We start from the raw sequence: 109,335 nt of genomic DNA on the forward strand, positions 1-109,335 counted from the left end.
TTCTCCCTTAAATATATTCTAATAATGACAATCAACAGCAAACAAAGTAGACGTGGGAACAAATGACTCCGGCTAATTCGGTGTCAGGCCCACTAGCTTGACCATTAGAAAATAGTAGCCTAAAAAACCAGAACAAAGGGAAATGCAAAATGAAAATTAGGATGATGAACATCTTAAGAACTAACGCTGAACAAAACACTGTCTCCATCTAATTCACATAAATGCTTATTCCATTCCAATTTAGAACACCCAGTTTTGTAACGTTTCCTGCCAATCCCTTCATGATTCACTGTGGTTTGCCCCCATGTCTGCTCTGCTCATTAATTGTCATTATTAGGATACGATTACGGGAGCAACCTCAAAAGACAAAAAAGGTCAATTCATAAAAAACAAGGAGCGAGTTAAAAATGTAAAACTTTGGCAAAGCTAATATTTATAAAATTCTTAGGAGTACAGAATTGAGGGGCAGCGGCGGAACTGACCTGTTGTGTACCACAAGGCTCCACTTTACCTGTCAAGAGTTTGCTTGAGATGGAATAATGGAATACTGAAATTGGCTTTTCCTCCACCAGGCTCCACTTTATGTAATTTCCTTTTCAGAGCAAACAAAGTTAATAATAATTATTATTATGTTATTTATATAGCACTCAAAACACTTCACAGAAATTCAAAAAGAACAACGGGACATAAATAACATTGGATACCAAAATTATCTACATAAAATTCTAAGATAAATACAGAAAATATAAAACATTGAAAAACAATCAGAATAAAATACAGAAAATTAGGAGAAAACTCTGAATTTGTGATATAAATATACAGTTAGGTCCATAAATATTTGGACAGAGACAACTTTTTTTCTAATTTTGGTTCTGTACATCACCACAATGAATTTTAAATGAAACAACTCAGATGCAGTTGAAGTGCAGACTTTCAGCTTTAATTCAGTGGGTTGAACAAAAGATTGCATAAAAATGTGAGGCAACTAAAGCATTTTTTAACACAATCCCTTCATTTCAGGGGCTCAAAAGTAATTGGACAATTGACTCAAAGGCTATTTCATGGGCAGGTGTGTTCAAGTCCGTTGTTATGTCTTATCAATTAAGCAGATAAAAGGCCTGGAGTTGATTTGAGGTCTGGTGCTTGCATGTGGAAGATTTTGCTGTGAACAGACAACATGCGGTCAAAGGAGATCTCCATGCAGGTGAAAGAAGCCATCCTTAAGCTGCAAAACAGAAAAACCCATCCGAGAAATTGCTACAATATTACGAGTGGCAAAATCTACAGTTTGGTACATCCTGAGAAAGAAAGCAAACACTGGTGAACTCAGCAAGCAAAAGACCTGGACGTCCACGGAAGACAACAGTGGTGGATGATCGCAGAATCATTTCCATGGTGAAGAGAAACCCCTTCACAAGAGCCAACCAAGTGAACAACACTCTCCAGGGGGTCGGCGTATCGATATCCAAGTCTACCATCAAGAGAAGACTGCATGAAAGTAAATACAGAGGGTGCACTGCAAGGTGCAAGCCACTCATAAGCCTCAAGAATAGAAAGGCTAGATTGGACTTTGCTAAAGAACATCAAAAAAGCCAGCACAGTTCTGGAAAAACATTCTTTGGACAGATGAAACCAAGATCAACCTCTACCAGAATGATGGCAAGAAAAAGTATGGAGAAGGCGTGGAACAGCTCATTATCCAAAGCATACCACATCATCTGTAAAACACGGTGGAGGCAGTGTGATGGCTCGGGCGTGCATGGCTGCCAGTGGCACTGGGACATTAGTGTTTATTGATGATGTGACACAGGAGAGAAGCAGCCGAATGAATTCTGAGGTGTTCAGAGACATACTGTCTGCTCAAATCCAGCTAAATGCAGTCAAATTGATTGGGCGGCGTTTCATGATACAGATGGACAATGACCCAAAACATACAGCCAAAGCAACCAAGGAGTTTATTACAGCAAAGAAGTGGAAAATTCTTGAATGGCCAAGTCAGTCACCTGATCTTAACCCAACTGAGCAGGCATTTCACTTGTTGAAGACTAAACTTCGGACAGAAAGGCCCACAAACAAACAGCAACTGAAAGTAAAGCCGCTGCAGTAAAGGCCTGGCAGAGCATTAAAAAGGAGGAAACCCAGCATCTGGTGATGTCCATGAGTTCAAGACTTCAGGCTGTCATTGCCAGCAAAGGGTTTTCAACCAAGTATTAGAAATGAACATTTTATTTCCAGTTATTTAATTTGTCCAATTACTTTTGAGCCCTTGAAATGAAGGGACTGTGTTAAAAAAAATGCTTTAGTTGCCTCACATTTTAATGCAATTGCTTAAATTAAAGATGAAAGTCTGCACTTCAACTGCATCTGAGTTGTTTCATTTAAAATTCATTGTGGTGATGTACAGAACAAAAATTAGAAAAACATATTCTCTGTCCAAATATTTATGGACCGAACTGTAAATCATCCTGAGCATCTGGACAAAAAGGGTAAACCGAATGAAGGGTCACAATGCCAGATAAGTTCAACGCCTTCCTGAACAAATGAGTTTTTATTTGTTTATTTTATTATTTTTTTTTTAAAAAGAATGAGACAAGGGAGCCGACCACATTAACAGAGAGGTTATTCCAAAACCTGGGTGCCATACAGCTGAAGGCTTTTTCACCCAACCTAGATTAGTTTGGGGTGCAATGCGATTGCTTGAGTCAAAGGGGCTTAGTGATAGAGAAGGTCACTGATGAAGTCCGGTGCCAGGCAATTAAAAGCTTTGCTGGTTATTAGGAGAGTTTGATACTCAGTCCTGTAGGATACCGGGTGCCAGTGAAGGATGGCTTGGATGTGCTCACTGTGTCAGGATTCTTGCAACAGAGTTTTGATCCAAATGGAGCTATGATAAACCAATATGAAGAGGCACCTGCTAGTAGGGAGATCCAGTAATCGATATGGGATATATGGACAAGTTTCTCAACTTTAGAAGAGGAGAGGAAGGAGCAAACACGGGAAATGTTACAAAGGGAGAAGTAAGAAAGTTTCTTAATGGGGTGTATGTGGTTAGAATAAGAACAGGAGGAATCAAAAATGACACCAAGATTATAAGCAGAAGAAGAAGAAGAAGAAGGTCTGATGACATCCTCACCAAGGGTGACTGAAAAGGAGCTCATGTTCTTACGCTGAGATTTAGTGCCAATTAGCAGGACTTCGGTTTTTGTTGCAGTTTCATTTTAAAGAGTTCGATTTCATCCAGGTTCAAGCCTTCATATCTTAGTAGTCAATACTGTGGATTCAATGGTTGTATTTTGGCTAAGATTTTGTGTGTGCAATTTCCCACCTTCTCTGTAGGTTGCTATTAAGGAGAGGATTATTTTTAATTAAACTTGTTTCATCCTTGCTCTACCTAGGCCTATTTCTCCTTACTCTGATTTTCCTCTATACTGTCACTTTTCAAGTGATAAGCTCGGCTGCACACTTCTGATCCTGTTGAAAGTTGTTATTATATCCTGTTGGCTTTGCTTTATTACAGTTATAGCCTTGTTGACCTTCGCTATAATACAGTGTGTGATATCGTCTAATGATATGATCAGCAACATCTCTCTTCTCTGTATTTCCATGCACTTGTCCACATCAATCAGGTTCAGGGGCTCTTCTTTGATTTCTTTGTCCTCCATTAATGAAGTCTTTTCTAGTTTTTTTTTATTTTAAGGGTTTTTCTCTTCACTTACTTCTTTCCTTTGAGTGACGTTTCTGCTGCTACTCTTTCTTGTTGATTTTTCTATTTCTGTTCACTCCGCTTCCAGTGCATCTGTCTATTCTGGCCTTTGGGAAGGTTGTGTTGAATGGTTATTGTCGCTTTCACTTTAGTGTTCTTCCATCCCTATTTTCCAAATCATTATTTAAGAGTCATTTGATTTAAATGCATTTTATTTTCAGGTGACGATCATTTTCCAAGTGTGGGTGTTTATTTCTGAATTTCTTTTCAAATATGCCCGTTTCCTCTCTTTTTTAAGTTTGGCTGCTGATGCTTTCATGTTGGTATAAATGCCACACCACATGAGGTTTCTCCTGTTCTCTTCATCCCAGGTCTTTGCTAGTTCTGTTCTCATGGCTTCTAGATGGTGTCCATTTCCCTGTATCATTCCTTCTTTTGCTGTTCTTTGGAAGGATTCTAATGTCTCTCAGCTTATTTGCTTTCTTTCTTTAACTGTTCCAATCAGAGATCTTAGGTTTGCTTCAATTATCTTATTTAATATGGATGTAGGGATTACTTTTGTGGGCTTGAGTTTTGTGTGAGGTTTCCTGGCATATCCTTTAGTCATAAATTGTGGATTTATTGAATGAAATAGGCAGTACATGATCTCCTCTTTATCTTCAGTGTCCGGTTCTCTTCATTTCTTGCTCAAGTTGCACCTTCGAGGTCTGATCAGTTTCACTGTCCATGTCCTTGTAGACTGACAGCACATTGGAGGTCTTCTTTTCTTCCTGTGTAGATGTTGCACTATCGCTATCACCATCACCTACCCAAGTGCCAAGGCAGATGATGGACACGTTTTTATCCTGAGAGACATTCATCCAGTATGAACGACTTTTTTGGATCTTATTATATTACTAGCTGTGTAAGCCTGGGCTCCTAGAAACCATGGATTCTGGGACTTCAATCAATCAATCAACCAATCACATCAGTTGTGCATAAGCAGCTAAGCGAGGTTCTCTTTTTTCGTCGGTTTCGTTTTGCCGACTTTCTCACCTCCATTGTCCATCAGCAGCAAAGTGAGTTTCTCTCTTCTCTGAGGTCTCGTTTTGCCGATGTGCTCGCCTCGCTTGTGTATTAGCAGCTAAGTGACTTTCTTTTCTCGGCGCTTTCACTTTGGCAACAAAGTGGCTTTATTTGAGCTTCATGCTGTAGCCTCACACTTTCCAGGCTAGACAGACAGACACACTTCCACACATAAACGTTTATATGCAAGATAAACGTAGTTTCACTTTGATGAGGTTTGGTATGGATCTTGTACAAAAGGCCCCCATGTGAAGGTACTAATCAAGTCTTCAAGAGCTTGGAGAGTTACATTTCACTCCTTCCGCTGTTCCTTTATTTTCACTGTCCAATTAACTTCTTTTATGGCTTCTTTCTGAATTAATTTGTCCAAATTTTTCTTTGTGTGCCTACTATCAAGACAGGAGTGAACCTCCCTCTTTAGTCGGTACAATTCCGCTTCTCTCCAGTGTGAATTTTAGTGTGTCTCTGAAGGCTGCCTATTTGTGAGAATTCTTTCCCACATTCATTACAGCAATAAGGTTTCTCCCCGGTGTGAATTCTGTTGTGGCTTTGAAGATTGCTCTTGTAACTAAATTGTTTGCCACATTCATTACAGTAATATGGCTTCTCTCCAGTGTGAATTCTTTTATGGCTCTCAAATCCATCCCTTTGCGAAAATTCTTTGCCACATTCAGAACAATAATATGGCTTTTCTCCAGTATGAATTCTAGTGTGTCTCTGAAGACTACTTCTGTCAGAAAATTGTTTACCACATTTAGAGCAGCAATATGGCTTCTCTCCTGTGTGAGTTCTTTTGTGGCTCTGGAGATGGCCAGTTTGTGAGAATTGTTTGCCACATTCATTACAGCAATACAGCTTCTCTCCAGTGTGAATCCTTGTGTGTTTCTGAAGTGCACTCCTGTCAGAGAACTGTTTGTCACACTCCAAGCAACAATATGGCTTCTCTCCAGTGTGAATTCGTTTGTGGCTCTGAAGAGCACTCTTGTACCAGAATCGTTTGCCACATTCAGAACAGCAGTGAGGTTTGTTTCCTGTGTGAAGTTTAAAAAGAAAAACATACATTTTTCAATCCACTGTCCTGTTAACATTAAATTACAAAATCAAACACTGTAACTGCTGGTTAAAATTATGGGTACCCTTTTGTAAGTATAAGAAATCAATGACTGGGATGTGATGAATACTTTGAAATGTCTATTGCTTTTTTGCAACATCGGGAGGTGTAGCTTTGTTCCAGAGTGGGGAGGGTACAACCAATTGTTCTTTCTGCTGTCTTGACGACCCTGTGAAGCACTTTCCTTTCTGAGGAAGTGCAGCTGCTGTACCACACACACAGTCCATACGTAAGCACACTCTCGATGTTATGGGGCCATCAAGCTAAAACGATGCAGTTCAGCCAAAGAGGGAAACTGCCAGGGAGATGGACAGAAGCGGATGAAGAGTATTTAAAAACTGCTCATGTTTGCTGATCAGTATATCAGGGTCATGGTTTGCAGAAGCCGGAAATGATTAGAGGCAGGTGAAAAAAGTGCTATATTGATCGGAGAAGAGTACCGCTCAGGTGGGAGTCACCCATACTTGGCAAGTTTTAGAAAACATTCACTAATTATGCAAAATATGCGAGTATTTAAATTAAAAAGAAGCCTCAGAGAAACGAGAAGCTGTCTAAACTCCGCCTTGCACTCTGCAGCCGAATCAAACTTATAGTCGTCGGCATTTCCCACTGAAGAACTGGAGGATGACTGTACGGTTCCATTGGCTTCACTTCAGTTGGGATATGAATGTACAAATCATTTTACTACACTGGGAGTGAAAGCTGCATTTTAAACCAACTGAAATATATCTCCTATCTCTTTCTGTACTAGATTTCTCTCATCTGATTATTTCTGTCATGGTTACTAGAGGGATGTGTGCAAGGATCAAGTCTATTCTGCATTCAGTAAAGAACACAATCCCAGAGAGCATGAGCCTCCTGCTGGATACACACACTCATCCCACTCATGCTCCCGATAATCTTAATTGACGTGGACAGAGAGGAGCTATGTTAATCAAACTGAAGTAACTCTGGTTTACTACTTGTTTAATCTAATGTGTGTGTTCATGTATGTAAATGATGCCTGGGTTACTTATTTTGTCACAGAAAGGTAGCTAGAAATGTCCGGGACTTCAAACCTGTACTCGGTGAAGAGCAATATAAACCATTGATAATCCAGAAATTGAGTTTGAAGACCTTAATTCCTCTTTATCTTTTTCTTGATCATTATCCTCTGTGTCGCCATAAAGCAATGGACATTTTATTTAATTTTATGCTACATGTATTATGGCTAAAACTTTTGTTTACATGTTTCATGTGTGAGAAAAATATGTAAAATAAGGGAATACGTCTAGAAAATTTCACTTTATTAAAAAAAACAAAACAAAAAACACCTAATACCTAAGGTCTGCAGTTTATTTGCAAAAATACTAATGATAACATTTTAGCAGAGAACATAAGGCATCTACATATCTAATTATGCAGGCACTTCTAGTAAATAAGTAATAAAAGGATAAAGAACAAACATCTATATCTGCCAATTCTACAGTCGTGGCCAAATGTTTTGAGAATGACACAAGTATTGGTTTTCACAAAGTTTGCTACTTCAGTCGTTTTTAGGTCATTTTGTCAGATGTTTCTATGGTATACTGAAGTATACTTACAAGCATTTCATAAGTTTCAAAGGCTTTTATTAACAATTACATTAAGTTTATGCAGAGAGTCCATATTTGCAGTGTTGGTTCTTTTTCGATCCCTGACATGCTGTCTGTCAATCAACTTCTGGGCCAAATCCTGACTGATGGCAGCAGCCCATTCTTGCATAATCAATTCTTGGAGTGTCAGAATGTATGGGTTTTTGTTTGTCCACCCGCCTCTTGAGGATTGACCACAGGTTCTCAATGGGATTAAGGGTTGGGGAGTTTCCTGGCCATGGATCCAAAATTTCGATGTTTTGTTCCCTGAACCACTTAGTTATCACTTTTGCCTTATGGCCCGGTGCTCCATCATGCTGCATTGTTCATTGTTGGTCACCAAACTGTTTTTGGATGGTTGGGAGATGTTGCTTTGGGAGGATGTCTTGGTCCCATTCGTTATGCATGACTAGGAAGCGGGGAACCACCAGGGTAGAGCTTACTCAGGAATGGCAGCAGGCAGGTGTAAGTGCATCTGCACACACAGTGAGGGAGGCAAAGACTTTGGGAGGATGGCCTGATGTCAAGATGGGCAGCAAAGAAGCCAAGGAAAACACCAGGGACAGAGTGATGTTGTGCAAAAAGTACAGGGATCGGACTGCTGAGGTAAAGCCATTTTGCTTTCAGATTGTTTGGGTCATCCGGAAAAAAGAAGTAAAAGGTGAACGGCACTACCATCAGCCCTGTGTCATGCCAACAGTAAACCATTCATGTGTGGGGTTGCTTCTCAGCCAAGGGAGTGGGCTCACTCACAATTTTGCCCAAAAGCACAGCCATGAATAAAGAATGGGACCAAAACATCCACTGAGAGCAACTTCTCCCAACCATCCAAGAACAGTTTGGTTACACACAATGAACAATCCAGCATGATGGAGCACTGGGCCATATGGCAAAAGTGATAACTAAGTGGCTCAGGGAACAAAACATTGAAATTTGGGGTCCATGGCCAGGAAACTCCCCAGCCCTTAATTCCATTGAGAACTTGTGGTCAAACCTCAAGAGGTGGGTGGACAAACAAAAACCCACCAATTCTGACAAACTCCAAGCATTGATTATGCAAGAATGGGCTGCTGCCATCAGTCAGGATTTGGCCCAGAAGTTGATTGACAGACAGCATGTCAGGGATCGAAAAAGAACCAACACTGCAAATATGGACTCTCTACATAAACTTAATTTAATCTCTTATATATATTTCTCTTCTGATTCGTCCTGCTTCCACTTCAAAACCGGTCCCGCCCACACGCAGCTGACATGGCATTTCTCGATTCCTATTCGTCCACTTCCAAACCCTTCCCCACGCTGCCTGCAGCCTCCCATACACCTTGCCATTTTCGTTATACTGCGACGGTTGTTTCCTAAGCCTTTGTTATAAAATGAACGACAGTATCTTCTCTGTCGACGGGTTTTTGTACAACATCATCTCTATTCCGGGATCTGGCAACTGCCTGTTCCTATCGGTGGGTTATTTCTTGACACAAACAGCTGACGAAAGCAATGCACTCTCACTACTACATAGGGCAGTAGATTTTGTTGCATCACATTGAGACAGACTTGGAGACGTTCTTCCTGTTGTTCTTTCTAACGCAAATCAAGTTATTACAACAAGTACTGTCAGGTGTACTATCAATACATGGCAACATCTGGAGTTTATGTTACGTGAACACAATCGAGAATACAACTCTTCTCTAGCGTTTGCTTCCATGGGTGCACAGATAACTCAACCTCCTGGCCATGGACCATGCCGTTTTAAAATACACGGGCAAATTTATCACCAAATCTCTCCACTATACGCTAACACTTTTACCTCTCCAGGATATGGACAGTTGTATGGATTTGACACAGCGCAAGCTACTTTAGTATGCTTACAAAATAAAACAAACTCTGCATGCAGCAAAAATTTACTTCTCCAGCTAGATTCCATGCTGGGAACCATCAACCCCTTCGCTAAATCATACAAACACATGCATGAAAATCGGCCAGTCCAATCCAACAGCACCCTGGGCAGGATTTACGATGATACAATGCCCCGACATGTCACACCGATGTTGCAGCGATTTTTGTCGGAGAAGATGGCGAAACCCCTGCCAAAAGGGACATTGGCATCTATCCCAGAGGCAACACCTGTAAACAGATTTCCACGCTCAATATGAATTGCGATCCTATGGTTTACCCACTTTTATTCCCTTATGGAGACATTGGCTGGTACAAACATTTACAACATGTTCCCGATAAAAGAACCGCCAACCGAATCAGGCTTACTCAATGCCAATTTTATGCATACAGATTATCAATGAGGAATACATTTAGTATTTTGCACTCCAGCGGCAAACTATTCCAATAATACGCCGTAGATGCGTATGTTAAAACAGAGAGTGCGAGTCTCAACTATCTCAGATTACATCAACAACATCTGCGCGTGGAACAAAACAATGTTTGAATACAGACGCACGGCAAGCAAACGCTGAAAATAACAACATACGTGTAGGCAAAATGATCCAGGAAGTCCAAGATACATGCAACAAAACTATCAGGATGCCATGGCCATATTACGCAATTCGGAAAGCCTGATTTATTTATCACTTTCACATGTAATACTGCTTGGCCAGAAATTCTACATGCACTGTCGGATACCCAAAGACCGGAGCACAGACCCGATATTGCAGTACGAGCAAAACACCTATTCATAACTGCGTCTTTCAAGAAGTATTTCTTTCTTCTTGATTTCTGAATTCCTTTCTCACCGTTTTCTGTTCCTATTCTTACACGGCCCTATGCTACGGCGGGCGTCAGCTAGTTGTCAATAAAAGCCTTTGAAACGTATGAAATGCTTGTAATGCTACTTCAGTATACCATAGAAACATCTGACAAAATGATCTAAAAACACTGAAGCAGCAAACTTGGTGAAAACCAACACTTGTGTCATTCTCAAAACTTTTGGCCACAACTTTCGAAACATGAAATTAATGATCAGCTCTGACCCTAAATAAATAAATAATAAAAAAAAAAAACCAGATCACAGCATCCCTAGTCTCTACATACATTAAACTAAAATGCACTGCAAGTGTTGATAAACATATAAAAACATCTCTAACAAAATGAACTCCAATGGTTAACATAAACAGATCAGACAGGTAATAAATATATGGCTAGTTGGAAAAGAAGGAGAATTTAGGAAAACAAAAACTCCAATTGACAATGTTAATGGAGAAAATTAAATTCTGAGGAGTCTGTAGGCAGTATGAACAGACACGGTCAGCCCCATCCTAGCCACTAGACATTGTACAATACACAAGTTGGACAGGCTAATAAGAGACTTTCACAATTAAAATCTAGACACCCCAAATCTGTGGTGTTGCTTTACCAAACTCAAGCAAGCTCTTTTGCTGCCCAAAAGCAGGTCATAATATGCTTACTATATCGACAATTTACTGAAAAACTGTTCCCACTTTTCACCATAAAGCATTAGACTTCACTGCAAAGTTTCACATAAATCACACTGGACCCCCACCCCTCCATAATCCCGATCCTAAAACTAGCAGGCATTTTTATTTCACACTTACGTTCTGCAGATTGATGTGTAGGTGATGGATGATCTTCCAGAGTTCTAACACGTGATACTTCCTCAGTCCTCTTTGTGTCAGATTGTAATAATTCAGACCTCACCTTGAGGTCAATACACTCCATACTTTTTTGTGTGCTTGTCTCAACGCTGACAGACGTCTCCTCTGCCTCCTCTTTAATGCCCACAGTAACCAGTTCATAATCCTCATTCTTAATGCAGGGACTCTCTTTGTTAGGGCAGACAGACTCCCACTCACAGTCTTCATCTTTAATATTTACAGTCATTATCTCCGTGGCATTTATGTCAGCCTCACAAGTCTCCTCCTTTACATCCATCTTGGCATTACAGTAAATGGCATCTGCTTCTTCTTTGCTGTTGATAGAACAGGATTTAATTCCATCATAACTGCACCACCTAAATCTAAACAAAATTACCTTTCTTTTTATAGTACCTTCTCCATTACAGTTTATGTCAGGTAAGACAGCTTAAAGAAATCACATTGCAGCATATTGATAGCAGCTCATTACTCTTCATATCACATTAGGAAGTGTGGAGTGAAGGTCCAACAGGCTTGAGGAGGTCCACCCTGTATCCACAACTTGGCTTATATGTGGTGTGTTTAATAGTAAAAGTCCTGAATGGCAGGCCACTTTTTGACTACTTAGTGGAAATTGAAAGTGTGAAAATCAAGCAGACCATATTTAAGAGGACAACACTGACAGAAGATGCCACTAGGTGTGCGTGATTTACCAGTAGAAATAAGACACTGGTAGAAATTTGTCAACCAGCATAAATTTTCGTATATCATTTTTATGGCGATTAAGAACATCTGGACGCAGCATTTGTTACTCACCACACAGGTGACCCTGTTGCGACCACCAACTGGACAATGGAACAACGTTCTCAGAGGCTGATGGAAGAAAGAAGAATAGAGAGATCCCTTCCTCGATGATGTCTGCACAGGATGACTCTCTCTTCTATTCTTTGGAAGACACTATATTATATACATTTATTATATTATATACATTTATTATATTATTAGATATAAATGTATTATCTTCTTATATAATATGCTACCATGGCTGTTCATTTGTCTGTCCAGGATTTTAAATCACCTGTAGCTCACAAACTGTTTGACCTTTTGACCTGAAATATGGTACACATACTACGTGATGTCTACTATCCGCTTTCAGGGTGACGATTGACCACCAAGGTTATTCCTCTTTTTCTTTTATTTTATTGTTGAATCAGCTCTCGGCAGTGGGCAGCACGGCGGCTGTGTGGCCCATGCGTGTGGGCGCCATTCCCATTCCTACCACCCTCGCCGTCATTTCCCCTACCTCTTCATATCTTAAATCATTCTTGAAGCAGATTGAAGACTTAAGTGCCAGCTTAAGTCAAAAATTAAGAAAAACGTACTAAGTAATTGCAACATAAACACTGACAATTAGTTTTAACGCAAAAAGATGCTGAAGGAAGAAGAAAAGAAGCGAACCACTAGGGTGGTGAAAAGAAGAGCTGCTCAGGAAGCAGCAAATGCATCAACCTCTGAGCAAACGTACAGAGAAAGACAATGAAAACTAGAAATGCTCAAGTCAAGTGTATCCACTGCAGGTTATCGTGCAGTGCGCCATTACTGGTATTATTACTGGTATTGCAGCTGCTGCTCCGTGCCGGTGGAACTCTTTACCTCATTACATAAAGGAGTCGTCTGCAATTGAAATGTTCAAAACAAGATTAAAGACTCATTTCTATTCACTTGCATTCCGTGACCTTCAGTAATACTGACGGTTTCCTCTTTGTGATTATTTAACATTATTTTTTATTTATTATGTATCTTATTTTATTTTCATATATTTTATTTCTATTCATGTTTTTTATGTTAATTGTTTTTCTTTTATTCAATTATTGTAAAGCACTTTGGCCACAGCATTACTATGTTGTTTTAAATGTGCTATATAAACAAATTGACATTGACATTATTACATTTCTGTCTATTATATAAAAAAATCCTTCAACGCAATGAGAGATTTTGTAGACGAGACTTTTTGGAAGAGGTTTTTTTAAGTCACGTGAGACAAAACTTTTGCCATGAGAATTTTCAAAGTCCCGCCCTCCTCTTAACCATTTTCAAACAAGACCACGGTCATCAAACTTCTCATTCGTGTGAATGCTTTTGTCAGACACACTTCCTGCCCTCTCAGCTCTTATAAATCTACACATTTTCCTCATTTTAAGTCGTTTATGAAAAGTCCACAGTCTCATCCTTTAAAGAAGCGTTTCAGGACAGTATTTTTAAACATACAATATATTTCTTAAAAATGTTGAAGTCATTATCGGGACTATCATTTCATGTGTTCTAGATGACATATCAAAGACTAAGTGAAGAAGAAAGGGCTGCTCGTCAAAAAGAGCCCCGAAAGTGTTGGGGAGAAAAGAATTCAAACAAGATTCGGATGATTTCGCTATTTGTCTACTAGACATTGGCAACTTTAAAATTCAAAATCTCCCAATAAAAGAAGACTTATTATGTAAAGTCTTATTGAAGAAATTTAATCTTGAAGGGTTATCAACAGAAGAAATGAGTAAAATGGGCAATCCTAGCAGAGAAACGATGAAGTCAAATGAATTAATGGGAAAATCGTCGATCGGTTACAGTGCAAATTGGTTAAGTGCGTATCACTAGACTATGCTGAAGCAGTTGGTGGTGATCGTGTAGCAGATGAAAACATCAACTTACAGTATCACAAAGAATATCTACAAATATTAACACCGTCCGGTCTTCCTCCAGCTGAATTACTGTTGAAAATTGTAATGTTATTGCGTAATTTATGTCTGAGTGATGGGCTATGCAATGGGACAAGATTAGTTGTATTAAAAATTGCTTGAACAATTCTAACATTTAAAATTTTAACAGGCGACAAAAAAGGTAACGTAGTACATCGTCCGCGAATAACATTAGATACCAAAGGAGATCTTGATATGCCATACGTATTTAAAAGTTTACAGTTTCCCATTAGAATAGCTTTTGCTATGACAATTAACAAATCACAGGGATGTCCATTTGAAAAAGTCGTTTATTTATTAGAGAGAAAGAAACGATATTCACTCACGGGCATGTGACGATGTGGGTTCTGGCTCCACGCTCCCATGGCTGTTTGGGAACCCTTGAACCCAACACCGTCGATAATGAAACCGAGAGAGCTAGTCAGTGGAGGCAATAATTGAGCATCTGAGCAAGGGGATGGTTAAAAGTGAAACAGTGCTTTTATTTAAAAACAGTCAACAAAATAAACAGTGTTCATAAAGTGCAGTTCTTTCTTCATCAAATAAATAATCCATTAAAAGAACGTGGAGGTTAAAACACTAGAAAAAAAAAAAAACACAATCCTTTAAAACCAGAGGTTAAAATCTTCTCATGGAAGCAGTCTTTAAAACAACAACAAATCCGGTGCATCGTTTATTAGCGTCTCACCTGCTTATCCCGTTTGGGCCAAGCAGCAGGCAAGACGCTCTCTGCAGCTGCCCTCCTTTACACTTTCGCGAGACTGGAGACCTCCCGATCCCTGGCTTCGGTTTGGCTCTCATCCCAGTCCCGAGACTTGATGTCCACCAATGACCAGGACGCACATTGGGGACTCCACCACCAAGCCTCCCGACTTCCGCTGCCTTTCCGCGGCTTCTCTGCGGCCAGTCGCCTTCCCTTGGTCACTCCCGCTACCTGATCGCTCAGCGGGAGCGACATCCGACTCAAACGCCTGGGTGTTGGCCTAACACCCAGCTTCCTTACAGCTGCCCTACAGCGCTCGATCGAGCGCTCACCACGCACGCGCACGCGTGTCTGTCTCTCCTGCACCGCATGCTTCCTCGCTCCCTGTAACCTCCGTCCTCTTTTCCCTTCTTTCCTTTTCTCTCCGATCGTTTCCTTTCACTCCCCACAAAACTGACTCGCGCTTCTTTTAAAACGTGAGAGGCCATCACAGCTGTAGCATTAGCCACGGGAGCAATCACGAATGTGGGCAGTTCCTCACCTGTGCACTACGTGAGAAACGCCCACATCGCCGACTGCCCCGCGGCTCGCTACAACATCGCCCCCCTCATGAAGCCGCCTCGGGTGTGGTGATTATTTAAAATGAATGGCCTTTGCTCAACGAGCTGTGGACCTATAACACCACAGGGCAGATATACATTGCGTTGTCACAATGCAAGTCCAAACACGGAATCAAAATTCAATGCGATATTAACGAAAAGTTAATTCCAGATATTGTTTTTACTGAAGTTTTAAAGTAAAAGTGAAATTTTAAAAAGTATTTGCACGTTAATATCAATGACAAACAGAACGAAAATGTATAATGGAATGAATACCTATAATGCAACGTGAAACATAATTTTATTTCAATTTATTATGTTTTACACTATGGTAAATTAATACCTGAAATGTAAAATTGTTAGTTCTATAATGCATATGTAACCCATGACAATAATCTGTTTAAATTGTATATCCGGTTAACCAAACCCGTGGGTAGGCGAGCACAGGGCAGCGCTCCCTAGTATTATATAAATAAATGTTGTCTTTAATTTCTTACAGCTTTTACATATCTGGATAAATGTGACATGCATTAGATTTTGAAATACTTTTAAACTCTCCCCACACTTAAAAGTGTATCCTAGTTTCTCCCTTTGCAACTTTACTTCGTCTAATCAAAATTTGCCCTACTAAATATAAACTTAACAGTTATGTTCTCCTACTGCTTGTAGAGCATGGTGCAGTTCTACACAAAGTGGCAAAACTGACAGTATGCTAGGAGGTAACATTTAGGAAAAAACTCCACGAGTTCCCTGTCAAGCCATTGTATGCATGTCATTCATTGTGACATCAGCATTTTAATATACAGGTAGCTGTACTCAAATCGCGTGATTCTATTTTATCCTCTAAACAGTGCCTCTTTCATTTTGAAGTTCCACATTCCAGCTTCAGAATGGTACAATGGTGGATGTTTGTCAGTATCTTAATGTAGCACAAGCAAAGCAATCTGACTGTTTATTCCTGCATTTGTATACATTGTCGGTTCTGCCTTGTCTGCACAAACGTGGTGAGTGTGCCATCCTTCAAGTCCTTGTGATTTTCTCCGTCCACAATGTGCCGTTTATGTGTTTTCCTTCCCATGTCAAATTGATGATGGCTTTGTAGTTTGCATTCCAAGTGGTATTTATATTAAAAAAAACCACACACACACATTGTGATTTCTGAGTTTAGATTTGGTTTTTAAACTAACTGAAGCAACCAGAGTACTGTCAAGTTTTCCAGATTTGTCAATCATTTTCCTCATCATGTGTAGTGAAACGATGGGTGATTATAAATGGGACGCTTTTTCTGTGATTATTTTCAAGTTGTCTGTAATTGACTCTTCAATTCCACCCGGGGGAGTAAATGCGAACATTAATTTTATTTTAATTCTTTTCATTTTTATTACTATTTAATTTAATATTGTTTCTTTGTATCAGTATACTGCTGCTGGATTATGTGAATTTCCCCTTGGGATTAATAAAGTATCTATCTATCTATCTATCTATCTAGAGCGACAGCAGAGTTCAATAATGGCAATAACAGGGCAGAAGGCTATTTCTGAAGGGACAAAGGACAGTCAACTGTGGTTAATATTCCTTTTAATTTGATAAAGAAGAACAAGCCTCAAAACTACCAAGCAAAATCCCCCTTGGGATTAATAAAGTATCTATCTATCTATCTATCCAAGCTGCTGCTGCAGCCCATCTTGTATTTAACCGGCCAAGATGGGAACATGTCACTCCTCTCTTCTCAGTTCGCACATTGGCTCCACGTAGCAGCAAATCTCTGATGCTGGCCTACAGAGTAAGTCAGTAGGTCGGCATCTGAGTATATGGAGACACCGGTGAGGTGCTGTGTTCCTTCTCATGCACTCAGGTCTGCCAGTGATGCCACCTCTACGTGGTATCAAGTCTCTATCCAGACTAATTTCCTGTGTAGTTCCCAGTTGGTGGAACGGGCTGCCCACCACCATCCATACTGCTGACTCCCTCAATGTATTTATGAAGCAATTGAAGACCCCTCTGTTCTGTGAATATCTGTCAAATTGATTGGAAACAAAGCTTAGCTCTTTGCTATTTTATATTGTTGGTTAGTTTGTTGTTTGCCTAAATTGAATTGCTTTATCGATTATAATCTATGATTGTAAATTATTAGTTATTACATTTCTTCACTTGTGACAATCAAGTTGTGTTGCCTGTCCTATTACACTTTCTGTTACTAATGTTACTCGATTATGTTTAACTCTTTTGTATGCCACTCTGGTTAAAAGTGTCTGTCAAACAAATAAATGTAAATGTAAAAATGGTGTGTCTAAAATAGAATATCAGATGCAGAACTTGAACTTCCTTGAATAACCCACACTTAAACTATTAAAGTCAGCTCAAGTACATGGTTTATTAAAAATCCTTCTAGTAAATGGATCTGCATACCCAATTTTATTTTTCAAAAAGGTTGCAGGGTTTCAGTTTCTGCTACTATGACCCTGCAAAATCAATAAGCTGCCTCTAAAACTGACTGCTCTTCACAGAAATAGTTTTGATAAGTTGACTTTTACTTAACCAACTAATTTATTCTTTCAGATGAAGTATTTTCTCCAGGACAATGAAAATATTAGCCATGACACAAGAATGCTATTCTTAGGTTTAATAACATGTTCACCGGCTAATTAAGAAGAATCATCACATCATTATCTATTCTGACTTTTCTTCAACATCTGTAAATCTCTTTCCAATAAAGAGAAAGTAAAATTGAATGTGACTTTAACTCAGATGTTTTTCCTTTTTGTTTTTCTCTTGAATTAAAGGCAATCACTCCACTAGACATTTTCATTAAACAGTTGATCATCTATAAATAAAGAAGTAGTATAATAAAAATATATTGTATCATTTTAAATTATAAAACTGGACCTCTAGTAAAATTTCAATCGTTAGCTCAAAAAAGGAAACACTGCCACTCAATCTGCACCTTTTCAATTTTTTTTATAAGTAATGATAACAACAGAACTACATTTTCAATCACTGCATAGAATAATAAGATAATGTGATTTCTTTAATGCAAGCAATCCTTGAATGTTCTTCAAAGGTGCTACAGAATCTATTGGCTACTTATTTTTCCAACTGTGTATTAATCAGTTCTTTTTGACGAGAACCTTTCTTAGAATTGAAAAAAAAAATAATAATTAATAGGTAGATCACTCCTAAAGCTAGGACAAATCGTTATATTTTGATACTGCATCATTTAGTTCAGATAAGACATAAGTAATTATAACACTAGGTAATTTTTTATAATACTGTATAAGATTAGGCTTTCAACAAGAATACTGTCATTTATGCAGATTGTGTGCACTATTTTTTAATTTAACAAGTCTGTGATGCTACCAAAGCAAACAGTTAAGCATATTAATAAAGTACATCAAAATCTTTTCTAATTTAAAAATACTTTTAAAAACTACCAGTATCCCTTGTTTTTTTTTTCTGTTTTCCCCTCCCTGTTTATGCCTTTTTTCAGCGTTTATGTTATATATTCTTGGAAAGTGTAAAGCATTCGATTAAAAAAAAACGTATAACGTATATTACGTTCGCACACTTATATTCATCTTAACTGGAAGAATCCAAAATACTGTACATCTCTCATAACTAATTGGAAAACAAAAGGGGCAAACCTTAAATCGGAGAAAATAAAAATCAGACTGTCTCCACGCTGAGCTAAATTTGTTTGGCTTAACAGATATTTTATCACAATGGTTGCACTTTGAAAGAACTGTGTGTTACTTCAGCTATTTAAATCTCTTAAATAAAAAAAGAAATAGATACGCTATTTCTTATCTGAAGTCGCCTCTTGCTCGAAGTACTGAACGATCGCCAGAGAACACTTAACTGAAGGACGGCGGTGTGTCTGGACGCTTTAAAGTGGAAATGTATGCCGCATCAATCGAGCAGCGTCCTCGAGACTTCACTGGCATGAGATTCGAATCGCTTAACACTGACTGAAGCGAATGAAAAATCACATATCCATAAAATGACAGACCTGAACTGGAATTACTTACCTTCTGCCTCTAGCTCATATAATATCCCCGATCACTCAACGGCAAGAGTTCACTGCTTCCAGTTTACTGCTCAGGTTTAACAACACAAAGCGCGCGCCAGGCTCCGTTTTCGTCGCTCTTGATGACGTCATACAGGAAGTGTGCGAAGGCTATTGCTGCAGAGGTCTTGTTGCCTGCCGTTTAACCCGTCGTCGCCAGTCTCTGTCTGTTCTTCATTAAATCAATGAATGAATGATTAGGAAGTATCATTTGCAAGGTGATGTAGGTGGTATAAAAGTGCAATCCGATGTGAATATTTTTAAAGAGAATTAAAATGAACAGGTCTCTGCGGTTATTTAAACTGTCAATCATGTCAAGTATCACGACTGCTTGAACCGACGTGCCGTCTGACATCATCTAGGACGACGAAACTGTACTTTTGAGCGGATCAAAGTAAACTGGAGGCCGAGAACGAGGTTGTTGTTGATGTGAAGTGAGGCAACTTTTAAAAAGTATTACATCACTCAGAGGGAAACGGTGAGTAATCTGAGTTTGGGATCGTCACTTTATGGGTGTGGGATTTTATTTTTTTGAGATGGGGTCACAACACGCGGGGTGCCTCCCGAGAAAGCAAAGTGTTAAGGACTCTGCTCGACTGAATTTTTCGGTATTCCTCTGTACTCGTCATTGTTTGTTCCCCATCTGCGTCTCTCTCTGTTTATGTTGTCAAGCTCGGTTTATATATCTAAGGCAGCCAGACACCTGGCTATTCTTTGCCGTATACTTCTGCTGTCGGTGTTCTCGTGGGATTGCCCAGTTCTTTGAGCTCGAAAAGAAGGCGGCGATTTCATATAAAAACAGTGCTTTGATATCCGGCTTAATAATAATAATAATATGAGTGAAACATTTACCTTAACTCACAGATAAGTCAAATATACACTCGTAAAACAGTACGGGCATTGCGTTCGAAAAATCCAACAAAGTAAAAGGGGGACACACACAATCGCCTTCTGCTGCCACGTTAAATTGCAATATAGCCAAAAAAATTATGATTGTATTTCCACGATTTGAGGTGAAACAGAACATGCGGAAAAAGTAGCCAAATTCAGCCTCCTTGTGTTTCGTCCATTCAAATAACTCCTCAGTAAAAGTCTGAAGAATGCCAAAATCCACAAAACTCTTCATCAGGTCCTTGGAAAAGACAAAGTCACATTTTTCCAATTTAAGACATTTTCCCCCATTAAGTTATGAGAGGCTTATTTGGTTTCTTTCAATTAAATGAGGATCAGAGTGAGCTGTAAATAGAATTTTGGCCCTGAGAGAAATTTTATTTATTTATTTATGTATGTATCAAGCACCTTTAAACAACTTTCATTGACCAACGTGCTGTACAACTAAAAGACAAAAAGGTTAGCAGGTACTACACAGCGTATATACACTCACCTAAAGGATTATTAGGAACACCTGTTCAATTTCTCATTAATGCAATTATCTAGTCAACCAATCACATGGCAGTTGCTTCAATGCATTTAGGGGTGTGGTCCTGGTCAAGACAATCTCCTGAACTCCAAACTGAATGTCAGAATGGGAAAGAAAGGTGATTGAAGCAATTTTGAGCGTGGCATGGTTGTTGGTGCCAGACGGGCCGGTCTGAGTATTTCACAATCTGCTCAGTTACTTGGATTTTCACGCACAACCATTTCTAGGGTTTACAAAGAATGGTGTGATAAGGGAAAAACATCCAGTATGCGGCAGTCCTGTGGGCGAAAATGCCTAGTTGATGCTAGAGGTCAGAGGAGAATGGGCCGACTGATTCAAGCTGATAGAAGAGCAACTTTGACTGAAATAACCACTCGTTACAACCGAGGTATGCAGCAAAGCATTTGTGAAGCCACAACACGCACAACCTTGAGGCAGATGGGCTACAACAGCAGAAGACCACACCAGGTACCACTCATCTCCACTACAAATCGGAAAAAGAGGCTACAATTTGCACAAGCTCACCAAAATTGGACAGTTGAAGACTGGAAAAATGTTGCCTGGTCTGATGAGTCTCGATTTCTGTTGAGACATTCAAATGGTAGAGTCAGAATTTGGCGTAAACAGAATGAGAACATGGATCCATCATGCCTTGTTACCACTGTGCAGGCTGGTGGTGGTGGTGTGATGGTGTGAGTATTGTTTTCTTGGCACACTTTAGGCCCCTTAGTGCCAATTGGGCATCGTTTAAATGCCACGGGCTACCTGAGCATTGTTTCTGACCATGTCCATCCCTTCATGACCACCATGTACCCATCCTCTGATGGCTACTTCCAGCAGGATAATGCACCATGTCACAAAGCTCGAATCATTTCAAATTGGTTTCTTGAACATGACAATGAGTTCACTGTACTAAAATGGCCCCCACAGTCACCAGATCTCAACCCAATAGAGCATCTTTGGGATGTGGTGGAACAGGAGCTTCGTGCCCTGGATGTGCATCCCACAAATCTCCATCAACTGCAAGATGCTATCCTATCAATATGGGCCAACATTTCTAAAGAATGCTTTCAGCACCTTGTTGAATCAATGCCACGTAGAATTAAGGCAGTTCTGAAGGCGAAAGGGGGTCAAACACCGTATTAGTATGGTGCTCCTAATAATCCTTTAGGTGAGTGTATGCTCAATATACATTGCACACTACTATACCAAACCAATCAATAAAATCAAAACAAAATAATAAATAAGATGAAACCAACTTCATAAAATCAAGAAGAATTAAATGCACATGAAAACAGATATGTCTTAAGGAGGGTTTTAAAATGATTAAGATTCTGAGCCGCTCTCAACTGCAAAGGGAGACTGTTCCACAAACTGGGGGCTATTACCGAAAATGCTCTACCTCCTCTGATTTTAAGCTTTATTCAGGGGATATGGAGTAACTGAAGATCAGAGGATCTCAAGGTTCTGACAGAAGAATACAGAACAAGAAGCTCCGACAAGTAAACAGGTGCCAAGTCATTTAAGCTTTTACAAACAAACAGTAATATTTTAAACTGGATCCTGAAATGTACAGGAAGCCAGTGAAGGGAGGCCAGTATAGGTGTTATATGCTCACGCTTATTCTTCCCTGTCAGAAGGCGGGCCGCTGCATTTTGAATGGCTTGCAGCCTCTGAGTTTGTGCCTGACTGAGACCTATGTATAATGAGTTACAGTAGTCAAGGCATGATGTAACGAAAACATGTATTACTGTCTCAAACTGTTCATGGGGAATGTAGTGCTTGACTTTACTAAGTAGTCTAAGTTGAAAAAAGCTGGACCTTACAACTGCGCTGATCTGTTTATCCAACTTAAAAGCAGAGTCAAAAATTACCCCCAGATTTCTGGCAGACTGATGAGAAAAAGATGCCAGATGGCTTTTTCTAGAAGTTCTTTAAATAAATGTAGGTAGATACTGTACATAAGCAAGTAAATAAATATTCACATAATTCAGAATGACTATAAAGCATGAAAATTTAAAAGAACAAAAACGTCTGACTTGGCTATCACAGTCAAATTGAGGTATTATGCAGGCGTGTTTCTGTTGGTATAAAGGATCCCCCATAGCATTTTTGTACACACATCTGCTAAATAATTCATTGACTGAAAGTCCTCAGTGTTAGTGTGTCCAAGAGAGAATGTGCAGAATTGTTCATAATGGCATTCAGTTTTGTCTGTCTTTTGCTGATACCTCCAAGGGGTCCAGAGTATGGCCTATAACTGAGCCTGCTGTTTTAATCAGCTTGTTGATTCGGTGGTCCCCTCTTGAAGTGATGCTACCAGCCCAGCACACCATCCATCCGTCCATTTTCCAACCCATTGAATCCAAACACGGGTCCGTTGGAGCCAATCCCAGCCAACACAGGGCGCAAGGCAGGAACCAATCCCGGGCAGGGCGCCAACCCACCACAGGACACACACACACACACACACACCAAGCACACACTAGGGACAATTTAGAATCGCCAATCCACCTGTATTATCGTGGTATTTCCCTCTGCTTGCCCTTTTACCTGTTTCCTCAAGGGTAAGGGTTCTCGTCAAGTTCGTTATCGGGTTGGTCTACTGTTGCACTTTAAGATGAACACACACACACACACACACACATAGATAAACACATACACAGACCCTAACCACAACAGTGCCCCATGAATGACACACACACGCTGATTAACCCTTAGCACTTTAAACCACACAAGTGCTATAGGAATAACAGCCTGTCATTCAGCACTTCAAGAGACTTACTTATGTTCGGCACGAACAACAATACGATATTTTAGTGATATCTCAGACCTAAATATTACTATTGGTCTACAAGAATACATTTAAACATACAAAGACTCAGCACTCTTGACTATAGGCCATTCATCAGCCAAGAATACCTTCTTTCTCGTATTTGTTCCTTCTATTGAGTATAGCGCTCTTACTCTCAGCCTTATAAACCTTGCAGCACAGAAATAATGGCAAAAATCTGGCTGTCACCAGGTGCTCAAAAAAATCTAACTTATTACTTCAATCACTCTAGACATTAAGACAAGGCATTGAAAGTTAAAAGCAGCATGGTATTTATTACAAGAATAATAATACCACAAGAACAAAGAATACTAGAAAATAGGTACTGATAGGAAAGTCTGAATATATGTAGTCTTTAGAAAAAGCTTACGAAAAAGTTACAAATGACAAGGATGAATGTCCCAGGGAGGCGTTTGATTTAGCAATCGATGTTCATGATGCCTTTCTGACGACCAGGGCCGTCTTCGTCTGTTTCTCTTCTTCTTTTTTGCTTCTCTCTTCTTCTCCCTTTGCTTCTCTCTTCTTGCTTCTCAAACCAAGGCATATTTATTATGAAATGTCAAGCCTTGGTTTCTCAACAGATGCACCTGATTGGCTGGCTGTCCAAATGATTGATGAATTAATTCACTGTCCGTTTTCCCACACAACAAAACCTTTGATGTACTCTGAGGTATCAGTAGTTCTGCCTTTCCCAGGCTAATAAGCAATTTGTTGTTCCAGTTTTCCCTCCATAAAGTAATCAATTGCCTGAGGTATCAGCTCAGCGTCCTTTCCCAGGCTTTAAACCAAATTAGCACTAAGCTATGAACAAAAGTAAGGTGTAAGGGAAGAAAACCTCCTTTAATGTGTCTTAGTTCATCTGTTGTCTTGTCTTGAACAAAATATAATGGAAACCAAAATGTACAGATTTTATACACCATTCACCTAACCTGCATGACTGTGGGAGGAAACCGGAGTACCCGGAGGAAACCCATGCAGACACGTGGATAACATGCATAATTCCACGCAGGGAGGACCCAGGAAGCGAACCCGGGTCTCCAAACTGAGAGGCAGCAGCCACCGTGCCGCCCACCCAGCACACCACAAAATTGGAAATTCACATAGCCATGTGAATGGCCATCACAGAGTTACAGAAGATGTCAAGGGTGTCACTTTCCCACATTAAAAGAATGCATTCTCCAAAGAAAATGAGCTTGCTCTGCCCTTTCTTATGTAGGCCCTCTGTGTTATGAGACCAGTTGAACTTGTCTTTGATGTGGACCCCCAAATACTTGTAGGAGTTGACCTCCTCTACATTCATTCCTTGAATAGTGACTGGACATAGAGGCTCTTTGGTGCAGTGAAAGTCAGTTAGCATGTCCTTGTTTTTGCAGATGTTAAGATGCAGACAGCTGTCTTTGCATGGGCATCATAGTCGGGGTGTAATGATAATGATAAAGGTGGGGGGGGGCCTTTGAAGCCTGGAATGAATAGATTGTTTTTGAGAGGAAGAGGCCCACAGAGACTGCCTATGTGTTTCATATATATATATATATATATATATATATATATATATATATATATATATATATTCTAAGGTTTACAGAGTGAAGAGAAAAGGAGACAGGCCTGTTCTTTGTGGTTCTCTAGTGTTACTCACATTCATAGCAGAAACAAAGTCAAGTCCTTGAGTCTCACAAATTGTGACCTGCCCAGCAAATAGTCCATTATCCAGGACCTCATAGACTCATCCACTTTCAAATCTCTGAGTTTACCCTTTAACAGGATTGGCTGGAAGGTGTTGAAGGCCCTGGAGAAATCAAAAAACATCATCCTCACAGTGCTGCCAGCTTTGTCCAGGTGAGAATAAGCCTGGTGGAGCAGACAGATAATTGTAATCTTCCACTCCAGTCTTTGTCTGATAGGAAAACTGCAGAAGGTCCAAGTGGACTACTACAAGAGGACTCGTATAGTCTAGTGCTAGTCTCTCAACGGTCTTCATGATGTGAGACATCAGTACCTTGTTCTGTAGTCATTAGATGAAGAGGCGCCTGCCTTCTTTGGTACAGGAACAATGCAGGATGTTTTCCACAGCAGTGTCACTTTCTGAAGCCTTAGGGACAGACTGAACAGGTGACAGACAACACCATAAAGTCGGTCAGCACAGGCCTTAACAACTCAAAGACTGACTCCATCTGGTCCCACGGCTTTTCCTGTGTGTAGCTTCCTCAGAGTTCTGCTTACTTGGTTATCAGTTTTCAGTTCAGTTGGTCAGCCACGTAGTGTAGGACATTTTATTTTTTTATTAAATAGGTTGCACGGCCTGAGAACATATAACATAAAAACATTGTTTTAACCAATATCAGGTGTACGTTTCATAATTTATTTATTTTTTCATACATTGGAAAAAAAAAATTACAGATATAAGCACAGAACACCGAACAACAATATTTCAATTAAATTAGTCTTAAATTAGCTAATGTTAAATAGTCTTGAAATATTATTTACTTAGTATTGTGCTACATTGGGATCACAAACTTAGTGTAGTTGTTTAATTTCATAAAATATTGCATATAAGTAAAATATCTGTTTTATAGCTGTAAAATATAGCCTATCTTCTTATATAATATGCTACCATGGCTGTCTGTTTGCTTGTCCAGGATTTTAAATCACCTGTAGCTCGCAAACCGGTTGACCTGAAATTTGGTACACATAACCTACATGACGTCTACTATCCACTTTTGGGGTGATGATTGACCTCCAAAGTTATTCTTCTTTTTATTTTATTGTAGAATCAACTCCCGTCAGCGGCCAGCAGGACAACCATGTGGCACATGCATACGGGTGCCATTGTCATTCCCTACCACCTTCTCCATCTCTTCCCCTACCTCTTCATATCTTAAATCATTCTTGAGGCAGATTGAAGACTTAAGTGCCAGCTTAAGTGAACAATGAAGGAAAATGTACTAAGTAATTGCAACACAAACACTGACTTAATCAGTTTTAACGTGCTGTTGTTCTCATCTTCGCCAGCACTTCCTCTCTTGATCACCATTCCTGTAAAGCCGTCTTCTTATACTTGATGATTACAAGGTGCGTTGCTTGCCTGATGTCTGCTTTTTGACCACATCCCACCTTTGATAGTAACTCTCGGTGTTTCTCCTACACCTTTCCTCCATATCCTTGTGTGTGTGTGTGTCAACTTCCCTTTTCCGGTGCTTTCTGTTTCAATCACATTTGACTGAGCAACCAAAGGGGACTGACCAATCGGGCCAAAACCAAACTAACCAATATATTGTTCAGATGGACAGAACACACACACACACATTTATTAGCATTTTATGATATAAACTAGCCATGGTACAGGTAATAGAATAATTATAAAAAACTAGGGGACTTTGCCCCCTGCCGCTCACATTGTGTAGAGGGGGGCTGAATGCACCCTAAGGAGATGCAATCGCTCCTCCAACACCCCATCTTAAACAGTGATACAACGGGAAACAGTTTTGTTCTTACCTTCTCTTTGCTCGATCAGCTGCTGGCTTGCTGCTGCTGCCGTGCTGCGTGATCTGCATTTTGTGCAGCGCACTTATATCACTTATGTGCATATATTCGATCTCTTCTCCCTTTTACCCATTCATCAACATCGCATTGAATTTTGTTTCCATGTTTGGAATGACATCGTGACAACGTAGCATATAACTGCCCATGAGTGAATATCGTTTCTTTCTCTCTACAAGAAATTATTCTGACATAACCGCGCAGGACTTTTCCAAATCTCTTTAAATCAGCTCTTGTCTCATGGGGCTTCCAGTCCTGGGCATGGTTACATTGCTTGGCACGAAGACTTGTCTTGCGGGACGTGATAGTGTCTCTGAGCCAATCACGTCTCGTCTCCTTCCAAGATTTTTCTTTTTATAGTAGAGAGATATATTTGTTATCTCTTGTTCTATGTGTCTCTTCAGTGCCTTTCCTCTGTATTTGTGTGTGTAAACGTCGTTTCACCTGCAGTCCCTCCCTTGAGTGCATTCCTGTAAAGTCGGCTTCTCTGACTGTATTTATTATCGAGGCACCTTCCTTACCTCCTGTCTAGTTTTATACTTGCAGTCTTTGAAGGTGATGCCCTCTGAATGCTTCTTTAGCCTTTACTCCTCCTCGTACATCTCACACTTTTACTTTGTCTTTCGATCGTATCACCAAAGCCAAGCTGACCAATCAGATTGCTCAAAAGGGACTGAACACACAGATCTTGGTGCTTTCTCTAATACAGGGGTGCCCAATGTGTCGATCGCGATCGACCGGCAGATCGCAAAGGTAGTGTAGGTAGATCGCGTTGCATTCAATTTTTTTTTTTTTTAAAACGTTAGTCTACCATGTATCCTCCCTATGGCATTTGCCACTTGATTGACATACAGGGTGGCCAGTCTGAGATCTCTTCTCTTCTAACACACTGGTCATCCCACACTCACGATCAAACATGCGAGCTACTGCAAAACTCCGGCTGTGATCTAGTTAGCCTTCTAATTTATATCGACTAAAGAAGGGATTAAAAAAATTGTTTGGGGAGGGTATGGGCTGGATGTGGAATTGGAAGAGGATTTGTTTTCTCACAATGTCACAATCGAAGTGCATTTGGCTGATCTGTCAATCTATCATTGCTATTCCAAAGAAGGAAAATGTGGAAAGGCACTTTCGAACTGTTCATAAAAACTACAAAACTGACTTCCTTCTGAAAAGCGATCTGAGAAACAGAAAGGAGAGGGAACTAAAATCGCAGCTAATCAGACAGCCATCATTTTTCACTCGGCTGAATTCAAAAGCAAAGGCAGAGACACACTGAAGCATCGTTCTGGGTGAGTCACTTGATTATTAAGCGTAAGAAGTCCTTCCAAGAAGAGAAATTCCTGCTGAGATTTCAAGACCCCTGGCCGGAGAAAAAGGAGTTTCTCCTTCTTATCAAATATGCAGAATACAAGCAACTTAATAACGATTTGGCCAACATGTTGAATGAGCTTAATTTACAGCTGCAAGGAAAAGACAAAACCATGGTCAATATGATTAGCTCAGTTGATGGTTTCAAATGAAAAATGCAACATCTGTCCTCAAAGCTGCAGCGCCATGATTTGGGGAACATCCAAAACCTCACGTCAGAGCTGGAGACGCAGTGGAAGGCGTGTGCGCAACTTGACAGCATACACTACACAGAGCAGATTGAAAATTGTCTGTCAGACTTTGACAGACGGTTTCAAGACTCAGCTTTACTTGAGCCAGTCGTTACATTTAAGAGCAATCCATTGAGGGAAGATGTTGAGGGTGATTCACCCGCATTAAAAATTGCAACACTGTTTCACCTAAAACTCCTCTACAGTGGAGGAAGAGATTTTGACACTACAGAATGGCATTCAGCTGAAGTATGGGGCTCATGGACAGTTTTGGAACTTACTCACAGAGAAAAAGTACCCAAACATGAAAAAATGTGCTACCTCCTTGACTGTATTATTCGGCTCTACTTATTTATGTGAGTCAGCCTTTTCCCACATGAAGATTATTAAATCCAAATACTGTAGTGACCATAAATATATTGAATTGTTATTGTGCCGTAAGGGTTATTCAGTTATGTAAGGTACGACAACAGATATTTTATGTATAAAGTATACTCAGTGTGTGTGTGTGTGTATAGATATACAGTGGAACCTCGGTTTGCGAGCATAATTCGTTCTGGAAACGTGCTCGCAATCCAAAGCACTCGTATATCAAAGCAAATTTCCCCATAAGAAATAATGGAAACTCAGATGATTCGTTCCACAACCCAAAACTATTCATATGAAAATGATTAATACAAAATATAAAGTAAAAATACATAATACAAATTAACCTGCACTTTACCTTTATAAAGAATCATGGCTGGTGTGAGTTTCTAAACTCATGTGGGATTCCACCCAACGGGACAACACGCGGAAGAGCATCCCAAAGCAATCGCAGTCTCCCAGCGCTGTAGCAGTTCGGCGTATAAGCGCATCCAAAAAGATCGCAGACATGCTGTAAGCGCCTGCCGTCAATGGGTCATACAAGGAACATTATAAAGATCCCACTACAATAAATAACAGCGCTGTTGCTGTTTCAAGCTGAATAAAGCTGGTGTTAAAGTACTGAGACTCAGCTTCGTGTTTTGGGGAGCAAGGTGGGGACTCGCACTTCACAGCGCACACACACACAGTCACAATGCTCTAGTAAACAGTATACGCTCGTACGGATGTTGACTATATGAGTGAAGCACACAGACTCAGACGGAGAATAAGACACGATTGCCAGAGAAAGAGAGAGAGAGAGAGAGAGACGGGCGAGCGAGATAAGGAGAGAGAGAGAGAGTGAGAGACACGCTGGGCAAGCGAGCGAGTGAGATAAGGAGAGAGAGAGAGGAACCATCAGCTCAGTTGTGATCACATAACACTCAGCAGACAAAGTGTATCCATACTGCTCGTATTGCAAGACATCGCTCGTTTATCAAGTCAAAATTTATTAAAAGTTTTTGCTCATCTTGCAAAACACTCATAAACCAAGTTACTCGTAAACCGAGGTTCCACTGTATATACAGTGGTGTGAAAAACTATTTGCCCCCTTCCTGATTTCTTATTCTTTTGCATGTTTGTCACACAAAATGTTTCTGATCATCAAACACATTTAACCATTAGTCAAATATAACACAAGTAAACACAAAATGCAGTTTTTAAATGATGGTTTTTATTATTTAGGGAGAAAAAAATCCAAACCTACATGGCCCTGTGTGAAAAAGTAATTGCCCCCTGAACCTAATAACTGGTTGGGCCACCCTTAGCAGCAATAACGGCAATCAAGCGTTTGCGATAACTTGCAATGAGTCTTTTACAGCGCTCTGGAGGAATTTTGGCCCACTCATCTTTGCAGAATTGTTGTAATTCAGCTTTATTTGAGGGTTTTCTAGCATGAACCGCCTTTTTAAGGTCATGCCATAGCATCTCCATTGGATTCAGGTCAGGACTTTGACTAGGCCACTCCAAAGTCTTCATTTTGTTTTTCTTCAGCCATTCAGAGGTGGATTTGCTGGTGTGTTTTGGGTCATTGTCCTGTTGCAGCACCCAAGATCGCTTCAGCTTGAGTTGACGAACAGATGGCGGACATTCTCCTTCAGGATTTTTGGTAGACAGTAGAATTCATGGTTCCATCTATCACAGCAAGCCTTCCAGGTCCTGAAGCAGCAAAACAACCCCAGACCATCACACTACCACCACCATATTTTACTGTTGGTATGATGTTCTTTTTCTGAAATGCTGTGTTCCTTTTACGCCAGATGTAACGGGACATTTGCCTTCCAAAAAGTTCAACTTTTGTCTCATCAGTCCACAAGGTATTTTCCCAAAAGTCTTGGCAATCATTGAGATGTTTCTTAGCAAAATTGAGACGAGCCCTAATGTTCTTTTGCTTAACAGTGGTTTGCGTCTTGGAAATCTGTCATGCAGGCCGTTTTTGCCTAGTCTCTTTCTTATGGTGGAGTCGTGAACACTGACCTTAATTGAGGCAAGTGAGGCCTGCAGTTCTTTAGACGTTGTCCTGGGGTCTTTTGTGACCTCTCGGATGAGTCGTCTCTGCGCTCTTGGGGTAATTTTGGTCGGCCGGCCACTCCTGGGAAGGTTCACCACTGTTCCATGTTTTTGCCATTTGTGGATAATGGCTCTCACTGTGGTTCGCTGGAGTCCCAAAGCTTTAGAAATGGCTTTATAACCTTTACCAGACTGATAGATCTCAATTACTTCTGTTCTCATTTGTTCCTGAATTTCTTTGGCTCTTGGCATGATGTCTAGCTTTTGAGGTGCTTTTGGTCTACTTCTCTGTGTCAGGCAGCTCCTATTGAAGTGATTTCTTGATTGAAACAGGTGTGGCAGTAATCAGGCCTGGGGGTGGCTACGGAAATTGAACTGAGGTGTGATACACCACAGTTAGGTGATTTTTTAACAAGGGGGCAATTACTTTTTCACACAGGGCCATGTAGGTTTGGATTTTTTTTCTCCCTAAATAATAAAAACCATCATTTAAAAACTGGATTTTGTGTTTACTTGTGTTATATTTGACTAATGGTTAAATGTGTTTGATGATCAGAAACATTTTGTGTGACAAACATGCAAAAGAATAAGAAATCAGGAAGGGGGCAAATAGTTTTTCACACCACTGTATATAATATAAAATATAGCATTTTTAATGTAGGTAGATTATTTCGACCTGGTCATTTTAAAACTAGCTCGCAAGCTGAAAAAGTGTGAGCACCCCTGCTGTAATAGTAGATCGATAGAAAAGGATTGTTGAATCATGTTAAGGTTATAGTCCTGGGATGTGACGGTACAAGCGGAAAGTCGTGCCAAAAGTCCAAATCCACTTCAAGGGAAATGTCTGATGGTTTTAGTAGAGGTCTTTATAATGTAATTATGTACTATTTTAGACTGAAACCCATTTTAGAAAATATTTCAACTTTTAATTATGTACACAGGGATGCATTTTTATCTATTGGATAGCTTGTTAAGACTACGTTATTTAAATGGATTCAACAGCAGGTATTCTTGAAGCAGGCAGGCACCCTCAGCCCCAAAGAAGGCACTCGGGAGTCTCAGGGCAGACAGCAGAATCACACTTTATTGTACGGCGCACATACAGACTCATTTCCGATGACTTGAGCAATTAGCGAATACGGCGATCTTGTATTTTTATGAAAAAGTTTCAAGTTTCACCTTCAATCAATTTCACTCAACACTCCTATCTGACTCCAGTTTTCCACGGCCTTGGTTCTACCTCTCATTAATTCTATCATTGTTTCCTAGCTTAACGAACATGGTAATCCATCAAGGCTGTCCGGCAGGCTTCCTCCCTTTCCAGGCCCCGTCTAGTTCTTGCCACCATTATTTGAGGCCTTCAGGCCTTGCTCACCACCTGGAAAAGGGGGGTTTCAGGAGTTGCTTGTTAGCCTCTATGTGCATACCTGACCTTGACTCATGAAATAGTGGTAGTTTCTAGCTTGCTAAGAAAAATAAAAAATATATAGCCCCAAGCCTTTTTGTGACTTAAGATATACTGTTTATTTTCATTCATGCTTATGATTCTTTTTGAATATATGCAAATCATCAACTTTAAGGATATTCTTTTCTATAGTATTCACCTCTACAATATGAACCAATGAAAGTTCTTACTCGCTCCATACCACTGCTGCTAAGCCAACACAGAACAAGACATGACTCCCTCGCAGTTCTAAGCTGATGGCTTTACATACACATACGCTTAATTCAACAGGTTGACCAGTCGGGCTCAACTGCACAGCAGTCTGGGTAAAATGCTTAATGTGATTAGGCTCACTTATTACTCAATTCACATACAAGTCCACACACAGACCTAACCCATTAGGTACAAATTCAGCGATACAGAATCTCATTTCCTGTTTCCTTTTACCACAGATTTTCATGGTTTGTGACTCAGTGTTTTATAATTTCATGTGCTAACAAGTTTACCACCAATTTTTAGCATACAGTAAAATTTATATTGAGTTGGTGAATACAGAGTTGAAGTCTTGGACACCTTAAAAAAAAAAAAAAATCTACAGATGTTCATTGAGTGTCATATCATTTAGCCATTCTCCATCATTAAGCTCCTTTATCTGAGAGTTTTATTTGTAAGCATTTATAGAAAATTGTGGTATTTTTAAAATTGGTAATCTCTATGTATTAAAAAAGTCTTGTAAGCACATAAGAAAAGTAGACACTATATTTTACTAAGCATTAAGTTGTAAGAGTTAGGATTAAAAAGGCTTATGCCTACATATTTTTTTGATTGTTGATAGTCACAACATAAGTGTTTGTTAATTATGTTTTGTGTCACTATTTAATTTCCAGTAGGTTAACTTAGAAATTCAATTAAGTGTCTCTTAAGATAAACAAATACATGAAGCAAATCTGGTGGCCTGCTATTCAGGTAATTAATTTACTGTAAACACACTATGCGTAACCCAAGTAGTGAATACTGGTGGGCCTCAAATGTGTGAGGTGGTTCCCCTCAAGCCCGCTGGACATTCACACTTATGAGTTTGTTTTACGCCTAATAGTCTGATATGAAGAGTGAAGAGGTCAGCATGCTGTAATGCGATTTCTGTAAGTTGTCTGACATAGCTGGTAGGATGTCAGAAAAAGAAAATCAAATGTGTTTATATCCGAATTCTGCAGTTTTGATGGAATTATCTTCTGTTCTTTCAACAGCAAGGAGGAAGCAGCTGCCATTTACTGTTAATACCGAGATGGATGTGAAAGAGGAGAGTTGGGAGGCGGACATAAATACCATGGCGACAATGGCTGTAACTGTCAAAGAGGAGGAATGTGAATGGGAGTCTGTCCACCCTAAGCAAGAGAATCTCAGCATTAAGGGTGAAGATTATGAAGTGGGCTCAGTGGACATTAAAGAAGAGGTCAAAAAGAAGTGTGTCAGCCTGGAGACGCTTGACCATACAAGTATGGAGGGTGTCAACTTCAACTTGACGTCTGAGTCATTACCGTCTGACACAAAGAGAACTGAGGAAATATTATCTGTTAGAACTCGGGACGATCAGCCGACATCTTCAAATTGGGCTGAAAGAAGTAAGTGGAAAACAAAAATACATTTACTTTTAGGTTCAGTGGTTGTAGCAAGAAGGTGATTTGTGCCAAATGTAATTTGTGAAATTTATTTTAAAAATCTATGCACTTCAGCTGTGAGAGAGAGACTGCCAGGGAGATTGACAAATCACAACTGTAAGTTAGGTTAGGTTAGGGAGATGGGCAGAAAACATGTGAAGGACAAAAGCATGTCGTTTTGGGAAGTGCTGATGCCTGCTTGACCAATATGATTACAAAACCCCAGTGTTTGTGAAGGTATTAATAACCAGCCAGATCTGACATGAATTCTATGAATATGTAATTATGCAAGTGTTTATAATAACGAGGATCCAGCACAACATCAGAATCATCTCACTATGCCACCAACATTCCTAGCTGCTGCATGGGACATCTGAGTGTCAGCATTCTTCAGCTTGGCTGGGATGTGCCTATACTTCTCTCCGACATGAATATATACATGTATACAGGATTATGCATTATATGTTAGGAATGAACTTCAATATACTGTAGAGTGGTGAAAAGCACTGTAAACCTTTGCTCCATGCACAGTTTGTTGGTTTAAGTGGTGGTGGTGCTGCTGTCTTTAGTTCAATTAGTTGGGCTCAGTTTTGTTGATCTTAATCTGCAAGGCGTCATTTTCAGATGCTGTGTTTTATATATATATATATATATATATATATATATATATTTTGTGGACTTGGCCCGGACACAGACAGGCGGACATATTGTTTTTCAACCACCACACATTTATTTACACTATTTACAGTAGTATAAATGGTCACTCAGACCCAAATAGTGGTCACTCAGACCCAGTCAGTGCACACCTTCACCCCAATACACAGTCCTGGCCACAAATGCCTCTCTTCGGGCCGCCTCCACACCTCCTCTGTGCTTCGTCCTGCCTCCTCCCGACTCCAGCACTGAATGAATGGAGACGGCCCCTTTTATACAGTTCCCGGATGAGCACCAGGTGTTCCCGGCATTCCTCCCTTGGCCACGCCCCAGCATGGCGGAAGTGCCGGCTATCCTCCCGGCAGCTCTCCGGGTGTCATCCTAAATCTTCCCCCCAGCACTTCCTGGTGTGGCGGAAGTGCTGGGGCGCCTACTGGCGGTGGCCACGGGCCCCTACAGGGTAGGGCTTCCATGCCGTCAAGCCCCCAGAGCAACCAGGAAGGCGGCCCCCACGTGATCCAGGGTGGGCTTTGACCCTCTTCCGATCCCTCATGGCGTCCCGGCTGGGTCATTGCCCTTGGCATCCTTGACAATATATATGTCTTCCCTGCGTGCAGTTTGCATGTTCTCCCCGTGTCTGCGTGGGTTTCCTCCCACAATCCAAAGACATGCAGGTTAGGTGGATTGGCGATTCTAAATTGTCCATAGTGTGTGCTTGGTGTGTGGGTGTGTTTGTGTGTGTCCTGCGGTGGTTGGCACCCTGCCCAGGATTGGTTCCTGCCTTGTGCCCTATGTTGGCTGGGATTGGCTCCAGCAGACCCCTGTGACCCTGTGTTCGGATTCAGTGGGTTAGAAGATGGATGGATGGATAGATTTACCTGTGTGTGTGTGTGTGTATATATATTTTTATATATTTTTTTTTACAGTAGTATTCCCTTTACATTGTAGCAGTTAAAATATTTCTCAACTTAAACATTAATGTAATCAAGTATAAAACCAAAGCTATTTGCCACTGCCAGGGCATTAACATTTTATCTAGTTTGTTATATATAAACAAGTTACCCTCAGAGTCCAGAGCCACGATCACAACATTATAACAGGCCCCTTCTGAGCAACAGCAAGTTAACATTTCTTAAACTGTTTTCTTTTTTATCTGAACAGATACCAGCAGAAACATTTTCTTTTATCAGGGAGCAGCATAAACAGTCTATGTTCAGTAGCGACTCTTTGAGGGCTAATATTTTTTCCAAAAAACTCAATTTTCTGAAAAATGCACAAAGCAAAGGTTTCACACATAAATCAACGTAAAACGTCTGTTGCTGCCTGTTGTGCCTGCTGTCCGTGCCTGTTTGCAGTTTGTGGCAGCAGCGGCTGTGTGGGGGGAGGCTCAATGGCTTGCAGGAATGCACGGTGGGCTGGCTGTCTTTGTGAGACAGGTGTGCTGGGGTGGCAGTTGCAGTGAGACGCAATATGGTTTTGTACCTCCTGTCTTCTTAAGTGTCTGTCCTCCCAGGCGAACGTTGCCATCGGTGCATGAGCTACACGAAAGTGTTCAGTACCATGATCAGCTGGGCACCGATCAGGTGATGCCGGTACCTCTTTTTCATTTTCGATCTACATCTCCAGATCACTTGCATCAAAATCAGAGTCCAGCAAATCAGAGTCTGATTCGGCAATAATACAAAAAAGGTTTTGCTTTGAGCATTCAGTTTGGTATCTCTTCACATGCCATTTTAGAAGCTGTTTGCTCTTCGCTACTCATACATGTGCAGGGAATTGAGGTCAAATCAACAAAGCTAACTTTCCTTCTAGCAAAAGCGTATCGAAAAGCGATGTAACAAGAACATCACTGATCTCTATCGATTTCTAGCGAGACTCAGACTTTCTAAATAATAATAATACCAAAAACTGCGTAAATGCGTGATAAAATAATTGTCAGTGTTACTTAATGAATGCATTAATGCGATAAAAACACATTAACTTGCCCCAGCCTGATATTGATATAGTGCTTTGAGAACAATTTGAGATATATCAAATACTGCATTTCAAGTCAAAAGTATCACAATATCAATATAACTTTATATCACCCAGCTGTACTTGGAGTTTCCTGCTATCATCCTATGACGGAAATAATGAAACCATAAATCATTTACTTTTAGGAATACACAAATTAAGCAAGGATTACAACCGAACATATTTCAATTTGATTAATCTAAATAAACAATAATACATGACCTTTACTATTATAATTAGAGATTACATGTGAGACCAATATGTATCACAAAGCATGGCACTCAGTTCTACAAATGAGTGGTCTTTTTTATTATGATTAACTGGATATTATATATTTTTTTCTCTTTAATTGAATTAAATGTTCAACATTTAATTTTGAAAAATACTTTAAGACTGATGGTAATATGATCAGTTCTGTAATACAGCTAAAAATGTGATCAATAATCTTGTCAATCACATGCAACCTCTTTACTGTTTTCAGTTCTGTTTTAACATGAGTGGTAATCGAGTAGTTGTAATATGAAAGGGGAATGATCAAGATGAGAGTATTTTCACATACATTTTTAAGATTGCTTATGCTGTGAGAAACTTAAGTATAATTTTAACAAGTATTTATTTAGTGATGTGACTTAATGTAAATAATACGGCAGTGAATTGAAAATAAGCTTTTGTTTTCCTTTCAACTTCATACAGGAGACAAACTTCACTGCTGTTCTGAATGTGGCAAACGATTTTCATCATTTGAGAAAGCTTCGGATTCACACAAGAATTCACACTGGGGAGAAGCCGTACATCTGTTCTGAATGTGGCAAACGATTCTGCCACAAGAGTTCTCTCCATGGACACAAAAAAATCCACACTGGAGAGAAGCCGTATTGCTGTGCTGAATGTGGCAAACAGTTTGCCGAAAGCAGAAGTCTGAAGAACCACACAAGAATTCATACTGGAGAAAAACCATTTTGTTGTTTAGAATGTGGAAAACTGTTTTCAGTGAAGAGCAGTCTTAAGATACACACAAGAACTCATACTGGAGAGAAGCCATACTGCTGTTCTGAATGTGGCAAAACATTTCGTGACAGGGGTTCTCTTCGGTACCACACTAGAAATCACACCGGAGGGGAGATGTATGGCTGTTCTGAATGTGGCAAACAATTCTCACATATCACCAGTCTTCAGATTCACACCAGAATTCATACTGGAGAGAAGCCATTTTGCTGTACACAATGTGACAAACGATTCTGTACCAGGAGTTCTCTTCAGAAACACACAAGACTTCATACAGGACAGGATCTGTATTCCTGCTCTGAATGTGGCAAACAGTTCTCAAGAAAGAGCTCTCTTCGGAATCACAAATTAATTCATACCGGAGAGAAGCCGTATTCATGTTCTGAATGTGGGAAACGATTTTCTTCAAGTAGCACTCTTCAGAACCACAAAAGAATACACACTGGAGAAAAGCCATATTGCTGTTTGGAATGTGGCAAACAGTTTTCTCAAAGAAACACTCTTCAGAGCCACACAAAAATTCATACAGGAGATAAGCCGTTTTGTTGTTCAGAATGTGGCAAGTGTTTTTCTGGAAGAAACACTCTTCAGGGCCATAAAAGAATTCATACAGGGGAGAAGCCATATTGCTGTTCTGAATGTGGTAAACAGTTTGCACAAAAGAACAGTCTTAGGAGGCACAAAAGAGTTCACACAGGAGAAAAGCCGTTTTGCTGTTCAGAATGTGGTAAACAGTTTTCACTTAAGAGAGGTCTTCTGGAACACACAAAAATCCATACAGGAGAAAAGCCATTTTCCTGTTCAGAATGTGGCAAACAATTTTCACAGAAGACCAATCTTCAGAGCCACATGAGAATTCACACAAAAGAGAAGCCATATTCCTGTACTGAATGTGGTAAGAAATTTTCGGTGAAGAAGGTTCTTCTGGAACACACAAATATCCATACGGGAGAGAAGCCGTTTTGCTGTTCGGAATGTGGCCGGAGGTTTTCACAAAGGAGCAATCTCCGGGGCCATAAAAGAACTCACACAAAAGAGAAGCCTCATTGTTGTTCTGAGTGTGGTAAACAATTTTCAGTGAAGAAGGTTCTTCTGGAACATATAAGAATTCATACGGGAGAGAAGCCGTTTTGCTGTTCAGAATGTGGCAAGCGGTTTTCACAAAGGAGCAATTTTCTGACCCACAAAAGAGTTCACAGTGGCTCCACCACCACAAAGAGACAAGACCACACATGAAAATGAGAGAATTGGACAGTTACCAGTGTTCAGTTGAAAATGAAGATGACCTCATGTAGAGCTTCTGTTATACAACGAGTTCAGATTTTTTAAAATAAAGTATATTCCAGAAGGGCTTGCACAAAACTCAAATCTATAAAAGTAAACGTTATACCTAAGTTAAGTAAAATAAGCAATTCAAGCCTAAGAGCTTCAATTGAAATAGTTAATGAAAGAAAGCAAAAAAGTCAAGAGAGTGTTCAGAATATCAAAAAGCAAAAACAAGCAGAATTTATACCATCTTGGGTTGTAACGGCACCTGTATTTGTACTGAACCATCACCGCATGGGCATCACGGTTTGCTCCGTGCAGTCATACAGAGAATATGCGGCAACTGTGGAAGGATTGAGTAATGCAGTGTTGAACCAAATTTACAAGAATGAGTTCCACATGGAAGCTTTAAATGGAACACTTTTAGCAAGTTGAGCCACAAGCTGATGGAAGTCTCACGAAATGAGTCACACTCTGAGAATGGTAAATGCCACAGATGACTTGGAAGACCTGCCTGCTTCTTTTAAATTAGCTGTGTTGGGAACATTTTGGGTTCCCAGTGAATTACGATCGTAATGGAGAGCGAGTGGACATTGTGGTAACGTGGCTTGGCATTTGTAGGGTATGTGTGCAGAAACATATCAAACATGCTAATGCATTATCAACGAGTGGACACTAGGTGGCACTGTTGCCCATTTTTTTTCCCCAACAGATGGACACAGGTTAAAATACCAAGAAGTTATTTAATTTCTTCTTTAGTGCCCTGCAAGCACCACAGCCACCAATAAACAGGCAAGAAAACATCAATCACAGTACTACTAAACATAAATCTCTCATCCACACCTCCCAGCAAGCTCTGTCCTACTCTTCCCGACTCTGGCTCGCCTGCTCTTGACCCGGAAGTGCTTCTTCTATTCCTTCCATGTGACTTGCCAGCACTTCCAGGTCAGATGGAGGACTTGAATTTTCTTCAGCCCGGAAGTACTTCAGAGTTTCCAACCTCATGATTTGATTGTACTTCCGGGCTATATAGAAAACCGAGGTCCTTATATGTTTCTCCCGCACCCCCTGGCGATGCCCATGGTCCCCAGAAGGGTTGCAATACCAATCTTCTAAGTCCATAATGCCCTGCGGGAGTCCAAGCACCATTATACTGTAAGGATGCTGCCTTCTATCATCTTGGGGTGAAGCAGGGTCCCAAATTGGCTGCCTTCCACTCTTGGGATGTCCCGTCTGAGTTGAACTGGCAGCCGTCACTCACTGCATATAAAAGGTGGCGTCACCCACATGTTCCAGTCACTGGAGCTAGGCAAATAAATAAATAAATAAAGCAGGTCGCCAACTACTGATCCCTGCTGTTTTTAAGAAGCTTCTAGATGCGACTGCAGACAGGAGCCCAAAATATTACAGAAGCAGTTGGCGTCTCGGTGCCCCATGAGAGGGTCTTCCCAACGGCAGGTGACAGAGTTACCGCCAATCCGACGTGCCCTCACTACTGACAGTGTGAACAAAGTCATTATTTTGAAGAAAATCTTTAAAAACAGAATGTGACTCGTTGTTCTTAGAGGCATAGGTATTTCATTTTGTTATTCAGCTCTGTTTTGTAACATTTTCATAGCGTCAGAAACACTTTTCAGTGTATATGTTTGTTCAATGTGAGGTTGTTTGCCGTTTACACTGCGTGATACATGCAAATGTTTTTGTTGTGTATTTTTATAAAGCAGTAGCCAAAGTCGCCAACTGGCAAGACGATGCCCGACTGTACCAACTATTTCAGTCACTCTCTACTAGTAAAGGTGTTTTCACAACACAAGAGATGTTTCAGTTTGTAACATTGCCTTTTTTTTTATCATTCATACATAAATTTTGCAAGAGTGTGTGTCATGTGTTTTATTGCTTAATACGCTACAGGCTGTAGGCTATCAAGTAGACGACCTCTGGGGTTGGTGGATGGCAACCATTACTGATGACTGTTTAAAATAAATGAAAAAGAAACCTAGCCTTAAACTCCTTTATATCAAACCGTGACCTTTCTATACTGTTAATATCCCTAACCCTAACATGAAAAAATCAGCACCTAAACTGCATTCCAAAAAAGCAAAGCAGACATTGAAATACTTCAAAACAAATTTTAAAAAAATGAAGGCTCAAAAATACACTGGCACAGCCAAACATAGCGTCACAAAGGGAGTGGGACGTCCTCAAAAGCTATCAATTCTGAAATGTAGACGTTATGGAGGACTTAAACGCAGGGATGAGGATGGAACAGATTGAAGGCAACAATGAAAAGTTAAGTTCAGTAACAACCAATAAAAGAAAACTCCCAAGAGAAGGGACCCCCCATTCGCCACCCCCCAATGATCCATGATAAAGAGCAACCAGAATTCTAGAAAAATCAATGAGGAAAATATGAGGGTCACCCAGACTCTTAAGGAGAACAACTTAACGAGAATGGAAATTAAATCAATAGAGGACAAAGAAATTTAGGATATAAAAGCAGAGCTTTTTAGACTTAACATTAGAATCCCTGAAGCCTACGAAAATGTTTGTAAGACCGGACCACTTTAAATTCCTTTGCACCTCCTCATCAGCGTCTTTGTTTTGCAAACGTGTTGATCAGCACAGGCAGCCTGCTATCCCACCAACACAAAATTCTCAGAGCTGAAGTCTGTACCTGGGAGTGAGGCATCTGGAGTTGCATCGGGTAAATAATAGCTCGTATATTTGGAACACATCATGTGTGCTCTGTGTCTCCAACAATCTGTGTAAATGTAGAATGACAGGAACTGTGAGGCAATAAAATGCTAAACACATAACTAAAACACACTTTGTTCATGTTATAGTAATGCTGACGTGACATGTGTAATGTGTGAAGACTGAAGTCCACATATCAAATACACACTTTCACAAAAGGTATATGTGACGGTGCAAGTCGACTTTTTGCTCATTCACTTTGGGAGCCTCTCGAACCCGACACCGTCGATAGTCATGACAGGGATGAGCTCTACAATTGAGGACACCACATGAAGCCAGGGAAAGGTGCAAAAGTGCGCAGCTGCTTTCATTAAAAGCCAACCAACAAAACAAAAAAAAGGGGTTAAAAATAAAAAGAGTAAATACAAGGTGCTAATGGAGGTTAAAATCTCAATAAATAAATCCATTAAAAATGAGGTTAAAATACTGACACGAGTCTTCTTTAAATCATCAGTCCCCGGCGCTTCCCTTTTAAAAGCGATGCCTCTCCAGCTTATCCTTCCCGGGCCTTGCAGCACGGAGAGACGTCCACCAACAGGCGCAGACATCCGTTAAACCAAGCCCGTGTCCCCGCCACCCAGTCCGCAGGGTGCCACCAGACCCACCACTGCCAATCCAGACTCCACCTGGTGAAAGCGCGCCATCCTCCCATCGCTGCCAATCCGGGCTCCACCCAGCAAGAGGACACACCGGAGAGTAGTGATCACTCCTGCTCTTGGCTGCTCAGTAGGCGTGATCCTCGCGCCCACCTCCTAAGCGCTGGCCTCGTGCTGCCTCCTGGGGCACCATCCCTGTCCCCCTGCTTCTCTCTATAAGCTCCAGCTTACTCCCGCTCCTGCCTTGCTTTGCGTCTTTTGCCCTCCGCTCTTTCTTTTGTCTGTTTTGTTTCCTTTTCCCCGTCTTGTGTCGGCTCGTTTTTAAAGCTCTGTGGGCGCAGCGTCTCGATCGCGCACCGCAGGGAGCTGATGAAGCAGTTGAGGGAGACCGCACCCTCCCCATTTACCACACCAACTCCACCTAACCTGTGCAAATGTGCCCATGGAGAACAACCCGGCCCATGGATTATTTATTAAAAATGCCACTATACCACAGTATAACAAAACAAGTGTGCCTTTATTCACGAATAGAGCCAAAGAAATTATTCAGCTTACATGTTGCTATCAATGTGTAAAGACCAAAGCCCAAATATCAATCGACACAAAGGAGACGTGTGTGTTCGGCTGGTGCAAATGTAAGAACTGCTGCCTCGTAATCAAGAGGTTGCGGGTTTGAGCCTGCATTTACCATTTTGAATTTTGAGCTGCCATTCTTGTTACTATTCTATATAATGCAAACATACAATTGATTTGAATCCGCAACCCTCGCTGCAAAATTTTGCAACTTAGTGCTGAAGGGACACAACAAACGCAGCTCAACCATTTCTTCTTGGTGTCTCATTGAGCAAACAGACACCGCAGTGTCTATGGTGGTTGTCACTTTTCCTCGCACACCGACAGCCACATCAACATGCCGTTTGAATGATTTTTTTTTTTTGTTTTACCAAAAAATCTTCTTCTTATATAATACGCTACCGTGGCTGTCCGGGATTTTAAAGCACCAAACCTTTTGACCAATTGACCTGAAATTTGGTACGCATATATTACGTGATGTCTACTGTCCGCTTTCGGGGTGATGATTGACCTCCAAGGTTATTCCTTTTTTTATTTTTATTTTATTGTAGAATCAACACTCGGCAGGGTGGCGCAGTGGTAGCGCTGCTGCCTCGCAGTTAGGAGACCCGGGTTCGCTTCCCGGGTCCTCCCTGCGTGGAGTTTGCATGTTCTCCCCGTGTCTGCGTGGGTTTCCTCCCACAGTCCAAAGACATGCAGGTTAGGTGGATTGGCGATTCTAAATTGGCCCTAGTGTGTGCTGGGTGTGTTTTAGTGTGTCCTGTGGTGGATTGGCACCCTGCCCAGGATTGGTTCCTGCCTTGTGCCCTATGTTGGCTGGGATTGGCTCCAGCAGACCCCCGTGACCCTGTGTTCAGATTCAGCGGGTTGGAAAATGGATGGATGGATCAACTCTCGGCAGTGGCTACGTGGCGCATGTGTACGGGCGCCGTTCTCATCCCTACCACTTCAGATCTTAAGTCATTCTTGAGGCAGATTGAAGACTGAAGTGAAAAATTAAGGAAAATGTACTAATTAATTGCAACACAAATATTTTAACGTGAAAAGATGCAGGCTAAAGAGAAGAAGTGGGCTGCTCAGGAAGCACTGACCCCTGCTGGTCACCACTCTTAACATCGGCCAGTTCTGATGAGGATCCTCACACCATCACCCTCTGCTTCCTGTGTCTGAGCCAATTCTGCACCCATCTACAAACATCACCCTGAACTGCCACTTCTTTCAGTTTGATGCCCATCCTCTCATGTGGCACCTTATCAAATGCTATGCATAAAATTATGCCATGCAGATTCTGCATTTAAGTGGTGGCATTAATCAAAGGGTCTTAGCAGAAATACAACAGTTGAGATGACAGAATTGCACAATAATATCTGAGGACTCCAGCATCTCAATGGCAAACAACAAACTCAGAGTTAAGAAGATCTAAATCGACCCTAAGTGGCCTACAATATTAAGTAGAAGCACCACAGAGAAGGAAAACAAAGATTTTTGAAGTAAAATATACTGCTTACAAAAATTAAAGGAACACTTTTTTTATTGGGCCTGGCATGAAATCAATTAAACCTGTCTGATAATTTTCTGGTTGGTTAAGCAGCTGAGGTCATTGTTAATCACTTTCAGCTGTATTGGTGTTCATGGACTTAACGACAAGTGCACTAAAGTGGCAACAATTAGAAAACCCTCAAAACAGGACTGGTTTTACATGTGGAGGTCATTTCAAGTTTCTCCCTCTTGATCTTTTTTGGCTGGTTTTCCACTCGTGCTAGTTTTGGCTTGAGTAATCATCTCTACTGGCAGTATGAGGCGATTCCTTAACCCTACAGAAGTTGCACAGGTTGTCCAACTTCTCCAGGATGGCACATCCACACGTGCTGCCAGCACAATCTCCAGAACATGGAGGAGATTTCAGCAGACTGGCTGTTATTCTCGGAGAGCTGGACAGGGCCGTAGAAGGTCCTCAACCCATCAGCAGGACCGATACCTGCTCCTTTGTGCAAGGCGGAACAGGCTGAGCACTGCTCGTGCCCTACAGAATGACCTCCAGAGGGCCACTGGTGTGAATGTCTCTACCCAAACAATCAGGAACAGACTTCATGAAGATGGCCTGAGGCCCGACGTCCTGTAGTGGGCCCTGTGCTCACTGCCCAGCACCGTGGAGCTCGACTGGCATTTGCTTAAGAACACCAGAATTGGCAAGTCCGCCACTGGCGCCCTGTACTTTTTACAGACGAGAGCAGGTTCACCCTGAGCAGCTGTGATAGACGTGAAAGAGTCTGGAGAAGAAAAGGAGAACAATATGCTGCCTGCAACGTCGTTCAACATGACAGGTTTGGTGGTGGGTCAGTGATGGTCTGGGGAGGCATATCCATGGAGGGACGCACAGACATCTATTGCTTAGGAAATGGTGCTCTGACTGCCATAAGGTATCGAGATGAAATCCTTGAACCCATTGTCAGACCCTACGCTGGTGCAGTAGGTCCTGGTTTCCTCCTAATGCACGACAATGCCCGGCCTCATGTGGCAAGAGTATGCAGGCAGTACCTGGAGGATGAAGGAATTGAAACAATTGAATGGCCTTCACGATCCCCTGACTTAAACCCAATAGAACATCTGTGGGACATTATGTTTCGGTCCATTAGGCGCCGCCAGGTTGCTCCTCAGACTGTACAACAGCTCAGGGATGCCCTCATACAGAACTGGGAGGAAATGCCACAAAACACCATCCGTCGTCTCATTAGGAGCATGCCCCGACGTTGTCAAGCATGCATACAAGCTCGTGGGGGCCACACAAGATACTGAAAAGCATTTTGAGGAGCAGAAATTAAGTTTTTGAAAAAATGGACTAGCCTGCCACATCTTCATTTCACTCTGATTTTAGGGTGTCTACACAATTGAGCCCTCTGTAGGCAGAAAACTTTTATTTCCATTAAAAGACTTGGCATCCTTTTGTTCCTAAGACATTGCCCTGTCGTTATTTGTATAGATATCCAACTTCATATTGAGATCTGATGTATCTAATGTGTTTCTTTAAAGTGTTCCTTTAATTTTTGTGAGCAGTGTATATGAAGCGCCCCGGTAATTCCATGTCATATGACTTTGACTGGCTATAAATATAAATTGCACAGAAGTGGGTCTCCTATTGTTTTAAAGCTCTTTTCCAGCTCTACATTTTGCGTAACTAATACACTAAAATGAAAAATTACCATGTTATGAATGATTGTATTATAAAATCTAATAGTGAAAAAAACTATATTTTAAAATTGGTCAGTTTTTTGACTAAAGCTAGTTTATAATGTCATGAACATTTCCAGAACATTTGGTATTTCGGTTGCTGCTGAGCTATCGTGACTTACGTGAAGTGTGCATCAAAACCACGATTCCTTCCAAAGCTGTTGGAGAGTGGTGATTGACCAGTGAGTGGTACGTTAGTTTATCAGGGCTCATGAAAATGCAGACTAAAGCCAGAACTAGCCGTGAAAATATCATTTTAATTGAGGGTGCTTTCACAAATGCAGTCTTAAAGCTGCACAATGTGAATTAACAAATGATGAGATTTGTAAAATGAAAGCGCCATGGGTTTGTGACACTTGAAACTTGAATTTGTTCATCAAGTATTACTCTTTCATGAAGTGTATTAAGCAGCTTGTGTCTTCACCATATAGTGAGGCAAACATCCAGAACACACCTAAGCTGACCAAGTGACTTACTGATGTTAAAAGGAAGTGGCTACAAAAGTATTTTTAAAACATCCGTGGGTCAAACTGTCCTGAAGATTAGTGGCATTCACTAGCATGTGACCTGTGCTGTCTCCCAGTGTTGTGATATATTTATATGATACTCTTTTAAGCTGCCCTTGTTTTTATTAGAAATGTGGAGAGGACTAAGGGCTCATTTATACTTCACGCGACGCGACGCATGCTACAGCGGACGCTCCTGCTACGCAAGCGTTGAAGTGTTTATACTTGCGCGTGTTCTTTACGTAAAGCTGGAGGAGTCCACCAGGTGGCAGTGTGAGATATTATCACGGTGAGAACATGTTTGGCTTCTCTGTGTTGTGAATTGCCAAAAACACCTATTAAATTCCGATAACACCTTACCGCAATATGTCTGAAAAAGATGTTTATTGATTAAATCCATCAATCCAGGGATGTGTCCATTCCAACAAGCATTGGGCACGACTGAGAAATAATCCCTGGACGAGGTCTCCGCTCATCGCAAGGTGAATACAAGCACACACATACACGAGCGTCATTTTAGCGGCACCAAATCCCCAAATCTGCTTATCTTTGGAAGGAAACCGGAGCACAGTGTGGATTACCAGCAACATAACTCCCTGCGAGACAGCAGTGCTACCGCTCCGCCACCGTGACACCCCCGTGTGTGTAATTATTAACAGTATTCATTATTTAAATGAAATTATATGTAAAATGTAACATACACACTTCAATGCATTTCACCATGAAAGTGATATCAAGTATGAATCTAAAGGTTCTAAATGTGCAGAGAGTTGGAATATCAGACATTTAATTTGTTCTGTGTGGTGATCTTTTGCTGCTTGCCGCAGCTGTCAGGTCCAAGAAGCTCGTAGCGATTAAAAACTGGGAGGACGTTTACGACCGTCTGCTTTAATGATAAAGTAAACTACGAGGTTAAAGTGGACAATTCGAGATTAAAGCCGAAATGTCCACTTTAATCACAAAATACACGTTTTCACCATGTCCTTTATTTTTTTCTCAGTGGTTCAAATATAACGCGATACATTATGTTGCTGTTGTTAAGTTGCAAAAATAAAAAAATTTAAAAAGACGACACAAAAGATGGTATGTGAGACTTTTAAAATGTATCGTGTCATTACGATCGGGAATATGCGACGCTTGAATAAAAGCACCACGAATGCATCTGTATGTCGGCATTTTGCTTCAACACTTTGAACCATTCATCAAACAGCAAAACGCGCACATCGATTCCCGAAGGATCTCCATAGAGCGTTCATTTCACGCGTCCTCTGAGCAGGTCCTCAGAAATTAACGCGACGCGTTACGCGAGTTGCAGTACCAGCAAAAAGTCGGGGGGCGCAGTGTGCTAAAAGTCAGGACGTGACGTCAGAGTCTACATGTGACAGCCAGCCTCTATGGAGATCCTTCGGGGATCGATGTGCGCACTTTGCTGTTTGATGAATGGCTCAAATACAGCGCTATACATTATGTAGCCGATGTGAAGTTGCAAAAAAAAAAAAAAAAGAGAGAGAGACGGCACAAAAGATGGTATGTGAAACTTTTAAAATGTATCGTGTCATTTATATATGTCTTTTTTATGTTTTAATTTTTGCAACTGTAGTTGATTCTATAGATCAGGACTTGTCTGTGCTAAAACAAAAATGTCCATTGATGACTGACATTAATCAGACAAATAGAGGAGCAGCAAATGTTAGTACCAGGTTTTTAACGCAGCAAAAGTACAAAGTTCAGTAAGCACTCACGTATTGGGAAATCATAGACACCAACTCCTCCTGCTATCGCCTCCTTCAGTGGGCTACTTTTTACAAGTAGCGGACTTATTCTACACTTGTGGAACTCCCTGATATATCCAAGAATCTGCACGCTCCATATCACGACCTGAGGGAGGTATGGACCCAACTGAAATCGATTACACATACTGATCATTGATCTTTGGACTTCCAGCCTACCTAATGCACATTAAAGACCAACACATACAAAATGTATTCAACCATGCAACCAAAAAAAAAAAAATCCAAATCAACCTCCAGTTTAGGATATTATTTGGTAAGAGTAAAGGTAGGGCAGGAATTACCTCACCTTCTGTGAAGATTAACCTTTGACGTCAGCCCCGGTGTGGAAAATCTTCAGCTTTTGAACTGCAGACTGTTTCTATTAAATTTGAATTGTTTTGCCCAAACCGAATTTACAGGATTTTAATTACAGGAACAGCAAGCATTGTTGTGCTGTTCTGATCAGCTTTTATCCAACCATCTTCTGCAAACTCACAGATTTTTAGGACAGATTGCTGATCTGACTCAAAAGTAGATGAACCAGGTCACTGAGGCATTGAAACAACATTATGTCACAGTGATAAGTGATTTAACGCATAAATTAACTCAGAGTAATGGACTAGCAGTGCATAGGGCAATATCTTATAGCACATAAAAGATATCAAAATAGGTGTTATGAAGAAAGGCAGAAGGCAGACTTGCAATACGCTGTAGTCGCTGTGGTGTGTCGGTTAGAACACAGGAACTAATCCAACCATTTCAGGAACATCACTTTAATGTTGAGATGCCAAAATTTCACATGAAGTAGAACTACTGTACAGATAGGTGAGTAGGTGTATGTGTGGTTCTAACAGGCAAACAACAAAATAAGACATTTAGTACATATATAATAAACTGCTCAAAAAATTTAAAGGAACACTTTGAAAACACATCAGATCTCAATGGGAAAAAGAAATCCTCCTGGATATCTATACTGCTATAGACTGGGTAATGTGTTAGGAACGAAAGGATGCCACATCGTTTGATGGAAATGAAAATGATCAACCTACAGAGCCCTGAATTCAAAGACGCCCCAAAAATCAGAGTGAAAAAATTATGTGGCAGGCTAGTCCATTTTGCCAAAATTTAATTGCAGCAACTCAAATTGTATGCAGCACTTTGTATGGCCCCTGTGTTCTTGTATACATGCCTGACAACATCGGTGCATGCTTCTAATGAGATGACAGATGGTGTTGTGGGGGATCTCCTCCCAGATCTGGACCAGGGCATCACTGAGCTCCTGGACAGTCTGAGGTGCAACCTGGTGGCATTGGATGGACCAAAACATAATGTCCCAGAGGTGTTCTATTGGATTTAGGTCAGGAAAGTGTGGTGGCCAGTCAATGGTATCAATTCCTTCATCCTCCAGGAACTGCCTGCATACTCTCACCACATGAGGCCAGGAATTGTCGTGCACCAGGAGCCACTGTACCAGCATAGGGTCTGACAATGGGTCCAAGGATTTCATCCTGATACCTAATGGCAGCCAAGGTGCCTTTGTCAAGCCTGTAGCGGTCTGTGTGACCCTCCATGGATATGCCTCCCCAGACAATCATTAACCCACCACCAAACTGCTCATGCTGAATGATGTTACAGGCAGCATAATGTTCTCCATGGCTTCTCCAGACCCTTTCACTTCTGTCACATGCTCAAGGTGAACCTGCTCTCATCTGTAAAAAGCACAGGGCACCAGTGGTGCATCTGCCAATTCTGGTATTCTATGGCGAATGCCAATCGAGCTGCATGCTGCTGGGCAGTGAGCTCAGGGCCCATTAGAGGACATGGGGCCCTTGGGTCACCCTCATGAAGTCTTTCTGGTTGTTTGGTCAGAGACATTCACACCAGTGGCCTGCTGGAGGTCATTTTGTAGGGCTCTGGCAGTGCTCATCCTGTTCCTCCTTGCCCAAAGGAGCAGATACTGGTCCTGCTGATGGGTTATGGACCTTCTATGGCCCTCTCCAGCTCTCCTAGAGTAACTGCTTGTCTCCTAGAATCTCCTCCATGCCCTTGAGACTGTGCAGGGAGACACAGCAAACCTTCTGGCAATGACACGTATTGATGTGCCATCCTGCAGAAGTTGGACTACCTGTGCAACCTCTGTAGGGTCCAGGTATCGCCTCATGCTACCAGTAGTGACACTGACTGTAGCCAAATGCAAAACTAGTGAAGAAACAGTCAGAAAAGATGAGGAGGGAAAAATGTCAGTGGCCTCCACCTGCTAAACCATTCCTGTTTTGGGGTCATCTCATTGTTGCCCCTCTAGTGCATCTGTTGTTAATTTCATTAACACCACAGCAGCTGAAACTGATTAACAACCCCTCTGCTACTTAACTGACCAGATTAATATCCCATAAGTTTAATTGACTTTATGCTATACTCTGATTAAAAAGTGTTCCTTTAATTCTTTTGAGCAGTATATATATATAGTGTATATATATATATATATATATATATATATATATATATATATATATATATATATATATATATATATATACACATATACACACACGTTATCTCACTATGCTATACACAAATGTCCAATAGGTGGCACTATAGCTTCACACTTTCAACTTAAGGTGTTTGCAATTACAATTTCAATGTGGTAACGTAAAATATTAACCTAACTACTAATTCAAAACAGTTCTCTCTCTAACTTTTAACACTTAACATCTAAATATGTACATAAACACTTACATTTGGTCAACAACGCACAAACTTAAACTTTCTCTAGTGGCTCCAGTAGTTCCGGCTTTCACGAGGTACATCTAACAAACGCACGTGCTCACTGCACACGCCACGGTTTTCACGTGATCATGCTTCAGTGCCTTAAAGGCACAGGAGCCTTTTTTACAATAGGCTAACTCTAACTTCTCTTGATGCTTTTAGAAGGATCCAGTTTAACCTTTATACGCCGCAGTTAAGTTTCTACATTCCTGATTTGGAAGATGACAACAGTGGTCCTGTACAAACGATATCTCAAAAACAGGTTCCACAATAGTCAACAGTTATTTATTCTTCATTTCCTAATCCCAGGCAGGAACTTAATACCGAATGAGACTTAACAACATACAGGGTGTCCCACTCGGGAGTACAACTTTAAAAATGCGAATTACTCGCGAACGCGTGAACGTAAAGGCGAGCTGTAAGAACTGAACATACCTGTATTTAGTGGAAAACAAGTCCACATTACAAAAGGTGCTGAAAATGTCCTCCCCCAACGTCCGCGCACAAGGAAACGCGACGCTCCATATTTGAGAATGTCCTCTGCAACATGTCACTGTCGATGGCAGCAATTTCACGCTCGATGTTTGCTTTCAGTTGTTCGATGGTCCTGGGTTTGCTTGCATAAACCTTGCCCTTTAAATATCCCCCTAGAAAAAAATCTGGGGGAGTTAAATCGGGCGATCGAGGTGGCCACAAACCTTTCGAGATCACCCTGTCTCCAAAAAACGATCGGATCTCTTCCATACTGGCGTGAGAGATATGGCACGTTGCCCCGTCCTGTTGGAAGTAACCTTTTTGAAGTTCGTAGTCGTCCAGTTGTTTCACAAATTCGTCAAATATGGACAAGTATTGCATGCTTGCTTTCGCCACTCTGCAGGGTTGGTGTCTGGGGGTAGACGGCCGAGCCCGGCCGCTGCCACATCCGGAGCCGCTATAGTGTCCGCCTCTTTATGACACAGAATCAATTCTTCATTAAATAAGGAATATTTTGAACCTTGTTGCATGGTGATACATGCACGCGTTGCAGAGTAATTCGCATTTTGAAAGTTGTACTCCCGAGTGTGACACCCTGGTATTTGAAATAAGAAAAGCTAAAGATGAGCACCATCTAGTGGTGATGTTCAACATTGTTCCTACTTCGGGATTGCCCGTCTTTGGGCAATGACGTCCTCAAGCTGAGCCTCAGCGAGAGAACAGAAACAAACAGAGATGGCGTGTTTGTCTCGCTTGTTTGGCTTTAAATGTTCATCTCAGTTCGGCTTTTGAAGGCATTGTCGGTATATAGAAATGTTTTATAGATGTTTACTTCTTTATATTAATGCATATTTGAGAGTCTGTTAAGTATTTAAAGTTATTTGGTGGTGTACGTTTAAGGTGAAACGTTTTTACACTTAGTTTTGTTATGGGAACTTTCACTGCATTAATAGAGTACTTGTGAGCAGACCTTTATCAGACATTCGTACCAGCTTTGCCAGAGTCTGTACAGAGAATGTTTGCCATTTCTTTTTTTTTTTTATATATTTGTAAAGAATAAGTAATTCCGCCATTAAGTTTGTAATGCAAGCATTTCTCACATCTTTGTGTTTATGATTTGCTTGTACTTTTTCCCAATTCCAACTGGCTTCAGTAAACAAAGCTAACTGGAAACTCTTGTCTGTGTGGTCATTGGAAAGGAGTTGATCAGAATGTCGACTTGAGGCAGAAGGCAGGACAATTATTATTGTTTTATTGTACTAACAATTTATGCATTTGTTCCAGTGTGATTCTTTTCCAATTAATTTTTTAGACCTGGGAATGGGAAATAAGTACAGAACCTGTTTTAATTAGTTTAAATCCTGGGGAAGGATGGATGTCGTAGGAGTAGGAATTGTAGAATTAGTTTACAGCTTGAGAAAGGAAGAAGTCTGGAGGTAATTAAATGCTCAAACACTTTAAGTGGTCCCACCCATTTCAGGCACCATAATGTTTGGGACCATTGGTGTCACACGTGTTTGTGATTCCTCAGATGTGTTTCATGGCTTCATGAGATGCCTCACCGTCCTTCTGCCCTTTGGAGTCTGTAGTTGCCATTGTTCAGACAAGAGCTATGGCAATGAAAGTCATGGAAGCCATTATGAGGCTGAAAAACAAGAATAAAACCATCAGGGCCATCGGCAACACCTTAGGATGACAAAAATCACCTGTTGGGAATATCATGAGGAAGAAAGAACACACTGGTGAGCTCAGAAATCACAAAGGGACTGGCAGGCCAAGGAAGACCTCCACTGCTGATGACAGAAGAATCTCACTATTGTAAAGAAAAAGCCCCCAACGCCTGTCTGACAGATCAGACACAGTCTTCAGGAGGCAGACGTGTGTGTCAGAGATGACTATCTGCAGAAGACTTCATGCACAGAAATACAGAGGACACACTGCAAGATGCAAACCACTAGTTAGCCACAAAAACAGGATGGTCAGATTACAGTTTGTGAAAAAGGACTTCAAAGTGCCTGCAGAATTCTTGTGGACAGACCAGACAAAGATGAAGATGCATCAGAGTGATGGAAAGAGCAAAGTGTGGAGATGAAAAGGAACTGCCCGAGATCCGAAGCAGACCACCTCAACTGTTGAACATGGCGGTGATGGTGTTATGTCTTGGGCATGTACGGCTGCCACAGGTCCTGGCACACTTCTCTTTATTGATGATAAAACTGCTGACAGCGTGGCACAGTGAGGTGTGTAGAAACATCTGATCTGCTCAAGTTCAAGTAAATGCCTCCATACTCACTGGACGGCGCTTCATCTTACAACAACATAATTGAGCCAAACATATTGTTGAGGCAACACGGGAGTTTTTCAAGAGGAGAGCAGAGGATTATCTGGATACAGGTTCCAGCACTGGAAGACATTTATAGCACACACTGCCTCAGGAAAGCCACCAGCATATGCATGGATTCCACTTGGCATGTGCACAGTCTATTTGAACTTCTCCCATCCATCCATTTCAGAGCCTTTCCTGTAGGGCCCTCGCGGTTCAGACCGTTTCATCACGAGAGCTAGAAACGCACTCAATCAGTCAGTCAAGTGCTCCTGGTAGAAGTGCTTGTACTTTGAGTTACAATCACCTCACTGTAAACTTGCACTACAACTGTAATATTGCACAACCTGAGCCACTTTGTGAATCATATGCCCTATATGTACATATTCTTACATTGTTCTTTATTGTATTATTTTGTTTACCTTTTATATGAAAATAAGTTCATGGAGGTGTGGCATTTTGAATCTTATTGTACCATACAATGACAATAAAGGAATTCAATTCAGTGCAATTAGTAGAGAGCGCGTATTTACAGATGATGATGATGATGACTGCCTTCTAAGCTGATTCAGATTTCCAAGAGCTATCCTGTTTGCTGTTAGAATATTAGGACGTATACTTGATATAATTTTATGATGAAATGAATTAAAATATGCATATTACATTTTACTATTTGGTTAACTTCATTAAATAATGTATACTGTTAATAGTTAAACAGGTGAGGGCGTGGTGACGCAGTGGTAGTGATAAGCTGGCACCCCATTCAGGGATTGTTCCTGCCTCGCACTCTATGCTTGCTGGGACTGGCGCGTCCCTGGATGGATGGAATAATTAAACATTTATTATAAAGACTTTTGAATGTTCCTTAAAAGTTTTGACGAATCAGAATTCTACGCTTACCGCTAGTTTTACATTTATTACAGAGCTCATTGTGTGGCAATTGGTTAGGTGGAGAAAGAAAATGGAAGGACAGGAATTGAGGGTTGGTATGTTTGACTGACTCTGCAATAAATGATCCCTCATCACTACTGTTGTGCCACCATGCCCCTATGATTAATACATGCTTTAATGCATTTCATCATGAAAATGATACCAAGTATACATCTTAGTATTCTAAATGAGAGCTGTAATTTCATGACTGTAATGTATTCTGTGTGGCAATCACTGCCTGCGCGCTCCTCTCAACACAAGAAAAACCCTTCTAAGAAGCATGTAGCAATTAAGGACTGCATCGGGGAACACAGAATACAAAGTATTTAACATGCTACTTTAGTTATGATGGGATTCGAGAAACTCTAGTAAATTAAAAGTTTATGACATTGTTTTAATGACAAAATTAACTACTAGATTAAAGTGGAAATTTCTAAAGGACAGCATCTCAGAATACAGACTCTTTGTTGGCCGATTCAGTGGACCAGAGATGTTGCCTCCTACACTTTAGTGCATAGACTGGAATCTGGCCACAGGAGACCTAGAGGATAACAAATGCAGTTCAAAGATTATCTTGAAAGAAAACCTTGATTTTTATGTAACATCAGAAGAATTGGAGAAACTTGCAGCAGAATGTAAACTATGAAAAAACTATCTGCCAAAATGGCATAATTTGGAACACCAAGAACATGACTTTTGGAGGAGCATCGCCAATGAACTCCCCAGCAATGGCTGAATCCTCTGCTGAACCCCACTCTGTGGTAATAGTATTGACCTGTTCAGCCAGATTCCTCTTAACAGCGAGGTGGGGATAGACAAGGTTGCTGTTGCCCCATTGTCGATGGAGCACCATAAGTATCCCCACTTACCTAATTCTTTTAAAGCATTTCCCCATCTTCTGTTCGGTCTATTTTGAAGCAGCATTAGTCAACAACTTTAAAATGCTCTTCTGCCTTGTGTCTGATGGTGGTAGGGGTAGACTTTAATATCCACATAAACAATGCCCCAAAGTGCACTGATTAAATGAGTGTAAAAATTTTATTAAGACAAAAATGAAATGCAGGAAAGATATAATGGTAATAAATACTAAACATTTACAAAAAAGCTCAATACTGCAAAGGTACTCTCACACGTACAAGTGATCAGCTATAAATACAACACAATTTGAGCAGACTAATATCTGTTGTTGGTACATAATGCAGCCGCAGGGGATGCAAAAACCAATGTGTTTCTTCGTGCCAGTCCAAAGCCCGGATGAATAAGGAGGGTTACATCAGGAAGGGCATCCGGTGTAAAATTTTACCGAATCAATATGCAGACAACAATACAAATTTCCATACCGGATTGGTCGATCCCCGGATTAACAACGACTGCCACCAGTACTGTTAGCCAACAGGGTGCTGGCGGAAATTGGGCTACTGTTGGCCGAAGAAAAGGGGGGAGACGTGTCCAAAGACAGGAGGAGAGGAGGAAAGTAAAGAGAGTGGAACTAAGGGTAGGAACTTTAAATGTTGGCAGTATGACTGGTAAGGGGAGAGAGTTAGCTGATATGATGGAGAGAAGGAAGGTTGAAATATTGTGTGTGCAAGAGACTAAATAGAAGGGGAGTAAGGCCAGGTGGATCGGAGGTGGATTCAAATTGTTCTATCATGGTGTGGATGGGAGAAGAAACGGGGTAGGGGTTATGCTGAAGGAACAATATGTCAAGAGTGTTTAGGAGGTGAAAAGAGTGTCAGGCAGAGCAATGATTATGAAGCTGGAAATTGGAGGTGTGATGATAAATGCTGTTAGTGCATATGCACCGCAAGTTGAGTGTGCAATGGGTGAGAAAGAAGATTTTTGGAGTGAGCTGAATAAAGTGATGAACAGTGTACCCAACGGACAGAAAGTGGTGATTGGAGTGGATTTCAATGGGCATGTTGGTGAAGGGAACAGTGGAGATGAGGAGGTGATGGGTAGGTAGGGTGTCAAGGAGAGGAATGAAGAAGGTCAGAGGATAGTGGATTTTGCCAAAAGGATGGACATGGCTGTGGTGAATACGTATTTTAAGAAGAGGGAGGAACATAGGGTTACGTACAAGAGTGGAGGAATATGCACACAGGTAGATTACATCCTATGCAGAAGAGTCTATCTGAAGAAGATTGAAGAGTGCATAGTGGTGGCAGGGGAAAGTGTAGTTAAGCAGCATAGGATGGTGGTCTGTAGGATGACGTTGGAGATCAAGAAGAGGAAGAGAGTGAGGGCAGAGCCAAATATCAAATGGTGGAATTTGAAAAAGGAAGACTGCAAGGTTGAGTTCATGGAGGAGGTGAGACAGGCACTGGATGGCAGTGAAGAGTTACCAGACAGCTGGGAAACTACAGCAGATGTGATAAGGGTGACAGAAAGAAGAGTGCTTGGTGACATCTGGACAGAGGAAGGAGGAAAAGGAAACCTGGTGGTGGAATGAGGAAATACAGGAGAGTATACAGAGGAAGAGGATGGCAAAGAAGAAGTGGGATAGTCAGAGAGATGCAGAAAGTAGACAAGAGTACAAGGAGATAAGGCGCAAGGTGAAGAGAGAGACGACAAAGGCTAGACAAAAGACGTATGATGAGTTGTATGAGAGGTTTGACACTAAGGAGGGAGTAAAGGACCTGTGGGCTAGAGAGAGGGACTGAGCTGGGGAAGATGTGCAGCAGGTTAAGGTAATAAAGGATAAAGATGGAAACGTACTCACAAGTGAGGAGAGTGTATTGAGCAGATGGAAAGATTACTTTGAGAGGCTGATGAATGAAGACAACGAGACAGAGAAGAGGTTGGAGGATGTGGAGATAGTGAATCAGGAAGTGCAACAGATTAGCAAGGAGGTAGAAAGGACATTGATGAAGAGGATGAACAATGGAAAGGCCATTGGTTCAGATGACTTACCTATGGAAGTATGGAGGTGTTTAGGAAAGATGGCAGTGAAGTTTTTAACCAGATTGTTTAATAGAATCTTGGAAAGTGAGAGGATGCCTGAGGAGTGGAGAAGAAGTGTACTGGTGCCGATATTTAAGAATAAGGGGGATGTGCAGGACTGTAGTAACTACAGGGGAATAAAATTGATGAGCCACAGCATGAAGTTATGAGAAAGAGTAGTGGAAGCTAGGTTAAGAAGTGAGGTGATGATTAGTGAGCAGCAGTATGGTTTCATGCCAAGAAAGAGCACCACAGATGCAATGTTTGCTCTGAGGGTATTGATGGAGAAGTTTAGAGAAGGCCAGAAGGAGTTGCATTGCATCTTTTTGGACCTGGAGAAAGCGTATGACAGGGTGCCTCGAGAGGAGCTGTTGTGTTGTATGAGGAAGTCGGGAGTGGCAGAGAAGTATGTAAGAGTTGTACAAGATATGAAGAAGGGAAGTGTGACCGTGGTGAGGTCTGCGGTATGAGTGACGGATGCATTCAAGGTGGACGTAGAGTTATATCAGGGATCGGCTCTGAGCCCTTTCTTATTTGTAATGGTGATGACAGATGAGATTAGACAGGAGTCCCCGTGGACTGATGTCTGCTGATGACATTGTGATCTGTAGCGATAGTAGGGAGCAAGTTGAGGAGACCCTAGAGATGTGGAGACATGTTCTATAGGAGAGTAATGAAGGTCAGTAGGAACAAGACAGAATACGTGTGTGTGTGAATGAGAGGGAGGTCAGTGGAATGGCGAGGATGTAGGGAGTAGTAGAGTAACGAAGGTGGATGAGTTTAAATACTTGGGATCAACGGTACAGAGTAATGGGGATTGTGGAAGAGAGGTGAAAAAGAGAGTGTAGGCAGGGTGGAATGAGTGTAGAAGAGAGTCAGAGTAATTTGTGACAGACGGGTATCAGCAAGAGTGAAAGGGAAGGACGGTAGTGAGACCAGCTATGTTATATGGGTTGGAGACGGAGGTCCTGACCAGAATGCAGAAGACAAAGCTGGAGGTGGCGGAGTTAAAGATGCTAAGATATGCATTGGGTGTGATAAGGATGGATAGGATTTGAAACAAGGACAGTAGAGGGTCAGTTCAAGTTGAACGGTTGGGAGACAAAGTCAGAGAGGTGAGATTGCTTTGGTTTGGACATGTGCAGAGGAGAGATGCTGGGTATATTGGAAGAAGGAAGCTAAGGATAGAGCTGCCAGGGAAGTGGAAAAGAGGAAGGCCTAAGAGAAGGTTTATGGATGTGGTGAGAGAGGACATGCAGGTGATGGGTGTAACAGAACAAGATGCAGAGGACAGAAAGATATGGAAGAAGATGATCTGCTGTGGCAACCCCTAACGGGAGCAGCTGAAAGAAGAAGAAGAAGAATATCTGTTATTGGTACATACAGTATCTCACAAAAGTGAGTACACCCCTCACATTGTTGTAAATATTTTATTATATCTGTTCATGGGACATCACTGAAGATATGACACTTTGATAGAATGTAAAGTAGTCCGTGTACAGCTTGTATTACAGTGTAAATTTGCTGTCCCCTCAAAATAACTCAACACACAGCCATTAATGTCTAAACCACTGGCAACAACAGTGAGTACACCAATATGTGAAAATTGTCCAAATTGTGCCCAAAGTGTCAATATTTTGTGTGGCTGGCCACCATTATTTTCCAGCACTGCATTAACTCTCTTGGGCATGGAGTCCACCAGTTGCCACTGGAATCCTCTTCCACTCCTCCATGACGACATGGAGCTGGTGGATGTTAGAGACTTTGTGCTCCTCCATTTTCTGTTTGAGGATGCCCCACAGATGCTCAATAGGGTTTAGGTCTGGAGACATGCTTGGCCAGTCCAGAACCTTTACCCTCAGTTTCTTTAGCAAGGCAGTGGTCGTCTTGGAGGTGCGTTTGGGGTCGTTATCATGTTGGCATACTGCCCTGCGGCCCAGTTTCAGAAGGGAGAGGATCATACTCTGCTTCAGTATGTCACAGTGCATGTTAGCATTCATGGTGCCCTCAATGAACTGTAGCTCGCTAGTGCCGGCAGCATTCATGCAGCCCCAAACCATGACACTCCCACCACCATGCTTGACTGTAGGCAAGACACTTGTCTCTGTACTCCTCACCTGCTTGCCGTCACACACGCTTGACACCATCTGAACCAAATAAGTTTATCTTGGTCTCATCAGACCACAGGACATGGTTCCAGTAATCCATATCCGTAGTCTGCTTGTCTTCAGCAAACTGTTTTCGGGCTTTCTTGTGCATCATTTTTGGAAGAGGCTTCCTTCTGGGACGACAGCCATGCAGACCAATTTAATGCAGTATGCGGCGTATGGTCTGAGCACTGACATGCTGACCCCCCACCCCTTCAATCTCTGCAGCAATGCTGGCAGCACTCATACGTCTATTTTCAAAAGACAACCTCTGGATATGATGCTGAGCACGTGCACTCAACTTCTTTGGTTGACCATGGTGAGGTCTGTTCTGAGTGGAAGGTGTCCTGTTAAACCGCTGTATGGTCTTTCAGGGTGTTGGCAATCTTATAGTCTAGGCCATCTTTATGTAGAGCAACAATTCTTTTTTTTTTCAGATCCTCAGAGAGTTCTTTGCCATGAGCTGCCATGTTGAACTTCCAGTGACCAGCATGAGAGAGTGTGAGAGCGATAACAACAACTTTAACACACCTGAGACCTTGTAACACTAATGAGTTGCATGACACCTGGGGAGGGAAAATGGCTAATTGGGCAGAATTTGGACATTTTTCACTTAGGGGTGTACTCACTTTTGTTGCCAGCAGTTTAGACATTAATGGCTGTGTGTTGAGTTATTTTGAGGGGACAGCAAATTTACAACGTTATACAAGCTGTACACTGAGTACTGTACATTGTATCAAAGTGTCATATCTTCAATGTTATCCCATGAAAAGATATAATAAAATATTAACAAAAATGTGAGGGGTGTACTCACTTTTGTGAGATACTGTAAGTCTTATTGAAACCACACCATTAACTTATTACAAAGGATAACAAACTGCAATAAGTAACTGATATTTTAGATATCCCTCCCCTTATGTCAAGTACTACTCTCCAGTTGATACAACCCCTTTGATCGGTGCCACTTCAGCTTACGTTCTTCTTTACGGCACAAGGTTTCCATGTTTCCCTAGCACTGGTACGTTGTATTTTCCAGAAGGTTTCCAATAGAGCAGTCTGGAGACTTTGTGGTGTATAAACCCTTCACCATTTTCTATCAAGATGTTTGTGAGGTCCTACTTCTATCCAATCAATTCTACAGGTAACAATTCCACCATTTGTGCACAGCCCACTGATTAAATAATCATCGCTGAATGCTGGTGTACTGAAGAGGGAGGTCGTCCATTTGGTTTTTCATTTTTCTATCTAGTTCTTTTATTACACTTAGTTTAATTAGTTAAAGTTCTTATTCAGGCCATCACTATTGCCACGAATTTGCCCAAGCCTTACAACGGAGGTTTATTTGGGGACTATTTTTACACTGGAATACTTGATGTACGAACTTGTGAATTTAAAATGAAAGTCTGCATTTCATTGATTACTGACCTGTACTTGCAGTCTGTTTCGATCAAACACACGCCACTTTCTCACCCCAACATGTCCATCTTAAGAAGTCGACTTTTGTATTTATATGTTGCCTGTGGCTTTTCTCTCACGTGATTACTTCAAAATTTCATGGTGTGCTTACTTTTAAGACAGGAGTGAACCTTACCCTTGAGTTTCTGTTGTAATGCTGTAACTCTTATTCCCTTAAATTCACAGCACGGGTCCACTGTACCACTTGAATTCTTCCTAATAACAACATCCTCTTGCAGTTTTTGGAGTTACAGTAATTGATGGAGATGGACCTGGCTGTTCCTTTTTTGTTATTCCGGTGCTTGCGACTTCGCTCTAGCGTGAATTCTGGAATGTCTCTGAAGATTACTGCTGGTGGTGAATCGTTTGCCACATTCAGAACAGCAGTATGGCCTTTCCCCACTGTGAACTCTTCTGTGTTTCTTAAGGTGGACGATCCTTGAGAATTCTTTCCCACAGTCAGTACAACAATAGGGCTTCTCTCCAGTGTGAATTGTTTGGTGGGCCAGAAGATTGCCTATTTGCGAGAATTGCTTGCCACATTCAGTGCAGCAATATGGCTTCTCTCCAGTGTGAATTCTGGTATGCCTCCTAAGGCTGCTATTGCTAACAAATCGTTGGTCACATTCAGTACAGCAATATGGCTTCTGCCCAGAGTGAATTCTTGAGTGGTTATAAAGACTGCCCGACTGCGAGAATTGCTTCCCACATTCTGAACAGGAATATGGCTTCTCTCCACTGTGAATTCTTGTGTGATTTTTAAGCAGGCTACTGCAGAAGAATTGCTTTCCGCATTCTGTACAGTAATGTGGCTTCTTTAGTTTACGACTGCCTTGCTTATTATTGTATTTTGATTTTTGTTTAAACCTTTTCTTCCGCTCGTGGAAAACACATGAAGCAGTTGAATTTGTGCTGTGCACTTGTCGTTGAACAGATTTATCTATCCTTGTTGGTTTCACAACAGGCAGAGAGCTCCTTTCTAAAGTGGCTGGCGTCAGAACCTTGGACCCGGATATCAGAGCTGTGGAGAAAAAAAACCACAAAATATAATATTGAGATATCAGTAAAACATATACCAAGAAATAACTGCTATATATAAAATACTAGCTGTCCCTGGCGGCTTTGCCTGCGTATTAGTGAAACAGGACAGTGAGGAGGGCCCCACCCAGCTCTCTACTCCTTATGTCACAGTTCCCCCTCCCCTCGGACCGCAGCCTCGGTCTCGGATTAGTGCAAATATATCGCTCCTGCTAACAAACTATGATTCTTAGCGCGATGAGACAGGTCGCAAAATCAACCGGAATGTTCAAGCAAATTATAGGAAAAAAGTTATAGTTATCTCATTCGCTAACTAAGCAGAGGTATAGGTAAGGTACAGGCCCCGAGGCTGGAGCGTGAGTGAGGAGGAGGAGGAGGAGGAGGGAGCCCTCCTTGGCCCGCTGCATGTCTCTCAGATTCACACAAATAAATCAGAACTGCAAGCAAACTATGATACTTAGCACAATGAGAGAAGTCGCAAAATCAACCGGAATGTTCAAGCAAATTACAGAAAAAAAAACCCGATCTAAATCCGTGAAGTAGTTCTATTGTGAAAAACAGACAGATATACAGATAGACAGATGTTGGATTTTATATATAGAGGGAGATAAGGCTCAGGTAAAGATATACACCATGCACATGTTTGGATGGATATGTCTGACATATACTGCTCGCAACATGGAAAGCTTTTGTAAGAGTTGAATTTGAACCCTGCTCCAGTGTGCACCTAGCATGTGTCTGAGTCTCATCCTTCTGAGCTTATGCTTAAAAGCTGATGCTGTTGTTTTATTATTCACTATGATAAATTCATTTCTTGTTATTTTATATAACTCTTAAGAGAAAATGTTATATTTTAGGGTATAATCATTTTTCTGTATTTTGCTTAGCACTAAGTTTCCTGTTGATGTACCCAGCTGGATAATAAATTTAGACCACTGTTCTACAAACCATGAGAAACAGGATAAATGTGAACAAACTCTCAAGTCTCTTAAGAAAATAATAATAACTAGCAAAATACCTAGTGTGTTAAAGAAGTAATGAAAAAGAAAAGGAAACATTTTGAAAATAACGTAACATGATTGTCAATGTAATTGTTTTGTCATTGTTGTGAGTGAGGAGTGTTGCTGTCATATATAGCAAAATACCCGCGCTTCGCAGTGGCGAAGTACTGCATTAAAATTTTTATTAAGAAGAAAATTTAACCTTTTTAAACTGAGGGAAAATATGCCAATAATTATTTGTTAAGGATCTCTTTGTATACCATGTTGTGAGTTCGGCCCTCCGGTTGTAACATGAGCAAGCTGTGCACTGAGCTTACTCTTGAGCAAGCAACTTGCGCCATGTGAACAGTAATCTTGTCTGAAATCTCACAGCTTGGATTGCTGCTGTCATAATCGGTTTGAGTTTCATGGTTTGTTTCAATTACGACAGTATTTGCAGGATTTGTTGTGTTGAAGTGACATTCGGCATCTGTCTAGCGTTGTAAGCACACAACCGGTTTCATCGATAAAATCACATCCAGCTTTTGAGAGTTTAAAAATTCATAAACATCAAAGTGTCCACTACTGAAATCGTCTCCTGTCAATCTAAGATGTTTAAGAGGCATAGGAGGTTGTCCAAAGGTGTAAAATATTTGGCCATTTCGGTTCACTTGAAAGTGACAACTGAACAATTCAGCGGCAGCCATCAACTCACACGCAGAACCATAGGTGAAGGGCTTAAGCATTTCACTCTTCTAGTGCTCCTGTGTAGTATAATTATCTCCTGTACCGTCATCAGTCCACACCTTGAACCTGTCCCAGTCATTCAATACATAAGACACAATGTTCCTGCGGATATCAAGAGTGAGCCTGATATGGCCGTGCAATATGTAACAAAGAGAATGGAAAAGGCAGGTGCCATCTCCAGGCATGGAAACCACTCGGCAAGTGACAGTTCTTTGATCGATGGTGATCATCTCGATAGACATGGCAATGGGGGTTGGAATGATAAAGAAAATGGGTACCTGAGCAATGTAAAGTAAGTGTAAAATACCTATACAATAACTATAATCGTAAAAAATGAACAATAAAACAGCTGAGAAGCAGTGGATTAAACAAAAAGGCTGTAGTTATCAGTAGGGAGACGTGAATCCCATGGCGAAGCAAGGAAGGGAATGTAGAGACTGGAGCGACGGATGGTCTTATATAGGCAGGCAGCCAACAACGTGGGAGGTGTTGGGATGGGGGACCCAACGCCACCTCACACGGTGGCCGAGCTGCAGGCTATGGACGTATATATGTACGTAAGTAGGATTCAGTTAGCATTGGGAACCCGCGTACCAAATTTCTTGAAGATGGGCCCATAAGTAACAAAGACTGTTGAAAAGTTCAATATGGCGGCCGACAGTGGCATCATACCACCAAAATAAGTACGTACATTGGTTTCAGTTAGTGCAGGGAAGCTGCCTATCAAATTTTGAGAAGATCGGCCATAAATAAGAAAGTTCAACATGTCTGACGTTGTCGACCGCTATGACCGTTACATGTAGAATTTTGAAATGAAACCTGCTTAACTTTTGTAAGTAAGCTGTAAGGAATGAGCCTGGCAAATTTCAGCCTTCTACCTACACGGAAAGTTGGAGAATTAGTGACGTTGGAAAGTTCAATATGGCGGCCGAAAGTGGTGTCATACCAACGAAATAAGTACGTACATCGGTTTCCGTTAAAAGTTTAATATGGCGGCCGACAGTGGCATTATACCACCGAAAAAAGTACCAAATTTCAGCCTTCTACCTACACGGGAAGTTGGAGAATTAGTGACGTTGGAAAGTTCAATACGGCGGCCGACAGTGGCGTCATACCACAGAAATAACTACGTACATCGCTTTTGGTTAGCGCAAGGAAGCCGCCTACCAAATTTCGTGAAGATGGGGCCATAAATAAGAAAGTTCAACATGGTGGACGTTGTCGACCGTTATGACCGTTATGTGTAGAATTTCGAAATGAAACCTGCTTAACTTTTGTAAGTAAGGTGTAAGGAATAAGCCTGCCAAATTTCAGCTTTCTACCTACATGGGAAGTTGGAGAATTAGTGATGAGTGAGTGAGTGAGTCAGTCAGTGAGTGAGTGAGTGAGGGCTTTGCCTTTTATTAGTATAGATAATACATTTAAAAAGTCGCACACACCCTAAGCTAACAGGACTATCAACCAACCTAGTGGATGGGGTTACATTGTGGTCATTTAAGGTATCAACGTTTATCATGTCCCGTTACCAACTAGGTGTAACTAATCCTGTTAAAAGTTTTCTGATTATGTAATGAATTCCTTTTTTGAGTAGCGATCTAATCAAGGAATTGTATAAATATAGCACAGAGAACACTTTCTTTTTCTTTGCGACAATTGTTAATAAGATATGCCGTTGCCCCTTGCAAGATTTACATAAAGAATAATGATTGATGCTTTCTCCTGCCTGTGTTTTATTGCTGTTTCAAATTATTTTCTTCCACACTTTGCAAAAGAAGACTCTCGACATCACAGTAAATTTAAGAAACTGGATATGTCCGTACACTTGGTCACAAATACCCCAGTCAGCACAGAGTGGTCCTTCTCAATTCAAGCTGGACACTTATCAGACTGCTCCACTTGTCAGTCCTCTTTATTCCTATCACTCATAGATATAGCATACACACTCACTGGATTCACAGTAACAACCCTATGGAGCTTTCTTGCACATCACTGAAGAAGCTGCTAATTTTGGATTACTCCGAGTCAACACATAGGGGCAATAATTTGTGCACAATTATAATTAATACATTTGTTGCTTGTTAAACATAATTTTCAGTCTGAAAAGTACATATAAATATATCAGTATCTACTAAAACTATTAGAATACTTCATTTTACAAAAGTACTGATTTTTGACCATATTCCTCACTGCTATTCCCATAAGCAACAGAACAATTCCCAGTTATGCAAAATAATGTTTCAGCAAATAAAATATATATACAGTGATCCCTCCTCGATCGCGGGGGTTGCGTTCCAGACCCCCGCGATAGGTGAAAATCCGCGAAGTAGAAACCATATGTTTGTATGGTTATTTTTATATCTTTTAAGCCCTTAGAAACTCTCCCACACTGTTTATAAATATTCTCCACACAGGTATACAGTAAACCCTCGTTTATCGCGGTTAATCCGCTCCAGACAGATAAATGAATTTCCACGAAGTAGGATTCTTTATTTATAAATCTAATATTTTCGCAGTTAGAGCATAGAAAACCTGTTTACGACCTTCTAAATAAGTTTTTTAACATTATTAGAGCCCTCTAGACATGAAATAACACCCTTTAGTCAAAAGTTTAAACTGTGCTCCATGACAAGACAGAGATGACAGTTCTTTCTCACAATTAAAAGAATGCAAACATATCTTCCTCTTCAAAGGAGTGCGCATCAGGAGCAGAGAATGTCAGAGAAAGAGAGAGAGAGAAAAGCAAACAATCAAAAATCAATAGGGGCTGTTAGAGCTTTGAAGTGTGCGAAGCACCGCGCGGGAAGCATATCGTATATCATTGAGAAGTTTTATTTAATACATAATATGTGCTCTGATTGGGTAGCTTCTAAGCCATCCGCCAATAGCGTCCCTTGTATGAAATCAACAGGGCAAACAAACTGAGGAAGCATGTACCTTAAATGAAAAGACCCATTGTCCGTAGAAATCCGTAAACAAGCGAAAAATCCGTGATATATATTTAGATATGCTTACATTTAAAATCCGCGATGGAGTGAAGCCGCGAAAGTCGAAGCGCAATATAGTGAGGGATCACTGTATATAAAAAAAATACTACTTAGGCCGAAACCCTTACAAACCTTCGCTAAGGCCCACCAAGTCCCTATAAACTGCTGTGATGTTTTTTTCAGAGTTTTGGTGGGTTAAGATTAAAAATGCAACTGTCCATTTTTTTCTGACTTATTTTAATTATGTCTAGGTGCTATAACTGTGGAAAATGAGTTCTCTTGTGAAATCCCATAATAAGCCTACCACTGCTGTTTGATCTGATTTTCACCACAATCTGGGAATGTTCCAATGCCATTCAAATTATTATTTGTTTAAAGCTCTTCACAGAGCACAGGCTCACGGAGCTTACACATTTATAGCTATAATGTATTGCCAGTAAATTATTAAACCATAAGCAGACACATTATATTAACCATAGAGCAAAAACAAAGGTAACCTTAATGTTTAACATAAACACATCAAGACAATGTCCCACATACAATGACAGATGTATGGCTGGTTGCAATGAAGGACATGTAAAAAGAAAACTCCAGTTGACAGCTTTAATGGAATAAATAAACCTGGGGTTCTGCGGTCAGTATTAACAGAGAAGTTCGCAGCCCTTTATCGCCCCCAGCCAGGCGTTCTCCGCTGTGTTAAATACATGCGGTCTGATTAAAACTGGACTAACACAAAAGCAGAATTTCATTGTCAAGAGGAGCTACTTTAATAAATTCACACAAGCTATCATGCTGCTCAAGAATGGCTACATTTACTTGAGTAGTTTACTACAATTTAAACAACTGTCCTGACTTTTCACCATACATTTTTCAGATTTAAAATATGAGACCCCATCTTTCAGACTCACATCCCCAGACCTTAAAACATATATATATATTTTTATTTTGCACTTACTTTTCCTAGACTGATTTGAAGGTGATGGCTGATCTACCTGACTTTGAACAGATGAAATGTCCTCCATTCTCATTTTTTCACACTTTAGTGACTCGGATCTCAGCTTGACGTTGCTGTTATGTTTGGGTTCCTCAATGCTGACAGTCGTCTCCTCTGCCTCTTTTTTAATGTCCACAGTCGCCTGCTCATAATCCTCATCTGTGACGCTGAGACTTTCCTGTTCAGAGTGGTCAGACTCCCACTCACAGTCCTCTTCCTTAATCGTTACAGTCATGATCTCCATGGTGTTTGTTTCACACATGTCCTCTTTCATATCCATCCCAATGCTGCGGTATGTGGCAACCGCTTGTTCCCTGCTGTTGAAAAGAACAGGATTGAATTCCATAGAAATGTTTCCATTGCGATCTAAACACATTTGAAATTCACTTTACAGCAGACTCCCTGCTAAGGTTTATGTAAAATCAGACAGTCTAGAGGCATCACACTTTACAGAGTTGACCATAACTCATTACTGTTCATATCAAACTATCAGGTGTAAAATAAAGTTTGGAGTCAGAAGTTACAGTCCAACAGGCTTGAGAAGAACCACCTCACACAGTTGTGACCCACCACCATTAACTACCTGGCTTACATGTATTGTGTTTAACAGTAAAGGTGCCGAGAAGCAGGCTACTGGATTTATCTGATGTATTTAGTTAAGATTCGCTAATTCACTTAGCATCTGTTCAGTATATGTGCCAGCATATCAATATACTTGTAGCTACACTCAAAGCATAGGATACCCAACCCACCCCACCCCAAATGGGACTTCACTCATTGCCAAATCCTATCTGCCCTTCCATCTTCACTGCTGTACAATCTTAGATGAGTGTCGGCATCTCCCTTTATCACAAGCAAAGAAAGCGGACTGTTTAATGATGCATTTGTATACATTATCAACCCTGTCGTGTCTGTGAAAATATCGTGAGCAAGCCACCTTCCATCATGCTCATTACTCACAACGATGCAATAAACAATGGAAACCTGTTAAGACCAGTCTTTCCTGTAGATTTAGGGAAATTCTCTGGTATATGTCAACCATATATGTGATGTCACCTATGAAGGGGAAACCAAACCACTAATGGTATTGTGACTGCTGCATTTAATTTAAATGACACAAGCTATGGAGTGTGATCAATGCAGCAAACAATCAATATGGAGAGAGGTTATAACAGTGATGGCGAACCATTTAGAAACCAAGTGCCCAAACTGCAATCCAAAACCCACTTATTTATCGCAAAGTGCCAACATGGCAATTTAACCTGAATACCACCTAAAACTGAACACCAGCAAAACCAAGGAGCTGGTGGTGGATTTTAGGAGGCCCAGGCCCCTCATGGACCCCGTGATCATCAGAGGTGAGTGTGTGCAGAGGGTACAGACCTATAACTACCTAAAATGCAGCTGGATGGTAAATTGGACTGGACTGCCAATACTGATGCTCTGTCTGTCTATCTATCTACTGAGCTTTTAGTTTAGAAAAGCCACTTCTACATTAAAATCTTTTGTCTTAAAAGAAAAACATAATAGCGGAGCTTTCAATGATACAAACAACTTTTTGTTGAAAGGTAAAAGTTTGCATTCGGTATGCTTTTGAACAATTAATGTGCTTTTTGCTGTTGTGTGCATGCTGATAATTTGTCTAACCTTGGCTCATACTTTGTAAGCTTGAGAGCAACACATGCAGCACTCAGGTCATCTGTTAGTCTGTTTCTGGTGTCAGATTTGATTTAATTCAAAGCTGAAAACAGCTGCACACAAGCATAAGATGTTCCAAACAAAGTAAGGAAAGCAATCTCAAGTGCCTTCATTGACTTAAGATTATTTGGCAGAGAATTCCACACTTTAAGGATTTCATTTTCATAACTAACTGTGCTGTCCTTTGTCATCCCTTCGATCCTCTCAAGTGTTTCACGCAGGTCTTCCCTATTAAGCTCCGCCCCCAAAGCTTCCATTATATATTACGGGGTCGTGGATCAGGTGTGGCGATTTGCAACTCCCGGCAATAATTACAGATGCGGACGACTCCTCACCTGTGCGCTAAAGCGAGGACTGCCCGCATCACAAAGCTCCCGGAAACCGCTCCGCCACTCTACCATAACCCCCTTTAAGCCGCGAGTGCGGCAATTATCTGTTAAAACTGGCCTTTTCAATTTTGAGCTTTGGACCTGCTATACCACATCCCCTCCAACCCCACCACGGGAATCACAGACTCAAAAGGCCGCAGTCCGTGCCGCACCCTCAAGCAGCATGTGTGTCGCCCGCCTTACCCCAGACAGGAGAGGAAGGAAGCGCTCCCATTGGGCTGCTGGGCAGAGGGGCGGTGATGTGAAAAAGTCCTCCGAGGCGTGAAGAGGGGGAGTGGTGAGGGGAGCAGCCCGGCCCCGCATTCCTCTGGCTTTATAGTAACGAACTCTGTGCTCGGGCGACAGCGCGCGTTCCCACTGAGAGGGCTCCGAGTGCCCCCTTTGGCACGCGTGCCATAGGTTCGCCACCACTGGGTTATAAAATGATTTCAGTGGCAGCAAACTACGTCGACTGTAGAAAGGTTTGTAGGTGATCAGCAATGACAACTTTGCTTAGTTTTTAGCCTTGTTAAGTGTTGCAATGTCTCCAGTGCTACTGACCAACGGAACTGTGCTGCAGGTGACTGAAGCTAACGTGTGTAAAACTTTTGAAGCTTTTAAATGCAAGCATTGGTCCCAGACAGCATACCACCCCACATCCTGAAGGTGTGCACCACCCAGCTGTCAAAGGTATACCCTGACATTTTCAACTTGTCTCTGTCTTTGTGCTCAGTGCTACAGTATTTTAAGAAAATGACAATGGTGCCTGTGCCAAAGAAATCTTCAGTTTCCTGTCTGAATGACTACTGGCTTGTCATGTCAACCTCCATTGTGATGAAGTGTCTAGAGAAGCTGGTCATGATCCACATTAGCCAAAACATCCCCGATACCCTGGATCTGCTACAGTTTGCAGAATAGCATTATCGATCTGTGGATGATGCCATTCCCTCACCCTGCACACCGCTCTGGCACACCTGGAAAGGAGATACACCAATATCAAGATGTTGTTCATTGACTATAGCTCTGCCTTCAAGGCGTGATGCTAAAGCTGAGAGATCTTAGTCTGTGCGGATCCACTTGTCGCTGGGTGTTTGATTTCCTGAAAAACAGACCTCAGTCAGGGACAACTGGCAAAAATAACTCCTCCGTGCTATTCACCAGCATCGATAGTCTGCAAGTCTGCTTCCTTAGCCCACTGCTATACAGTTTTGTTCACTTATGACTGTGTAGGAAAGCATGTGGACAACAGTATCATCAAGCTTGCAGGCGACACTACGGGGGTTGGCCTCAGTTCAGTGACAATGAAGCCTACAGGACGGAGATAGAAGACCTGACTGCACTGTGCAATAACAATAACCTCTCTCTGGATATCGACAAAACAAAGGAGGCCATTGTTGGCTTCAGAAAGTACAAAGGCAGTCACGCTTCACTCCAAATCAATGGCTCCCGTTGTCCAGAGAGTTAGCAGGTTCAGATTCCTGGGTGACAAGATATCTGACTGGCACTTGTCAGCACCACCTGCACAGTCAAAAAGGCTCAGCAAAGTCTCTTTTTTTCTGAGGAGGTTAAAAAGCTTTGGGGTTGGAACCAAAATATTAATGAACTATTTCCGCTGCACTACTTAAACTATCCTGACCGGATGCATTACTGTGGGGTTTGGCAACTTCACTTGCTAAAACTGCGAAGTCCTCCAAAGGACTGTCCATATAGTTTATAAAAAATCTGGCGCTGATCTTCTACAGCTAGCATCTACTCAAGCTGACATCGGAGAAGATCTGCCTCCATCATATCTGATGCCAGCCACCCAGCTCATCCCTTGTCTTCACTTCTGCCTTCTGGTTGTCATGTTTCTCCCCTGGCTGGGGTTCATAGTGGTATTTCTTGTTTGTTTTGTCTAATGTTGTATCATTTATTTGTATTAATGTTTCTTTTGTTCATTATGTTGTGAGGTTTCTAAACTCTTTTGGGACTGTCGCCGACCGGAAGACATGCCGAAAAGAGTCCCGAAGTGCAATCACCGCGTTTGTGGAAGACAGCATATCCGTTGCCATAGCAACTGCAGGCTCCCAGTGAAAACAAATCCAAGTCAACCGCAGTCGCGCTATAAGTGCCCGTCATCGATGGGTGATGCAGGGAACGGGATTATTTGGCCACGACCCTGCCCGATTGCTGTGTCTGCCTATAGGAGAGTGGTAGATCCCACTACCCAGATTTTATTGAATTATGTATTGACTTTTGAAGTTTACATTGCACTTTATTTTATATTGAACAGGTTTTTTTTGGAATAAAAGCACCATGCTCTTTGCACCAACCCATGCCTGTTATGTGTCCACATTGCCCAGTCCATCCTCGGTTTCATGACTATTGATGTCCCAGGTTCAAGGACAGTGATGCCAGCTGAAGCCGGCCCAGGCATCACAATCCGGGGATAAATGTAAAAAAATTAGACCCCACGTAAAAGAACATGTAGAACATGCACAGGGAGCTCAAACCCATCTGTACCATCAAGGAACAACACTCCATGAGTTCAGTCCCAGAGATTGTGTCATGGTTCATGTCCCAACATCCCAGCACCCCCTGTGGATAGTGGGCAATACTGTCTCCTCACATTTGGCTTGCATGGGGTGGGGGGGAGCCACCGATTAGCGTCTGGTGGATAAAGTTCTTCTACCTCACAATACCTATAGCGCCTCCTACCTGATGTGATATTTTAGCCAGGGTTCCTCCCCTGGTGAGGAGCAAATGTCATTTTTATGTCTTTTTTTTGGTTCATTTTTAATTCCCTTGTTTATGTTGTGAGAGTTGAATTTGAACTTGAACTTGAGAGAATAAAAGTGAAAAAAAAACCTGCTAACTTTTACAAGTACTATAAATTTACACCGGCTGTTACATACGCAAATCAAATGTGTCTTATGGAACGAATATTGCGTCACATACCGTGATGTTTATTACGGGACAAGAGTCAACATCGAGGGGTAGAGGGCGACAATCAGCTGTTAATGGCGACAAAACCCACCGTTATGTCACAGACATTCCGTCTGTGCTTGGAGGAATGTTAGAATCATTGACTCGGCATCTAATCCGTGCGTGTGCCAGAGTAATGTAATGTAAACAAAGGCAAGATGGCATAGACATCTCACAAGGGAGCGAAGCGAGTGCAGAAAACAAAATACTCAGCAGAAGATGCTTTGTGCATTATCACAGAGTCATATATTTTGTTAAGTGTGATCAGGAAATTGCGCAAGAGAGTGAGGAACTGGCATCAGCTGATCGGACACCAGCCAATGCCGCCCCAGTTGAGTACAGCCGACGCACCTACAGCAAGGTTCGCATGGGAGGAATACCCAGACATTGATCCGTGGGAGCCAAACAGGCTACCGGACTTCACAAGACGGCATGGCTTGCTGTTGGACTCAACAGATTACCAGCCGCTGGCCTACTTCAGGCTGCTCTCCCCTGATGCTGCTTTTCAGCTTCTGACAGACGAGACAAACAGATATGCAGAGCAATATTTTGAATCGCGGGCTGCACTTGCACCGTATTCTCGTTTTTCAAAGTAGAAATCCACAACAAAAGACGAGATGAAGGACTTTGTGGCATTACAAATAGAGATGGGACAAGACTGGTGATATAACTTCAGGGAGCATTGGTCCAAATGTGCTTTGTCCCCTGGTGGCTTTGCACAGGTTATACCGCGTGACGATAGGTACGTGCTCCTGCAAAATGATTGTCAGCAGTTGAGCTTCATAAATTCTGACACTAGCGATGAGGAGTTCTTGAAGTTTCCAGAAAACTGGAAGAGTGCTTGAACCTTAAATTCTCTCATCATTTGTTAATGACAGTGATGATGGTTCTTAATACCGCTGTTTACTTTACATGGTTGAAATATTATTCTGCTATATTTTATTAAATATATTAGTACACCATTTGGCTCAAAATATTTTTTTTCTTGTTTTCCTCCTCTAAACCTAGGTGCATCTAATGGTCAGGTGCGTCTTAACACTAGAATTACCAGAGCCTACGAAAAAACTCGTAATTCCGTCCCACCTTAAACTGCTTCTTAAATCCCTTCACACCTCTCCGCCAGCGTCCTTTGTCTTCTAAATGTGCTGATAAAGAGAAGCTAGGAGCAGCCGGCTATTCCATCCCCCCACCAATTTAGAATGTGCACAAACGTCTCCCAGCTCATGCCTTGATTGAGTATCTGGGAGTAAAGCGGAGTTTTAGAGTGGAAATAATAGATCGTTATTTGGAACGCAGCATTTCATGTCTGTTCCGTTTCTACAGTAATCTGTGTCAACACATTGTTAAAACAGAAACGTTTTTTATATTCTAGTAGTAGATGACAAAATGTAGGCATAAACTATATAATGTATGAAGCCTGAAGTCCAAATATCAAAGAAACATTTTCACAAAAGGTACAAATATAACACAATTGCGCTTTTATTTAAAAATATAACTGCAGAAACAAAAAGCCGCCTTAACTTGAGATATTGACACCCTTTTATTATAACTGCCTCCGTGGTGCAATAGAATCAGTTCTCGCCTGGGAATCAAAAGGTCACGAGTTCGATCCTGCACCACTCCGTTTTGAGAAGTAAACTGCTCTTAGTCTTACTGTTTTAGAATAAAAGCATACATTTGATTTCAGTCTGTAACAGCCGGTGCAATTTATGATCCTTGTAAAGGTTAGCTTTTTTTTTAATTCACTTTTCATTCTCTCAGTCACGTTCAGAATCAATCCATACAACCCCATCTGACACGGCTGTTTTCACATAAAGACGCGCTATAGCTCTGCAGTGTACCACGATGCATACTAACGCCCCCCTAAACCGGGTTCTGACACACAAACGCTGGTGAAGCTGCCTTCTTCGTATCTCACCGTCACTTGATTTTCTTTTTATTCAGTTTTATTGAGTGTTCCTGCCAGTCCCCGCATGTTGCTGTATGCCGTTTCTTTTGTACTCCAGGACATGCAGAGGAGAGAATAGTAAAGAGCAGTAACTTCGCCGCTATATGCAATCGTCAGACACTCCCCACACTCTGGTAATTCTATTGTTAACAATGTGTTTACATAGATTATTGTAAAAACGGAACACACATGAAATGCTTGTGTTCCAAATAACGATCTATTACTTCCACTCTAAAACTCCAGCACTTCACTCCAAGATAATCAAGGCATGAGCTGGGAGACCTTTGTGCATGGTCTGCGGTGGTGGGGGGGTGGCATAGCAGGCTGCTTGCTGCTTGTCTTGATCGGTACATTTACAAGACAAAAGACGCTGATGGAGAGGTGCGAACGAGTTTAAGGTGGGCCGGATTTACACGTTTTTTTTGTAGGCTTTGGTAATTCTAGTGTATAACACTAAGTTAAGAGGGAGTCAACAGAAGACTAACCAGTTTCACTCCAACCAGCTGCTTATTTAGGTGGCGATTGTTATTGTTAATTAAACTCGTTCTTTAATTCCATTGCTTGTTGCTGCTCTTATTATGCAACAGCAGACATTTCAGAAATTGTTGATTTTCTCTTTCTAACAGCACTGCTCAAATGTTTTGTGGACCTGAGCAGAACAACATTCCTTCACCTTTCTTTATTTTCAGATTGGCAGCCGTTGTTTTGGCTCATTTTGTATTTTGTTATTGTTTGGCTGGCAATTACAGAAAAAGAAACAATGAAGGGGTCTGAGTCTTCAAGAGCAAGTCAATTAAAATTAATTTACAAGAAGTTAATTAGCAGCACAAACGGGTCACTCATTAAAAAAAAAAAAGGGTTAGAATGAAAACCTGCAGCCACTGCAGCCCTCCAGGACCCCTGATTTAAGGTATCAAAGTGCGTCATGTCCCGTTAGCAACTGGGTATAACCAATCATGTTAAAAGTTTTCTGATTATGTAATAAATTCCTTTTTTTTTTAGTAGTGATCTAATCAATAAATTGTATAAATATAGTGCAGAGAACACGTTTTTCTTTGTGCTTTATTGCTTAAATCAGGGCATTCCAGTGGGGGGGTGTCTGTATTCATAATTTTCGTCCACAATGTTAACATTGACGGTCATTTAGTTTCTATTTATCAGTGTATCGTCTTTTATGTTCCATGTGTGTTGTGAGTGATCCCCCATGTGGCAGGTCTACCTGCCTCTCGCTGCACTGGCCTGTCCTCTGCCCAATGAAGGCTGAGGATAACCCATTGTCCCTTGCAGTTCACCGAATGCATTAATGGTGCGTCGAGTTTCTCTAGTGTTTACTCTGTGCCTTTGTGAAGGGACTTGTTGGCTCTGGATTGCCTTTCTGTTTCAAGCAACTCCTTTTGTCTGTGTGCTCTTTTCATTTAACAGAGCTTCTGAAAAATAAATATTTATTTTTAAAGATTCAGAGTTTGCCCTGGTTGTGATTAGCTGAGGTCTGGTGCCCCAAAGCAGGTATGCGGACTATTGTGCTTAAGAAGTTCTAAGCTCATGACACCTGGATGATGCAGTAGTATATTCCAGCACACACGGGGGAATACGTGCTGCCTGTTTTGGCCATTCTTTACTCACTATGTGATGCAGGGCTCCAAATACCCCCAAAAAAAATTATGGATTAAAAGGATGCTAAATATTTAGGCAATGTGCTGGGTGGAGAAATGGTCAGACCAGAAAGTTCCAATGTTACTGCACTATACTTAACTGGCCCGCTCCACAAACCTAGCGGCAGGTACACACGTTCTTAGGTTTAGTAGGGTACTACTGTCAGGTTGGAGTTGAATTCTCCAAGACAGCCACATCCTTGACAAACCTGACAAGAAAAGTATGCTCCGGGTACAGAGGTATGGTCTTGCGGGACTTGAAAGTGTCTCTGAAAAAGTCTTGTCTCATCCTAGGATTTTTTTTTATTATAATAGGGTACCAGTGGTATTTCTCTATATGTTTTATGCTAGTTATTTTCTTTTAAATCCAGCATGTAAAACAATGTAAGAATTCATCCACGCTTATGTTACATACTCTTAGAATGTGCAAAGCATTTTTAATAACAAATTATATTGTAAAATGTGCCTTACAAAAGAGGCCTGGCACATTCCTGATGCCCAAAGGGAAGAATCCAAATACACATCTCTAAACTCAACTTGACATTTACATTTGAAAACAACAATAATAATCTCTGTAAGGCTCCGTTTTCTTTTTATTATATGAATTTTTAACTATATGTGTGAACTGTTTGCTACTGCAGCTGTTGTTTCTCTCTTAAATAAATAAAAAAAGTTGGGATGCTACCTAAAATGTAAATAAAAATAGAATGCAATGATTTGCAATAATCATAAATCCAGATTTATTCACAATAGAACGCAAGAAAAAAAATAGAAGCAAGTAATTTTACTATTTCATAAAAATATTAGCTCATTTTGAATTTAATTTTTGGCACATATGGAAATAAAAGGTTATGATGGGGGCAACAACATGCTGGAAATGAAAGTGATACTAAAAAGAAACGGCTGGAGGAACTTTTTGCATCTGATTAGATTAACTGGCAACAAGTCAGTAACAGGACTGGGTACAAAAAGAGCACCTAAGAATTGGAGAGTCTCTCAGGATAAAGCTCTGTCATGCAAAGAAGAAGCCATAAGTGAACAGGATCCAGAAACTCTGATGCCACCTTCTGTGAGCCAAAGCTTATTTAAAATGGACTGAAGCAAAGTGGAAAATTGTTCTGTGGTCACATGAATCGAAATTCTTTTTGGAAATCATGGAAGCCAGACTAAAGAAGAGAGGGACCATCTAGCTTATTATCAGCACTCAGTTCAAAAGCCTGCATTTTCTGATGGCATGGGGGGGCTTATGGAATTGGCAGCATGCACATCTGGAAAGATGCCGAAAGGTATATACAGGTTTTAGAGCAACATAAACTCCCATCCAGATGACATCTTTTCCCAGTAAGGCCTTGCATATTTCAGCATGACAATACTAAACTGCATACTACATCTATTACAACAGCTTGGCATGGTAGTAGAAGACTTCAGGTAGGTGCTGAACCGGCCAGCCTGCAGTCCAGACCTTTCACCGATTGAAAACATTTGGCGCATCACAAAATACAACAAAGACGACCCAGGACTGTTGAGCAGCTAGAATCCTATATCAGACAAGAACGGGATAACATTCCTCTCCCAAAAGTCAAGCAACTGACCTCCATTGGTTCCCACATGTTTACGGACTGCTAATAGGGGATGCTACACAGTGGTAACTTTGGCCCTGTCCCAAATTTTTTGAGACCATTTGCTGCCGTCAAATTCATAATGACCTTATTCTTTTCATAAAATGGTACATTTTCTCACTTTCAATATTTGATTGGTTTTATATGTTTTATTGTGAATAAAATATGGGTTTATGAGATTTGTAAATCATTGCATTCTGTTTTTTATTTACATATACACGGCGTCCCAATTTGGTTTCTACACAATGTCGCCTCCTTCTCGAGCTCAAAGTATTCAGCTGTCCTCAGAGGACACTGACTGAAGGAAAATATCACATAACTAATATGCATCTGTAGCGGCTGGTGGCGATGCGCCTCGGTAAGGACACAACTCACACGCACTGCAGCGTGGGAGGAGGCTGGGTGATGAGAGGAGAGGCAACAGTTATGTATATAGTTTAAGCGCGTAAAGGTCAGTAGTTTTCGCTTGCATGTTTTTTTTCCTCACAGGGCGCTACACTGGGTGTGACTGGGCGCTTTGAAGTAGATATGAGGACCGACAACGTGTCGTACTTTAAATACCAGCACGAGACCAGCCATGAAATTCACTCAAATTTGCCTATGATTAAAGTCGCGTAACTCTGACTAAAGCGAATACAAAATCCCACAATCCGAACTCGGATAACTTACCTTTTGCCTCTGAATGATATGATAAAGTCGATTCACTCAACGACAAAAGCTTACAGTCTAGTTTACTACTCTTAAGTAACAGACACGAAACGCACGCCAACATCTGTTTTCGTCGCGCGTGTGATGTCACATCGTACACCGCGCTTCCTGTCGCTTACGTACATGCGCGTTCTCCGCTCACTCGCTCGCTCTGGTTTAAATGGCGATGCGCGCGGCCGCCTTTAAAGAAGGAACGAATCGTTAGGAAAAGACATGTGTAAAGTGGCGTACTTTTAAACAGAAAGCTCGTTCTTGTTTGAGCGTCTGTAGTGATTCAAGTCTTTCCGTTTCAAGACTCTTTCTTTATTCTCCTCGGATTTAACAGCAGCTTTTCATAAACAGTATGATTTTACACTCACGCTGCCTGATTTCTCCGCGACATGTTTAGAAAAAATACGTTCTGAAACGAGCACCAAATAAAACAAGAAGATGAGCCCTTCAACAAAGAAACCGACTATTTTAATAAAGCAGAGCAGTGACAGTGCACACTCGACATTACAAATGCTGTTCCATTTAACTTTTAGAAAACCGTCACGTGCACCTATTAGGCGTATGTGTGACGCCATTTAGCGCGACGGATGCTGAAGCCACGCCTTTTCTTCGTATTGTCCAGTACATGAGAGCGGAGGTAATCATTCAGACAGGAGATTAAATACATTTAGAAAGAATCCCAAAACCGAGAGACCGCAGGTAAGTGCTCGGGACGTCGCTTTATGAATGTGTGAGTTTTAATTCGTTCCACTGAGTAGCGACTTGAATCAGGTACGAGCAGCACGTTTATGTTTATCAAAATGTTACTGTCCTCGTGTGTCGTCACCACAAGTTCAAGTCCCATTTCTGTTTCACATCGCCGCATCTTTCTTCTTTCGTTCTTTCCTTCGGCGAGTCCACAAACGACGCGCTTTAATTTCTTCTCCCCTTACCAATTCATTAATAAAGTAACAAGTATCAATCTATTAGTCGGCGGTGTCCACTTCAAAGATAATTGCGAAGTCGGTGTCTTGGACACTTGAAATGGCAGCGAGGAGTCAGTCGGGCTTTGCGCGTCTCTTTAGTAAAAGAAAAAACGAACTGGAGCGACTGGAGTTCGTGATCGCGGAGAAGAGTCGGAGTGGATACAAATGTTGTTATAGTGAGGGAAAAATGTAATGCTGGCATAACGTTAGTGATGAGCGGAGTGAAGCCTCACGAAGCATCAAAACGTTTGAAGCAATAGTGTCGGAAATCGTATCGAAGCTTCGAAGCATTTGACACTCACCTCTCTAGTGTCCCCTCCTGGCCATTTGTGTTAACAGCACATTTAACAATTCAAAGTCTTATCAGAGCATTGCGGATGTACGGAAGCGTATTACTGCCACGACATAATAAAAACAATATGCTCACTATCACGTTATAACGTGAAAACATCACGTTAAAACGAGAAATCGTATCATGTGATAACGTGAAAATATAAGATTATAACGTGAAAACATCACGTTAAAACGACAAATAGTATCACTATTTCACGTAATTACGTGATAAAGTTTCATGTTATAACGTGAAACTTTTTTGGTTATCCAGTGAGGAGTGCACGTCTGCAAATGAAACGGCTCATTTACACGACTTGATCAAATTCTACTTTATGCTTGGGGTCAGACATGGAGAGATTCTGCTCCTGCTGACTAAGGTGGATGGTTTTGTAATAAGTATGCGTACACTGAGAAGAATTTTAAAAGACATGGGGCTTTACAGAAGAAAGAATCAGTCCGACATTTTGGAGGTAGCATCATTTCTCATTGACCAGCTGGAAGGGCACGGAAGGCTCCATGGATACAAGCTACACCATCTCAGCTGCATTCAAGCTGGGCATGTTGTGACCCAAACCACGGTGAGGCATTTAATAAAGTTTCTAGACCCCCGTGGTGTTGAGCAAAGACGGAGGAATCGACTGATGCGACGCGTGTACATTAATCCTGGACCTAATTTTATGTGGCATGTTGACTCTTATGACAAACTAAAGCCGTTTGGAATATGTATAAATGGAGCGATTGATGGTTTTTCAAGGCTCATGATATGGCTTCATGCTTATTCAACAAACAGCGATTTTACGTTTTAACGTGATACTATTTGTCGTTTTAACGTGATGTTTTCACGTTATAATCTTATATTTTCACGTTATCACATGATACGATTTCTCGTTTTAACGTGATGTTTCCACGTTCTAATGTAATATTTTCACGTTATAACGTGATAGTGAGCATATTTTTTTTATTATGTCGTGGCAGTAATACGCTTCCGTAGAGAGCATTGCGGATGAAACCCGAATGTCTGAAGTTGTGATAGATATCTTTGAAGTCAAAATTATAACTGGCAATAAATGTCAAACATTGTAACTCGGCATACGCTTAGCAAGCAATTATGCTGCAGTAATCAGGTCAACGTTGACTATATACGTTTACTTCTAAACAACGGTAATCCGTGCAGGCGCCTAACGTATGCATAATGGCTTGAACAATTGCGCCAGTCGCACAGCGCCAGCTCTCGTGTTCGATAACAAACCTGGTCAGCATCTGTTGGGGATTGCAGATTTCCGCTGCCTGATGCGTTTGATAGGGATTGCTCCGATCATGCGACAATGCTCCTTGAAAACCTGAAGACAGGAGCCTGCCCTGGATTGTGTTAGACTCCTTATCGGAAATTTAATCCGCACAATGTACATTCAGATTTTAATTCCAATGTAAAACCAGCATATATCAGTATTTGAATTAAACTCAAACTAGACTATACCTTGTGGAAATGCGATTGGTCCATCACTATCACTCTAAATTTTGCAAGAACTAGAAGAATTGCTAGTAAAAACAGTAATACTGTAGCCACAATACATTACACTGTAAATAGTCCAATGTGAAATGCTCTTAAATTTGCACTAAAGTACTGTAACGTTTACATACAGTATAATACAATACCGTGGTGCTTAATTGAAATAACCCCATGGCAATTCATTATAGTTTCCTTTATCATCAGTTATGCACGAGTTTTATTAAAATAACTCCTGGGTTGAATTTTAGAATAGTCCCATCTTTGTACAACATAATGAAATGTGTCGCTATGGAAAACAAATCTGGACAATACAAAGTCGATGTGTTGCACATCCAACAAAAAAACTCAGCCAGTTTGATATTTCAAATTAAGTTTTTAAATAAAGACATAGTTTGCAATAACCCAAAAACATGAGTGGACAAATTTGTACAAAACCCCAACCAGTTCTGTCCAGTTGCATCAAGTATCACTAGGATGTGGATCCTCAAGAACTTTGACCTGGGAAGCTTGCAATAAAGTTGGCGAGTGCAGCGGTTTTAGTCATTTTTATTTAGAAAAATAATTTGTTCTGCTGTGCTGGGCTTCAGGCGACTCCTTTTTTTGCAGAGGACTTCCCCAGCCTTTGAAAAAATGCGTTCACTGGGAACAGACGTTGCTGGCAGACAAAGATACTTGATGGCAAGCTGATAAAGACTGGGGTAAACAGTTATTCTCTCCTTCCAATACAGGAGTGGATCTTCTTGTCTACCAAGATAAGCATCCATTAGGTATCTCTGCACCTCCACAGTGGCATCTGCAGTGGCACTGTGGACTCTTTGAGCCTCGGAAACACGCAAGTCCAAAAGTTGCCATAGATTGTCTGTGGGACATGCTGCTTCCAAGGATGGGGCCAGGGCTGATGTTGAAGGCTGTGGCTCTGTTTGAAAGAATCAAAGAGTACATGGTTTTATTCACAGTACACATTAAATGCATCAAATACCAAAAATGAACATTCCATACAAAAATCACCTTGGGGTGTCACGTGCACAGTGTCTGGAGAGGACCGCATTAGGGATGCACATTCCAAGGTGAGTTGTCTCTCAGCCTCTCTGACACGGTCTGGATTGCCAAAGCCAATAGTTTTAAATCTTGGGTCCAGCAGCGTAGCCAAGGCCAAAACCCGGGTGGATTCCAGTGTATGGAATCTGGAGCGCAAGCTTTCCTTCAGATGCACACCTAAGACAGAAAATAGCAATCATTAATGTTAAAGGGACACAACTATTCATTGTACAAAAAGGTTTTTGGATCATTACAGCTTACCTAATTGTATGGACTCCTCTCTGGTCACCTTGGTACTCTTCTCCGAGATTGTGTGTTGCAACATGCGATATAGTGGGATCATTTTTGATGCCGACACCATTTTTTCTGCAGACATCTCAGCTGTTGCATGTTTTAGTGGAAGAAGGAGGGTCAGGCATTCACTAATAATATCATACTCTCCACTTGTTAAGGGAACAACCTCTGTATTTAAATTAGAGAGGGCAGCACCAACTGCCTCACGTTGGTCATACAGACGCTGCAGCATGTCGTAAGTGCTGTTCCATCTGGTGTCCACTTCTTGAACCACCTTCTGCACTGGCCTGCCCATTAGCTGCTGCATCTCCGATAATTTTTCCTTAGCATTGCAACTTGACCTGAACAAAGACACAATTTTCCTTGCTTTTTGGCGAATTACCTGGAGCTTGGGTGTCTGGTCAATTGCCTTCTTTACTACCAGATTCAAGGTATGGGCAAAGCATGGCACATGACGAACTTTCAGCAGCTGGGCAGTGGCAACAAGATTGGCTGCATTGTCAGTCACCATGCAGTGTATCTTGCCACTGATTCCCCAGTCAGTCATTAGCCCACTCATGGACTCCGTGATGTGAGCAGCAGTGTGTGTCTGGGGAAATTGGCTGACACAAAGGAGAACTGTGGCCAGTTTGGCTTCAGCTGTGACATAATGGCATGTGACACCCAGATAACCATCCATATTAATTGAAGTCCACATATCAGAGGTCAGGCTGACATAAGTAGCCTGCTTTACCTCAGCCATTGCCTTCTCTTTGGCTGCACAGTACTTGGCCTGAACCATGGCTTTTAGTGCCTTTCTGGTTGGGAGGATGTAGCTGGGGTCCAGTTTGTTAACAAAAGCCTTGAAGCCTTTATCTTCGACAGTAGAAAAGGGCTGCAAATCTTTTATCACCATGTCAACCAAAGCCTCATCCAGTTCCTCTTGCCTGCCTAAAAAAAAAAAACACACACACACACAAAACAAGCAAACTGTGTACACCCGCAGCAGACCTCATGCTGCAGACACTTTCACTACTGCTGGGTCATAATTGCTAAAATATGTGTAATACTATAAGAATAAAAATTTGTCATACCTTGCTTAGAAGTTCCAGTGTGAGCAGATACAGCGGGATTGTCGTACTCCTCTGTAACGCCAGGATGCGTCGACCTCAAGTGACGAAGCATTGAAGACGTGTTACTGCTAAATGCAAGTTGCTTGTCGCAAATCATGCATTTTACCTTTGATGGAGATACTAAATCAAAGTAATTCCACACCAGAGATCGAGACCTCTTGCATGAACCTTCCATCGGGTATCCTAAATGTAATCGCAAAGTAGATTAGTCGTATTATTGGTATGTTTATATCTCACCTCACTCGTCTCCAAAAAATAACCTTCAAACTTGGACGCATGCATTACTACTTTTAAGTAGTTTAGGTGCGTATTAGACTGAATTGGGATCAGGTGAGTGTTTTGGACACTGTGACATTCACAGGTATAAGCTCCAGGTGTCACGAACATCACATCATGTGCATTGGAAATGAGACGCTGAGCTTTTGACGCACAAAACGTTTCAAAATGACACCTTAAAGCTTGTTTAAAAAGTGCACGTGAGATGATGAAGGGGAGGCAAAGCCAAATGTCACTGAGATCTGTCGTTTATTACTTTGATCAACACTGCCAATTACTTCACCCCATGTTAGCCTTGTTAATGACGACCCTGTAGACACTTCATCGATTGATACAGACGCCGACCTAAAGATACTTATGCACTGGAAGCAAAGAGAAGGCAGCTATCCATATTTATAGTAATTTCCAAAAAAAATCTGTCTTTGTCAGAAACATTTATTCTTGTTTACCGTAACTGCAGCCCATACTAATCAAGTATCTCGAAGCATCCGCAAATAAGACTTGATACATGTATACCACCTAACATTCAAAGTACAAGACCTGCAGTTTACCTATTGTAACATAATATTTAAACCTACTACTACTAATGAAATCCCCTACGTTAGCTAGTTCTACGGCAGGGGTGCCCAATGCATTGATCGCGATCGACCGGTAGATCGCAAAGGTGGTACAGGTAGATCGCGTTGCATTAAAAAAAAATATTTAAACGTTAGTCTATCATATATCCTCCCTATGGCATTTGCCACTTGATTGACTTACAGAGCGGCCAGTCTGAGATCGCTTCTCTTCTAACACACTGGTCATCCCACACGATCAAATGCACGAGCTACTACAAAACTCCGGCTGTCTAAGTGATCTAGATAGCCTTCCAATTTATATGGACTAAAGAAGGGATTTAAAAAAAATGTTTGGGGAGGGTATTGCTATTCCAAAGAAGGAAAATGTGGAAAGGCACTTTCAAACTGTTCATAAAAACTATGAAACTGACGTCCTTCCAAAAAACGATCTGAGAAAGAGAAAGGTGACGGAACTAAAATCGCAGTTAATCGGACAGCCGTCATTTTTCACTCGGCTGAATTCAAAAACTCCTTGACTGCATTATTCGGCTGTACTATATATAATTTTTGATGTAGGTAGAATATTTCGACCTGGTCATTTTAAAAGTAGATCGCAAGCCGAAAAAATTTTGAACACCACTGATCTACGGTTTCATCATACACATGAAACAAGACACATATTTTCATTAGATGCATCTTGATCACACTGCTGCCTCACAGTAAGGAGACCGAGGTTAATTTCCCAGCTCCTCCCTGTGTGGAGTTTGCATGCTGTCTCCGTGTCTGTGTAGGTTTCCTTCGGGTGCTCTGGTTTCTTCCCACAGTGCAAAGACATGCAGGTTAGGTGCTTTGGCAATCCTAACTTGTCCCTAGTATGTGTGTGTGTGTGTCCTGCGGTGGGCTGGCACGCTGCCCGGGATTTTTTCCTGCCTTGCACTCTGTGCTGGCTGGGATTGGTCCAGCAGACCCCGTGTTAGGATATAGCAGGTTGGACAATGACTGACTGAATGACATCTTGAATATTAATGCAGTAATTATAGCAGTAATAATGAACCTGAGGAAGAAAAGGAAGATTTATGAGAAGTGACCGAAACAGTGAGATCGTAGCAGACAGTAAATAGAACATATAGAATATCAAACAAAAAAAGTGTATAGCGTTTAACACTATATAACATAATATGACTATATACTATGTGTGTGTATATATATATATATATATATATATATATATATATATATATAGATATATAGATATATATATAGATATATATATATATATATAGATATATATATATAGATATATATATAGATATAGATAGATAGATATATAGATATAGATAGATATATAGATAGATAGATAGATATAGATTTCTATATGCAGTGAATAAACGTATAACACTCTTCACTATAGAAGTGATGCAGTGCAATACAGAGACTAGAATATTTATGAGAACAGCCAGAGTATTATGGTGAAGGAAGTGTTTTGAACTGTATTAGTACAGCTGTTCTTATGCATTCTAATATTCAGCATTTTAATATGCAAAATTTGTCGCTTTATTTTTGACACTAAGTAATGTACTGCACAATAATTTCAGTTGTGTTGATGATCCAGAAAGATTTGTTTCAACAATCACAACTCTGTTGAAATTTTGTAACCTGGTGGTGGAATATGCAGTGTAATGTAATTAATATAACTTCCTAACTCTCAGGTCGAAGCAGTAAGCTGACATAAGAGTGGAAATGTCCTGCTGCCACCATGCATTACGGTTGGAAGCACTGAGCAGACATGCGTAGTACTGAGATTGCGTCATGACGGGCTATGAACTGGGCTACTGAAGCCTCAGACATGCATACAAATGAGATTGCGTCATGACAGGCTTTGAACGGGGCACCGAAGCCTCAGACATGCGTACTACTGAGATGATGACGGCTACTGAAGCCTCAGACATGCGTAGTACCGAGATTGGATCATGATAGGGCTTCGAGCAGACATGGTCACTGGTTACTGAATCTTTGTAAAGCCTCAGCACACTGAAAGGCATTGACCTCTTAATTTTGAGAGTCTATCTGACACTTAACTCTCTAGTTATATTTTGTAATTCGTATTGACATTACACATTTCAGTTGATATGGTTAAGCTACAATTCAGGTAGTTGCTGAGAATTAATTATTGTTCTTGTGGATTGCTGTGATTTCCTTTGTCTGATACATAGTGTCAAAGATATATTGTCATATATTAACTTTATATATATATATGAAAAGATTAGGTAAATCATTCAACCTTTTTATGGAACACTTAATTTTGTTCAAAACCGTACGTCATATAGTATACATCTATACATATAATTTTTTCGTCTTCATTAGGAGAATACAACAATGATACTCTCGTATCAATTAAACCATTTTAACGTGCATATGTCAAACAACATATTTCATCCGCCGCAGTAAGAACAGTAGTAGTAGTTCAGTTGTGCAGAGCTCGTTAATTATCCGGATTAGGTGGCTCAGTGGTGTTGTCGCTCAGGTTCGCGTCGCTGATCCTCCTCTTGTGAAAGTTTTTTCTATTCCTCCATTTAACAAGCTTGGACGGATAGCGCGAATCGAGCTATCGAGGGAAGGTTGGGCCACCGTAGTCGGGCAGGTGGCACACGCCCTAATTATATTGTGTATGTAAAGAGTTTCACTGTAAAATGTAATAAGCTTCATATTTGTGTGTTTGGAGACCCAGGTGTCGTACTGAATTTGTATTGTAGAAAAATAAACTACTGTCCATTATGCCTAAATGTGTCTTTTCGTGTCTGATCGCTATATGGCACTTCCAACTTGGGACAATTCGCTATAAACAGTTTCAGCCAACCAGCCTTCTAAACATGCAGAACGACAGTGTGAACCTTAATTGTTGCGCAGCATCTTCGTTTCAGTCAGTCATTGTCCTGTTAGACTATTTACTGTTAAGTGCTGCTTGAGCTACCGTTTATAGTACAACAGGTGGCCTACGTAGTTCTTAAATCGATATTGAAATGCACACACAAGTCTCCTAAATTATTTATTGAAATGCCTACATTTACAGTGTCCGTTTTAGGAAGTCGTAGTTTTACTTGTCCCCGTTATTAGGAATTATAATTTCTCAGTGTCACATATTATTCGTTACTACTCGGGAGTCCTGTATCATTGAGATTCTGTTTTATATTCTGAAGTAGCGTTGATTAAACTGACTATAGCAGACTTGTCATCTTCTTAAAATGATTTTATCGATTTGATATTGACAATTAATCATTAGGTCAAACATCAAGGAGGATTTGAGTTAGCATGGACTGCGCTGTTTCTTTTTTCGTGACATCGTGTCAGTAGAGAGTGCGTCACGTTAACAATGCATTCTGTCCTAAGTGACAGCGCACACACTTTTTTATATTTCCTAAAGGCCAATGTGTCTCAATTTTCTCATTAATATATTTTGACAGTGTCTTTTAGTGAGAATGATTATAAACATATTACCTGTGTTCATTTCCCATGTAGATCTGTAACGTTTGGTGAGTATAAATAAAAAGTAACAACACATATAATAGTTATGTTGCATTGTTTATGATTAACAAAATTCATCGTTTATCTGAAATGTTCTACGTATACAGTCGATTTATTCCACTTCTGAAGGTGTACATTGTCGGTATTACTTTATTACATGTTATTACTTTAACATGGCCTTTTATAACTTCACTTTAACTTAATCCTGATACTCTGTATGTTCAATTCTTCATAATAACTATTCACAGTGGCTCCAAAATCCATACTGACCCCTACTCTCTTCTGTTTTTTTCCGGTGGCCTGCGCCACCACCACCTACTCAAAGCATCATGATGCACCAACATTGATGGACTGAAAGCCAGAAGTCTACGTGACCATCATCATCAGGTCCTTCCATGAAAACCCTAAATACAAAGAGGACTGTTTGACTTATGTTAGGTAGATTGCCCAGAGGGGACTGGGCGGTCTCCTGGTCTGGAACCCCTACAGATTTTATTTTTTTCTCCAGCCTTTGGAGTTTTTTTTTTTTTTCTGTCCACCCTGGCCATCGGACCTTACTTATTCTATGTTAATTAATGTTGACTTATGTTTATTTTTATTGTGTCTTCTATTTTTCTATTCATTTTGTAAAGCACTTTGAGCTACATTTTTGTATGAATATGTGCTATATAAATAAATGTTGATTGATTGATTGATATTCTCCATTGCATTTGCTCCAGAGTGTAACGTGTGCCAGTGTAACCGAGGGATGGCAGACGAGCTCACGTAATGGGTGACAAGGCACATTCTCATCCTGATGTCCAGGCTCTTGTCATAAATATTCCCATCTTGTGCTTTTCTCGTTCCTGCAAGTTTACTATTATTATTGGACATGTAGAGGAAATGTGTTTTATTTTATGTCTATGAAAGGAAGGACGGTAAAGCCTTGAATGAAACTGAGTGTTGATGCTTTGGGTAACAAGACAGGTTAAGGAGCAGAGAACATTGAATGTGACATTGACTGCGGGGGATTGTGTAACTGGAAGATGGTTTAAGAATACAGAAACGGCAAAAACTTAGTCTTTCAGTAATTCTATTTACATCAATTATTTACTCTGTTGTGCTGCACTTCGGAAGATTACTTATTTACCCCCCCAGCGCAGCCTTTGATAAGATGAATTCACAACTAAAGGAATGTTCATGACAAAGTCAGGTGCTTTTTTGAAAGTTTGGCTCCAGATGTGCTTATCCAGCTGCTCCTTCTTCTCAGTACTTGAGTGATCTTTACGTTCACCTTTGGATGAATTTGCAAAGTTTCTTTACAACTTTTTTGTCTCATTAACGCAGAAATCCCGAGGCTTTCCTAAAATTGCAGAAGACACTGTTGATGGCGCTGATTCTGTTTTAAAGACAGTTGTGATTAGTTATGCAGAACACGCTTTTACTCACATTGCTTTTGGAAATCAATAATACAAATCAGCAACAGATCTGGGAATCACTGAATAGTAAAAACGTTTAATGAGGAATGTCTTGCGCATATACTGGTGTAATGACCACGTCGGCTTTAGTGAAGCATTTCTTAGCCTCTGTGATATGATCGACATGGGGTAGAATAGATTCTGGATTGTTACAATACGTGCTACCTTACGCAAAATATGCTCATCGATTTGTTACAGATTCTTGGTGGACACAATTCCACACCGAGGAAAAAGGTGCCCCATGTAAATCGTTCATAATGTCTCCAAAATATATTTGTTAACTTTCAAACAAGTACTACTTAACTGTTTTATACAAAATCCTTATTTCAACATATGCGAGCCCCAACTAGGATTTGAACTCGGGTTAGCGTATTTTATCAATATAGCACAGACAACCGCTTTTACGCTTTGAGCCAAAGCACTTCAGCAGACTAGTTACTGACCAAATCGACTGCTTAGATATCAATGACGTCATTACGCTAGCGTGCTCAAAATCACGTGATGGGCACATTTGAAACAAGCCTCGAATCGGTGCTTCGATCTCCAGTGCTTCGATAGCTCGACACAGTGTCGAAACCTGAGTATCGAGCGGCCCATCACTACATAACGTTATTCTTTCGTAAACTTGCCTGTAGAACTATAAATTGAATGTTGAGTAGGCCGGGATTGGCTTCAGCAGACCCCCGTGACCCTGTAGTTAGGATATAGTGGGTTGGATAATGGATGGATGGATAAGTAGCTACGGTCATCATCAGGATGTGTTTATTTGTATTCACGACTGCACATTCTCAGACCTGCTTAATCCAATGTAGAGAGCATTACATACTTTGCTTTAATGAACAATTGTATATTTTTTATATCTTTTAAACAATATCAAATATGACAAAATCCAACATTTTAGCATTAAGGTACAAACCAGTAATGCCTGTTACGTGTATTAAACAAATTCATTGAGATTTGTGGTTAGTAGTACTGCCTCCCAGCTCCATCATACTGAATTTGAACCTCAGCTTGTTTACAGTTTGACTGGCTCCTCTAACTTGGCTGGCTTATGGACGTGGACTGTGATGGCCTTTAGTTGGTTTCCGTCCTGTTCAGGTGCTCTGGTTTTCTCGCCATATCCCAGTGACATCTGTTGGTGTTTGTTTTATCCAAGGCCATGGTGGTGAAGTGGAGGTTAAGTTACATGTGTTATGCAAGTTATCGGCAATATACTGATAACCCAATTGCGCTTCACTCACTCAAAATATGGAACCAATGTAGAAAGCATTTTAAGATGGAGAAGCTTTTATCTGTGGCACCTCTGCAAGAGAACCACCTCTTTCAACCCAGTTTTTAATATCTGGAAAAAAATTGGGATTAACTTGCTTAGAGATCTCTATATAGACAACATCTTTGCATCCTATGAACAATTGCATTCCAAATTTAACATTTCAGCTACACATTTCTTTCACCATCTTCAAATCAGGAACTTTGCTAAACAGAACCTGCCCGATTTTCCTCATCTTGCACCCTCGTCCACGCTGGAAAAACTATTGCTCAATTTCAAGGACTTAGACACCATCTGTGCATTATATAAAATTATTTTACAGTCCCTCCCTTTCAAAGATCCAAGAGGACACTGGGAAAAAATCTCTTAATCAATATATCAGAAAAGGAGTGGAAAGTAGCAATGCAGAGAATTCACTTCAAGCTCCATATGCGCAAAGCATACAATTATTTAACTCAGAATTATATATCGAGCACATCTGTCTCGACTAAAACTCTCCAAAATGTTTCCAGGGCATGATCCAACCTGCGAACGTTGCAACCAAGCCCCAGCCTCACTAGGTCACATGTTCTGGGCCTGCTCCAAATTAACATCATTTTGGACCAACATTTTTAAGTGCCTTTCAGACAGCCTTGGTGTCACAATCCCTCCTAACCCATTAACAGCTGTGTTTGGGGTTCTTCCAGATGGGTTTAAAGTGGAGAAGGACAAACAAATTGTGATTGCATTCTCTACACTTTTGGCACGCAGACTTATCTTGCTAAACTGGAAGAATCCTAACTCTCCTCTTTTAAGTCAGTGGGAAACTGATGTTTTATACTATCTGAAATTGGAAAAAATCAAATACTGTATCTATGAGGATCTGTACAGATTTTTTTCAAAACATGTCAGGATCTAATCAATAATATTTTAGAATAAGCTTTTAAAGCACCAAGGAAGCAATTATTTTTGTATTTCTTTTTCTTCTCCATTCATCTCTATTGGCTAATCAAACTCATCAATTTAGGTATGTTTACAAGCCTTTACCCCAATGGCCATGCTCTCTCTCTCAGGGCCACCAACATTGTAATTTCTTCCGATAAATCTTCAGTTCTCTCTCTGAAATACGTAATATCTTCGGCAGAATCCATTTCATCGGCAGTAGTAAGCATTTTTCTAATTAATTCTTGTGCTATCGATTCACCAATCGGTAACTAGAGGGCGTGTTAGAGCCCACCCTCTCAACTTTGACGAGTGAAAGTGACAGTTTTATTTCAAGCCGTATTTCACGACGGTTTGCAGGAATGTTACGGACAAAATGAAATAAATAAATAAGCAACGAAAAACATATTTCGTGACACATTTATTTATTTATGCTCTCATTTCATGACATATTTATTTATTAAGGCTCTCATTTCATGACACATTTATTTATTTATGCTCACATTTCACAGTACTTTTATTTATTTACGCATTTATTTATTTATTTCATTTTGTCCGAAATATTCCTCCATAGATGCACTGCAACATCTTCACCTGTTGCACTGACTGACTGCATTCGGGAAATCAGTCATTGGATGACAGATAATTTTTTACAACTCAATCCTAATAAAACAGAAATCTTATTAGTTGGTACCAAATCTGTTCTGTCTACTCTTTGTGGGCTAAAAATTGACGTTGATGGGATCCTGGTTGAACCCTCAGCATCAGTCTGTAATTTGGGTGTCATCTTTGATCAGCTCCTTACTTTTCAATCACACATTAGTTCAATAGTATAGACAGCCTTTTTTCATCTTCACAACATTGCTCATCTGCATTCTTTCCTCAGTGTGAAAGATACTGAAACACTCATTCATATTTTCATCACTACCCGTCTGGACTATTGCAATGCTTCGTTTTATGGCCTCCTGACTAAATGTATTAATATATTATAGTATGTTCAGAATTCTGCTGCTCATTTGACTTACACACACTACAAAAATCTGCTCACATCACTCCTGTCCTCTATGATTTGTATTGGTTACCAGTTTCTTCAAGAATCAAATATAAAATTATCCTCCCCTTTAAAGCTCTTCATGGGTTAGCACTCATTATCTGTCTGAGCTGCTGCTTCCTTACACTCCTGCCCATGCATTAAGATCTTCGGATGCTAACTTACTCACTGTATCTAAACACAGGTTAGTAACTATGGGTTAGGGCAGAGCTTTCAGTGTGATAGCCACTAAAATTTGGAATTCTCTTCCTCTCAGCCTTCCTGAGGAAAAATCTATTATTAATTTCGAACTTCTGTTAAAAACGCATCTTTTCAATGAGTATTATTCTTTTTCATGTATGTAATTTCTCCTGTATTGTTAATGTGTGTATTGAATTGTAAAGTGTCCTTGAGTGTATGAAAGGCGCTATATAAATAAAACATTATTATTATAGTTGATGATGGAACGGCAGCTCAATTCTATCAGTCTGCCTGTAAGTTAGAATATCTGTACTAAACATTAACATGATCAAAACTAATTGTATCCCTTGAGGCCGGGTGCAGGAATGACGACTCTACTAAATGGACAAATATGGGGCGCCAACTGGGTCGTTCCTTTCTTTGACGTGAATGTCCCGCACAGCAGAGCTGAAACTTAAACCAAAGTAGATTGGCAGGTTAGCCACAAGCAAGGTCACTTCTGTAGCAGAGTTCTGTCCAGCAGGTAGCTTTTTCCAGAAGCTCAAGCTTTTATGGAGGCTGAACGGAAGAGGTAGAGTCAGTGGCCCTCACTGGGTGGTTTCTCGACACTGTGGAGAGTAGAAGGAGATGACACTGTTCACGATCGCACCCCTTCCTGTCTCGGCGGGTTATTGCATTACCTCGACAGAGAACCTCTGGTGCGCATATGTGACAACCTATATGTTTTGTTAAATTCTTGTCGCTTGATTGCAAGGCACGTGTTCATTTGACCTCACCCTCGGTATCGGTCACTAGAGGAGCAAAGGACACTCGTGCTAAATTACCCCGCCATTTTGTTTTAAGTTTCAATCAGCTGAAGAGCCAGTGTAAAAATACTTCCCAAGGGTTATTGGTTTTCTTTTACCAGCATGTTATGAGTGTTCGCTTTGATTTCAGTGGAGCAGGCCTTCGGGCAGAAAGCGCTCGAAATCTGCTGCGCCCAAAGTTTTCTAGATCACTTACTGCTAAAGCGAACCGTGTCAATGAAAACAACGGCAAATAAATTTTCAAGTGCTGTAGGGAGAGTTCTGGTTGAGCACTAAAACACAAGAAAAGTGCTTAGGTGTGAATGGACACTTACATCGACGGTAATACGCCTGCATAAGGCCTCACTGCGACTGTGACTATTCTCTTTTCTTTTAGTAAAGTCAGAAGTTTTTTCTTTATTTTTGTAATTCTTCTCTGGAGGTGGGCTGTTGTTGTTTGTTATAATGTTTATTGAGCTTCTGTATAAAGGTAGATTTTCCCCTTAAGACAAATAAATATCTGTCTGTCTAAAGTCTTAAATAACTAGTGCTTTAAATGCTTTAGTTTATGCAGAAATCCTTTGTGGACAATTGTGTATGTGTTTTAATTGACTGGATTTTCTCCCTTATTTTTCCTCCCATTTAATATAACGGAATGTCGGCTTCATCTGTTCGAAAATTTGTTTCCGGATGTTTTCTGGACCCTTCCTTGATTGTGCTTGTGTGTTTCCTTCTGTCCAACGACGTGCAAGTTAGGTGGCCTGCAGCTGCTAAACTATCCCTAGTCCAGATGGTGTTCCTGCCTTCCAACCAGTGATCACTGGGATAGGCTACAGCTGCCCTGAAACATTGCCGTGGATAAGCAGGCAAAGAAAATGCATGTTTTCTGGAATAATCTTGAGATAACAACAAATAGCTGTAGTTTGTTTCCACTAAGTTGTCATAGAAATTCAATTAACATATATCTCTCTATTATATAAAAAAATCCTGGGACGAGACACGACTTTCTCAGACTAGAGATTTTGTGCCAAGAGATTTAAGCACACCTGGGGCCGGAAATAAAAGACAAAGAGCAGATGACAAAGTAGAATGTCATAAAGAATTCAAAAACATTGGCGGGAAACACATGCACAGCAGGTTAGAGATAATGGAAGTACGAAAAATCGAGTCTCTTAAAAAACGATAGTAAAGATTGCATTAGTGCAAACAAACGGAAAGTATTACTCCATGAAATAACAGAACAGCAAAAAGAGGTCGAATAAATTGCTCAGATTTAAACTTTAAGTCTTCTAGATCATCTAATTCATGTTTCCATTAAGGAAAAGTAGTGTTTCTTCCCAATGAAGAGGCAAATCTGCGAGAATTAAGATTTGTTGTTTGGTGAAAAGTGTCATGCGTCTGTTTCTTAACAGAATCACAAGGCCTTACTTACAAAAAAAACATTCCTCCAAATAACTCGTAATACGATTCTGGGACTCCAACAACACTGTTTGTTCAATCCAAGAAGTGAGTACTGCTGACCTACAACTGTGCAAGATGGTTTTCCTTTCTTCTAGTCTGTTTATTGGAAAGGAAGGTGAGAAGGCAAAGTTGTAGTTTGCTGTAGTCGCTGTCGGTTAGAACACAGGAACTGATCCAACCATTGCAGGGACATTATTTTAATGTTGAAATGCCAAAAATACGCATCAGGGAGAACAAGTATACAGGTAGGGTTAGGTAGGCGAGTGTGTGGTTATTTGGTCAACAAACGTACAAACTTAAACTTTCTCTAGCGCTTCCAGTAGTTCTAGCTTTCACGTGGTACAATCTCATAAACTCTCACGCTCACTACACACTCTGCTGCTTTCACGTGACTGTGCCTCAGCGCCTTAAAGAGACACGAGCCTTTTTTTTACACTGTCAGTTGTTCCTTCCTAAATATGTTTCACTCCTGATTCGATATTAAGAGTGACGAGTTACTCTTAATTTTCTATGAACTGTCTGAGTTGATGTAAACTTTAACTGAGAGGGTGTTGTGAAATGAAAATCAAATGTCTTTAGATCTGAAGGATGCAGTTTTAATGTAATGAAATTCTGTTCCTTCCACAGAAAGAAAGGAAAAAAAAAAAAACAACCTGCTTTTTTTACTGTAACGTTTAGATGGACGTGAAAGAGAAGATATGTGGGGGTAACACAAATTTAATGGAGAAAAGAACTCTAAATGTTAAGGAGGAGGACTGTGATTGGGAGTTTGTCCACCCTAAACAGGAGAGCCTGAGCATTAAGGAGGAGGATTGTGAACTGGGGTCAGCGAGCATTAAACAAGAGGCTGAAGAAAAGTGTGTCAGCATTGAGGTGCACAAACATGGAAGTGTGCAGAGTGTTAAGGAAGATGACCTTCATTATGAACATCAAGACGGAGCAGTGACTGAGTTTGCCCCTTCATCTTCCGAATCTTCTGTCAATGTAAAGTCTGAATCATTGCAGTCTGACACAAAGAGGCTTGAGGAAACTTCATCTCCTAGAACTCCGGAAGGTCAGCCACCACTACCAAAGAAGAAGTCTAAAAAAAGTAAGTGAAAAGTAGAAGTTGGTGCCATTTTTAGGATTGGGGGGTTATGAGCCTCAAAGGGTGGTCTTGTACTTAGAAATATAGTGATGTTGCTGTGATTTCTTGTGTTTTTGAAATGTAATTTGGTAGTTCCTCTACGGTGTTATAAGGTTTAACAATTTACTGTTGTTGCATTATAGTTATTATGCAAACTTATGTAAATGCTCAAGGCCTGTCCTCGATAAAAAAAGAAAAGTGCTATACAAAAGTACAGTTGCAACAAAAGGTTGTAAACTCTTTGGAATTCCCAGGATTTATGCATGAATTCCTCTTAACAATGTGCTGGATCTTCTGTACTAGTTCATAAATAGGCAGCCATTTTTGTAAAGCACAGGTATGTAGCGCAGACTGGAGAGACTGGCATACAGTCCGTGAGACACGGAAGTAAATTTCTTTTTTTTTTTGTTTATTTCACCTTATACAATTTCTCGGATTAGGAATTTTTTAGTTTTCGTATACCGTATATCGTATATGGAGCAATTGAAGGTTAAGGGCCTTGCTCAAGGGTCCAGCAGAGTAGGATATCTTTTGGCAGTGACGGGGATTTGAACCGGCAACCTTCGGGATACCAGCGCAGATCCTTAGCCTCTGGGCCACCACTCCACCATGGACGTTTCCAGACTGTGCGCACCACATAGTAAGTAGCTCCCCTTTCAATTTTATTTCCTCAAGAAGACTGAAGTAGTTGGCAGCTATTGTATAAAGTAATAGTGATATTTTTTTGTTTTTTTCTTTTCATTTTTGAGCTTCCTAGACACCCCAAAGGTAGAATATCTCACAAAATAATTGTGCCTGAAGAAGGGGCCTGAGTTGCCTCGAAAGCTTGCATATTGTAATCTTTTTAGGTAGCCAATTAAAGGTATCATTTTGCTGGACTTCTCACTACTCCCATAAAAACATAAAATCCAGGGCCAAAAGCGTTAAGTTCCAAAATCAGGGACTTAACAGGGACACAGTAGACTTAAACTAATAACACACAAACAGTTAGATGACTTCTCAGGCCTGAACACATCGTTTAAACATTCACCATCCAGTTTGTGATCTCCCATCTTTAGTAACTGGTTGGCCCTTCTTTAGCTTAAATCAGGGGTCGCCAAGTCCAGTCCTGGAGAGCCACCGTGGCAGCAGGATTTCATTTTAACCCTCTTTTTTTTTTTTATAATGAGTGCTCTGTTTGTGCTGCTAATTAACGTCTTGTGAATTCTTTTTAATTGAATTGCTTTTTTAAGATTTCTTGATCATTCCTCTGAATTGCTTGATTTCTTTCCTTAAGTGAAACACAAACAGAAATGAAATGTGAAGTGAGGGAGCCAACAGAAGACCAACTAAGTCAGGGCCTCAAACTCCAACCAATTGCTTAATTACGCACCGAGTCTTGTCGTTAATTAAACCCGTTCTTTAGTTTCGCGGCTTGTTGCTGCTCTCGATGTGCAATAGCAGACATTTCTGAAATTGTGGATTTTCTCTTTCTAAGAGCACACTGCTCAAGTATTTTGAGGACGTGAGCGGATCAGCATTCCTGAACCCTTCATCTTTCTTTATTTTCAGATATTGTACAATGGACACCAGTTGCTTTGGCTCATTTTATATCATTATTGTTTGGCTGCTAATTAAGGAAAAAGAAACAATTAAAGGGTCTGAGTCTTCAAAACAAGTCAATTAAAATAACTTCAAGAGAAGCTAATTAGCAGCAAAAACAAGTCACCCATTAAGAAAAGAGAGAGAATGAAAACCTGCAGCCATGGTGGTCCTCCAGGACCCCTGGCTTAAATGACATTTCCTGTAACTGCTGCACAGCCTTGAAGTTTACCCCATTCCTTCTTTCCAAACGTTTTCAGTTCCTTAATATCTCTGGGATTCTTTTAATGATCGTCTTTGTTCAGGTCAGGCCACAGCCTGACCATTTCTGTTGAGCTCTGAATTCTGATTGGCTATTCCAGAATGCCAGTTTCCTTCTGCTTAAGCCTTTGTCTTGTTGATTTCTTTCTTTGTTTTGATGACTTGTCTTGTTTTATCATCCAACTTCTTTTAACCTTATGGAAGTAACCTCTGAGGAAGACAGGAATAGTTAAATCCATCAGCTTTTTATTCAGTCACAGATGAGTACGTGGATTCATGCGTTGCAAGGCAGAAGAGCGCAGTTTCCTCTTTTTTTTTTTCTCAGGTTTATATTTTTCCTGCCTTCCCCTTACTTTTCAATAAGAATAATATGATTTATCTAAGCATTTCATGTTACATTGTGTGAATCGGCTAACCGTTTGTTTTGTGTACGTTACAGACAGGGCCCTAAAGAAGGAAAAGTCATCTTTCCTGTGTCTAACGGATGCAATCTAAATAAAGAAGTTGTCCTCGGTCAGCTTAGTGCACCCTGTGTGCCTCCTCCAGACCGCGAGGGGGCGTCCGTCCTGGTTCTGTTGGGGACCACGGGTCGAGGGCATGGAAGCCCTACCCTGTAGGGGCCCGTGGTCACCGCCAGGCGGCGCCCCGATGCCGGTTTATCTCGTGTGGTCCTCAGCCGGGGCTGGAGCCCGGCCGGGACGCCTTAGAGGACAAGAGGAGGGCGTGTGCCTCCTCCAGACCGAGTGGGGGCGTCCGTCCTGGTTATGCAGGGGGCCTCGGGTAGGGGGCTTTGAAGCCCAGCCCTGTAGGGACCCGTGGCCACTGCCAGGCGGCGCCCCAGTGCCTAATTGTCCCGGGAGCCCGGCACTTCCGCCACACCAGGAAGTGCCGGGGGAAGACGACCGGGGAGACACGGACGACTTCCGGGTGCGCAGCCGGCACTTCCGCCACACAGGGGTGTGGCCACCGTTAAGTGCCGGGAAGCAGCTGGAGCCCATCCGGCTCCCCATAAAAGGGGCCGCCTCCCTCCAGTCAGGAGTGGATGTCGAGTGGAAGTGGACAGAGCTGGAGAGAGGACAGGAGGCGGCCAGGACAAAGGCACAGAGACTGTGGGCCCTGGACTTTGGGGGTTTCAGTGCCAAGGGCGCTGGGGTTGTGAGTGCACGTGATTTGGACTTGATATTGTAAATACTTGTAAATAAACAGTGTGTTGGGTGCAAAACATGTTGTCCATCTGTCTGTGCCGGGGCCAGCGTTCACACCTTGTCTCATTTGTGCATTTTCCTTCCAGTGGATGGATAAGACACAAGTTTTAAGAGATTTCTGCAGGTCACCTCTGCACTCTTGCTGTGTTCTTTGCAGGACGTCCACTCCAGTACTAAATTTTCTTGACTTGTTAACAGTTTGTCTTCCTATGTCCTTTCAAAATGTTTTTGTCAGATTTTCCAACTTTAAGCATCTCTCCCTTTCTTCTAAGGTGCTCTCGACAACCTTTAAGGAGTATCTTGTTGAGCTATTCAGGCATTATGTAAACCAACAAACTTGATGGATTGATGAACGGTCTCCTCTCCTTTGTCAAATGTTTTGTTCTATATGTTCATGAACTGATGGTTTATTAGGAAGAAATCACTTACTTTTTCTGTGCATTTTAATTGGGTGGCGTGCCACCAAACCACACCTTCAGTCTAATGTCATTGGTTGAGCACCTGGCAAGAGTGGACTGTCAATGTTTAAATGACATGTTTAGCATTGATGGCCCAATTGTTTGTGTGTTTTACGAGTTTAAGTCGATTGTGCTATTGTAGCATTGCTGAAGGTCAGACCACATTATTAGGAAGAATTTCTGCCGAGATCCAGGGAATTCCAAAGGGTTCACAGTGTAGCGGACTTAAAAATTCAGCTAAGATTCTCACCACCTCTGATGGTGATTTATTTATTTTTTCGGTGGGGATCCCAGCAACTTGGCCTGACTCACACACACACACACACACACACAACTCCCTCACACAGACAAAAAAGCAAAGAGAAATAGAAGACAGTATTCAGCAATAATAAACAAAATATAACTAGACACACTACAATGATCCCACCCCAGTATCCAGCGATGCACAATAAACACAAATTCAACAACAGCAAATGATTAACAAAAACCACAGACGATGAAGTCCATGAAAAACGGCCACTGGTGTAATGAAATGATGTGTGATGCGATCAGGAGCGTTCCTTTCTTCACCGGTTGACAATAAATCCTCATACAGTCCTCATGCAGCAGGAAGACACCAGAGCAGGGGTGGGCAAACTCGGTCCTGGAGGGCCGCAGGGGCTGCAGGTTTTTGTTCCAACCCAATTGCTTAATAAGAAGTACTTATTGCTCAAATAACACTTCTGCTTCACTTTAGTTGTCTCGCTCATTAAGATTTTGAACCCTTTTTGCTTATTTTAGTCTTAAACAGCTGTAATCTCATTTTTTTAATGGCTCCTTATCAGCAAGAAGATGCAAACAACAGAAGAAACCAGCAGTCCTCCATTTTAGCTTGTTTCCGTTTACTGCTGTGTGTATTTATTGTGCACCATTTGCTTTCATTAAATGCTTGGTAGGAAAGTGAAGAGAAAAAAGTGAAACACTAATCAGTTTTAGACTTCAAATCATTTGAGTGATATTCTCAGAAAAGAAAAATCAGAAATCTAGGATATAAGAATGACCTGACATGGCAGATTTAAAGCACTATAACAAGCCATAAAATTTAAATTATTAGCAAGGATTGTTTTCTAATTAGACAATTGGGTTGGAACAAAAACCTGCAGCCACTGCGGCCCTCCAGGACTGACTTTGCCCACCCCTGTACTAGACAGTCCATTCACCCAAAACAGGAGACAATCCAGGACAAAACAAGAAACCGAAGGCAACTCGAGACACGAAACAACAAAAGACCTCTTTTTCTCTCCTTTTAAATCGCGTGCCGGCCTCCTTGTCCCCAGCAGCCCCTGCATCTTCAGTAGACGTCCAATCAGAGCCACTGCAGGGACTGCTGGGAGTTGAAGTTCTCACCCTTCCCAGACCCCACCGTAGCCCCGCTACAACAGACTTTTGTCATTTTAATTAAACTGAGGATTTTAAACATCACCTTCTCAAACCCACTTAATCCAGTTAAGTGTCTATTTCTTTTAAAGGAGCAGTTTTTTTCTAACAATCGTGAATCTGGCCTATTTTTAATGTATACAAGTGCATCTGCCACATTTAGCTGGAAGGCAGTGGCAAAAAATAAACTAAATGAATAAATCCTGATGCTTTAGGTTAGTAGTAGTTGAGTTCAGACTTGGGGGTCCATTGCGGATATGGGTTTTTGTGTTCGTCTTTTAATTGCACTCCTGTCTTAACTGACGATACTGTTATTTTCTAGTTGTTGTGTTTTGGTGTCAATCTGTAATTTAGAAAATGGTCTCTTTCTATTTTTGTATTGAGTTTATACCATCATTTCAAAATATCGATACATCAACAATTTGCAATGCCATCACCTTTGGGATATTTTGCAGGCTGGGTTTGGAAAGATGCTTGTTGATTTCGAATAAAGTTACTGAACTGTACCATGGAACGTGTCTGCATCCTCGGGAGGGTGCTGGTTTAGGCAGTTCCCTTTATATCTGTTAAAGTCACTGGCAGTACACGTTGGCATTCCATCATTAAAATGAGCGGCTTCAGGGGACCCTTTAAAAGGGGCATACCTGCCAAGTTGCAAAAGAATTCGAACTTCTCCTGCAATAGCTTGCAATCATTTTAATGTAAAGATTTGGAAACCCTGGGCACTCGGCACCTGAGAACATCGGGGAACTACAAATATAAAATACCAGCCCTCTACTTTTTACAGTCATATGAAAAAGTCTCAGCCTGCATAATAATTGACTCTACTTTGAACCAAAAAAATAACAGTGGTATGTCTTTCATTTCCTAGGAAAATCTGAGTCCTGGGGTGTTTTCCAAACAAAGATTTTTAGTGAAGCAGTACTTAGTTGTATGAAATTAAATCAAATGTGAAAAATTGACTGTGTAAAAATGTGGGTCCCCTTGTCATTTTGCTGATTTGAATGCCTGTAACTGCTCAATACGGATTACTTAAGCCAGGAATGTCATAGACAGGAGTGTCCAATCATGAGATATAAAGGTATTTAGGGTGGTCCATTGCAAGTTGTGCTTCCCTTTGACTCTCCTCTGAAGAGTGACAGACAGCATGGGATCCTCAAAGCAACTCTCAAAAGATCTGAAAACAAAGATTGTTCAGTCTCATGGTTTAGGGGAAGGCTACAGAAAGCTATCTCAGAGGTTTCAACTATAAGGAATGAAATCAGGAAATGGAAGGCCACAGGCACAGTTGCTGTTAAACCCAGCAGGTCTGGCAGGCCAAGAAAAATACAGGAGCGTCATATGCGCAGGATTGTGAGAATGGTTACAGACAACCCGCCGATCACCTCCAAAGACCTGCAAGAACATCTCGCTGCAGATGGTGTATCTGTACATCGTTCTACAATTCAGTGCAATTTGCACAAAGAACATCTGTATGGCAGGGTGATGAGAAAGAAGCCCTTTCTGCACTCACGCCACAAACAGAGTCACTTGTTGTATGCCAATGCTTATTTAGACAAGCCAGATTCATTTTGGAACAAAGTGCTTTAGGCTGATTAGACAAAAATTAAGTTATTTGGTCATAAGAAAAAACACTTTGCATGGCAGAAGAAGAACACCTGCTACCTACTGTCAAATTTGGTGGAGGTTCCATCATGCTGTGGGGCTGTGTGGCCAGTTCAGGTACTGGGGCCCTTGTTAAAGTCGAGGGTTGGATGAATTCAACCCAATATCAACAAATTCTTCAGGATAATGTTCAAGTATCAGTCACAAAGGTGAAGTTACCCAGGAGTTGGATATTCCAACAAGACAATGACACAAAACACAGTTCAAAATCTACAAAGGCATTCATGCAGAGGGAGAAGTACAATGTTCTGGAATGGCCGTCACAGTCCCCTGACTTGAATATCATCACAAATCTATAGGATGATTTGAAGCAGGCTGTCCATGCTCGGCAGCCATCAAATTTAACTGAACTGGAGAGATTTTGTATGGAAGAATAGTCAGAAATACCTCCATCCAGAATCCAGACACTCATCAAAGGTTATAGGAGGCGTCTTGTGGCTGTTATATTTGCAAAAGGAGGCTCAACTAAGTATTGATGTCATATCTCTGTTGAGGTGTCCATATTTATGCACCTATCTAATTTTGTTATGATGCATATTGCATATTTTCTGCTAATCCAATAAACTTAATGTCACTGCTGAAATACTACTGTTTCCATAAGGCATGTCATATATGAAAAGGAAGTTGCTACTTTGAAAGCTCAGCCAACGATAAACAAAAATCCAAAGAATTAAGAGGGGTTCCCAAACTTTTTCATATGACTGTATAGGGTGAAATAAACAGAACAGGGTCCCGTAAAGGCTTGGGCCAGCCCTGTGCATGATCAGGCCATAAAACTGCCTCCACTGTGTTTCACAGATGATGTGGTATTGATCGAATCCTGAGCTATTTCTTCTCTTCTCCATACTCCTCTTTTTCCAACATTTTGGTATATATTGATCTTAGTTTCCTTTGTCCAAAGAAAACTGTTCCAAAACTGGAAAATCTTTTAGAAAATGTTTTCTGGCAAAGTCTAATCTGTCCTACCTATGCTTGAGGATTACCAGTGGTGTCAACCTTGTGGTAAGCCCTCTGTCTTTACTTTCATGATGTCTTCCCTTGATTGTAGACTTCGGCAATGATAGGACTACCTCCAAGAGAGCGTTGTTGGTTTGGCTAAATGCTGTGAATTTTTTCTTCGCAAGGAGAAGGGCACAGTTGTCTTCCATGGTTTACCAGTCATTCTGTTTATGAATTTACCAAATGGATGATTTGTCCACTTCTGGTGTTTCTGCTCTCTGATGGGTTTGTTTTGTTTTCTTGGCCTAATGATGGCCTGTTTTTATTTGCATGGACAGCTCTTTGGATCTCATATTGAGAGTTCACAGTGAGAACTTCCAAATGCAAACTCCACGCTTGGAATCAACTCCAGACCATCTACCTAAAAGGCAGAAGTCTACTTGACCATCATCATCAAGCCCTTCCGTGAGAACCCTAAATCCAAAGAGGACTGTTTCATTTATGTGAGGTAGAATGCCCAGAGGGGACTGGGTGGTCTCATGGTCTGGTATCCCTACAGATTTTATTTTTTTCTCCAGCCGTCTGGAGTTTTTTTTGTTTTTTCTGTCCACCCTGGCCATCGGACATTACTTATTCTATGTTAATTAATGTTGACTTATTTTATTTTCTTACTGTGTCTTTTTTATTTTTCTATTCTTTATTATGTAAAGCATTTTGAGCTACTGTTTGTATGAAAATGTGCTATATAAATAAATGTTGTTGTTGTAACTGTAATTTTGAATAATATTTCGCATGTCATCTATTCATTAGAACAATCTAGATGAGAACAGGCCATTCAGCCCAACAAATCTTGCCAGTCCTATCCACCTAAGTCTTCTAAAATAACAAAGTTTTGCTTTAAAAGTTCCTAAAGTTCTACTGTTTACCACACTAATGTGTCACTTATTCTGTGTGTCTGTGGTTCTCTGTGCAAAGAAAAGCTTCCTAATGTTTGTGCCTAATTTACCCTTAAGTTTCCAACTGTGTTCTTGATGAACTCGTTTCAAAATAACAGTCTCGATCCACTGGACTAATTCCCTTCATTATTTTAAACCTTTCAATCAGGTCACCTCTTGCTTAAACTGTTTAGGCTCAGCTCTTTTAATCTTTCCTCATAATTCATCCCCTGTAGACCTGCAATCAGCCTAGTTGCTCTTCTCTGGACCTTTTCTAGCGCTGTTATGTAGCCTGGAGACCAAAACTGCACACAGAACTCCAGATGAGGCCTCACCGGTGTGTTATAAAGCTTGAGCATAACCTCCTGTGACTTGTACTCCACACATCAAGGCGCTATATACCCTGACATTGTTAGCTTTCTTAATGTCTTCTGGACACTGTCTGCCTCTTGATAGCTTAGAGACCACACTACGACTCCAAAATCCTACTCATAAGGTGGACTTTATAGCTTCAAACCTCCCATTGTGTATTTAAACTTAACATGTCTACTTCCTATGTGTAATCGTTTATATTTGCTGACATTAAATTTCATCTGCCTAAGCCTGTATGCTATCCAAGTCCCTTTGTTTGATTCAACAGATTCCAGATTATCTGCTAATTCACCTATCTTCTTAACCAGCTTGTTACTTATACTCTTATGCAAATCATGTATATATATTAAAATAGCAGCTGCTCCAGCACTGACCCCTGTGGTCACCACTCTTAACATCAGTCAATTCTGATGAGGTTCCTCGCATCATCATCCTCTGCTTCCTGTGTCTGAGCCAATTCTGCACCCATCTACAAACATCACCCTGAACTCCCACTTCTTTCAGTTTCCTATTTAAACATCTTGGCTCCAGTGAGGGTGCTTATATGGTTAGTAGTTATAATACAGAAAGTAAAATGAACAACTTGAGTGTCTTTCAATTTGCATCTTATGTTTTATGATTGCTTATTCTAATCAAAGTTTGTTCTTGAGGTTAACCATCATATATTTAATGTTTTGACTTGATGTAATATGAAAGAAATGGATTAAAAAATAACCTTTTTTTTTTCTTTTAAATTTTATACAGGAATCAAATGTCACTGCTGTTCTGAATGTGGTAAGCAATTTTCTGACAGAAGTAAACTTCAAATCCACAAAAGAACTCACACAGGAGAGAAGCCATATTGTTGTTCTGAATGTGGGAAACAGTTTTCACAACGAAGCAATCTTCAGAGCCACAAAAGAATTCATAGAGAGAAGCCATTTTGCTGTTCGGAATGTGGCAAACAATTCTGTTACAAGAGTAGTCTTCAGACCCACAAAAAAATCCACACAGGAGAGAAGCCATATTGTTGCCCTGAGTGTGGCAAACAATTCTTTCTTAAGAGTGGCCTTCAGAGCCACAAAAGCATTCACACAGGAGAGAAACCTTATTGTTGTAAGGAATGTGGCAAACACTTTTCAAAAAGAAGCCATCTTCAGAATCATCAAAGACTTCACACAGGAGAGAAGCCGTATTGCTGCTTTGAATGTGGTAAACGATTCTCTCACAGTACTACTCTTCAGGTACACATTAAAACTCACACGGGAGAGAAGCCGTTTTGCTGTTCTGAATGTGGCAAACAGTTTTCACAAAGAAACCATCTTCAGAGTCACAAAAGAATTCACACAGGAGAAAAGCCATATAGTTGTTCTGAATGTGGCAAGCAATTCTCTGACAGGAGTAGTCTTCGAAGCCACCAAAGAATTCGGACTGGAGGAAAGCCTGTTTGCTGTTCTGAATGTGGGAAACAATTCTGTCACAGGAGGACGTTTCAGATACACAGCAGAATTCACACAGGAGAGAAACCATATTGTGCTGAATGTGGCAAACAATTCTCTGACAGGAGTAGCTTGTGGAGGCACACAAGAACTCACACTGAAGGGAAGCCATACTTATGTTCCGAATGCGGTAGACTATTTTCTCGTATAAGCAGTCTTAAGAAGCACTCTGCAGTTCACACGGGAGAAAGAGGAAGCCTCGATGGGGTAAATTGTTAGGTGAATAAGGAAGAAATGGAATCCTCCCAGCAGCTCAATTCTTGAGAAGTATCTTCATGTGTTGATCTTGATTGTGTAAGAACCATAGCCAATCTTATCAAGGTTAAACTACTCTTAAAGTATGAAAATAAACAAAAAAAAAAAGTAATTTATTCTGGTCTTTCATCCCCCTGCATAAAAAGGTGCCCACTATGTGCCTCAGCACTCGGGTACAGTAGGTGGGGATCTTCAGATAAAGAGAAGATGCCTTCCAATGTGGTCACAGTCCAGGAGGACAGTAGCGATGTCCCCAGCGCAGTGGAACCATGGACAAAAATGCTGACTGAATTCATCCATGTTGCTGACTAGGGAGATAAGTTGCATCGTCCTGGTTAATGTGCATTACCTTGGCAACAGAAACGATTCACTCTTTTATTAATAGTCAAATGATGAATCATTCTGACCCTACAGTGCTGGTGACGTCAACCAAGGGGGACATATTTGTGGACACAGCAAACTGGATCTGCTCCATTTAAATGTCAATACCTTTCAATGTAAACCTGCGATACAACAGGGTAGATCTGACCATCTTACAGTCACCTGCAAGCCTGCTATTGACTTATTTATTAACTCTATTTATTAAGAACTTCTGGCTTGAATAATACTTTTTTTTTTTTTGGTGGTGAGGTTATTTTAATATAATGTTTATATTTCTCAATTTCCCCTTTGGGGTAAATACATTTCTATCTGTTCTATCCCTTTCGACTTGTTTAAGGGTTTATAGATTGTTCCAATTTAAAAACAGCTGAACGTTTAGCTCACTCCATGCTCTCATCATTTTCTTGAGCTGTTATCATCCAAAAATAAAATGGACTCACTGTGAAATTCACACTTTTCTTGTTCCTCATAAAGTTTGTTGGACTTCTCATCCATATATCACATGATTAAAAATACTACTTTTGGAAGATTAATATGTCAATTAAACCAAAACAGTCAATCATACAAAATCTCTGGCAATTGGTGCATTTGCCAAACCATACGACTTCACTTTATACTCATAATGTCTGTCAGGTGTTGTAAAGGCTACTTTCCATTCTGCGCAATGCTGTATTCTGATTAAATGAGAGGTGCTTTGTAAACGTGTAGACATTTTACTTGTAAAAGTGCATAGTGATCAATTTTTAAACAATGATCTTATTGAGGTTTATATATACAGGGTGGTCCAGATCTAATTATGCAGATCCAGATCGTCTGGAAGACTTTGATTTATGCGGGGATGATTCCAGTTCAGTGCGAAGACGATTCTTCATGTCGTCAGTTCACACACTTCTCGATGGTCTGGGATTTTTCAGGTGACTTTCTATGTAATAAACTTAAGTTATAGCATAATGAAAATTGCATAATTAGATCTGGACCACCCTATATATATATATATATATATATATATATATAGTGATAAAGGCGCTATATAGCCCGACCCGCACAGACTACGAGAGGCACGTGTTCACACTCAAGACTTTTTATTTTTTTCTGTTTTCAGCCGTGGCACACGCCTTCCCCGTGTCCCACCGGCCCAACACAGTCCCAAGCACAAAACCCACACCAAACCAACACTTTCCTGCTCCACCACTCCTCCCAGGCAACCTCGTCCTCTTCCTCCCGATTCTGGCCCTGATTGCTGGGAGGCAGGCCCTTTTATACCCCACCTGGAAGTGTTCCAGGTGCCTGACCAGCTGGTCTTAATTGCACCTCCGGGTGG

The 109,335-nt window shown here is 40.9% G+C and overlaps 4 protein-coding genes across 5 annotated transcripts; 2 read left to right on the forward strand and 2 right to left on the reverse strand.

Annotated features, from left to right (window-relative positions):
• Window positions 1–2,428: 2,428 nt before the first annotated feature.
• On the reverse strand, window positions 2,429–79,299 carry LOC120533374 (gastrula zinc finger protein XlCGF26.1-like). Its single transcript, XM_039760226.1, has 4 exons — window positions 79,181–79,299; window positions 68,224–68,579; window positions 61,845–62,540; window positions 2,429–5,808 (listed from the first exon to the last, which is right to left on the reverse strand). The coding sequence occupies exons 2-4, from the start codon at window positions 68,540–68,542 to the stop codon at window positions 5,186–5,188; spliced, it is 1,638 nt and encodes a 545-aa protein (XP_039616160.1). The 5' UTR covers window positions 68,543–68,579; window positions 79,181–79,299; the 3' UTR covers window positions 2,429–5,185.
• Window positions 33,796–39,967, forward strand: LOC120533662 (gastrula zinc finger protein XlCGF26.1-like). The gene is made up of 3 exons (XM_039760561.1): window positions 33,796–33,927; window positions 33,983–34,081; window positions 37,478–39,967. The coding sequence occupies exons 1-3, from the start codon at window positions 33,796–33,798 to the stop codon at window positions 39,023–39,025; spliced, it is 1,779 nt and encodes a 592-aa protein (XP_039616495.1). The 3' UTR covers window positions 39,026–39,967.
• Window positions 79,300–79,796: 497 nt separating the features above from the next.
• On the forward strand, window positions 79,797–108,465 carry LOC120533289 (oocyte zinc finger protein XlCOF20-like). Of its 2 annotated transcripts, XM_039760113.1 has the most exons (3): window positions 79,797–79,909; window positions 96,570–97,032; window positions 106,645–108,465. In XM_039760113.1, exons 2-3 carry the CDS (start codon window positions 96,621–96,623, stop codon window positions 107,595–107,597), a joined length of 1,365 nt encoding a protein of 454 aa, XP_039616047.1. In that variant the 5' UTR covers window positions 79,797–79,909; window positions 96,570–96,620; the 3' UTR covers window positions 107,598–108,465. The 2 variants fall into 2 exon arrangements, with proteins under 2 accessions (XP_039616047.1, XP_039616049.1); XM_039760115.1 differs by lacking the exon at window positions 79,797–79,909 and having other exon boundaries at window positions 95,885–97,032.
• LOC120533263 (E3 SUMO-protein ligase ZBED1-like) lies at window positions 82,373–85,416 on the reverse strand. The gene is made up of 4 exons (XM_039760066.1): window positions 84,424–85,416; window positions 83,318–84,280; window positions 83,027–83,233; window positions 82,373–82,934 (listed from the first exon to the last, which is right to left on the reverse strand). Exons 1-4 carry the CDS (start codon window positions 84,635–84,637, stop codon window positions 82,555–82,557), a joined length of 1,764 nt encoding a protein of 587 aa, XP_039616000.1. The 5' UTR covers window positions 84,638–85,416; the 3' UTR covers window positions 82,373–82,554.
• Window positions 108,466–109,335: the final 870 nt, after the last annotated feature.

The sequence above is a fragment of the Polypterus senegalus genome, chromosome 8 (assembly GCF_016835505.1).
Source record: "Polypterus senegalus isolate Bchr_013 chromosome 8, ASM1683550v1, whole genome shotgun sequence".
In the NCBI taxonomy this organism is placed as follows: Eukaryota; Metazoa; Chordata; class Cladistia; order Polypteriformes; family Polypteridae; genus Polypterus; species Polypterus senegalus.

Excerpts from the sequence above, each read along its gene's own strand:
- LOC120533662 (XM_039760561.1), top strand. The coding sequence starts at position 33,796 with ATGGCTGTAACTGTCAAAGAGGAGGAATGTGAATGGGAGTCTGTCCAC. Across the intron at positions 33,928-33,982 it reads AAGAGGTCAAAAAGAAGTGT|CGTCTGAGTCATTACCGTCT; the intron begins GTCAGCCTGGAG and ends ACTTCAACTTGA. Across the intron at positions 34,082-37,477 it reads TTCAAATTGGGCTGAAAGAA|GAGACAAACTTCACTGCTGT; the intron begins GTAAGTGGAAAA and ends AACTTCATACAG.
- LOC120533374 (XM_039760226.1), bottom strand. The coding sequence starts at position 68,542 with ATGGATATGAAAGAGGACATGTGTGAAACAAACACCATGGAGATCATG. Across the intron at positions 62,541-68,223 it reads TTCAAATCAGTCTAGGAAAA|CTCTGATATCCGGGTCCAAG; the intron begins GTAAGTGCAAAA and ends TTTTCTCCACAG. Across the intron at positions 5,809-61,844 it reads TCTTCAGAGACATTCCAGAA|TTCACACAGGAAACAAACCT; the intron begins TTCACGCTAGAG and ends TTCTTTTTAAAC.
- LOC120533263 (XM_039760066.1), bottom strand. The coding sequence starts at position 84,637 with ATGGAAGGTTCATGCAAGAGGTCTCGATCTCTGGTGTGGAATTACTTT. Across the intron at positions 83,234-83,317 it reads AGAGGAGTCCATACAATTAG|GTGTGCATCTGAAGGAAAGC; the intron begins GTAAGCTGTAAT and ends TTTCTGTCTTAG. Across the intron at positions 82,935-83,026 it reads TGTGCACGTGACACCCCAAG|AGCCACAGCCTTCAACATCA; the intron begins GTGATTTTTGTA and ends TCTTTCAAACAG.
- LOC120533289 (XM_039760113.1), top strand. The coding sequence starts at position 96,621 with ATGGACGTGAAAGAGAAGATATGTGGGGGTAACACAAATTTAATGGAG. Across the intron at positions 97,033-106,644 it reads AAAGAAGAAGTCTAAAAAAA|GAATCAAATGTCACTGCTGT; the intron begins GTAAGTGAAAAG and ends AATTTTATACAG.